Genomic DNA, 126203 nt, shown 5'->3' with positions numbered 1-126203 from the left:
AAACTGTCGAATGCAAAACTCTGATCCGTTTAGAAAGACGTCGTGTACTGTCGTCTGGAATAGGCTGAACTACATCGATAATAATTTCATTAATAACAGCGTTCTGTTGAACAGACCGTTTGTAGCTGGTGCAAATACCAGCAGTGAACCTTGTTTCTCGAAGATTGCAAAAGGTTGAGCTAATTGTTGCGGGATCTGGAATCCTGCGATTCGGAAAACGTATTTCATATTAGACGCATTACCATTACACACTCCCAAAATGAATACCTATCAGTGTATTCCTCTGTTGTAAATAAGTACAGCATTACTTCAATAGCAAATCGATCAAGTTCAAACTAAAATTCACTCAAAACTTCGCTATCGACAGCACAGTTCGCAGTACCCGATTACATAATGTATCTTACAGAATAATTGAAATACTAACACAGTACTTCGCATTGTAGATTAGCTTCTGTTATTTTGTTGCCGTCATTAACATAACATTTTCAAATTTATTGTATTTCTGTCATTAATAATAAAATTATTGTCTAAAAAATCTTTATTTTATAATTGTTGGGTAATTTCCATTTTTTTAAAAATTTAACAGCAATTTTTAACCGTAAATTTTGTTTTCAACAAAAAAGAATATGATTTTCTTACATTAAATAAGTACTTTTCTTACAAATGTAGTAATGTACTGCTTCTAAATAAAATTCGTATTTTTCTATCATTTTGTTGTTTTATGCAACTTCTCGTTACCATTTTGTTCAGAATTAAATTCTCTATAAGTGTTGCTTAAAACCTTTATACATTTGTCACACATTTAACAAAGTTATTGTCCATCAAATATAAAAAAACACGGATGCTGACCCCGATTTAGTGGTTTTCAACCCAGATTTCTCAAAAACTACTGCAGATACCGTTCTGTAACCTACTTTATTGAATTTTTCAGGTTAAAAATTATTATAAATCACAATTTTTATCTTAATTAAGGGATTAGAAATACCTTAATTAACATCCTAAAAATTTCAGTACGACGTCACTTCACCGGGGTAGTTAAAATCCAAGCGAAATATTTCACTAGCCGTAACTCGCAAACGAAGCATTTGAATAAAATGAACAGAAGAACCCATGGCTAGCAGGATTTTAATTTTACTCAGTTGCTGGAGGATCATGGGGGATTTAGAAAATATCTATTCCGTATTGAGTTGGATTACTCCGACTGCGAGGTTGAGGAGTCGGCGTTCCATGTGTTCTTTTGTTGTCCTCGTTTCAACACAGAAAGAGAGGAGATGATTGATGATGCCATTGGTAGAGACGTATTGGTTGAACCAGAGGAACTAATGGGAATTATGCTTTATGGTGAAGAATGTTGGTCTGTCGTTTCCGGATTTGCAAGAGCGGTAATGACGAAATTACGCATTATCGAGGAAAATCGTAGGCCAAGAAGGGATCATCGGAGGATGCGGAGACGGACAGGCGCGCGGCTGATAGCCTAGGGGGCTCCCCGTACGTGTGGGGGGTTGCCTGGGTGCAATGAAACCGTGGGCACTCAGCTCTCGCATCCGACGGTGACCCGTGAGGTAAGTATGCTGTAGTGTTCTATTGCCTGTGAGGTGTTTGTGTATGTGATTGGATGAGACTGATTGATGTGATGTGATGTGTGCAGTGTGCGGTTTGAGGTATGTATTCTGGAGTGATGATTGGAAGTCGTGGAGTGTGTGGTGTGATTTTAGGCTGATGTGAGGTACCTTGTGGGTGTGTGAGATCGGTGTCTGTTGACTGTGGTGTTTGAATGTGTGTGATGGCGTATTCCCCTTTTCCTGAAATAATGAAACCAGCTGTACCAGGAAGGGTGGGTAGCCAGGGGTGGAGGTTTAGTCGGTAGTGCGCAGGAACACATACACATTTAATAACATTTTGCGGAACCTGTTAGCAGTCCGACACTGCCTAGGCGCTCGTAAATGGGGTTCCTCCACCTCTTTAAAAAAAAAAGAATAAGCTAGTGAAGTATATAACAGAGAAAACTTTGTTTACAAGGAACAATGAGATCCAGAATTATTTAGGATTACAGTTCGAACAGGATGAAGTACAACGTTTCAGTTCAAAATACGAACGTCCGCTTAACTACCATACAAATCACTTGGCAGTGAACCTCCTAAACAATGGGGGTGATATTAGAGGGTTGAACAGATTGTACGTTCTAGATTTAAGAGTCCGTATAGTATCTTAATGTCTCTACTCGTGTAGTAAGCTCGGATGTGAGTATTTAGCATTGTCTATTTTACTCTATTATATCATTGTCTATTTTTAACTTCAAATTTGTTACATATACTGTTTTTCCTTACATTGATTCATTGTTTTTTTTTCTTCTGTCTGTTATGATATCTTATTTTGTGTTCTATTCTTCTGTTGGTGTTGAGTGTTATTCATTATTGTTAATTGTATGTGCTTGGCACAAATGTTTTACTATACTAGTGTCGTAGTTTTAAGCAGTTTCGCTGAGGACGCCTTATCATATGATTGAGGTGTCATCCAATTTACTAGATTTTTATGTAAACGTAACCGATTGTAAAGAAGCTATGAAATAATAAAGAAATTTTTTAGCAAGAGTTATGTGTTTCGAAACAGAAGAGTCAAGTTATTCGTACACACAAAGTAAATTATTGTCTCATTTATCGCAAAATTCCTTATACACATAATTCTCAGAAATTATAAATGAAACGGAATAATTAATCATAGCAAATATATTATTTGTTTAATTGGTACATTGTGGAAACACATATAGCTATTGTAATAAGTTATTTTCCTCATCACTATTTAATTATAGCCGCGGTTACGGAGTATCCTGTAGCGGTTGAACTAGAGAACCACTTTAAAATAGAAGCTAATTATTTTAATTCGTAATTTATCAAATATTTTATTCTGGTAAAGTTTTTGTATTGAAAGCAGAACAAATATAACAAATTGAATGTCTATCTTGGTAAAAACATGTTTACTTCACTACGTTGGTAAAATTACTATTACGCATTTTAAAGCTATGTTTTCCAATTGTATAAATTACATGTGTAATTCATATGACACATCATTATGTAATTAGTAGAAAAATTAATTTCTGTGTATTGTTATCGATCAACTGAAAAATTTAAGTAATTTTTTATGTATTACAATGTAAATTATGAAATATATCCAAAAAAAAATACAATAAAAATTTAAACCGTATGGTAAGAGTCTCGCCAGATATCATTTCTTCCGCTCAAAAAACAAAAATTTCTGTAATATAAATAAAACTGTTTTTAACAAAACGATACTGATATCAAAAAAGGTAAGACACTACATTTATATTATCAAAATCTGTTATTAATTTACAATTTTATTTTTAAAAAATACATGTTAAATATATGTAATAGAAAATAGATACGGGTACAATAGATATCGGTTGAATGTATTACTACGGGCACTTCATTCAACCCGAAAGGTAACTGCAGTCTGATAGCATGAGTTGAGGAAATCGTAGTGGCTATTTTACAGGTCCGTTTTAACCAATTGATCAGCCATCTTGTATATAAGTTAAATAATCTCTAACATTCAAAGAAAAGAGAGTTGGTGGAAAATTATGCATAAACGGTATTCATAGTAATATATTTTATCTTCCAGGAGTTCAGTCGAATTCACTTGTAAGAAATGTAAATACTTTATTCTTGAAAGCCTTGGTGGTAAGAAAAACGAACCGATGATATTGTCATCAGAAATACGAGGTGTGTGAAAAAAGTAATGAGATTGCTAACACTGCAAGCGATCTGGCAACGCTGTGTCTACCGGTCTATGCTAGACCGGTTTGTTAATCCCTTCCACATGCTCAGTACGAGTTTCAACTACGTTCAGCCAACACATTATTTTTGACAGGGCCATCAGTGAAGTTGTGTTTTTGTTGTGTTACAAAAATGGATCGTTGGAATTTAGAGCAACGTTGTGCAATCAAGTTTTGTGTTAAATTTGGGGAATCCGCGAGTGTGACCTTTGAAAAGTTAAAAAAAGCCTATAGGGAACATTGCTTATCAAGAGCACAAGTTTTCCGCCGGAAAAAATCATTTTTGGAAGGCCGAGAACACGTTTAAGATTAACCTCACTCAGGGAGACCTTCAACTTCAAAATCTGACGAAAACGTTGAGCGTGTGAGGGTTCTTGTGAGATCAGACCGTCGTTTAACAATAAGGATGATGAGTGAACTGTTAAATTTAAACGCTTTCACCGTACATCAAATTTTGACCTACGATTTGGACATGCGAAAGGTTTGTGAAAAATCGGTGCCGAAAAACCTCACAACGGAACAGAAGGATAATCGAAGAAACGTGTGCGTTGATGCTTCTCGAGAGAATTGACAACGACCAAGAATTCTTCAATCGTGTGATCACAGGTGATGAATCCTGGATATTTGAGTACAATCCTGAAACAAAGCTGCAAAACGAAGAGTGGCACACTCCATCATCTCCTCGACCGAAAAAATGTCGAATGAACATATCAAAGATCAAAACCATGCTGATTTACTTTTTTGACAGTATGGGTATCATGCGTAAAGAATTTGTTCCTCCGGGACAAACTGTCAACCAAGTGTTTCACATAGGTGTCCTTGAAAGGCTCAGGAAAAGAGTGATTTGCGTGAGACCAGACATTGCAGACAAGTGGATGCTTCATCATGACAATGCCCCGTGTCACACGGTCATTTCCATCAGGGAATGTTTTACCTCAAAAAGCATTTCCACGGTTCCTCAACCCCCCTATTCACCTGATTTGAGTCCTTGTGACTTTTCCTTTTCCCGAAATTGAAACATGTCTTAAAAAAACGTCATTTTGGAACTCTGGAGAACATTCAAAAGACTGTGACCGACCAGTTAAAAGCCCTACCAGTTGAAGCCTTCCAGCGCTGCTACTAGGAGTGGAAACAACGACTCCGCCTGTGTATAGCTGCCCAAGGGAACTACTTTGAAGGGGATAATAGTGTTGTTTGAAAAAAATAAAAACTATGGTAAGTAAAAAGTCAGTCTCATTACTTTTCTCACACACCTCCTATCACGCTACCCATAAAATGAAATCCTAAAAATTATTTTTTTGTAATTCTATGTGGGTGTTTTGAAAGTTGACAATTCCATTACTAGTTGAGTTCATTAAGGTACTAGATTTATAATTATAAAAGAATTGAGATGTTAACATTTTAAATTTATTAAATATCTGTTTACAAGAGTCATGCTTACAGATGTCAATGATCTAATTTTTGGATCCTGAAAACCCACACTAAACTTTTTATGAAGACCCGAAGTGTAGAATTATATTCAAGCAGGAATACACCTAGGAATTTAGTAATTTTTTTTATAAAAATTAGAAGTTAATATTTTATTATGCTGTAATGGACGTCGCTGAGGCCTCTGGAGATGAGATCGAGGCGCAACTGGAGATGGGAGTCGCACCGGAGCAACTTCCGGGCCTTGTCTCCAGGAAATGGCCTGGGAAATGCTTCCGGTTCACCGAATTCAAGGAGGGGTTTCCGGAGGCGGAAGCCGGTCAGCGGGTCGCCGTGGTGCTAGACCTGAATGGAAACAAGAAGGGTGACTTTGCTCGAGGCGTGTGTGACAGGGCGACGCGCATATGTAAAATGCTCAACGACCGCAAAGTCACGCCAGGAAGCGTGCTCCGGGACTCTGCGGGGGTGGACGTTTTGCTCGGGGAGGCAACTGAAGCTCTGAGTGAGACGTTCGTCCTGGCGGGGACGAGGAGTCGCCGAAGAAGTAGATGCTCGACACGTCGTCGAGGGCCTAAAGAAAATAGAGGATGTCGTGGGCGGAGCGATTCCGGTGGGGATTGTCGCCGGAAAAGGATTGGGCTGTGTACGACGTCTTCAGACGTACATGGTGAGAAGGGACGGCGTGCATCGGGTCATCTATGCAGCCAAAGAAGAAGCAGGCCGCAGGAGGACGGCGATGAAGCAGACGACACCGACGAGGACAGTAGTCATCCAGAAGGAGGGGCTATCGTACGCTCAGCTGCTCCGAGAGGTAAAGGCGGGGACCGGTGACGAACTCGCGGGACGGTAGTCTCTGCCAAGAAGGGACGTGGAGAGGGGCTTAACGAAGGTGACTTCGTTAAGATCGGCGTATGCGCAGGCCCAAAACGCGACAGTGGTCCTCGCCAGGAGAGCGGCTGAAGTACTTTTAGCCAAGGAGAGGTTGCGCATCGGGTGGCAGTCGTGCCGTGTGCTCAGATGGGAGGAGGATTCCAGATGTTACCGCTGCTGGGAACAGGGGCATAGGGCAGCGGAGTGCAAGGGGCCGGACAGGTCTAAGGCCTGCTACAACTGCGGAGGGGCGGGCCACTATAGACGAGATTGCAAAGATCAGCCGAACTGCAGCAAGTGCAAGATGGCTGGCCACAGCTTCGGAGATCGTAGTTGCAGGGGAGCGGCCGGCCAGAAATGAGGCTGCTCTATATCAACGCAAATAGGAGTGGGCTGGTCCATGACCTCCTGTGGGAAGCTGCATCTCGAGATGGCGCCGACTTCGTGTTGGTGTCAGAGCCTAATGGACGAGTGGTCAGGGATGGGGGCTGGCTGACTGACCGAAGGGAGGACGTTGCATTGAGGGACCTCACGGGGAAACACGCAGTCTCCAATCGACATCCTGGGGACGGGTTCGTTAGGGCAAAAGTGGGGGAGATCTACATCTATTGCTGTTACATCTCCCCCAACTCCACGTGGGAGAACTACATGGAGTTCCTTAACGAACTCGGAGATGATCTGCAAAGGGCTGGGGTTCCTGTCCTTGTCGTAGGGGACTTCAATGCAAAGAACGCTGAAGTAGGAGGTGAAACAACTGACGAGCGAGGAGAGGAGTTGGCGGAGCTGACCGCCTCGCTCGGGTTGGTCAGCCTCAATGACGGCACCCCTACCTTCTGGAGGGGTATCAGGGGATCGGTCCTTGACCACGTGTACATCACGGACACGTTGGCACGGCGAGTGGAGAGATGCGAGGTGCTGGAGGAAGAACTAGGCAGCGACCACAGGGGAATCTGGATCGAGCTGGGTGGCCCGCGACCGGCAGAAAGGCAGGTGACGTGGTTCTGGAAACGCATCTACCGGGGCTCCGGAGGCGGCTTGCGGACCGCTTCGTTGAGGCATACCCGCAACAACCGGAGGAACTGGCGGAGGCGGTTCAGCAGGCCTACGTAGAAGAACTGACGGCTGTTCGGAGCCCAAGGAGGAAAGTGTACTGGTGGAATGCGATGATTGGCGAGATCAGGGCGAATGTGCAGCGTCTGCGACGTCGCATTAACAGGAGTAAAGCACGGGAGAGAGACGACGTCGCGGAGCTGGCGCGCGACCTGAGAGCGGATAGGAATCGTTTGAAGAAGGAGATCCGGAAGGAGAAGAGCGAGTCATGGAAGAGACTCCTCGATCAGCTACAGGATGATCCTTGGGGGCAAGCCTACAAGCTTGTCACCAAGCGGTTGGGGAGAAGACTGCCGGTCATCGCCGGCAGTTTACCTGAGGTGGAGTGGCGAGTGGGACCGATGGACGACGCCAGACGGATCTCCCTTCTAGAACTTCAGGGAGCCGCTGCGAGGATCAACACCAAGAAGAGCCCGGGCCCAGATGGGGTGCCGGGGGCAGTGGCTCGGATGGTCATGGAGGCGTTCCCGTGGTTGGTGCTGGACTGTATGAACAGTGCTTTCGTGCGGGGCGTCTTCCCGGCCTGCTGGAGGGTCGCGCGACTGGTCTTGCTGCCGAAGCCGGGCCGAGCCCTGGGCGATCCTGGAGCATTCCGACCAGTGTGCTTGCTCAGCACACTGGGAAAAGTTTATGAAAGGATCGTTGAGGGCAGGCTGACGGCGGAAGTATTGGCGGGGGGAGGTCTATCCCCTCGCCAATACGGATTCAGGAGAGGAAGATCCACGGTCCACGCAGTACGAGAGGTGATGCGTTTCGTCGACACTGCCGCGGCAGGCACTTGGGGAACCAGGAGGATTCCGGCCCTGGTGTTGCTCGATGTCCGCAACGCCTTCAATAGCCTGCCTTGGGAGATCATTAGGCAGGCTTTGGTGGAGAGGGGAATCTCCGGTCAGCTCCAGCATATTTTGAAGGAGTACTTGAGCGACCGGAGAGTGTACGCTGATACTGATGCCAGGCAGCGGATGTTCCACATGCGAGCGGGGGTCCCGCAAGGTTCTGTTTTGGGACCGCTACTGTGGAACATCGCATACGATGGAGTGCTGCGGCAGCAGTATCCCGAGGGGGTGGAGGTCATCGGCTTCGCGGATGACCTGGTCCTGCTGATACAAGGAGCGACGGAATGGGAGATCGAGACGAAGGGGGATGAGGCGCTAAGAAGGGTTCACCATTGGTTGGCTACGCACGGGCTGTCGATAGCCCCAGAAAAGTCGGAGGCCATCATCTTTGCTGGGAGGCGGCCCCTGCAGGACATTCGTCTGGCTATCGGCGGCGAAGAGATCAGGAGAGTATCGAAGGCGAAGTACCTCGGGGTCTGGATGGACAGAAATCGTTCATTCGGGCCCCACGTCGAGGAGGCCGTTTTGAAGGGTGAACGCCTCTTGGCGGCGATCTCCCGCCTCATGCCAAATACGGCAGGGCAGACGGAGAAGAAGAGGAAGGTCATCGCGACGACGGTGACTTCCGTATTGTTCTACGCGGCCCCAGCATGTAGCAGGGCTGTGGGCGTTGAGAAATACCGTCGGAAGCTGGAGTCGATCCATAGGAGGCTGCTCCTGCGCACATGTTGTGCGTATCGAACAGTCTCCGACGACGCGATCTGTGTCGTCGCGGGATCCCCACCAATCGACATACTGGTCGACGAAAGGTGTATGCGGTTTGGCGGGGTCTCAAAGGAAGAGGCGAGGGGACGGATCCTGGATCGATGGCAGGAGAGATGGGCAGTGAGCCAGGCGGGCCAGTGGACCAGGCGCCTGATCCCGGACCTGAGAGCTTGGGTGGGGCGACGGCATGGAGAGGTGGACTATTTCCTCACCCAGCTGCTCACAGGCCACGGCGATTTCGGCAGTTACCTGCACAGGTTTAAACGCAGGAGATCAGCGACGTGCAGGTACTGTGACGAAGTGGACACGGTCGAGCACACTTGGTTCGACTGTGTCCGGTGGGACGTCGAGAGGAGAAGGGTTGCGGCGTTCTCACCCGACGATGTGGTCAGGCGGATGGTCAGGTCCTCGCAGGGATGGCAGGAGTCGGCGGACCTGGCTCACACCATCTTGGACTCGAAGGCTAAAGAGGAACCCCCTCGGCTGCGTGCACGCCTCTAAGGAGTGGCTGCTGATGGATGACTGAGTCGGTGTCAAAATTGTGAGGTTTATTATATTATGTATTATTTTTATGGTCGTTTCGTGATTGTATTTTGGAAATTGTAGCTGATGTGTTCTTGCGTGTTTGGGTGCTGTTTGACTGGAGGGGAGAAGCATAAGGGTAATTTGTAATTTAGTACCCACGTGCGCCCTTGTGGACCACAGGGCGGCGTGGGGAGAATCTTGGGGAAGTGTGAAAGTGTGAGTTATGTTAATATAAAAAAATAAAAAAAAATTACAGTTAGAAAGTGTGTATATTTATATACACTATGGGAATGTATTTTGTGGATTTTTGTAAATTTCGGCCGGACTGGTGGTTTCACTAGGGATGTATTTACGAGGAAAGGTTGCTAAAAATATGTGGTGTTTAGTTCTAGTAATTTTATTATCATGTAATTGTTGTTAAAAATATATGGTGTTTAGTTCTAGTAGTTTTGTTGTCATGTAACTGTTGTTAATGTTGCATGACTATTTATGTGTGCATAGTTGTTCGGGTGTGAGAGAAGGATGGCCGGACCAGGGGATGAGACGTTAAAACTTCCAGATAATAAAAAAAAAAAAAAAGCTTCAAACAATTCTGGAGGCTGGGGTTGAATCGTGGCGACGATTAGGGCCCAGGGAGGTAGCCTTATTGCCTAGGGTGTTCTGGCTCCAGATACTGGGGTCGGGGCTCCCCGATGATGGTATTAAGGACCCTCAGGTATGAGAGGAACGCGAGAGGTCAGCGGTGCACGGAAGGCGTGCCGGCTGCAAGTACGATAGGGACGGGGAGGGTAGCCCCATAGCGGAGTGGGTTGGCCGTCCGGAAGAGGTGGTTGGCTCGCTCTGACGAGGCTTTGGGGACCCCGGCGGGAGATCCTCCGGTAGGAGGCAGATAGGGTGGGCAGAGACTGCTGCCACGACGCTGTAAGGTGACCATGCTATGTCCTAACGGGCGGAGGCAGGTTGCCTTGGGGTGTTTAATAAGAAAGGAAAAAAAAACAAAAAAAAGGTTAGTTCCATTATCGCTCCATGGCTGCCCGCTTTCTGTTTGCACCAAAGAAGAGCAACATTCAGTGAACCGTTTTTTTGAGCGCCTAAGCAGTGTCCGGCTCACTAACAGGTTTCGCCAGTTATAACCAAGGGCGTATATATATACCTGCACACTATCGACTAAACCTCCACCCCGACTTCCCCCTTCAATGGGACTGCTTATAAAAACATTTCATCAGAAGAAGGGGGAATCGCCCACACACACAATTCATAACAATTCAAGAATGTCACACAACACTACTGGAAGCAACACATACAGCACGCCAAATACATACACCGACAAGAACCTGCAGAAAACAGGACAAGCTACTAACATTCACAACACCCACACAGTGGTGAAGATAGAAATCTTAAATAGTCACACCGCTTACCAGTAGCCACCATCAGACGCACGAGCAGAGTGTCCCTGGCCTCATCGCACCCAGGCAATCCCCACACGTACGGTGGGATCCCTAGGCACTCAGCCGAGGACCTGTCCGCCCCCGCGCCCTCCGGCATCATTCTCCTCTACGGGACTACTAATATATTTGGAGCTTCCTCATGACCGTCCTGACAAATCTTTCCACAGTCTTCCACAGTGCCTCACCTTGTAATAGGACTCGTAGGGTATCCTCATGACGAAACATGTGCTCACGTCTCAGGTTGCCGAGCATCTCTCTACGCTCTATGGCGAATCGCGGACACAAAAAGAAAACATGATGGGGGGGTCTCTTCCACCTCGCACTCCGGATAATTTTCAGATCGATCGAACCCAAATCTATACAAATAAGACCTGAACCCCCCCATGACCCGCCAGGAATTGCGTTAACTCAAAACCCAGCGTGCCATGGGTCCTTGGCATCACCCCCTGATGTCCCCAATAAGGCGTTAGGTCCACCTACCCTTCGTGGCTCGATCCCACCGCTCCTGCCATGTTTGTGCGATCTCTTCTACTAGTTCTTCAGCAGAACGCTTCCTTTCCTCTAATGGAAGTGTTCTCAGTTCCCTAGTTCTGCTATGCCGTATTATCATCAAGTCTACAGGCGGTAATCCAAAATCACCTCAACCGCCTCCCTTGACACCGTCCTATAGACGGCCGCTACTCTGATGCAACACCTCCTATGGATGGATTCCAATTTACCCCTGTACTTGGCAAATATAACAACGCTCGCCCACAACTCAGCGCCATATAGCAGGGCTGAATAGACCACACCAGTAAGCAATTGCCTCCTACGTTGGGAGGGCCCTCTTGTATTCGGGAGTAGGCTAGAAATAAGCCTCCTCGTTTTCTCCGTCTTCTCACAAGCTCGAAGTACGTGAGTACTAAATCTTAGTTTGGAGTCAACCCAGATTTCCAAGTATTTCATGGCCACCTGAAACACAATTTCTCTCCTATAAAGGATCAGACGTAAAGTTGGCCTCCTCCTGGTCGCAGAGATCTCCGTCTTTTCAGGAGCCAACTCCAGTCCTACCCCAGCCATCCACTCAATAATCCTTGTATACGACTCAGTTATTTTGCCTGCAGCCTCATGCCTTGTTGCCGCCTCCACTAGCAACGCTATATCAGCTGCATAGTCAATGTAACCGTTTGTGAGAGAACAACTTGAAATACTCCATTATAAGCCACGTTTCAAAGGATCGGTCCAAGGACCGACCCCTGTGGCACCCTCTTTTCATATTTAAAGAAAAATAATAAAAAATAGTTTAAGTCAGTTTTTAATTCATTTTGAAATAAAATGCTATACATAGATATAATTACACTTAAATTTGTAGAAACTAATTCCATCAAATAGGAAAGAATTGTGCGGTTAGGAAAACAGTTCATCAACACAATAATAATGATGGATGATCTTATTATTATAATTAATCTGATATCCTAATAACACGTAATATTTTTGAAATCAAAAATATCATCATTATTAAATGCATACCTCGTAATACCACAATATCCAGGAAAATATGAAGAAAAATATCGTTAATTACGTTTATCTTTTTAACAGGAAATTAGAACTACTCATGCAAAATGATACGGAAGCAGTATGAATTTAATAGATTAATATCACTTTTTTTTTCGAGCATTCTATAATAGGCGTTTCTTTGATAAGGAAAATGGATCCGATCAGTTTATTATCGATAATCATTGCGTTTAACTCTCTGCTATTTCGTGTAGTCACTTTATTTGTTTATTGTATAGTACCGGATTTAAATAACTTACCTGGAAAATGCTTAAGGAGAAATATCATTAGCGGTTGTTTAGTGGATATGTTTTTCATTCTACGTGATATTAAGTATATTTCTGACTTTAATTCTACCGGTACGTAAGTATAATGACATTTTAAGTCGATAAATAAATACAATATATTTCATTCCACATCTATTTATATTTATACAAACACAATAACTCTAGATTTTTTAATAGAAAACTGGAGCTCGTAACCAAGTGTCAAAAATTTAAACAAAACGTTCATGTGAATACAAGTCACGGAAATGTTTAGTTTTTGAGCAGGGTTAATCAAAATGAAATAGAATTTTGTTCTGTTTCACTGGTTTAAAAAATATAGAGGAAAATTTGTAGCTTTGTATTATTTTTTATTACTAAAAATGTGGGACTAAAAAATTAACTAACAATTTTATTTCCGGTCTTCAGAGATTATTTAGAAATTGTTATAAATTTCAAATAATTGAAAAAACCCACAATTGTTTAGATGTTTTAAATTGCCGATAAACCGATAAAAATTAGTAGAAAATTAAACTTTGAAAAAACTAATGTAAATATTGTCGATCTAAATGTATTTAAGAGATTCAAGTTTTATTTAAAAACAAAATTATAAAAATTCACATTAAGTTTTAATTTTTTTACTTACAAGCAATTAGTGATATGGACAATACATCGATTGTGGAACTAGATTTTAATTTCTCGAGAATAAGTTCACTAGTATTATAACAAATAAACTATTCGGTACTTTAGTGTTTTGATATTATTCTAGAAGTAAATAACAAAAAGAGCATATTTTTAATAAATACAACATACATATTTGAAATAGTCGAATTAGGTCGATTCGATTGGAAAAGAAACAGGCAATCTTAAAGCAGCCAGCCAAATGTGTTGAAACAGTGGGACCTATTTTTAAAATTTATTGTACGTAAAGTTAATTACGGTTGAAAAAGTTCAACTGTAATGATAGAAATCTGTATATGATAGTAATTCGTTCTCTGATATTAGTTAAATTAATTTCATAACACGTAAGATAGGGAAATAAAATTGATCTTCTGGTACTTTTACAATAAACTCCACTGTTTAAAAGATGTACTTTGTTAAATCCCTAGTTCTAATCGAATGATCATTTAAATTCAAAGTTAAATGAGTATTTAACTTTAAACTAATCTTTCATACGCTCGAATTAGTTGACCCTCAAACGACCTAAAAAGAAATATAAGCGTATTTTACAGAATGCACTACTATTTATTTTAGATAAGATTGTATTTAATCAAGAAATTTCAGTTAAACTTCAAGAATTTTTTTCGCATCCACGTCAAAGCCGCTTTCAGACTTTTGAGCTCCTGTGGATGCTAACGGACGCCACATATTCACGCTAAATAAGGCTAAATATTAATTTAAGTGTTATTTCGTACGTGGAAATGTTTTATAAAATGTATATATATTTTTGACTGTAAAGTAACATCAGAAATCATTTTTAGGGCCGACTGTTATTATAGGAATAATACTTCATTATGGTGCCTTATCTAATATTTTCTGGAGTAATGTGCTCTGCTATGACATCTGGTGGAATTTCAGGTAAATTTAGATTAATTACGTAATATAAACAAAAGCTATTATGAAATTATTTTATCGATTTTTTACAGTTAATTATCTTTGGCTTTTATTGTAGTTTAAAGAAAAAAAATTTAAGAAATACTGTCTGATGCAATCGATTAAATTACCCATAATAATACAGTATATATTAATAAGTTATACATTATCACACCACGCGATAAAGAATGTGAAAGTTGAATTACAATAGAATATACCTTTTATTTTGCAGTTAATTTTATTAAATCATTAATTGGAAGAGACACGTCTATGGAATGGAATGGAATGCAAAGTTGGCAGGAGTCTATTACTCCCTACTTTATCGCAGAACCTGGACAGAGTCCCTTGCTGCTGGATCATTCTAATCGGGCTTGTTTTTAAAAGGGTTATTTTTTAATCTCGGATCTAATTTTTCAAGTTTTGTCTATTATTATTTTAGTGAATTTAAGACGGATTTAATTGCATTCCAATCCGTTGTTAAACCAGCGTTATCGAACCCATTTCATGGGCCGATCGCGGAAAGCTAGGCTTATAAAGCCTGTCCTAACGACGTAATTCCCCTTCAGACCGTCCACTGAAGTCCTTTCGGTGCTAACTCTTTAATAGGCTAGCAGGAATACGCCACAACGGGGCACTAGCTATAAGGAGGGAGCAATGCGTCCCCTTTTCCGGAGGAGTCGCAATTGCTGGGATATTTTGTCTTACTGTATGTTTTTTTTCAATTTAGACCGCGTTTTTGTTTTATGCGCGACTTACCGTGTTTGACGTCTTCAAACTATATAACTCGCGAAAACCTTTCACTCGCGACCCCGGAAACGCGTCTGACGCACTATTCCATTTATGGCTCATGCGATATGGAGGCCCCTAAGCCTGGTTTGTCGATTTTCGGCTACCGCACCGCACCATCACGGTGGTTCGTCCAGTACGGCGTGAGGCCGCTTCCTTACAACTGTCGGAGTTGCGTCCTCTCGGCAGATGTCCCGAAGATGACTGTGTTCGGACACAGCCGCTCTCCCGAACAGTCTGCGCGCCTGCGCCACCCCCACCTCGGACACGGATTGAAATCTCGCATCAGATCGGAGAGTGGCGTTCCTGACGAACCACGGAGCTCCAAAGATCGTCCGCAACGCGATGTTTTGGACGGCCTCGATCTTCTTTTGAAGCGAGGAGCTCAACACTGCCCCCCATGCCGGGTAAGCATATGTTAGAATCGGCAGTACGTACAGCCGAAAAATGAGGAGCTTAGTTGCCAGTGGGTACGGGCTGGCACTGTTCAGCACTGGGTATAGCGAGGCTCTGGCGGCCTTAGCCCTCCGGGTCGCATAATTTACATGTTCGCCGAAGGTAAGCCGCCTGTCCAACACCACCCCCAGGTACTTAACTGTTTTCTCAAAAGGGATTTTCTCCCCTGAGATTTCCAGCTCTCTGGTCGGTTTTCGTGTCTTGCATGTGAACATCATGGCCACCGATTTTTCACCGTTGACCCTGATTCTCCACATGTCAAGCCACGGTTCCACTAAGTCCAGCTGCCTTTGGAGCCTCCGGACCGCGTAATCCACATTTGCGGATTCGTAGAAATATGCCGTGTCGTCTGCGTAAAGAGCCGTTTTGACCCCTTCCGACAGCGGCATATCGTTCACGTACAAAGTGTACAAGAACGGGGAAAGTACTGCTCCTTGGGGAACCCCAGCGGCTATTTCTCTGGTGGAGGAAATCGTTTCCCCTACGCGCACGACAAAATGTCGGTCTAGCAGATATGACCGCATCAGTCTGACATAGCGGTAGGGGATCGCCGATAGCGCTAGCTTATAAAGCAGCCCGCTATGCCAAACTTTGTCAAAGGCCTTGGCCACATCCAGAAAAGCGGCTGCAGTCACCCGTTTCCTGTTCAGGCCTCCGACAAGGTCGTCTATTATTTTTACCAGTTGGAGGGTGGTTGAGTGACCCTCCCTGAACCCAAATTGCTCGGGCCGCACTTCTCCCTCCATGTATCGCCTCAGTTTTTCGAGAAAAATCCTCTCGAACAACTTAGACAATACCGGTAACAGGGAGATTGGCCTATAATTCCGTGGGAAAAGTAAACTTTTCCCCGGTTTGGGTAAACATACGACTTTGGCCGTTTTCCAACAATTCGGGAAATATCCAACGTACAAAATGGACGTGAATATCACCGAAATTGCTGTAATCACGGAGGCCGGTATGTTCCGGAATGCACGGGCGCTGATCCCGTCGACACCCGGGGCCTTGTCGGGGCTTGTGGCCTTAATGGCTGCGGAAACTTCCGCTTCAGTGACTTGGTCAATCTCTAGAGGGGCGTCCTCCACCTGTGAGAAATAATCTACAAGAAAGGATTCCACCTCGGTTGTGTGCTCGTCGTTCGCGGAGGGAGGGGGGTTTGGAGTGAACTGCTCCTCCAAGGTATCGGCGAATACCTCGGCCCTCTCCGCCTCCGAGTATGCAAGAAAACCTCGCTGCCCCACAACCGGATGGCGAGGCTTCTTCTCTTCTCGCAGTCTCCTGTTCAACCTGAACACCGAGGAGATGTCGTCAGAGACCGAGGCGAGGTATTCGTTCCACGAATCCTCTCGATGGCTTGTCAGCAGTTGTTTTACCCTGTCCGTTTGATTATAAAAGGCCCGCTTATCAGCGGGGGACAGGGTGATTCGATATCTCCTCCTCAGTCGTCGTTTCTCCGTTATGGCTTCGGAGATATGAGGAGGGAGGTCGTTTCGAACAACTGCTCGAGTTTTGGCCGATGAGCTGCCTGCCAGGGCCTCGGTCATTGACGACGTGACGCGCCCGACAGTGTCGTCGATTTCCTCCGGGGTGTTCAGGAGCTCAGGATTTACCGGCCTGTACTCCCGCTGGAGGGTCTCGTAGAACCTTTTCCAGTTGACTGACCTTCGGGGTATAGGCGGGGGATTTCGGCCACCCCCTGCCTGACCTAGTTCCAACAGGACAGGGGAATGGTCCGAGCTGAGGTCTTCTATCGTTTCAATCATGAATGGGAGGGTACCCCCCTTCATGACTGCGATATCCAGCACGTCAGGCCTAGATCTGCCTGAGCGATGCACGAACGTGGGCACCTCAGGGCCTACGACGACCAAGCGGCGGGCTCTCGCCCTTTCGTACAGCAATCTGCCATTCGGATTTGTCAGAATGCTGTTCCATGTCACGTGTTTGGCATTGAGGTCGCCCATGAGTATCATGGGCCCATCCCAATTTTCCAGCACGGCATCCAGATCTGCGCCGGTTACCGCGTCGTTCGGCTTGCTATAAGCCGAAACCAGCCGATACACCGTGCCCAGATGCTCCACATGCACACACGTTTGCTCCATCACGTTTGTATGAAGAACAACGCGCGTATGCATGTGGCGTCTGTGGACTAAAACCGCAGTTCCACCAGAGGTGCGAGATCCGGGTCGAACTGGCCTATCCGTCCTATATGTAAAATAGTTCCGAAGGGTCAGTTGCTTGCTTGGGTTCAAGCACGTCTCAGACAACAGTATCACGTCTATCAGTAGATCCTCGGCCAGACGGCATAGTTCCTCCGTCCGGCCTACTACTGAGTTGGCGTTCCACTGCAAGAGTCTGAGGGTGGGCCTAACCATACCTGGACAGTACAGCAATGAGGCACTCTATTAAGGACTGAATACAGTCCTTGAGAGATTTTGCCTGGAGCAGGCGTGGCAAAACCATCATGATATCTGGCAGGATATCCTTCCCTGTCATCTGCGACAGGAAGTCCATGCCAGTGGTCTCCAACGGGGTAGCCGGTTTCGGATTGCCGCTGGAGGTGCCTTTTGGCGCGGCCGCCCTTTTGGTGGGGCGCGGGGCCACAGGGGCCGCGGTGTTTTTAACAGCCTGCTTGGCCTTCCCAGCCGGAGCAGGCTTTGCCTTTCCCGTCGAGGAAGGCTTGGCCTTCTTCGCCGGGGCCGGCTTTGTCGCCGCCTTTTGTTTCACCACCTTCTTGGTGGTCGCCGCCGGTTTTGGCTTGGCGGGTGTTGGGGAGGGTACCTCCCCTTTTTTCACTACCACCTTGGCCACAGGTGCCGGCACCTCCGGTTTGGGGGCTGTTTCCCCCCACCGGCAACACGGGCCCAGCTGCGGCCGTCAACAGTCGCGGGCTTTTTAATGCCCTTGACCTTATTGACTTGCTCCTTATAATAGGGGCAACCCCGGTAATTAGCCGGATGAGGCACTTTGCAGTTAACGCATGAGGCTGGTTCCTCACGCGGCTTAACGCATGTGGCAGTGTCGTGGTCCCCACCACACTTGACACATTGCTGGGCCCTCTGGCAGTAATTGGACGAGTGTCCAAATTTCTGGCATCTGTGGCACTGGGGTGGCCCCCCTCGCGACACAAACGCAGTCACTGCGACCTTGCAGTAAAAAATACTGCCAAGGTCATAAATGGTCCGGGCCGAAGGGGTCCTCTTAAGGGCCACTAGGCAGGTCGGGGTTTCCCGACCGTCCCTTGTGAGGAGCTTCTTAACCGAAACCACCTCATAGCCAAGGGAGGTCAGTTCCTCCCTTACTTCCTCCGGGGCAGCCCCATAGGGGATCCCCCGTATAACCACCTTCAGCTCCCTGTCCTTCGGGAGCTGAAAGCAGTGAAAGGCGATTCCCTTCGAGTGCAGAAAACTCTGCACCGCCCGGTAATCCGCCTCGCTGCCCAGCTGCAGCCTTATCGAGAGCCCGGTGCTTTTAGCCACCAGGCGCCTCCCGATCCGCGACTTAATGTCGCGCGCTAATGCTGGCCACTCCTTCGGGCAGTCCAGCATTATTGGCGGGATTTTCTCCCGCCTGACGGTAGCAGGCTGTGATGGGGCCCCATCATCAGCCTGCGGGTTGGCGGCTGCTGCAGCCTTGCTGCAGTCCGCTACGGGCTCCGTCTCCATAGGAGGCGCGGAGTCCCGGCGTTTCTGGCGCTTCCTAGCGCCAGACCCGCTTTCCTCTCCACCGACGGACAGCTCCGGGGTGGGAGAACGGGGTGGGGCAGGCCTTACTTTTCCTTCCATGAAGGAGAAAAAATCAGACTAAAATTAAAAATTAAAACTTATATTATCACTACACTTGCTGTAAGAAAATACACAACAGAAATAAAATTGGAAAGTTTAATTTCCTGTTAAAATAAAAATTATTTTAGAAGTATCACAATAGTCTATTATGTTAGGCTATTAGTCTAATGTATAACTAATCAGACACGTCTAAGGGACTCGCTTCAAGAATTTTACCATAACTTTATTATTTACGAACGGATTTGAATAAATAAGATGTCATTTTCTTTTTCATAAGAAGTTAAACAATAACATTTAAATAAACCAGCGGTGACAAAGATATTAAAAAGTTTACATGCCTGCCATTTTGAAATGAATCGAGAGATCAGGTTCATTATTTTTATACAAATAAACCTCTAGGTACCCTAACTGTATACGAAATTTTACCTCGATACGATTAATCGTTTCTGAATAATACATTTTTATGTTAAAAATACAAAATGGCGGATTGCCGGTAAACCAAGTGTTTCCGGACATATGTTGATGGAAATTTTTTTTAACTTCAATTTAGGGGCTCACCCCTGAATTCTTGAAACGGTTTTTTTTAAGCACTCTGTATAAAACATAAGAAAGGATTGTAATAATTTTCTGAAATAACTTTATTCGCTTCAAAACTATCACAAAATCGACATATTTCGCTCTCAGATCCAACAATTATCTTTTTTACTACATCTATTTTAAACAGTCATATCTATTTCATCGATTTTTGATTATAAGGCAATTCTTTAAACCTAATATCAGGTTCATACCAAATGAAACAAATATATTGTTTTATCTGATTAACATTTCCTATAACTGTCTTCTATGATAATCCAATTTACTTTGTGTTTAAGCGGTCAGTATTTGCAATATATTTTGAAGTAAGTTACATCATAATAAAATGTTATATTAAAATGCAGAAGACGTACACAGCGATATCTTTTGTAAAATCTATCCATACAGGGTTTCCCAACCCGATCAGCAGTATGTTATTATAACTTTAATTGATATGTATTGTTTTCGAGGTTCTAATTTAATGTAGTTATCGTCAGGGTTAAAACAACCGGTAGGAATTCTTATGCCATGTTTTTTGTTACATCATCTTGAAAGGTGGGATGATTGCTTGTTACTGATGCTATCGTAATAATATTTTTACCAATCTTGTTATATTCCGGTAGGAATTCTTATGCCATGTTTTTTGTTACATCATTTTGAACGGTGGAATGATTGCTTGTTACTGATGCTATCATAATAATATTTTTACCAATCTTGTTATATTCCGGTAGGAATCTTGTTATTCCGGTAGGAATTCTTATGCCATGTTTTTTGTTACATCATCTTGAACGGTGGGATGATTGCTTGTTACTGATGCTATCGTAATAATATTTTTACCAATCTTGTTATATTCCGGTAGAAATCTTGTTGTTCCGGTAGGATTTCTTATGCCATGTTTTTTGTTACATCATTTTGAACGGTGGAATGATTGCTTGTTACTGATGCTATCGTATTAATATTTTTACCAATCTTGTTATATTCCGGTAGAAATCTTGTTGTTCCGGTAGGATTTCTTATGCCATGTTTTTTGTTACATCATTTTGAACGGTGGAATGATTGCTTGTTACTGATGCTATCGTATTAATATTTTTACCAATCTTGTTATATTCTGGTAGGAATCTTGTTATTCCGGTAGGAATTCTTATGCCATGTTTTTTGTTACATCATCTTGAACGGTGGGATGATTGCTTGTTACTGATGCTATCATAATAATATTTTTACCGATCTTGTTATAATACACCTAGAACGTGTAGAGTCTTTTCAATGCGTATAAAAAAAATCTTACCATTTTTTTTTTTTCATTTTTCCGCAGTATAACGGGAAATGCATTGCTCATATAAACAATTATAAAGTAGCGAATTAAAAATTGTTTACCTTGCTCAATCAACTCAATGTCGAATAGCGGATGTGACGATACAGACTTAAAGACTATTTTTTCGATGCGTTTCTTCTTTTTTCTTTTTCTTTTTTGTCACTATTTTTTTTAAGATGTTATGGTCCCGTTTTAAAAGTCTCATTTCTCTTCGAACTAAATATTTAGCTTCATAACTTTTCCACAGCTTAAGCGGTTGCTTTTCCGGGAAGGCCGAATATTACATGTACGGTCTATAACAAGCTCCTAAATCAGTTCCGTAAAATCTTCATCTGCAGCAGCTCTGGTTTTATTGCAAATACGCGACAGCGTATAATTTACATATCTTATCCAATTTATTTAAGATATTATGCGTTTTAAATGTTTTTTTCAACTCTGTAAAGGATCATAATAATCATATACGGATATGTGTGCCTCAAAGGATAATAAATCCACCGATTTGCTGATTACAGAATAAAACAATTCATGTCCTTGTTTGTTTAAATTTTTTTAAATTGTCACCTCTATTATACCTATTAATTAAAAAGTACATACTTATATCTAAGTCATTATTGAAACTGTTTTATAATATTATCAAACGATTAAGAAAGTTTGTTATTTTTTTAGTCTAAAAAATTTTTAGTTAAAATTTTAGTTATTTTTTTTATTCGTTTTTACACAGAGAATTTAGTCGACCCGAATTCGGATTTAAGTTAGGGAAGTCGTTATAATAATTGTGATATCAATTTGTTTATACTTTGTTTATACTTTTATTTACACTTTTACGCAGGGCCACCGCGAGGATTGCGACCGCCTGCGTGCAAAAATAAAAAATCCCACCCCTATTAAAAAAGAAATTGTTTTTTAAAAATTGAAAACTTTTTTCTAACAACTAAGCAAAAATAAATATAAGTTTAATCTCGTAACAAAATTTTGAAATTTATGCTTACCTAATACTACGATATTCCTCATACATAATATTTATATGTATATAGATGCTACGGTTTATCATAATTTTTCATAACTTATAAATATTCTAAATATTTAAAAATACTTGTATTTTTTTTTTTTGAAAATTTATAGATACTGAAAACAAAAATTTTATAAAACATATTTTAACTATAAGGATTAATAGAAGAAAACAATTAACTTAATATTAAATACGTTTATTTAATAAAAAAAAATCCTTTCGGCACGCCGGAAGGCGAAGGTAGATTTTACCAATGCTAAGTAGGGGATAAAAAAAGATTTCCATCTGAAAGCTAAGAAAAACTTCAAATTTACTCAAAACGACAACGGTTGCATGTGAAAAAAATGTTTCACATGTTTAGCATACGACAAGCCTTATCTTCTTATAATTCCAGCAACATTTTGCTCATCCCTTGCCGTAAGGGTTGGTCATATAAAAAATTGTTTCAAAAAAAAGTTTTAGGTAATATTTAGAGGACTAACGACCACTTTAAACCGATTCGATACGGTGCCTATTAAAGGAGGTATGGAGGTATGATTTTTTTAGTCTTTCAAACCCCATTTTTTCTATCACCTGAACCAATGGTTGATGATATCAAAAACTTTTACTTACATAAATTTTAGATCATATATAAAATAGTAGGAAGTTTAAACGAATTCGATATTTTACTTATTAAGAAAGTTATAGCGATGTTTTTTTTTTCGAAAAAGCCCCTCTATTTCCAGCCCCATGGTCCGATTTTGGCTGTTAATGAACTCAATCGAGATTTTGGGACGAGTTATTTTTAAAGAACAATTTTAAAGTGATTGGCACAAAATTTCGGCAGTTATCTTGTCCACAAGAAACTGAAATATATATTTATATATGTAAACTTTTTAGCTGACAGTGGTTTTAGGGTCTGGGGGTTGTGAAACGTGAAGATATGTGAAATTTTCCGGAAGTCGAATCATGGTACCTATTACAATAGGTAGCTTTCTTATGAAATCTACCTAAAACAACTTAGTTTAATACATTCTCTTTCTGCTTTAAGCGAAACAAAATTATAAGTCACTCTAAATCAAGTGATTCACTTATCTGATGTTCGATTGAGATCATCACCAGTGCAGATAGTCTTTCTTGTGACATAACTGATCCTAAAAGTATTTTATTTATTTAAATTTTAAAAACGAACATTCGCCGTTAGCAACTGACACAAAAATAGTTAAAAAAAGATGCGTAGAACAATTATGAGATTCGAACAAGTTGAAAATAAATTATTTTCGTACATATATTCCAACACCTCAGTGGGACTCATCTCGGGTTTTAAATAAATTTCTTGTTCTTAATTCTTCAAAAAGCTCATTTACACTTATATCTAATTGTTTATCAGCGTTGATTGAAAATATGTACAATGTTTTCGTAATTCTTTGTTGTTTTATTTTATGCTGCGAGTATTGTATAAAATTTGAAAAGTATCCGTATGTTCTTTTAAGTAACTCAAATCTACCCTGTAATGCGTTTATTGATGTATCATCTATGGAAAAGAAAAAGGAATTTCTTTAATTGTTTTCAGGGTCTGGGATACTTTAATCAACATGTATGTAATCAAACATACGTTTTGTCTTTCAAATCCTAGATTCATCAGTTTTAGGTAATTCTGTATCTTCATCAATGACAGAAGAATACTAGTGAAATTTTCATCAGATCTTAAGTCTATAAAATAAATTTTCGAACTTGTTCTACCGCTTCCAATGCAGACTGGATGGTTCAGGTTTATGTAACAATTTACTTACTGCACTGATTAGATTTAATATATTGTGCCTTATAACTATTTAACGTATAAATTTAAATGACTTTATTTTTGTACCAAGTGCGTTCGCCACAGTTCTGGTATTCATGACCCTCGTTTCGTCTTCATTTATTTCTATCAACGTATCTTATATTTCATCAATTTGGGTTTTAAGAGGAACTGTGGCCTCTATCCGACTTTTCCAACGCGTTTTTGATAAAGATTTTAAAATGAATTTTGACAATTTTTTTTCTTAAAATGTTCCATTTATAATTGGATGATGAGAAAAACATATAGAACAAGATCAAAAAAATTTACGGTTTTCTAAAGAAATTGTTTGCAGAATCATTTACAATTAAATTAAGGCTGTAAACTGAGCAGGGTACAAAAAAAGCTATACGATTTAAATTTATTTTTTATTTTTTTTGGAATCCATTCCTCTTTTCTCTCATGTTTGCGACGTTATCGTAACCTATTAAGTTTTTATCTGTAAGTGATAATTAGTCTTAGTTACTGAACCATATAACTTTTGAAAAGTCTCATCTTCGAATAACCAGTACGTCATAAATTTATGTTTCATTTTTTTTTTTAATTCCTTTATTGTAAAAATAAATATTTATAAATAGAACGATGGTTGTTATTTAATGAACAAAGGATTTCCTGGACTTCGAGAATATCCTTTTGTTCGTATTGTACAAATTCGCGTTTTAAAATGAATTAGGTTTATATCATTCCGTTATGTTTCATTCATATGAGGGTGTCAAAAATATAACACTTGTTATCGTTGAAGTTGGGTTTATTGAAACATATTGTATATACCTTTGATTAAATCATTTTATTTATCGACGAATAAAAAAAACCCGTACGGAAGATATTTCAAGCCTTTTGGTAGATGAATTTAAAAATAAAACTCACGTGTGATTTCACATGGTCTTAGTAAACGTGATGATAATTAATCCAGTCTGTTTGCAGGAAACTAATCGGTTAAATTTGACTGATGTAATGTTTAGGTATTTGAAAGTAAGTTTCTATCAAAGAGAAATAATCGATATTAATATACTGCTCTCGGGAGAAGTTACTAATATTTTCTTGCTTATAACTGAATACAGCAGCTCTACCTTCAGCTGAATGACCGGACCTCTTTTAGAATGTTTTATTTATTTATTATTTTTAAATTTTGAATTAAGTTAACATGATGTATTTGATTTTTTTTCAAAAACGTAATCAGTTTTTTGCATTTTTACTTCCAAATGCCGTGAGTATGAAAATGCTACGGATAATTTCATTTATAATCCATTTATTCATATAGTAACTGATAAATAAAATTATTACTTCCTTGTACGAAGTAAAGGAAGGAAGTATAGCGATCGTGAAAAATTTCGGTTTTTAGATTTCAACGGAAATATCCATTTTGACCATCCCTGAATGCATTTTGACTAGTTCCGACGTGACATCTGTATGTACGTATGTATCTTGCATAACTCAAAAACGATTAGCGGTAGGATGTTGAAATTTTGGATTTAGGACTGTTGTAACATCTAGTCCAAAATCCAAAGAAATTTGGTTTGAACTTTTCCTTAACTGCAGGAATACGCCCTCATTGAGAGCTTTTCAACGATATTTCATAAGTGGTACTTATTTTCATCGGTTACAGAGTTATTGCCAAATTAAATTTTAATTAAGAAAATATTTGGATCTTATAACAGAAAGACGCATCGGTTCGAATGAAACTTTATTTCTATTTTTATCTTTTTTTTTTAATTTAAATATATTGCTTTATTAATTTTTTTTTTGTCTTCAATCATTTGACTGGTTTGATGCAGCTCTCTAAGATTCCCTATCTAGTGCTAGTCGTTTCATTTCAGTATACTCTCTACATCCTACATCCCTAACAATTTGTTTTACATATTCCAAACGTGGCCTGCCTACACAATTTTTCGCTTCTACCTGTCCTTCCAATATTAAAGCGACTATTCCAGGATGCCTTAGTATGTGGCCTATAAGTCTGTCTCTTCTTTTAACTATATTTTTCCAAATGCTTCTTTCTTCATCTGTTTGCCGCAATACCTCTTCATTTGTCACTTTATCTACCCATCTGATTTTTAACATTCTCCTATAGCACCACATTTCAAAAGCTTCTAATCTTTTCTTCTCAGATACTCCGATCGTCCAAGTTTCACTTCCATATAAAGCGACACTCCAAACATACACTTTCAAAAATATTTTCCTGTCATTTAAATTAATTTTTGATGTAAACAAAATATATTTCTTACTGAAGGCTCGTTTAGCTTGTGCTATTCGGCATTTTATATCGCTCCTGCTTCGTCCATCTTTAGTAATTCTACTTCCCAAATAACAAAATTCTTCTACCTCCATAATCTTTTCTCCATCTATTTTCACATTCAGCGGTCCATCTTTGTTATTTCTACTACATTTCATTACTTTTGTTTTGTTCTTGTTTATTTTCATGCGATAGTTCTTGCGTAGGACTTCATCTATGCCGTTCATTGTTTCTTCTAAATCCTTTTTACTCTCGGCTAGAATTCCTATATCATCAGCAAATCGTAGCATCTTTATCTTTTCACCTTGTACTGTTACTCCGAATCTAAATTGTTCTTTAACATCATTAACTGCTAGTTCCATGTAAAGATTAAAAAGTAATGGAGATAGGGAACATCCTTGTCAGACTCCCTTTCTTATTACGGCTTCTTTCTTATGTTCTTCAATTGTTACTGTTGCTGTTTGGTTCCTGTACATGTTAGCAATTGTTCTTCTATCTCTGTATTTGAACCCTAATTTTTTTTAAATGCTTAACATTTTATTCCAGTCTACGTTATCGAATGCCTTTTATAGGTCTATAAACGCCAAGTATATTGGTTTGTTTTTCTTTAATCTTCCTTCTAATATTAATCTGAGGCCTAAAATTGCTTCCCTTCTCCCTATACTTTTCCTGAAACCAAATTGGTCTTCTCCTAACACTTCTTCCACTCTCCTCTCAATTCTTCTGAATAGAATTCCAGTTAACATTTTTGATGCATGACTAGTTAAACTAATTGTTCTGTATTCTTCACATTTATCTGCCCCTGCTTTCTTTGGTATCATGACTATAACACTCTTTTTGAAGTCTGACGGAAATTCCCCTTTTTCATAAATATTACACACTAGTTTGTATAATCTATCAATCGCTTCCTGACCTGCACTGCGTAGTAATTCTACAGGTATTCCGTCTATTCCAGGAGCCTTTCTGCCATTTAAATCTTTTAATGCTCTCTTAAATTCAGATCTCAGTATTGTTTCTCCCATTTCATCCTCCTCAACTTCCTCTTCTTTCTCTATAACACCGTTTTCTTATTTATTAGTAATTAATAATAACAATAAAAAAAAGTATGAAAAAATATCAGAAGTTATTAATGAAATAAAATTGTATGCACTTTTCTTTTCAAAGAAATGTGTATATAATTTAATAGACGTACAAGGTGTCCACATCAGATTTTTTATTTATATTTGTTTTTTAGATTTTTACTGGAATCTGAAAATACATCAGAACTAGAAAAGGAGAAAAGATTCAAGAAGTACAAATTCTATGCATGGGGAATGCCAATTATAGTGATCGGTTCAATACAGCTAATCGGAAGATTACTTAACGAGTTATTTACAGAACCTTCTGGTAAATAAAAAATAATATTTTTCATTTATGAAATAAAGCTTATGTTATTAACTGGTATTTTATTACAAGTATACAATCTTTCGTGTGTATGTTTATATGACAGGAAGAAGAAAATTTAATGATTGCAAATATTTTAATCTTACCTTTAAGCCGGGTCGGATTAAAGGCAAGAAGATGTAAACTTGGACCATATCTGCTGGTCCATCAATCAACAAATTTCATTTTTATGGTTTTAAATAAACTTGTAACATTCTGGACAACTAGTCAGAGAATACTGTTACATAAATAGAATTTTCCTATATTAGCTTAAGTGATACACTGATTTGGTCGGCCCTAACAAATTTATTAATCGATAACTAGATTTTTACGCCATCATAAAATCTCTCTGTAAACCACACTCCTGGCTTGAAGTTTAAAGCGATGAACATAAAGGCTTGATAGGTTATTGTTCTTAATAACGCTACATACTCAAGAGAAAAAACATCATTTAGCAAATTTACCTCCACAGATTTAAGTATTTACTCAGAGATTTATTTATTGTTATAGCGAATGCTGATTTAGTGGAAATTGCAAAATTACAAGGAATTTAGCAAATCCTTTGCAAAATCTCCTTGGAAATTTTCCATGGAATGAGAGGAATTCTTGGAATAATTATTGTTACGACTTCTCTAACACCTGTAATAATCTTATCGTACCTTTTTTTAAAGATGTGACTTGAAGCTTAGAACCACTGAAGAGGCTTAGAGGGTCCAAGTTCCGTAATAATATAATGAACATCCGGTTTTTTGTTCATTATACGAAGTAAAGGAAGTATTGTATTCGCCAAAAATTTTGGTTTTCAGATTTCAACGGAAATATCCATTTTGACCATCCCTGAATCCATTTTGGCGAGTTTCTGCGTGACGTCTGTAGGTACGTACGTATTTTGCATAACTCAAAAACGATTGGGCGTAGAATGTTAAAATTTTGAATTTAGGACTATTATAACATCTAGTTGTGCACCTCCCCTTTTAAATGAAATCGACTGGGCCAAAAATGTGTATACAGTCAGACCTCTAAATAAATTTGGATTTTGGACTTTTTCTTAACTGCAAAGCACTCGTTGAGAGCTTTTCAACGATATAGCACAAGTGGTACTTTTTTTCATTAGTTCCAGAGTTATAACCAAATAGAAGTTTAATTAATGAAATATTTGGATATTACAAGAGGAAGGCACGTCGATTCGAATCCGACTTCATATACATATATATTTTTTTAAAATTTAAATATATCGATTTATTAATAATTATTAACCTTTGATAGTAAAAATATTTTTACAATAAATAATAATAATTCAATTATAACAATACCAAAAACAATATGAAAATAGATTAGATATTATTTTGAAATAAAATTTAAAGTACTTATCATTTTCATTGAAAAATGCTTACAATCACAGGTTAATAGGTAGGTATTAATAAATCAATATATTTATATTAAAAAAAAAGTTTAAAAAAATATATGTATATGAAGTCTGATTCAAACCGATATGTGGTCACTTACACCACATATCTACTTGAGCGACGTGAAACAAAATTAATATATAAACTAATATGAAATGCTGTTATGGACACCACAAAAAATGTGATGCAATGTGGTGTCCACCACAATACAATTTCTAAATGTCCACTATAGTAAAGAATTGGAGGATCGTAACTCACTTTCATATGAAATAAGTTTAAATGAAGTGAAGAAAAAAATTTGTATATGTAATTTAATAGGCGTACAAGGAAGTCATGTGGTGTCCACATCAGATTTTTAATTTTATTGTGTATGGAGATAACCCAGTCAGTTCTTGAGAATTTAAAAATTCAATAATAAAATTAACACAATCGTCTTGATTTGAACTGGAATCAGTGGATTTGTAGGTGAATTAATTTGTTTCAAAAGCGGTTTAAAATAATATTAATTACTATTTTTTTACCAGTATTTTTCTTTCAAAGGACCTTTTATTTTCAAAAAATTATTTTTCTTTTAGTACTTTCGTTTTAAAAACCAATTACCCAATTTAGATTTCAGGTTTTGACAATTTTTCTCAATATTCTGAATAAGTGAACTAATATAGGTAACCATAAAGCTCGTTAAGGTAGTTAACATACTTAAGTTTCATATTTCATTTTTTTTGAGAGCAGATATTCAGAAAAATTTATTTATCTGAAAAATTATATTTATATTAAAACATAATTTTCACATATTATTAATATGGCGATAGTGTTATCCATATATTTATTATATGGATAACACTAAAATGAGAACAGATATAGAAAGATATTGGGCAGCTTCGTTAGGATCTGACGAAAATCTCCTCACAATATTGTTGTTCCTTCCATTATCTGTTTCTAGTTGAATCAGAAAATTAAACTACAAGAGCTTCTTAGGATCTTTTGTGAATTATCGTACATTTACCCCCACACTGACAGTGGAAATTTTAAAGTGTCATCTTCCATTAGGGAGTTCTTTGTTATATTACACAAGTTTTAGACCATTTTAATGGCAATTTAAACAGTGGGTGGATTATCCTACTTCCTTGCAATAAGGTAGCAACACCTGACGACCCTGTTGCTAAGGATTTTTTTTTTCAGACCGAATTATTTACTATAGCAACTATAGCTATAACGGAAAGGTAAATGAGATTTACATAAATTTTAAATAATCTGCAAAAAATGTTTATTCCATGCTCCCAAGCCCAAAACCCAATTTTTGTTAGGCGGACGTTTGTGCGTATGAACGTATGTACGTTGGTCTATTTGATCTTATAACTCTGGAAACCGTTGACCGATTTTCTTTAAACTATGTAGACAGGTACTACATTCGGAGGGAAAGAATGTATTAAATTTTTGCAAAAACTGGGAAATAGGGTGGGGTGCTTTTGAGCCGAAATTAACATTTTTACTGGGGCTCATTAAAAAATTACCTTTCTTACGAAAAAATTAAAGTGCTTTTTATCAAGACCGCAGATTATCAAAACGTTTTATTTAACCCTTACCCCCCCCCCACTCCAAAAAGTGGCTATATATTTTTTTATTTTTTTAGCTATATATTGCTTCAGAAAAGGAGTTAGTTAATGGGAGTTTTTTGCATCTACATTTCCTAAATCGATAGACCTTCAAACCACTATAACATTTTTTTACCCATCCCATTCTGATAGTCTATGTTAACAAAAATATTTTTTTAATTTTTAACAAATTTTTTTAATCTATTTTAATTAAATCCATCTCTCAAGTTATCCATTTCATTTAAAATGTAAAAAAACTTATTTTTTTTTAGCCCGTACTCTTTAGTATTTCTTGGGAAAAAAATAGCCAAAACTTTTCCCGCATCCTAGAAAATTACAAATTTGTTTATTTAGAATTACGTCTACATCTGTGTATTTTTTAAACAGTTTTAATTTTTTTTTTTTATTTACTATCACCACTTTGGGTGAGAGAGGGAATGGGAGAATGTTAAAAAGGAAATTCTTAAATCAGCAGAAGCAAACTTAGGCGGAATAAAGAGAACTGGTAGAAAACCTTGGGTTTCAGATGATATATTGCAGCTGATGGATGAACGTAGAAAATATAAGAATGCTAGTAATGAAGAAAGTAAAAGGAACTATCGGCAATTAAGAAATGCTATAAACAGGAAGTGCAAACTGGCGAAAGAAGAGTGGATTAAAGAAAAGTGTTCAGAAGTGGAAAGAGAAATGAACATTGGTAAAATAGACGGAGCATACAGGAAAGTTAAGGAAAATTTTGGGGTACATAAATTAAAATCTAATACTGTGTTAAACAAAGATGGAACACCAATATATTGAATAGTTATACGGAGGAAATGAATTAGAAAATGGTGTTATAGAGGAAGAAGAGGAAGTTGAGGAGGGTGAAATGGGAGAAACAATACTGAGATCTGAATTTAAGAGAGCATTAAAAGATTTAAATGGCAGAAAGGCTACTGGAATAGACGGAATACCTGTAGAATTACTGAGCAGTGCAGGTGAGGAAGCGATTGATAGATTATACAAACTGGTGTGTAATATTTATGAAAAAGGGGAATTTCCGTCAGACTTCAAAAAAAGTGTTATAGTAATGATACCAAAGAAAGCAGGGGCAGATAAATGTGAAGAATACAGAACAATTAGTTTAACTAGTCGTGCATCAAAAATCTTAACTAGAATTCTATACAGAAGAATTGAGAGGAGAGTGGAAGAAGTGTTAGGAGAAGACCAATTTGGTTTCAGGAAAAGTAAAGGGAGTATCAGGAAAAGTATAGAAAACAAGGGAAGCAATTTTAGGCCTCAGATATATAGTAGAAGGAAAATTAAACAAAAACAAACCAACATACTATCGCATGAAAATAAACAAGAACAAAACAAAAGTAATGAAATGAAGTAGAAATAACAAAGATGGACCACTGAATTTGAAAATAGATGGAGAAAAGATTATGGAGGTAGAAGAATTTTGTTATTTGGGAAGTAGAATTACTAAAGATGGACGAAGCAGGAGCGATATAAAATGCCGAATAGCACAAGCTAAACGAGCCTTCAGTAAGAAATATAATTTGTTTACATCAAAAATTAATTTAAATGTCAGGAAAAGATTTTTGAAAGTGTATGTTTGGAGTGTCGCTTTATATGGAAGTGAAACTTGGACGATCGGAGTATCTGAGAAGAAAAGATTAGAAGCTTTTGAAATGCGGTGCTATAGGAGAATGTTAAAAATCAGATGGGTGGATAAAGTGACAAATGAAGAGGTATTGCGGCAAACAGATGAAGAAAGAAGCATTTGGAAAAATATAGTTAAAAGAAGAGACAGACTTATAGGCCACATACTAAGGCATCCTGGAATAGTCGCTTTAATATTGGAAGGACAGGTAGAAGGAAAAAATTGTGTAGGCAGGCCACGTTTTGGAATATGTAAAACAAATTGTTAGGGATGTAGGATGTAGAGGGTATACTGAAATGAAACGACTAGCACTAGATAGGGAATCTTGGAGAGCTGCATCAAACCAGTCAAATGACTGAAGACAAAAAAAAATCACCACTTAGGGATTAATTTCTTAAAAAATAATTTTATCCGAATGCTTCTCCTTGAGTATGGGTATTTCATAACGAAAAAAAATTTTTAACAATTATAAATCTTTAATGTTCAAAATGTATTTTGTTAAACAATAGTCATTAAAAAAGAAACAAAAAGCATATAACAATAAATTTTAAAATAGCTTATATACCTCTCTCCTGATCGGAGAGCTTTCAAATTAAAAAAAATCTAAAACCTTTTTTAAATTTATTTAAAGTTAATTTTAGTAAATATTTTAATCAAAAATAAATATCTCCCTGATGCATGAGCCCCAAATTCTCAAAAAGTCGAAAACTATTTATTGAAATTATGATACTAATATTAAAAATGTTGGTATTACTTTATTTTGTTGAGCAACTTGGTTTCAAAAGTTGAAGTTAAAAGATTTAAATATAGAGTATTTTAACAAATAAAGTAATTTTATATTTAATAAAAACAAATATTTTTAATCAGTAATATTAACATTTATTATATAATACGTGTTTTTTTTTTTTTTTAATATGACGTTGAAGAAATAACTGAAACTGGCGGATCGTACATTTTTGATTAATATTTTGTAACACATTCGTACGTTGTATTTTTTCTTTCTCCCGTCTATTGAAGTTTACATTTCTAAGCTTTTTGAATATTAATAAAACATTTTACCGTTTAATAATTTATAACACTGTATTTTTGATTCATTATAACTTTCCTCATCCGGATTTTACAAATATAGACGTCATAAAGGTCATAGCAAAGAATCCACAATCGTAAATATTGTGGCATCGTAAGCATTTGTTGATGACATGTGACAATTTTATATATCAGTGGATGCAAAAGAATTTAGATGCATGCATTGAAATAGAAAAAAATCGGATTTGTGACAAAATATTCGTTCTAAAAAAATGTACAAAAAAGACATAAGCGCGAACTTATTTTTTTCAATGACAATACAGACCATACATGCATAAAAAAGACTATAGAAACAAATAACAATCTTCTTATAGGGGAAATAAATAACAAAGACTTTTCTCAACAACAGCTCAAAACTTTTTAGAAATTACAAGCAGAAATAGTCAAACAGAAATATTAAAATTATTTGGATCTGGAATTTTCACTCCCAGAATAATACCAAGCTCAATTCTAGCTGTTATGTTGAATTTTCTTATATAAAAACTGCTTGCACTTAAGAAGAATTTCCCTATCCCCCGATAGCCCTTCTAGAGAATGTTCGAACCGATTTGGCTCTCAATCCTCGCTCCTAACTCTATCCCGACTAGATAATTCTTTCACTGTGTCTGTTGTAATATAATTTCTCTTAACATTATTGTTACTCCTATATCTTAATCGTTAATAAACCTATTCCGCCATTTCTACTATTTTCTGATTCTCCATCAATTATTTTATGATTTCCTGCTAAAAATTAGTGCTTTCTATGCACCGTTCATAATTTTAACTTAATAACTTTTCATTACAAATTGTCTTATCGACCACTCTCATTTAACTTTTGAGGTGCTGTGTTCCAACTTAAAGAATCTCATGATTCTCGTATTTTTTGCTTACTACGTCTTGTGTAGCCTCACCCGGAGAACCGATAGAGGGCAACTTTAACTTCGGAATATTTTACAGGTTAGGACATCATCAAGTTGAATAAGAAGATAAAGGATAATGAAAAAGAGATTCCTCGGAAAATACAACCGTAATTTTCCCTTATTACAGGCGTGTTAATATGCCTACTCATATGCTAAACAGAATCAAATGTGATGTAGGAACAATATTCATACAGCAGGAACAATCATCGAAATCACCGCGGTCACCTCTCAATAACTATTGAAAGTCCTGCTATTAAGTTTTACAAATAACACCTTTTTCTGGCATTTCCGCAGATACCGTCATGTTATATAAGAATCATCGTATAGTGTTTCCTTTTTAAAAATATGCGAATTCCTGTACCCGAACTCGTATACCGGCTTATTGGCAAACAGTTTACGGGGCTGATACCCTTCTTGACATAGCATTTCGTATTCTTCCTTATCTGAGATATTTTTTAGTCGCACTATTCCTCTCCTTTAGACACAGTTCCTCACCTCAGTCACTATCATCCAGTGTTCACCGCTGCTTATTCTAATCTCTGCTCATTTACAATTATTCTTCACACTAACGGTACTTTCCTTACCTGCGACCAGAAGAAGCGCTCTGTTGAAGCTTCTCAATTCATAGGTCATAGAGAAATATTATTTGACAATATATTATTAAATTCTAACAAAGAAAATAAAAAAATATCTTTCTCATTTTTAAAATTTTTTACAGTTTCAGACAACCATTTATTTCCAAAAGGAACTAAGAATCTTGATATCTTTATTTTTAAATTAAACGTGGTTGCTTATAACACATTCATTCTGTCAAATGTTATTGGATTTTTTTTAATTACCTGGTTAATTTATAAATATGAAAAGCAAGCAAGGAAAATGCAATCAGAAGACAGCAGTTTCAGTAATCTTCCACAAAAAAGGTAAGAAACATTCCATTTTCGGAGGTTTATTTTGGTAAAAATGTATTCATAAATATGGAACCCATTATTATTTTGATAAATACCGGTATTAATTCGGAATAATATTTGTTTCTATATTTGGGAAATTTTTATTTCATATTTTTAAGATCCGGCATTAATGATATAGATCGATAATTCCATACTGAATGTTATCTCATGTTTTATATAAAAACCGACAAACCGATATAATAAATTTGAAAATATTTTGGTTATTACAATTAAATTTATGTAAAACCTCTTTTTCTCTTTTTTCTTAAATAAAGAGATTGAAATTCAATATTGTACAATTCCTGATCGTGAATTTGATTTCAGAGAAAAATTATCTCCACTACTTCAATTTTATCAATAAGTGAAAGATTATTATTTGTCTATAGGATTAAGATCAAAGCCAACGATTAAACAATCACTAGAAACTCTGTTATATATTTAATTTATTCGATTGGCTAGGCAGATGTCACATATGAAGTAATTGTACTCGTATTTTAATTCATTAATATCATTAATAATATATCAATGTTCTTGTGTTTCAGATTTTATATATACTTCAAGCTGTTCTTAATTCTTGGATTGCTTAAACTTGTTCATTTGATTAAAGTATATGTTATATCAAAAATAGATCTATCTTTTACATGTAAAAAAATGATCGGTTTAATACCACGAAGTGAAGGTGTATTAATATTCATTTCACTAATCTGCAATCACCGTATGTTATCAAAAGTATTTAACCAATTATGTATTGAAACAAATACACCCCCCAACACATCTGTCACCGATGATCACCAGCAGTAATACTATAATATAATTATTTAATTATACAGTTTACAGTTATCTAATTGAAAATTAAAAATTGTGAATGAGATAAATGAGAAAGCGGAATTTTAATTTTTCAAGAATCTAAATTAATATCTAAATAGGCCTACCTTGTGCTACGTATAACTTAATGCAAGGGTTTCCAAATTATAACAGACTATTGTAATAAGGCTTTATCCAATCAGAAATACATTAATCAAAACACCAACGAACTAAACCTTACATCCGACGTCAAAGAGTTAATCGAACAAAAATATATTTTAATTTGCTCAATTTAAATTATTCTTATAAAAAAATTTTAAAAGTTTAATTAAAATATTAATACTTATTTTTTAGATTTTTTGTAATTGTTTTCCCGATAATGAATGGCGCTTAACACACAACAGTATTTTCATTTTCTTTTTTTATATGAAATGATGTTTAACCATCCTAACAGTTTTATTACCGAAATAATAATAATTGTTTTTTATTGACAGTCTCTCACACACAATCAACCTTCATATCCGTATGAAGGTATCAGGTAAAGATATAAAACAAAGAATCATGCAACAGAACAGTTATTATAAATAATATTTGTATATTACATTTGCTTAATATGTAGCTGTAGTAAAGTTTTCTTTCAATAAGTAACTTATTTATAATAATCTAAAAAAACACTTAAAATGTAATTAATTACATTTTACAAGTGTATCGTACATGTACATTACATACACTTCAGTACGAAGAAATTAAAATAAATGTACTTAATTTTTAATTAAAATACATGATGAAATTAATACATGTACAATTAAAAACATGTACGATATACATAGTAAATTTAAAAAAAAATATATATATATATATTATCGAATTATTACAAATTGCATTGCAATTTCCAGGAAATGATTCTTAACCAAAACTAAGAAGTTCATTTAAACGTAGGTTAAAATACGGTTCGTTAGGGAGTTACTGCAGGCGAAACATTTAGCCCAGTTTTCTTCTCCCTCTATAAAATTAAACCATATTAAAATTTTTGGAGTTCAAATAGAAGGGTAAATTTGGTGATTCCTTATAGTTTTTAATGTAAGAAATTTAATAAAAGCGGTACAAACTTCCATCTCACTTAGGTTGTAAGAAAAGCTGTGTAAAATACAAAAAATGTTTTGTCAGAAAATACACTTTTTTATGTTTGTACTAAAATAACTTTGTTAATTTACTAATAAACAAATAAAAATATCTAATTAAATTTGTCGAGAATTTAATTCTGAGAAAAGTGATGTAAATAATATTTATTAAAATTAAAAAATTTGAGATGTTTAACTTTAATTAGAAACAAAACACACAAATTGGTTGGAAAAGTGATACGATTTTAAATAGAACAATTTACATACAAATGCTAAAAATTATTAAAAAAAAAATTGAAAGACATCCTTCTAATAAACTATAAATAACTCAAATTTTTATAAAATAAAATTTATAAATAGAAGTGAGAAAAAGACACTAGTAGAATTGATATTAATTATTTGGCGGATGAACTTACAATTTTAGCAGACAAAGAAAAAGAGGCTGAAATTCAAATAAATATTTAAAAATTGCTTTCGGCACGCCGGTTGGCGGAGGTAGATTTCACCTGTGCTAAGTAGGGGATAAAAAAGATTTCCACCTTAAAGTTAAGAAAAACTTCAAATTTACTCAATACAACAATAGTTGCATATGAAAGAAATTTTCACATGTTTAGCAGACAAGCCGTATCTTCTTATAATTCCAGCAACATTTTGGTCATCCCTTGCCGTAAGAGTTGGTCATATTAAAAATTGTTTCAGACAAAAGTTTTAGGTAATCTTTTGAGGACTAACGACCAATTTAAATAGACTCGATACTGTGCCTATTAAGGGAGGTATGATTTTTTTCTAACTACAAAACTCCACTTTTTCCATCCCTTGGGCCAATGGTTGGTAATATCAAAAGACTTTACTTAGATCTGTTTTTGGCCCTTATCTGAAGATTAGTAGGAACTTTAAACGAGTTCGATATTTTACTAAATAAGAAAGTTATATCGATATTTTGCTTTTTCGAAAAAAACTCCCCATTTCCATCTCCATGGTCTGATTTCGGCAGTAAACGAACTCGACCGAGAATTTGGGACGAGTTATTTTTAAGGAACAATTTGAAAGTGATTGGTGCAAAATTACGGCAGTTATCGTGTCCACAATTAAGTTAAATATATATATGTATAAATTTTTATATAAACTTTTAAGCTGACAGTAGTTTTGGGATATGGGGGAATGTGAAACGCGAAGATATGTCGAAATTTTCCGGAAGTAGAATCATGGTATCCATTACAATAAGTAGCTTTTTTATGAAATGTACGTAAAATGCAGAGCAAACAGGTTTACAAATTTCATTCAAAAAAATGAATTTTTATCTTACAAAAAATTTTCATAAAAATCTTTAAAACAAAAATATGGAAAATTTTTTTTTTATATCTGGGAGAAATAATTCAACCAAACAATAAAGAAAAAAATCTAATGAAATTCGGGCGAATAAACTGAAAAAATGCATGTAACCTAACCCCATATATTTAGAACAAAAAGATTTTTGTAAATTGATACAAAATTAAGGCGTTATAACTCTCTCTCTATATATACATTTTTTTTTTCATTAACACTTAGCTTTATCACTTTACAGTGCAAAGAGATTTTTTAGTAATACATGGCCCCTCCAACTGACAATATAAGATAATCACAACTGACCCCAATTCAGACTTAGTATTACTAAATTACTATATACATTATTTTGGTAATGAAACACAACTTTTAAATTAACAAAAAATAAGATAAAACTGCCCATAAATAAGTTATTTAATTGGATTACCCTCCAAGACTATTTTTAAAGTACTTCAATTTAGAGTCACTAAACTTGAACCAATGTAGTCTTGTATAATTTAGTTGCATAATTAAAAATTATATTTAAAACTAGATACACTGTTCTGATTAAAGCGGTCTTAAAAATTTGACAATACACCTAACTGTACACAATGTTATAATCTTAATTTATTATCATTTATGTTTTTTAGCACATTTGATGTACATGTGTAACTAATGATGAGGGCAAGTGTGTCTGTATTAAATGAAGTAATTATAATAAAACTTTATTCTGTCTCTGATGGTTAATATTATTCAAAATATAAGTTAAAACAATGCTTAAAACATCTGTAAAGAAGAAATAATGTAATACATTTCTCATATATTTATAGTGATGAAGTATTAATTAATAGCACAAAAACTGTTTATTCTTTAACTATACCACTTAACTGCACTGGCAATCCATATATCAATACTGTTCTTTGTTAGTCATATATACATAACTTGTTTGATAACTATTCGATAATTCCAAATGAAATTAGAACACTATATTAAAATTTATCATATTTGCACTTTGAAGGTTCTGCAGTCATTTTAAGTGAATTTTTTAAAATTGAGGTTACAGATTTGAAATTAATCAGAATTTATGAAAAATGTTATTTTTAGTAACATTACAACAAACAATGAAATTATGCAAAAATTGTTTTCAACTTAACTCTTATCACAGAATTAATTCTAAAGCACTAAGAAAATAATTGTTACAGCTAACATTTTTATCAAAACAGTAAAATATATTTTAAAATTTTATAAAAATGTAACAGCACATGTCTTTACAATTACATCAACAAAAGAATCTTTTCGAGTTCAGGTTCTTTTTTAATGCAGTGGTTCTGCATTGGTGGGTTCTCAGTGCTTAGTAAATTTAGAATAAGACAGATATATGTAGCGATAGATCTGTTAACAAGGAGTAGCCAATCTCCTTTTTTATTCCCAATTCAGACATTTTGTAATATGAAAGAATGATAAATAAAAAATATATTAAAATATTTAATAGAGGTTGGGATATCTGTAAAACATAAACCAGGGTAAATCTATGTGTAAACCTACAAGACTAGTTGGATGTTTTTTGTCATTGGAGTAGAAAATAAATGGTATATATTTATTCAGGTTCAATTTACAAACCCATATTACAGCTGTGTATTAAACATCAAATACTTTCCTCTTGAAAACTATTCCATTAGTCTTGAGAGGATTGTCTTGGCTTCTCCAAAACCTTACTTCAGGTCATCTACTCATCATTTGCTTCATGTCTGCCCTACACTATCTGATTTGATTACTGAATAGAGATTTATCATCTAGCAATATGAAAAAATATTTCTGATCACTGATTCTGCTAATTCTTCACTTTAATATTAATCTAAACTTTCACCTATAGATCTTTTACTTCTAGAACATTCGTTCTGAAAGTGGGTGATAACGCCCCCTTGTGGGCACCGGTGGCCTTCAGTAGAAGGCCTACTACAGAAAATTGGGGGCGTTCAGGTGGTCTAGGAAGGTGATGACTGATTAAAAAAAAGGAAAAAATGATGTTTTCCTGATATTTCAGACTAAAATTAAATACCTACTACACTAGTACAAAAAATGAAAGGGATACCTATATTTTATGATAAAAAATTATTGTACTCAAACTACTTTAACTTCGCAACCAAGAGGCTTAGAGAGATGAATAAAAAAAAGAAAGCTTGAATACTCTACTTTTTGACAGTATACTTCAGATTTCCAAAATCATCAATTAAAAAAAAAAAAAAAATCAGCGAGAAGAAATATTTAAAAACTTTGTAAGTTTTTCTTTGTGTTTGATAGAGTGCAAGGGGGAAACAAAATTTTTTCAGTAAACTGTATTGAAATCATTCAAAAGCTTAAGACTTTATCTTTAATTTCTTTTTTGTATGTTTCTATGATTTTTCTGAACTGAAATATTCCATTTTAAAGAGAAAAGGCCACTTTTTCTTTAATGCTGCATATCTCCCGATCTAAGAAACACATTAATATAAATAAATAAGGAAATTAAAGGGTTTTGATTTAGCTTTTATGACAAATTGTGAGGTCTTTAATGTAGCATTGCAATTTTTGATTTTTATTCATTTTGTGCCATGGTATTGAAATCTTTAAAGATTGAGACTGTAACATGCATCATCCACTCATAGCTTAACCCAAGATCAAATTACAGTCCCAATCATTAAAGATTTCAATATCTTGGCACAAGATGAACAAAATCCAAAAACTGCAACGCTACATTAAAGACCTCACAATTTTCATTAAAGCTAGATCAAAATCTTTTTTTTTTAAAGTAATTTTAAAATCTTCCAAATATGATTAAATATGCATTTTAATTGCTCTCATTTAAAATGTAATTTTCAAATCAGAAATAGGATATGCCATGTTTATAAACATGGCATATCATGTTTCTCAAAAACATGAGAGCTCTCCTGCTAACAAGTTATAAAGATCTAGAACTTTTACAACAGATCTCAACTACAGAAAGGAAAGTAACATATTGAGCTGGATCAATATCAATGTTTTATTATTTTAAAAGAAAATATAAAATATAAAAGGAATGGGTAGATGTAGCAGAGAGGGATTTTATTTTGGAAGAGCTTCTTGCTAGTAGCTAAAGTTCTAGATGTTATGTTAATTGAGAAATTATCAACAAATATAGAACACAAAACGGGTTTTTGCACATAATTTCTTATACTATTTATGGCTATTGTAAATAAGGTAACGCTTAGGTTACTTCCCTGTGGTATTTCATTTTCTACTGGAATAGGTATTCTATTTTCTACTGGAACTCAAACTCTGAAGGACTGACTGCTGAGGAAACCCCTGATAAATGAAAGATTTCCTTGTGTATCCTATTCATGCAGTTTATTTAGGATTTCTCTCCTCTAAGCTGTGTCGTACACCTTTTGCATATCAAAAAATACCGCAACCAGGTGTTGGCAAAGTAGGAAGGTGTTTTGAAAAACAGATTCCAGGGCAACTATATGATCGATAGCCGATCTACCTTGGTGGAAACCGCATTGTTAAGTGACAATTAAATTAGGGTGTTTCTGTCAAAGTACCACACTAGGCAACGGTTTACCATATGTTCCATCAACTAACCTTCGGTCAATCGAACTGTCCAGGTGGACCCTAGCCAACCAGGTTCCTACTCTACTAAATCCCTTCGGCCGTCCTGAATTGGGCAAGGAATTTTAGGAAGCCAGCCGCAATCGTCCACTCACTGCGAGTCCTCCAGTTGACTCACAGATCCAAAAAGGAGTTTACTCTCTCAAGTTCCCTACCAACTCTGGTACTCTCAGCTTCGTACCATGGACAGATGTATAGGACATGGTCCACCGTGTCATCGACCCTACACTCTGGACACAAGCCGGAATCAAGAAATATAATCTTCTCTATCAAGGTACTAACCGAGCCAAATACCCACGACATGTCTTATTGTCACATATGTGTTGGTATTTTCTTGAGATCCTGCTAAGAAAATACTTTGAAACTACTAATCAATGTGTATTTGAGTATTCAAGTCAATTTGAAATTTTATTAGTTAACAAAATGTGTTAAGTTTATATGTAGCGTTAAATTTTTTTCCTTCATATGATACTATTTGTTTCCAAACATTATAAATTATACCACTTTCAAAATGCAAATAGAAAATATTTTACCTGTCTATTTTTTTGTTATACAATATTTTAAAAGGAATTTGGATACCTGGGTTTACATGCCATACACGGTTCAGCTGAGGTCTTGTGCAGCTACCAAAAATGAAAAATAACAGGAAATGGAATTCCGATGTCAGTCCTCAGGAATCCCCAAATAAAACCAACACTCCTCAGATTAAAAATTATTCAACGTGGATAAAAGAGTATATCAGATCTGCACCCATTAAACTGATAATGAGAAAGAAGATAACAAGATATGTAAAGGGGTGGGGGTAAGAATGAATGACCTTTGGAAGAATCACAGTGAAAAACAAACAACACAACACTACCCAAACGAAAGCTCAAGGCTGTCTCCAAATAGCAAGAATCCATCCCAACCACAACCCTTCATGAAATTATTGATTTATTTACTTCTTTTTTTATTAATACAGAGCAAAAATGTTTAATTTCCTCTAGGAATTGAAGAGCCGTATATAAAAACACAAAGGGTTCATAAAGGAGCAATCTCATTCACACCCTATATTGAAGTAAATTTGGAACTAAATCTGGAACCATATTGAAGTGGTATCTGTTGAGATTCCTGAAAGAGGGCTACAGCTCTTTCACAAGTTGTTAACGGCATAGAAGACTTAAACAGCCATATCAACATCACTCAATTTCTGAGTACTGCACAGCTGAGAGCAATTGAAAACTACAGCTGTTTTTATTTTTCCAAGAAAATGTAGCTCTCTGCATTTTTATGAATCAAAGATAGACACGTCTTCCTTGGTAAAATATTCTGGAGGTATCCAGTCCCGTGTTCAGATTTTCAGGTGGTGACTGGTAAGGAAGGAATCACCAGAAGATTAAAAAATAACAATCTATGAATCAGAGCGTGGAATGTTAGAAATCTAAAAATGATTGGAAGGTTAGAAAATTTAAAGAGGGAAATGGGTAAATTAAATGTAGATGTAGTAGGAATTAGCAAATTTCAGTGGGAAGAGGAAAACGACTTTTGGTCAGGTGATTTTAGAGCAATTAACTCAGCTTCAAATAAAGGGCAGGATGGAGTATGTTTTACAATGAAAAGAAAATAGGGAAGAGAGTAGAGTATTTCAAAAAGAATAGCAATAGAATCATTGTAATCAGGATAAAATTGAAACCTAATTTGAAAACATTTATCAACATCAACTTTTTTCCTGTTTAACCTCCAGAACCACCATAAAGTATTACTTCAGATGATGAATGAGAATTATATCTATGAATGTAAGTGAAGTGTAGTCTTGTACTGTCTTAGGTCACCCATTTCAGAGATGTATGGTTAATTGAAACCCAACCACGGAAGAATATCGGTATCAACAATTTAATATTCAAATCCATATAAACCAAACCTTCAAACCTTTACTAGGATTTGAATTTTAGAACTCTTGAATTCAAAATCAACTAATTTGTGATTTTGAGTTCACCACTAGACCATCCCAGTGGGTTAATTGTCAATGTCTATATGCCTACAAGTGCCCATAATGATGATAAGATAGAGTGTGTGTATATGAAGAAATTGACTAAGTAAACAAACATATAAAAGGGGATGAAAATTTAATAGTAGAGATTGGAATGCAAGTATCAGGAAAGGCAAGGAAGTACATATTGTGGGTGAATATGAGCTGGACAAAAGAAATGAAAGAGGAGAACGAATTAATGAGTTTTATATGAAGTATAATTTACTAATTGCCAACACCCAGTTTAAAAACCATAATAGAAGAATATTCATGTGGAAAAAGGCTGGTGATACTGCAAAGTATCAGATAGATTATATAATGGTTAAGCAAAGATTTAGAAATAAACTCACCAACTCCAAAGCATATTCAAGAGCAGACATTGATAACAATCATAATTTAGTGATAATGGGAATAATGGGAGCTTAAAAACCTGAAAAAAGGTGCCAGGTGAATTGATGGAATCTAAAGAAGTTTGAAGAAAAGAAGGTAAAGAAGATTTTTGTAGAGGACATCGCAAGAGGTTTGAGTAAAAAATTATAGAAAATATAGAAGAAGAATTGGAGAATGTTAAAAAGAAAATTCTTAAAACAAAGAGAATTGGCAGAAAACCTTGAATATCAGAAGATATATTGCAGCTGATGGATGAACATAGAAAGTATAAGAATGCTAGTAATAAAGAAGGTAGGACCTATTGACAATTAAAAAATTCTATAAACAGGAAGAGCAAATTAGAGAAAGAACAGTGTTTTTAAGAACAGTGGAAAGAAAAATGATCATTGGTAAAATAGACGGAGCATACAGGAAAGTTAAGGAGAATTTTGTAATACATAAGTGAAAATCTAATAATGCATTAAATAAAAATGGTATACCAATTTATAATATGAAAGAAAAGTTTGATAGGCGAGTGAAATATGTTGAAGAGTTATATGGAGGAAATTAATTAAAAACTGGTGTTATAGAGGAAGAAGAGGAATTCAAAGAGAATGAAAAGGGAGATACAATATACTGGAATATGAATTTAGTAGAACATTAAAGGATTTCAATCACAGAAAGGCTCCTGGGATAGATGGAGTGCCTGCAGAGTTACTACACAGTGCAGGTGAGGAAGCGATAGATAGATTATACAAACTAGTATGTAATATTTACAGAAAAGGGGAAGTTCCATCAGACTTCAAAAAGAGTCTTACTGTCATGATATTAAAGAAAGCAGGAACAGATAAATGTGAATAATACAGAACAATTAGCATAACTACACATGCATTAAGAATTTTAACTAGAATTCTGTTCAAAAGAATTGAGAGGAGAATGGAAGAAGTGTTAGGAGATTATCAATTTGGTTTCAGGAAAAGTATAATGACAAGGGAAGCAATTGTAGCAATAGTAGTAGGATTATTAAAGAAAAACAAACCAACATACATAGCATTTATGGACTTAGAAAAGGCATTTGATAATGTAGGTTGGAATAAAAGTTCAGCATTTTAAAAAACATAGGGTTCAAGTATAAAGATAGAAGAACAATTGCTAACATTTACAGAAACCAAACTGCAACAGTAATAATTGAAGAACATAAGAAAGAAGTAGTAATAAAAAAGGGAGCCAAAAAAGGATGTTCCCTTTCCCTGTTATTTTTTAATCTTTTCATAGATGTAGCAATTAATGTTATTAAAGAACAGTTATGATCTAGAGTAACGGTGCAAAGTGAAAAGATGAAGATGCTACAATTAGCTGATGATATAGTAATTCTAGCTGAGAGTAAAAAAGATTTAGTAGAAACAATGAATAGCATGGATGTTGACCTATGCAAGACCTACCATGTGAAAAAACAAAAGTAATCAAATGTAGTAGAAATAAAGTTGATAGATCACTGAACATAAAAATAGGATGAGAAAAGTGTATGGAAGTAGAAGAATTTTGTTATTTGGGAAGTAGAATTACTAAAGATGGATGAAACAGGAGCATTATAAAATGCCGAATAGTACAGGTAAAATGAGCTTCAGCCAGAAATGTAATTTATTTGCTTACATGAAAAATTAATTTAAACATCATGAAACCATTTTTGAAAGTATATGTATGGAACGTAGCTTTATATGAACGTGAAACTTGGACGATTGGAGTACCTGAGAACAAAAGATTAGAAGCTTTTGAAATGTTAAATGTTAAACCCATAGGAAAATGTTAAAAATCAGATGGGTGGATAAAGTGATAAATGAAGAGGTGTTGCAGCAAATTGATGAAAAAAGAAGCGTTTGGAAAAATATAGCTAAAAGAAGAGACAGACTTACAAGCCACATCTTAAGGCATCCTGGAATAGTCACTTTGACTATTGGAGGAACATGTAGATGGGAAAAATTGTGCAGGCAGGCAAAGTTTAGAGTATGTAAAACAAATTGTTAGGGATGCTGGATGTAAGGGGTATACTGAAATGAAACGACTGGCATTAGATAGGGAACCTTGGAGAGCTGCTGCAAACTTGTCAAATGACTGAAGACAAAAAAAGTACATAAAAGTATTTGTGCTTACTTTTCATGAATTTTTCTGGTATTTAGATTTTATAAATAAGTGATAACTTACTTATTTAAACAAAAGAATATTTTAATTAAATTGTATCATCCATTCTTTTCATCTCTAAAGTCTAGAATGTGACCACCAAGTGCTAATTTTTTTTTATAATTCAAATTGAATATCTTTGTGATTATTGATTGTGTCTGTTGAAAATGTGACATTTGGATTTAAAGAATCAGAATGTAATATTTTTAAATTGTTATTAAGTTTTCCTAAATTATTCTCTAAAATATATTACACTAATCTGCTTTACTGAATGAAATTTTACTAATTGGAATATCGGTTTTCCTAGAACATTGAAAAATGTCAGTTTTGATTTACCTTATAAAGTGACTGAACCTGAACATTATTTGTGAAAATGAGAAATTTAATAATTACAGATTTTTAAGAGAATCTAGTAATAGTACTTTTAATGATATTAAAATCATGACATGTCATGTGATCAAAAAAATAATGATATTTTAATTTTTATCAAAAAGAGTTTACTTATTGATATTTTGTTTATCAAAGTAGTCCCAAAGAGATCAACAGACTTATTCCAGCTTTCCTCAAACCCTCAAAACATTTCTGGAAAGCATTACTTGGTGTAGCATTAAATTGACCTAGCGATTTTTTCTTTATTACTACTATCATTACAAATCATTTTCCTTTAAGGTTCTCTTAAAAAAAGTAGGAACAAGGAAAAAATCACTGAGTTATTTAACCTCTTCCGATGCAGCATGGCAACCTTTATTTAACTTTGTTAAATAATCACAAACCTAAAAAAAGAATTGAAGTGTAAGCTGATGAAGTGGTAAACTTATCAAGGTGCAAATCCAAAACTTGTTTGTGCTCGTTATTTGTGGTCATTCTCTTTGAATTGCCTGACATAAACAGCATAAACCTGTTAAGTAATAATGAAACATTTATTTCCTAGCAGTTATTGCAAGGCGCTTGCAGTGGGGAGTAGATATATGGTTGCAAACAGAGTAAAACGTGCCTTGCTACAACAGCTCTGCTATGAAAATCAATCATAGAAGAAGAAAATGAAAACAAAATATGTTTTTGTATTTTCACAAAATCTATTTAAAAATCTGATGTAGACACCACATGACTTCCATGTACAACTATTAAATTATATACACACATTTTTTGCTACTCTTTATTTAAACCATATTGAAAAGAGAGTTACAATTCCCCAATACTTTAATAAAGTGGACAGTTACACAGTTACATTGTGGTGGACACCACATTCATCACTTTTTTGTGGTGCCCATATCAGCATTTTATATTAGTTTATATAATAATTTTGTTTCACGACGCTCAAGTAGTTACGTGGTGTAATGAGAATGTTGGATCTGTAACCATGGACACATCGATTCGAATCATATAATTTTCGACTTCATATACATATATTTTTTTTAATTTAAATATATTGATTTATTAATAATTATTAATTGCCATTAATTGAATTGTTATTTATTGTCATTTTTCTAACAATCAGAGGTTAATAATTATTAATAAATCAATATATTTAAATTTAAAAAAAAAAGTTAAAAAAATAAATGTATATGAAGTTGGATTAGAACCGATGTGCCTCCCCTTGTAAGATCCAAATATTTGATTAATTAAAATTTCATTTGGCTATAACTCTGGCTTTTATTTATTACTGAAAAGCTCTCAATGAGGACTTATTACTGCAGTTACGAAAAAGTTCAAAATCCAAAAAAATTGGATTTTGGGTTTTATTAGACACTTTTGGTTCAGTTGATTGCAATCGACTGGAGAAGGAAAGGGGAAGTGCACAACTAGATATTACAACAATCCTAGATCCAAAATTTCAACATTTTACAACTGATTGTTTTTGAGTTATGTGAGATACATACATATAGATGCCAAAACTAATCAAAATAGATTCAGGGATGGTCAAAATAGATATTTTCATTGAAATCTGAGAACCAAAATTTTTCATGATCACAATACTTCCTTTACTTCATACAAGGAAATCCTGTAACCTTGCATAACCTTAATCCTTGTTTCCTTCACTTCATACAAGGATTTCCTTGTATGAAGTAAAGGAAATAACAGGATCTAAATGGTAGAAATGACAGTGTTTTGGTACACATTGCCTTCCTCAGATGTTACATACTGAATACAAAAGCTTAAATGTACAGTATAAAGGAAAAGGTAAATACATAAAACCAAAAGAAATAAAATGTGTAAAAATAAAGAGCAACAATATGAGTGTTCACATATATATGTATAAATTTAACAGTAAAATTCCCCAAAAAATAATAATTTGAATAAGTGAAATTACTAACTAAAATATGATTAAAATAATTTAAATTAGTAAGATTATTATGATATTTTGTTTGAGAATGTGTTTCCTGATAAAATAATAAGTAGGTGACCTGGAATTATGAGTCATAATATTAGCTGTTGTTTCAGTTAAGATTGATGTTACATTTGGTAAAAGGTGTTTAAATATGTCATTTGATAGTTTTTACTGTTAAATTTATATGTTAGCGATTCATGTGTACATTCCCTATTGATGGTTTTTATCTTTATATATTTAATTTCTTTTGGTTTTGTGTATTTAACTTTTTCTTTGTATCATACTTTTAAGCTTTGTATTCTACAAATAACATCTGAGGAAGGTGCTGTGTACCATAAAATCAACAAATCAATCAACTTTTCAATAAATTTTGTGAAATTTAAAAACATATTCGTATTTTGTTTCCATGTTTTCATTTTATTTTCATTTTATTTTTGGTACTCTTTGTCGATAGTTCAACATTGTGGCAAGAATTCATAATGGATGAGGCCATTATTAAAGCAGAAAAAACACAGTAAGTAAAATCTTACAATTTGATAGCACTTGGCATGCTTTTTTTGGATTTCATTTTTCAGGAAGCTTTCACTGGTTTGATTAGTCCTACATTTCACTATCAAAACTGGACATCCACATTTTTTCAACTATTATAACACGTTTGAATAATTCTGAGTCATCAGTAATATCAGCTAATAATTGCTTTACAATGTTTTTCTCATGTCACTTTTGATGAAAATTTAACAATTTTGAAACAAATTTTGTTGCTACTCATTTCAAATCCAAAATGTCAGTTAAAATTGTTTCATATGAACCATAAGAGATTTCCCCTTCTTCAATAACTTCCCTAACAGTTAAAAATGATCATATAACACAATGTCCTTTATTTTATTGATATTTTCAGAGGTTCTGAATAGTTAGGACTTCCGACCACTTTGTCACCTTCACCAACCTGTTGAGATCATTTGTGTCTCTCATAAACCCTCAGTACCGACACATCATCCTTGTAAAAGCCTTCTCTAAAATCTTCATCCCTTCACTGGACTTTTTATACTTTGAATGCAAAATTTAATGCTTATCCTGTGTTCTGTCATTTAAAAAAAAAAATCTTCACTTGGAAGTAAAATACATCCTACTTACTCGGTTACCAAATTTGAATTCTATATGGCTGAAAATATTGATATCTCTTACATAAAAGAAAATGCCCTGAATTTTCAGGGTACCTTCGTATCTTTAAATAGGCGTGCACTAATTTTGATTTTAAGGGGTTCAAATCGATAAAAAACTAAATTTTGTGTTAACAGCGCTATCTATTGGACGTAAAAGCAACATACACTATACTAAAAATTTTATGATTCCATTGCAATGTTTCCAATATATGTGTTTGCTATAAACTAAAAAAATTATTGGACCGATTTAAGTGCAAGGAAGAAGGGAGAAAGGGAAAAATCGGAAAAGGAAAATAGGGAAAAATCAAAAAAGATAAAAGGGAAGAAGGGGAAAACTGAAAAAAGAAAAAAGTGGAAAACAGGGAAAAGGAAAAACGGGAAAAGGAAATGGAAAGGGAAAAGAGAAAAAAGAAAAGAGGAAAAAGGAAGGGGGAATGGGAAATGGGGGAAGAGGAAGTGGAAAGTAAAGTAAGGGAAAGGTAAATCGAAGAAAATGGGAAGGGAGAGCGAAGCGAGCCATGATCCTCTGATTGTGATGGCAAGTGCAAGTAACAATAGAATATGGCGAAGCCGCTGTGGGGATGCTAAATTTGGGATTGTAATAAATGTTCTGTTTACCTTATTGGACTTTTATATTGAACTACTTTAATTCATTCATAAAATGAATTGGTCTAATAAATATTGTTCAGTTTTCTTATCTACTTTTTTGTTTTTCTTTATTTAAGTTTTGGGAAACAATTCATTGTTTATCGTATATTCCTTCAGTAATTTTCATAAAAAATGTTATTTACCATTTTATCAGGATTTAATGAAAATCTAAATATAATGTTGTTGATTAAATATTTTTTATTTATAAAAAATAAGTTTGCTATTAAAAAAGTATTGCGGGTGAATCAACATCTATATTGTGGGTGAAGTAATGACAGGGTACGCTAGTACATTATAAACAGTGTTGCTATTGCATAGTGTAAAGAGGAACTCAATAAAAAGACACAGAATGCTAAATAAAAAAAAACACATTATCTTTTGATCTCACATCACATAAGTAGATGTTTTCTTATTACATAATCTATCAAGACAATATTATAACAAAATTATAAAAAAATTAAAATCTATTTATGGTGAAATTAATAGAATTATTTTAACTGTTGAAAATTGTTTTTAAAAGTAGGATGAACAAAGACATTAATCATTTTATGAAAATTTTACAAATATATAAAAGCCAAGATTTCAATACACTTGTAACAGTATTCAGTTTTTCAAAACACGCAAAATTTTACTAAACCCTTTATTAAAAAAAAAAAAAATACAAAACTAATCGAATGCATTATTCAGTTAACGTCTTTCGTTTGAGACATGTAATATAGCAAATAGGCTATTGGTAAAGCATTTAAGAAACTATTATAATTAATTCTAAAAGTCCATTTGATGAATCATTTTCATCCATTTCAAAGTGAGTTGTTTATATAATTTTTTGCAACTTTAAGACTATATCTCTATTTTGCACATACAATTTTAGTTCCATTTATATTATTGCCACTGGTTTTTAAGGAAAAATTTCACATTTAACCACATTTAAAAATGTAATCATATTCAATATTGAACAAGATATGTAATACTATAAGCATTAATTCCCAACTCTGATTAGTTGCTCACAATTTGTTTAATACCTAAATTGTCTATGATTGAATTTTTATTAATTTGTAGATAGAACTTGTTCATTGTTTTTTTTCTTTCCTTTCTTTGTTAGTTGCAGTGAAACTAGTTTAAGAAGAAACTTAAAAGGGCTTTAAGTGGCGCAAAACAGAAAACGAACGAAAAATTTTAGTTGAAAAACATGATATTAGGCAGAAAGGATTTCATATATGCAGGTAATCAGTGATTTTAGAAAATGTAGCCAGGCAATCATATATTTAGATGAATCCTACGTTTTATCATCTCATTAAGTGGCAAAATCAAGGACTAACAACCGCGATGGAGGACTTCATTTATCCATAAATAAAGATGAATGCTTTATTATAATTCATGCTCTCCAATGTTAACTTGGACAGCCAAATCAAAAAGTGGAGATTACTATGATAGCATGAATACTAAAAATTATTTGAAATTAAAATTAAAATTAAAATTATTTGAGAAAAATTAGTTCCTAACCTTCCTCCTGAGTCTGTAGTAGTTATTGACAATGTTTCGTACAATAATATCCTTTCTGATAATAATAATACACCTTAATTTCATGCTGCAGAAGAAATTTCATAAGTAGCGTGCATCAGCATACTATAAACTTTTACATCCAGATTATGATTCAAATGCAATACTTGCTTTATGTTTTGATATGCAGTAAGTGTGCCTTTTCCCAAATCTGCTATTAAACAACCATATTATGCGAGACAAATTGGATTTTACAATTTATGTCTAACTTAAAATGAAAAGAACCTTTCTTTTATGTGTGGACTGAGAAACTGAGTGGTAGAATTTTAACTGAAGTTTCATCTGCTTTATTATATTATTTGAAAAATTATGTATCAAACAAAAACCATCTACATCTTTATTGTGATGGTTGTGATGCACAGACAAGAATAATATTGTTCCTCATTCTTTGATACTTGATATTGTCAGAATCTGATTTTTACATTGATAACATCATAACATATTTCCCTATTGGGGAACATAGTTCCTACCTACAAATAGAGTATTTGGGAGTATTGATAAAAAACTAAGAAAGAAACAACAACAATCATTATATGAGGTTAGTGTTACAGCTTTTACAGTGACTTTGGACAAGTAAAAAACTGGGAATAGATTGGCACTTATTAAATACAAAATCATTTTCCAGCATTCTCAAAAATCTAAATAATATTAGTAATTTTGGATTCACATTAAGATTACTTATCGAACATTAAGAAAGGATTCATAATAAGAAAGTTAAAAATGGGAATAAACATCAGTTGTGAATCAATCATTTCTGTGTTTCAGATTTCAAGTTGTAAATGAACAGATGACTAAGCTGACCCTACAGAAGCATGGTTGGACTCCAGCAAAATGTTCCACTTTTTATTTACAACCTTTACAATTGATTGTTTAGGTATCAATGCAGCATCATGGCATTAAAGCAGCAAAGTAGAATGATGTTAATAATCTTCTTACAGACACATTTGGCGACTCTTGGAGAAATGAAGAACAGCTGTTATTGTATGCTAAAATAATCGAAGGAATAAAAAAATAGGTGTAATGTAATAAGATCCACAGATGACTGTGAGTATAATTCTTAATGAAAAGTATAAACATATTAATTAACTATTATTAATACTTTTTTTCTTATAATTGTATTATTTTTTTTATAATTTTATATATTTTACATTTATAAAACATAATATAAAATATAAAAGGTTTCTGTTATATCTAACCAGTAATGGTTAATTAATTCTCACCAAAACTACTTTTAAATCAATTATTTATTAAACATTATTTGTGACATATTATAAAACATGGAATATAAACACAACTTAACAAGTAAATGCATATTTATAGAATACAAAAACTTCTATCTGCTAGATTAATTGCATATTTTAATTTTGCATTTTCATTAATTCATTTTTTGCAGGTGTGGATGAAGTTAAATGATGGTGAAGAATGTGATGAAAGTTAAGAATGTAATAAAGATGTATGAAGCGACATATGATTACAATGAATATGACAGATTCCATTACTAATTCTTTTTCACATCATATGTAAATTTGTTTTCTCTAAAATAAAATTATAACCTTTATTTTATTACTTTTTTTTGTACGTGTCCCATTAATTACATATTTAGAAGATTAATTAGCACTTTACCAAGAAGTATAATATTAAATCTTTTTAATGTAAACAACTTCTATTAATAATTTAATTACATTTTGTTTTCACAACAATTCTTTTTCTATCAAAATTATATTTATATGGTATTTCATGTCAAATTTGTGTATGTAATGGAATTAATAATGATGCATATACTGGTTGATAAAATAACCCTAAAAATAAAGCAGTAACTCAGTGACTCCATAAATGTAAATCATTTTTACATAGACATCTTTACTAGTCACTTCTCGCCTTTCAGCAACACATATACTCTTCAGTTCTTATTAAGTAATCATACTTTATGAGTCATGCTTCTGCTGGTAGTAAATGTACATGAACAAATTAATTTTTCTTATATGAATTTTTTATTAGCAAGATGAATTGTTCCTTTTTATTTTATTTTAATTTTTTAAATTCAACACACTTATACGTTATAATTAGTTAATTTATTACCATATAGGTTGAAGGCAAAGTTAGAGTTGTTATTAAGAATAGCTTAGGTACGCTCTACACTGAAAACTATTTAATTAATTTATTTATGTCAAATAATGATCTGGGATTTTGATGTTCCTGGCCAGTTCTTAGCTATTTATTCATTTTAATTTAATAAATTCTCTCAAAATGTCAGTTTGAATGTTTAACTTTTTTCTGACAAAGCAGTTAAAATAGACCTACTGAAGTTCTAAAAATATAACTGCTGAAGAGTTGAATACGCTTATGTCTCTGGAAGAGGCAGTATTTACTTAAATGTTGATTTATCTCTGACAGACCTAATAAGCATTTAAAAAACTAGAACAATCAAGCTAATGACTGTACCCAATATTAATATTAGTATTTTCTATGTAGATACATGTTTATTTTTTCTCTCCAAAGTGTTACAAATATTTAAGAAGTCTACAGATTTTTTTAAAAGAAGTATTTTTATCTTTAATATAACTTAAACATATATAATTTTGGTGTATTGTAGTAGTATCAAGCTCTAGTGAAGGGAAATTTCAAATCTGTTTTATATTATTTCTTGATAAATAAAATAACAGCAGTAAACCTGCTTCAGCTAATATGAATATCAATTTCAAAATTGCATGAAACGGGAATCAAAGTTCAGAATATAATTTTCTAAGTAAATATACTAGATTTTAGTTTAACAAGCTGGTCTAGTGGTAAACTGATCATCACAAATCAGTTGTTTAAGAGCTGATTTTTGAAGTCAAATCAAAGGTTCCAAGGTTTGAATCCTGTTAAAAGTTGGTTCCTTTCACACCAATTTGATTTTTATATGGATTACTTATTATTGTTGACTAGTTAAACACATTACAATGTACACATTAGTAATATAATACATAATTATGGATACGTACATACCACAATATTGCTATTAAAAGTGAATAGAATTTATGACTAAAACTAATTTTTAATCTACAAATATATGTAATCATTTATCTAAAAAAAAAAATTATTATTGCTGCTGTAATAAATACATAGATTTACATATAAATTGTACCTTTAAAATAACTTGTTCTAACTGATTGACCGATTCATCAACAAGCAGCAAAAACTACTGATGCTAAATGTTCTCAGTGTTCATTAAGAAATGATTTTTTGAAATTCCGAGTTTAACAGGTTAAGATGGAGTGACAATAAAATTGACTATCTTTTTTAATTTCATTTTAACAAATGAAGATATCAATTTGAATTTTGATGTGTGTAAATTATCCATATAAATATCTAAAAACCATTTGTAATTTTTTTTAAATTCGACCTTGAGAGGGATAAAGACAGGTAAAAATATGTTAACAACCATTGAAAATTTTCCCTATTTCGACTATATCAAATGAGATATTCACTGCATTGGAGCTTCCAAATACTCTTCATTTAAATATATAAAAATCATTTTCAGGTCTTTTAATTTTGATATTTTAAGGATTGTGACTGTATTCAGCACGGCAGCTCAACCTACACTGCCACTGTTACTGTATATGCATTTTATTTATCATTATTATTCTCACAAGTATGAGTTAAATGATCACAGCAGGGTCCAAAGGGCAGAGCTTTCTGGCTAGACGGAAAGAACAAGCAAAACGAGCCATGACTAGCCTAATATCTCCTAACTGCGACAGAAAACTCGAGTAACCATGTAGCGCAGCGACATCATAGCATAGCATCTCCACAATGGAGATGCTACATTTTTTGGGGGTTTGGAAATATTCTTCAGATATATATTTAAAAACGATTTTCAAAGATTATTGAATTTTTATTTTTTAAGGGGTGCAATGGAGTTCGGTGCAGGGGTTCAACCAACACATCCACTGCCACTGCTACTGTCTGTGCTACGCAACTGGTTGCACATGACTCTGGTTTGCTGACTAAAAAACATAAAATAAATAAAAAATTGACTGCGAAATGAAATGCAAGTAACCAAGACCACAGGCGAAGCCGGAACAAGGAATGCAAACTTATAATTATAAAAATGTAGTCTATTAAATCTGTTCAACCCCACTTTAATGGAGAGAAGACTTTATTGGATAAAATTATAAATAGAAAAACTGTAGTAAAATATAAAGTAGTGAACCTTTTTTCCTATTTTTAATTAATATTATTATTATTTACTGAATAAAGTTTTGGTACAATACATTTTTACCAAAATGTATTATAAAATTGGTTTTACGCCAAAATATGTATTGAATTATTTCTCTTCTATCAGCAGCCTTTCTCCTGTTGTACAACTTTCATATGCTAGGTTTAATTACTAATTAAATTTTAATTAATGAATGATTTAGCTATCATTATATTGTAATTAATTTTACATTTTTCTTTTTCATTTTATTGACATTGAACAATGTTTATATGATTATAATTGTTATTTGTATTGCATACTGCATATTCTTTCTCTTTTTCTTATGTCATACTAAGTATTTATATGACGTTAAAAATATAATCACATTTTCTGAATTGAACCCTTCGTAAACTATTGATGGATGAATCAGCCAACAAGGGAATAAGTAAATTTTTGATAGATACCAAGCTATTGACAAATACACCTAAACATTAGATTATTAACATAAAATGAAGTTTATTTAATGTTGAGAAGATGTACCTAGTATTATTTGACTACTATAGTCTCAATAAATACTGAAACATGGATAATCTGTTAATTTTTAAAAAACATTCTTGAAGTTGTTAGACTAAGGTTATAGTTACTTTTTATTTTTCACTTAAGCTTCTTGTTAATTTCCCTTTCATAAAGTGGATATAAATAAGGCATGTCTTTTGCGATTTTTAATTTATTCAGTTATTTATTTTTAATTTTCTTTATTTAAAGCTCTCTATTAATACAGACATACTATGAATTTTTTTTATAATTGAGAGTTGATGTTAGTGGCAAATTATTTCATTTTAACAAATACAATTTTTCTTTTAATTAATTTTCTTAAAAAAAAACATTTAGCTCTACTTAAATTCACTTAGTTGCGCTGTAGAGTGAAAAGGATTAACTAAAATGGACATATATACTATCAATGTCATATATATGTTTTTATACATATATAATTGGAAATTATATTTGTATAAAGATTCATAAAGATTATAAAGATTCATCTTTATAATCTTGTTTTATAAACAGACTTACATTAATATTTATCTCTATTATAAAATTGTTATTTATTTAGTTGATAAATTAATACTTAAATTTTTTTCTTTTGTACTCTCTTAGGACATCTGTGATATTACAGGTAGCACACTGAATAGCTTTACATTTGTTATCAATGAGTATATCAATATGTTTTGAATAATTTGAATGCAGTTTTCTCATTCGCTTTTCATTTTTAATTAAAGGTAAACTTTTTAACAATGTGAAATAATCGAATAACTAATAGATATTTTGTATCACTTAATATAAAATCATTTAAATTTGGGTACATGTATTTTCTTTTATTGTCTTAGGATTACACATTATGTAATGTTTAATCTTATGTGATTTATTATCAGTAATGTATAAAAAAGAAAACCCTTGTTTCAATATTTCTTTTACATATGGTTTGTAAATAATTATTTTTCAAATGTATGAATTCTTAATGTTAATGATTTAATGATGACTGGTAAAATATTATAACAGGTTGCACTGTCTTTTGTAACCAATTTTAATTATTTATTAATATTTTTGATAGTGTTTTAAGATTAGTGAAATTTTATTGTCTTTAATGATCTTGATCTTATCTTTTGATAGTTTGGTACCTTCTTATGCAATTTAACGTTCTGGAATTATGTAACACTAGATGTTCAGCTTTCTGTCCAGATCATTAACCATCATTAGAGGTTACAATACGCAAGTGAAACATATGCAATTCACCCACACGCAAACTGTTAATACATTACAACTTTAAAATTAGATTTGATAGACATCATAAAAACTAAACACAATTTGTAAAGTGAAAAAGAAAAGCAAAATGTAGCTAATCTGAGCTTACGAACTTCAACATTTCTTAAAAAAAAAAAAAAAAAAAAAAAAAAAAATGGTAATGATATTATTAAACCATTAAATCATAACAAGACGAAAAATTCAGTAAGTCTTACTTAGTAAATGTACTCACAAAAAACGTAGAAAATATAACAGATCATATTACATATATATCATATGTGATCTGAGCAATAACAGATCACATTAATTATTAAATGCTACTCGTATATCATTAAAATTAATACTAACGTTAAATGCTAAAAACGAACCCTGATACATACAAGAAGCATGTTATATTGTTATATAGAAGCTGTAATATTGTTTTCATCATTTTCTTGATCCTTCAAAACTCAACCTTGTATTCTCTGTTGACTCGTCAGCATAAAACTAATGTGACGTTATTTTGTCAATTTTTACATCTATTCTCTTTATTTTGATGTTCATGTTCCACTTTGTAGAGTTAAATTTGATTATTATCTCTCTCTACTTTCCATGCCAAAGTTTTTAGTCTTGCAGTTACATGATTCTTCAACTCATCAAGTCATTTATTAAATACACCAAATTTGATTCATCTGTGATGCTTTTGTGCCACATCAGTCCTCTGTGGCACTAGGTACTATTCCTGTGTTACCAAGGAGACCACCAGTACAGACTGGTGGTCTCTTTTATCTGTTAATATAAAGCAATGCAAGAACGACTTGCACCGAAAGATTTGAGTAGTTATTCTGAATTACTTGCAGTTCATGCTTTGAGTCACACTATACAAGTATAAAAAAATTCTTTTCAGCATGCCGGAAGACGGAGGTAGATTTCACGGGTGCTAAGTCGGGGATAAAAAAAACTCCATCTTAAAGTTAAGAAAAACTTCAAATTTACTCAATACCACAACAGTTGTATGTGAAAAAAGATTCACATGTTTAGCATATGACAAGAACCAGCAATATTTTGGTTCATCCCTTGCCGTAAGGGTTGGTCATGTCAAAAATTGAATCAGACAAAAGTTTTAGGTATGTTTAGAGGACTAACGAGCACCTTAAACCGATTCGATACTGTGCCTATTGAGAGAGGTATGATTTTTTTTGTCTTCGAAACCCCATTTTTTCCACCCCCTAGGCCAATAGTTGGTTATATCAATTTACTTAGATAAATTTTAGGCCCTTATCCAAAGAATAATAAGAACTTTAAACGAATTCGATATTCTACTTAATAAGAAAGGTATAGCGATATATTTTTTTCGAAAAAGCCACCCCATTTCCACACCAATGGTCCGATTTTGGCCGTTAACGAACTCAACCGAGATTTTGGGTCGAGGTATTTTTAGGAAATAATTTGAAAGTGATTGGCGCAAAATTAGGCAGTTATTGTGTCCACAAGAAAGTGAAATGTATATAAATACCTATATATATATATATATATATATATACAATACCGTGTCTAAATACAACGGCAATGTCATCGTACTAACAGTTACTTTGTATGTATATGAAACGATTTTTTTGAAAATCAAACATAGCAAATCTTCTACCCGTGTACAGTCCTCGTTCTATCACGGTGCTAATCTTCAACTTATAATGGGAAACCTGTAATTACTACAAATCAAGTATAATATTAATGCAAGGTGCTTCGTAGTGTCAGATATTAGTACAATGTTCGACTACATAAAAAAATTACTCAACGAAAATAGATACTAAGCACAAATATTCTTTTTTTTTTATTGGTTACCACAACCTTTTTCCTTTAACTGTAGTATCGATATCATCGATTTAATATCCTTCACAAGATTAATTTCATTACATAAATGTATAAAATATATTTAAAAATAATATGAAATTTTGAATTTATACTCTTGTTATACTGCAATTCCATTACGAACTACTTCGTATCACGTGTACGTATTACAACACTTGACATGGCAATCCACTTGAATAGCTGATAAGGACAATCGCAAAAATATTTAAAAGTAGTCTAAAAGTACTCTAAATCGTTCGAAAATATTGTACAAGTAACTTTGTTACTTCTAATTCCCTAACGCGTATTTTATGTGTGATTTTAATTATTTAAGGTTTGTTTTGTTTTAAACTATTCATTATAAGCCGACGGTTTAAAGAGAACATGTCAGATTGCAACGATACTGTATTAAAGCGGTTGGCTGAAATTATGAAAACTGGAGAGGAAAGTGATGTTGAATTCATCGTAGGAAAGGGTGAACAACAAAAGAAGGTATTGTAGAAAGATGTAAATATGTTACTTTATAATTAGTATTACCTTTCAAGATGCAGTATGTTAATCTCACCAGCAAAAGGGCCCTACAATATCACAGAACAAATTGTAACACCAATTATCCTGTGGAGCATGTATATAGAATAGAATAATTTTTTCTATATTATAATCAATAATTGTTTTTTTTATTTATTTCAATATTTGTTTTTTTGTGAAATATGCTGTCCGGTTGTATAAATTTCAACAAAACGTACACACCGAATTTATTCTAAATAAAATCTACGCTGTTTTAACATGGTAAGGTTTTTTGACCATTTTAAAGAAAAATACTTTTTTTACATTTTGTGGCCCGGCACAAATAAAAAAAAAAAAAAAATGTATAAGATTGAATTCAATATTTTTAGTTTGCTGCAAATATCATAACTTCTCTGCGATAACCTTATAATATCAACATACTTATTAGATTCTATAACTTTTAATTATTAGCTTTATGTTTTTCAATTCCCTTCATCCTACAAATTGTATCGTCTGCAATCTCTTATAAGATGAAATAAGTAACCACGGGTTACTTATAGCTACTACGCTGATAAAATTTCCTAGAAGACTGCTTTTGATTTTTTACAAAGCCTACTCCTAAATTGAAATAAATAATGGTTCTAAAATTGTATTTTAATTTTTAGAAATGGACTGTCAAGATCTTCCATAAAACTGGAGGTGAAAATTGTTATTCGTGACTACAAGATGTCTATTGTCACTAATCCTGTCAATTTCATTTACCAATATTATCACAATTGGTGTGTGATTATAATATATATTAAATATTTTTGTATAAAAGGAGGAGATAATTCTTAATATTATGAAATATTTAATTGTATTTTATTACTTTATTCCAGTAAAATAATTTCTGGTTTAACCGAAAAATGGATTACGGAATTCACATCCATAAAATTACATCTGTATATATTTTCCAATGGGATATTTTTGTTGTAAAATACGTATATAATCACACGAACCTCTGTAGAACTATAAACCAATCTATATTGATAATCTCATAAAAATATCCTATTTTACAGAAGCAATTTTACTGTCATTAGTATTAAGTTATTTGTATATGAGCTCCGCGTTCGGAAAGGAGTGTTCCTTTGTCTTCAAGACAGGGAAGCGTGATGCCACTTGGTATCATGAGGTATTTGAAATAGGTGCTGGTCTCTTCCCGATAAACCCAATCAGGGCTAGGAACGGAGGCGGTATGGCGACCGGAAGCGTCACAAGGGGGGGTCTTCCCCTACGGAGTTGGTATGGTCTCTTCCAGAAGTTCTTGTCGGAGGGTAGAATCTTTGTGGATTCTACCCTCCGACAAGAACTTCTGGAAGCTTTCAGCGACCGTAGGACTACTTCCAGTTCCTCCATCGAGAAGAGCGGGAAGTCGCCCACGTCGCTCCCGTTGCCTCCCGCTCGGCATGGACCGAGTGGGCCGGGAACATCGTGTTCCGCTTTATCCTCGTCTAATGAAGCTGGTGACCGCGAGACCCCCAATCGCCGAGTTACTATCTTGTAACCTAGCCTCCAAGGGTCTGCATCCACGGTCTCCGTTAGTTCTTTCCAGCAACGTGCCTTGCGCACGTTGATGGCTCGACGGAGCCGCTTCTTTGCCGTCTTATACTCGGCTGACCTGGCGTTCGCGTCTATGCGATTCGCACGTTGGGCCACCCGTCTTAGTCGAAGACACTCTCGGCGCAACCCCGCAATCTTCGGTGTCCAACAGTACACGGGTCGCTTCTGGTCCATCGGCCCCCGTGAGGCATGGAAGCGTCGCATGCACAAGTGATCAGCCGCATGGTTGCAGCAACTACGGCTTCAGCGCCATCGTCCCCCCCGTTGGTGAAGTTTACAGGGGCTACCACCCCTGAGGAGATCTTTCTGTTGAATTTATTCTCGTCGATTTTGTTGACCTTATATCTTTTCACCAGCCGTGGGGGCCCCGGGTGCTCTCGTGGTGGTCGCTACCGGTATAATCCTCGAGAACTCTCCAGTCCTGAACGAGCGTGATTAGCTCTTCGGAGGCGAGGGAAATATCAGGAATGGTTTCCAAATATCCTGGGCGGCGGAACGTGGTCGTGTTCCCTGTATTGAGAATCACGAATCCAGTACGTGCCGCCATGTCCAGAATGTATTTCCCTCTGTAGTTGGTATGCGCCACACACCATTCTAGCGCCCTGGAGTTGAAGTCCTCAGCTACCACCAACTAACCAGTGGCAGCGAGGATAACATCCTCCAGCGCGTCAACTTTCCGGCGAAAGTCCGCTATCGAATCATTTGGGGTGAGGTAACAGCTAAAAATCGTCACTTCATCGCAGCAGATCCCTGTCACTGGCTAGCTCCAGCAGCAAGTCATCAGCTAGCCGGCTCCTGTTAAGGTTGACCTGTATTATGTTCAACATTTTAACGGAGCTTTCTCTTCGCCTGCTCCAGGGCTGTCCGGAAGAACTGACACTCCCTTGTTCCAGGTGCGTGAGCTAGCTGCGAAGCGTTCACCCCTTTTTCTTGGCAGAGCATGCACCGAGGGGGGCGGAACACTCCTTAGCCTTGTGCTCCCCTAACCCGCACTTATGGCAGAGCCGGCTTCTGTCAGGGCCCTTACATCCACGAGCCAGATGCCCATACCCATGGCACCTGGAACACCGTGGGACCTGTGCCCTGGGTCTGATTTGATAGTACAACCAGCCAATCCTTATCTTGGATTGGCTGAGTAGTCTGGAATAATAATAATAACAATAATGTAGCGGATAAATTCAACCCCACGTCCGTGCAACAACATCTACGCACACGTCTGGGGCGGTCAAAGACATGGTACTTCGGTACCTGCACTTATATTGGCCAACGTGGAAATGTTCTTCCTCAGGAGCTCACTATGGAGTACGAGATTGGCGGTCCCGAGCTTTCCGAGCTGGTTGCGGTTTTGGTTCTCGGTTTCGCTGCTTGCAGCGTGGGTCGGAGGAATGACCGTATTTGCGGACGGGAAGTGCCCATCCCCCTTCTCGGTTGTAAAGCCGGGTTGAGGGTAAGTTTGCTGTGCTGAGTCTTGCGCCGTTCAGTGTGTCAGTCACTTCGGCCCTTGGCAGCGATTCTCATGAGTAAGTGTATCGGAGCTCTTACTGCTACGTGCGAATTCTGGGATGTCAGTATCGTGGGTCAGGCAGTAGCTTACTCCTCAGCTCAGGTTAAATTTGTGGGAGGCGGTTGACTGGCGGACCCCAGTCAGGATCAATGATCCGGAGCAGGTCCAACCGTCTCTCCGCACGCACCTTGTGACATCATTACTGGCGTATTCAAAGGATTAAAAATGCCAATAAAATGTTTTATTTGGAACTGATGCTCTATGGAGTTGAAACGTGGACGATGATAAAGGCAGACAGAAAACGAATTGAGGCTTTTAAGATGAGACAGAATGATAAATGTTAGATGGCAAGGCCATGTTTGTTAATGAAGAAGAATTAATGAAAATTGGAGCGAATAGGAAAATCCCAAATGTGATTGAATATATGAAAAAGAAATGCCTAGAACATTGTACGAGATGTTTATTGCAGGATGTGATAGAAGCTTGGTGAATGAAAAGAAAGGAAGAGATTACAAATGAAGGATGGATTATGGAAAAGGGATTATGGGAATATGATGAAACAAATAGGTTAGCAAAGAATAGAACAAGATGGAGAACAAGAGCCGTGATAGCACCTGCCCTAATGGCAGAATACTATGAATTAATTTAATTAGTGCTATTAAACTCATACGTAATTCATAATAAAAGGTAATACGTTAAATCAGTTACTCATATTCATATAGCCCCGTTCCGGAATGTTTGTAAGCGTTTATTATCCAAGGCAGTGTAAATAATATAAAAATAATATTAAATAATTAAATTTAAATAAGACACTGATGGCATCAATGTAACAGTTACTTCGTATCAATGTGTAGTTACTTTACATATCGTTTATGAAACAATTTTTTTTTAAGTCAAATATAGTAGATCTTTTACCGTTGCGTAATCCTCATTCTGTCAAAGAGCCAATCTTCAAATAATTACGGAAAACCTGTAATTACTATAAACCATGTATAATATTAATGCGAGGTACTTCATACTTCCAGGTTTTAGCACAAGGTTCGACTATATGAAAAAATTACACAGAGAAAATACTAGATACTAAGCACGAATATTTATTTATTTTTTTGATTATGAGAGCTTTTGTTCTTTAACTGCAGTATCAACATCACCGATTCGACTACTTTGATAAGATTTATTTCATTACATAAACTTATAAAATATAAATAAAAATAAACATGAAATATTGAATTATTATCAAATAATATTGCTTCATTTCCTTTGTTAATACTAAGTATCACGTGTACATATTATACACTTGATATGAAAATCAACTTGAATAGCCGATAAGAACACTCAAATATTTCTAAAAGTGCTCCTCTAATTAAAAAGTTCTAAAATATTGTTGTGCTAAGTTACTTTGCTTTCAACCTCTAATTACGCCTAATGCGAATTATATATATATTATGTTATTTTAATTATTTTAGCGGGCTTTTGTGTTAAATTATTTATAAAAAAGTCTTATTTAATTATTTATTAGAAACAGAACATGTCAGTTTACAACGTATTAGAGAATTTGGCTGAAATTATGGAAACTGGAGAAGAAAGTGATATTGAATTCATTGTAGGAAAGGGAAAACAACAAAAAAAGGTATTGCAGAGAGTTAAAAATATGTTATTTTACAACACTGATAGACAAAAAAGATTTTTTTAATGTTTCTATAAGTGTGACAACATTTCTTGAATTGCTTTTTTGCGTACATTACAGATCAGTAAATACATTTTTTCTATCACCCTTAGTTTTAAATAAATTACGCTTCTAAAAGAATTAAGGGAAAATATAGTTAAAATCTGTAAAATTTATAATTTTGCATGGCCATACCTGTGTAGGAATTATTTCGCTGATGCTTTTCTTTTATAAATAGCCTCAAGCACATCCCCTATTAATGATCAACGGTAATCGGCTAGAATGTTAGTATTCCATTCCCCTTTAGAGCGGCTTTCCTTCACCGAAATATTTTGGTGGAAACATTCATCGTGTTCGTCACTTACGTCTCCGAGGTTAACCGGGAAAAATCCAGATGTGAGTGGAAAAATGTATTTTCAAAGAAATGTTATAAATCAACGGCTCTGTATGAAGTTAACTTTCAATATCTTGGTAATTGTTGGATTTTTGTTTGCCGAGAAAATATTTGCAAATGCCTTTAAATGAAGCCCAAGCTGCACTTTCTACATTATTTAACATCAAGTCAAATACATCATCTTTGACCAACTCTCTTATTTGAGGATCAACAAATATTCCTTCTTTAATTTTTCCTTCACTTACATTCGGAAATTTTGGCCTGATGTACAAATATCCGGAACTACCTTTCTTCATTGCTTTTACAAATTTTTATTAGTCTAGCTTGATATGGAGAGAGGGTAAAAATATTTTTTTGGGTTCAACTAAGGGTTCATGAATAATATTTTTCCCATTTGGAGTTAAGTTGTCTCGTTTCTTCCACTCTTTGGTAACATAATGTTTATATATAGTGTTTATAACCCTCGCTCGGTTCTCCTATTCGCAAACAAAACACATGTACTTAATGCAGCCTAACTGCATGCCTAAGACAACAGCTATAACTTTCAAATCAACACGTATGATCCAGCTATGTTTTTTATCATATATTTTTTCAAGAACGTCTTTCGACACATTGTATGGCTCTTTCAAATTAATGCCATAAGTGATTGATATCGAAGGATATTTGTTATTGTTGTGTAGTAAAACCACTTTTAAATATACTTGGACGAATCTATGAAAAGGCACCAGTCCTCACGTTTATGAACTTGTCCTAAGTGCAACATAAGCTCATCAACATTTGTGCAATAAACAAAATTATTTTTATCAATAAAGTACTGACAAAGTTCTTCTTGTCGGGTTCGAAAGCCCAAAATTTTTGTATTTTTTTTAAAGTAAATTCCAACCATGCAGTCTTGATCCTAACAGTTCAGCTTGATTTCTTAATAAATTCAAATCCGTAACCAAGTCATTTAATTCACTTTGTGATATAACATGTGGCTTATTTGAAGATAATTCAAAATCAAAATCATTGTTGTCTTCTTCAGTACTGCCTGATTCTTTATCGCTGCTTTCGAAACAAACATTCACGGGTGACTCAGGACTGGAATAATTTCACTATGAGGTATAGGCCGGATTGCAATGAAGGATATTTTACAGTAAGTTTAGATTTTTTAGAAATTCCAGACACACTTGTTAAACAAAAGTAACAATCAGTTACATGATCCTTTGGTTCACACCAAACCATAGTTCACCAAATCACAAAGCCTTCCGTGGACCGTTTAGCCATCCTCTTAAATATACAGAACAATCAGTACATACTATATGAGGAGCTCACGTCTTAACCTGATTACCAATTTTACACTGAAAGTACAAATGATATGCTCTTTTATTTAAAGGTGTAATGTTTTTTCTATTTGATTTTATGGTAAACTCACCATATACATAACAAAAGGCATCCACATGATTTACATAATTTTGAGGCATTGTGTGTCATATGCCTCTGTTGACAGTGCAGTGTCTGCACTGTCAACAAACTTAAGAGATCAGTAAGACTGAACGAAATTAACTCATTCTCACATCCATTGCTTAATGAAAACATCACACTGTGTTTTCAGCTACATGTTTTGATCTGCACAGACGATTAATCTTGTCCAGATAGAAAGATTCTGAATTCATATTCATTTTCAGGATCAAAAACAGTTTAAAATCATGTATCGCTATCGCATGTTAGGAAACAAAAATTATGTATATCAGTGTAATTAGTGTTATCGTTCAGGATATAGTTTGTTAAGCTCATGGAAAAAAGGATCCTGTAACATCAGAGCACTACTTGTAACACCAATACTGTAGAGCAAGTTTATCGAATAGACAGATTTTTTTCTATATTACAACCAGTATTTTTTTTTTTCATTTTAGTGTACATTTTTTATGTCATATGCTGTTCGGTTGTATGCAGATTTTAACATAATGTACATGGAGAATTTATTCTTAATAAAATACGCTTTATCTTTGTAAGGTTTTGTGTCCTTTACGAATCCTTTTTGTCATTTAAGAACAAATGTATAGGAATGAATTTAGTATTTGTGATTTGCTGTGTGTCATAACTTTTCTCCACTAACCTAATAATATCAACATACTTGTTATGTTATATAACTTTAAATTATTGGCTTTATGTGTTTTAATTCCATTCACTGTACAAGTTGTATCACCTGCAATCTCTTAAAAGATTAAATTAAGTAAACCCAGGTGAAGCAACTACGCCGCTAAAATATGATAAAATTTCCTAGAAGACAGTATTTTTTTTTTCAAAGCACTATGAAGTTCAGTCAGTAATTATGACAGATATTAAATATTTTTAACAAAATGAGATAACTATCTAGAAATATTTAACAAGATTTAAGAGATATTTTATTGAATTTTATTATTTTTATTCCAGTAAACTAATTACTGATCTATCCAAAAAATGCAAATACACAGACGCACACACACAAAATATAGTGTGTGTTTATATACTGTATGTGTGTATATAGTGCGTTCTTAATTTGAAAAAACTGAATTTTCTGCCCTTTTTTATAAAAATTAACAAATAGGATGAAGTTAAGTAATTTTCATTAAATTATTTTAAATTTATAAATTTGTCAGAGTTTCTCTATCTATTATGTTTATAAATTTTTCCATTATGTTTAACATATTTATTATTTTTATATACTAATATTATGCTCTATTTGTTAATAATTAAATGGTATTTGGTAATGCTCTTTCTATTAAGATATTACAACGGTTACCCTAGAAATCTTGATTATTGATTAGTACACTTTCACATTCGTAATGTATTTTATATAGTGTGTATACACCCTTTTGAAAAAAATATTTTTTTATATGCCCGAGACAAAATTGCAGTCTTCCTTGTATCATGGATGTAATTTTATTCACACGGTAATTTACAAAATCAATTAAAAACCTGTAATACTTCCACAAAAAAATAAATTGATTATATTATACACATAATAGCTCAACAACATTCATTATTCTAAACTCATTTTAAAATACACTATTCTAACAAAACATATTAATAATAATGTGAAGAAATATTAGTATGTTCAAAACTGCAACATAATATAATATAAATAACGGAATACTAAACAAGGCTGAATTAATTGACTTTTTATTATATACAGGAAAGTCTTCCAGTTGTCATGATCTAGTGTCAATTCTATCTGGAGAATTTTTAAACAAAAAATTGTATTGTCTTTAGATGATTTTATTAATTATATATATATATATTTTTTTTTTTAATTCAAACCAAATATGCATTAAAATTTAAGAGAATTAATTGAAAGACTTATACTCAAAAAATAATAGATATACCTTCATATCAAAGAGCATTAGCTCATACTTGGTAATAAAGTCAACCTCATTTCTCTGTGCACCTTTTCTTCCTATTTTATTGATGCCGGTTTTTTGTCTATAGCACTTTTTACAAATATTTTGTTTTATTCAGATAGCTTTTTTTTGCAGGCTTATCAGAATTTTAAATGAAAAAGAATAAACAAATTAATGTAAATTCAAAAGAGTGGTTCTTAAAATTAAAAAAAAATCCTCAAAAACGATAAAGTAATTGTTTAAAATCTAAAGCCAAATTACTATTTCGATTACTAAACATTGTATAAAAAATTTTACTAAACTACAGCATAATACTTTATAATAATAAAGTATTGACAAAAACAACATCAAGTATTGTTTTTCAAAACTTATTCAACAGCTAATGCAATGTTATATAAGAAAATAAATTATTGAAATAATTACAACATTAATGTTGAAATAGAAAGAAAAAGATAAATGATAATGAAAGTGATAACGAAAAACATTAAAAAAGAGGAAAACAGAGATAAAAGTAAAAATACAAAACTGTTTTGAAAAATCAGTTTATGAATAAATTTTTAATTTGATATAAATTAGTTATTATATTAACGTAAACATATCTGTACCTACATCGGATCAATTAATTTAAAGAAAATTCCAATTCATTCAATAGAAAATTAAATGAAAATTTAAAAATGACTAAACAATAAGTATATTATCTGCTACCAACAAGAGTAGATAAATAAATAGTAACCAGATCAATACGCAACAGAAATCATTTCAAGGTCAGGTTGTTAGCTACTCCACAAATAAAAAAATAACTGTCCCCATCATTTCACCAGACATTGAAGGAAAATTGCGTTAAAATTTGAGTAAAACTTTAAGTCTTACAAAATACAAACTTTATCATATATACTGTGTAATATATATCTTATCATACACTACACTGATACAAGTAAGTTCTTATAAATACATGTATATAAAATATAATAAGTATGTGTAGAATAAAAAGATATATAAAAAAAGTAGAAAAATGTAATATAAAAAAGGTAACAGTTTAAAAGACATTTGTATACTGCATTTGTTAACAAGGATTCAGAAAGCTCATCAACAGTATTTAAAGATATGTTTTTTGTGTAACAAAAACAAATCTTTAAATTTATTTTAAATAGATCTTAGAGCTCATTTAAATGGGTCTATTATTTTAAATTAGGTAAATTAGGAAATTTTAAATTGCAGTGATAGTATAATAAGGCACTAGTATAACTTGCACGTTAAATTATTCTCCTGAATTACATAGAATTACATGTCTGTTGTCTTGTTTGTAGTAAAAAGATTTTTTTCCATCAGTAGAATAGAACAGTATCATCTATTTAATCGAACTAGTTAATAACTTGCAATATGTGTCTTACGTGTTTAATATTTATTGAGATTAACAACTATTTTCTGATGAACTGTTTAACTTTGGAGTAAAAATGTACAGTTTGCTAGAAAAATAAATAAAATTATACTGTTCGATAAATAAATTTTTTTTCTTTTTTTACTGTTATTAACTTTACAATAATTTTTACTTTGAAATACAATGTTGTATTTTTATAATTTTTTTAAAATTTAGATTAGAGGTCACAAACTGTTATTTAAGATTGCAAGTCCTGTATTTAAGTCATTGTTTTTTGGAGATTGGGGTAAAAAGACTGAAGTTGAAATTGACGATATTGACCCTGCAATATTCCAGACTATGATGAGGTAAATATACTAAATTTTAAAAATTATATAATTAAAATTGTTCTTTAATTTTTTTGTAGAAGTTCATTATTGTCCTGTTAAAATCCCAAAATAAGATTTTTGTTTTATTACAAACTTAGGTAATTTAAAATTTTATACGTTCTCTAAGTTCTGTAATCCTACATACAGTTATTAAATTTGACATATATATTCAAAAATGTATTAAAACTAGGCAAACTATTTTTGAATATATATTCATAAAATTTATTTATTTTACAAAGTAGTTAATCAGCAATCATTTATCAATTAAAATAAATGCTCCTTATAGCTAAATATCTTGACTATATGTTTATATACTGAAGCGTAAGACCAAAATTGAAACACTTGAATGAGGTTTAAATAAAAGCTGCATTAAAAAAAAACAAAAAAATCAGGACTATCATATAATGTGACAAGTTATTTTTATTTTATTTTAATATTATTTAAGAATTTTATTATAATATATAACACAAATAATAACTTATTACCTTTTTAAATTCTAAATAACTGTTAAAATTTTTACTTTTGTTTGTATGTCTGTTTATGTGCAATAATGTACGCATATAAAACTAATATTTATATTTCTTCTATCACAGCACTGAAATACTCAATGATCTTTGACCTCATGAAACTCACACGTGCGACAAATTTAGTTGTACTTATGCTTTGTTTAAGACTTCAAATTGTTTCACACTAAAATGTTACAAAATCATTATTTTAGAATTTACAGATAAATAAAAAATATTAATAAAAATAAAATCAAATAAATGAAACATATGTTTTATAGTAATTGCGTTATTATATATTATTTAACATTCTTTAATATATTATTTTTATGAAACACTAAAACTTTGTGTACGAAGTTACTTGTGCACTTGTAGTTGAATAAGACAATACTGATTAATCAGTTTTGCAATGTACTCAGTAGTAATAAAAGGAATAATTATATTATTATTTTTTCAAGGCTGATGTTGTGTTGAAGTTTGTATTTTCTATTGGATAATGTTCTCTTATGGTAGCTGGTATTAGTCTGATGTGAAATATAACCCTTTTTTTGTTTCATTGATTTAATTTCAAAATACATTATAAACTAAAATTGTTTCTTGGAATTAAACATAATATCATATAAACGGAAAATATTTTTTACTCTTGTAAATGCAAAAACATTTTTTTTGAAAAAAATATTTTTAAAAACTGAGGATATATTGATACCACCATTATTTTAAAAACATCAGTGACACAATTCCAATAAATCCTTTGTTGTCCTCTCTCATTAGACATCAATAGTTCTTAATTGTAAGTTATGATAATTTAGTTCATGGCATTAGTTTTATGAAAGACCACAGAACATTTATGGGTTACTATTTTTTATCCTTTCTGTTAATTTCAGAAGAGCAGTTTTCTTTTACAGTAACTAAATTGATTGTTCTGCTTATATTTCTATCTTCTGTTTGTTCAGGTACATTTATACAGGTAACTCTACATTTGAAACTACCATAAATGCTGCTTTAGTCTACAAAGTAGCCCATAAATTTGATCTGCCAAATCTGAGGGCAGCTTGTAAAATTTATATGTCATTAAATTTAACACCTGATGATGTCTGTACAATTCTTCAAATATTGGATTCATATGAAGAAACAGAACTGAAAAACAGTTGTATAAACTTGATAAAAACTAAAACCAGTGCTGTACTGGATAGTAAAGGTTTCATTGATTGTGATGAAAGAATTCTCAAAATGATAGTTAATACCGATGTGATGGATGTTAAAGAATTTCAGTTATTTGATGCAGTTAATGTATGGGCTATCCACAATGCAGAAAAAAAAGGTAATTATAATTAATGTATTCACATGAAATCTAATTAAATTAAAAATTTGTATAATGGCTTAAAGAATAAAGAAAACACAGCTTGTGACATGGGCAGGTCTGTTATTAGTATTTAAATTTTAAGTTGGTGTTATTCAGCAAAGAATTTCAAAAATAAAAAAAAATATTGATAATCTATTCTATACTATTATATATATATTATTTATTTTTTTTTAGTTATTTTTTTGTTTGGGTTATAAAACTACGACAAACAAACAATCCCACGCACCATCAACTTTTATAGAGAATGATTTTGGCAGTTTTTGTTCTGCGATAAATATTTGATTATTCAAATTTTCGAGTATTTTGTAGTTATTTTCTGAGTTCTCTTTCTAAAATCTTGCTGAAGCAGGAGAGATGTAACATTGGTAGAAAATTTACAGATGCGAGACGAATGTCTACATTGCGTTTATATGAGACAATGGAAGAGCCTGAGGATCTATTTTACACAATGCTACACAAGATAGGAAAGCCACTTTAAACTTCAGATCTACGTTTGAAAAAGATTTAAAAATTGGTGCAATGATTAATATATGCAATAATTATTTACAAAAAAAAAAATGGAAAGATGAAATGGCATTTGTTCTGGTGGGAATGTTTCACTTCCTACCTTAATGAGTTGCTAGAACCAATCAATAGTTTAGTTTTAGGATCTCATCCTTTGTCAAAATATTTTCTTTATAATGTTGGAAAATGCGACAATTTATTTACGATGACTTCTTTCGGTGCTAAACAAATTATAAAAGGGAATTTTATGCCTACATTTAAAATTCAGGATAAAGTTTACCATCGTATAGGAATTTTATTGCCAGCAGCTGGTGTCGAACACCGATTTTTAAAAATTTAAAAAAACAACATCTGCGTATGTTATTGCATAATGTTAAAGGACCTACATCTTTTGATTATTTAAAAACTGTTGAATGTGTGGTACAGCAAACATATAAAGCCGCTTGCGCTCCACTTGGCTTAGTAGAAAATGATAATCACTGGAATGAAACGATTGCTGATGTTTCTACCTGTCAATCGTCTCCTAAATTGATAGAATTATTTAAAATATTAGTTTTTTGTCATCCTGTCCAACCGAATGTATTGTGGGGAATGTTCCAAAAATATTATTGTGAAAATTACAATTTCAGATGAAATATTCAATAGAGGTCTCATTGAGATTGAAGATATAATCGTTACATTAAGTGAGAAGCACTTATGCGATTTCGGTTTACCAATACCTATACGTGATAATCAATAAGCTATTAATGCTTATGATACAATGTTAAGACTATATTTCGACGTTGATGAACAGAAAGTATTTGTAAGTATTAATCTTCCTAAATTAGTTCTAGATCAACTTCAGGCGTTTTATTCATAAATGACTGCAACAACCCAAAGATTTTTTTTCTTAGATGTTCCTGGAGGCACTGGGAAAATCCTTAATCAATTTGCTACTTGCTCAAGTTCGCTTAACTAAAAAGGTTGCAATCGATGTAGCATCATCAGGAATAGCTGCTACACTTATAAAAGTTGGGAGAAATGCACATTCCACTTTTAAGTTACCGTTAAATGTTCATGCGGTAAAGAATCTAGTTATTCTTGTCGTAAAAATAGTCCACATGGATAAATTTTGCAAAATGCTAAACTTATAGTGTGGAATGAATGCACAATGAATCATCGAGATCATGTTGAAGGCATTGATCCAACCCTTCGAGGTATTAGATCACGCGGTAAATTAATGGGTGCTATAACTTTCGTGTTTTCTAAAGACTTTCTGCAAAAATTGTCTGTCTTCCCGAGAGGAATTAGGGCCGATGTTGTTCAGGCATGCCTTAAATCATCACCCTTATTAAAATTTGTCTTAACTATTAACTTAAGAACTAGTATGAGAGTTCATCTTATGGGTGATGATGGTAACTTTCCCTTCCAACTAATAAACATTGCAAATGGGACTCTTCCTCGCAATGATGGTTACATTTCTGTAGATAAAAACATTAGTACCGTTGTGCATACAATGGATGACCTCATTTCCGATATTTATGCAGAAATTAGTAAGCTTTTACAAAAAACCGTACTATTGGCTTTGCGAAAGTTCTATCATATGTTCTTAAAATACTTCTTATTTCAAATTAATAATGTGATTTTTTAAAAAGCAAGGAAGCAAAACAAGGAATCTCAATCTGTAGATTCTGCAATCAATACTGAAGATGCAGTCCACCTATCCTTAGGAATTTCTGAATTCTTTTAATCCTGCAGATTTTCCAGCTCATAGTCTCAATCTTAAAATGAGTACCGATTATTTTACTAAGAGACTTTAATCCTCCTAGGTTATGTAACAGCACGAGTTTGCAAATCAAAACTGTGAAAAATCACACCATTGAGGATACTATTTTGACAGGTCCATCTGCAGGGGAGCTTGCTCTTATACCTCGCATCCCAATGATCCCAATAGGCTTAATATTTCAATTTAAGAGGCTGCAATTTCTTATAAAACTTTTATTTGCTATAACAATTAATAAAGTGCAAGGCCAGACATTGAAACACATTGGTACTGTTTTACGATCAGACTGTTTTTCTCATGGATAATTATATGTTAGACCTTCCAGAACTGGTAATTCAGAAAGTCAATATATTCTGCTACCAGAAAATCAAAACGCCGCAAAAAATATCATATACCTGGAAGTTCTATCACTGTTAGAAAATGGGTTGATTACAATATAATCTCGGGCGAAGCCGTGACGGGGATGCTATGTATATATATATATATATATATACATATATAAAATAAGATGTCGGGAGTAATCATCGCCCATCAAAAACTACTGAAAATAAATTGATGAAAATTTGTATACACTTTCTTATGGTGAAAGTGCATACTAACAAAATCCACTTTGAAATTCCGAGTTTTATGTGTTAAAAAGGAGTAACAATGAAATTTTTATTTTTAATTTCTCGGTAACAGACGTAGATATGAGCCTTATTTTTTGGCATCTGTAATCTTAATATGAATATCTAAAAATTGATTTCTACATTTTTTGAAATTCATAGATTAAAAGTGTTAAAATAGATTTTTGTTTTTTTTAAACCATGTTATTTTTTTTAATTTCTCGATAACAAATGAAGAAATCAACCTGAATTTTGGTGAGAGTGTAATCTTCATGTCAATAAACCAAATTCTAGATTTTTGAAATTCGACCTTGAAAAGGAGGAAGAAAGGTAAAAAAAAATTTTGAACAAAGATTGTAAATTTTCCCAATCCCGACTAAAGTAAACTAGATATTCAGTAGATCTGAGCTTGCAAATACTCTTCAGATAAATATTGAAGAACCGTTTATGGTTCTTTTTTTATTTCCGATTTTTTTCTAGGGGTGCGAAGATAAACGACGCTACGGCACAACCAACATAGCCACTGCCACCGTAACTGTATGTGCGACGGGCTGCACCTATCTCCACTTACTTGACTAAGAGGATAAAATGAAAGAATTGACCGCTTTGGGAAACGCAAGTAACCATATAGCACAGGCAAAGCTGTGATGGGGAGCTAGTAAGAAAAAATTAAGTGTTTTGTTTGTGTCACGATCACTCTGTAATAACTGAAGTTTTAGAATAATTTATGGAGTTTTAGGTACTGCAGTTTGTTTTGTAGTGCAGAATACATTAATTTCTCTAGACAGTTGACTGACTTCAGCAATTACATTTCTTAACAAAGTTTACATGCTTAATGATATATATTGTGCTGGAAAATTAAAGATTATAATTAAAATTTGTGGTGAGAGAGTCATAGTCATAGAGCTCTGATTGGCGTAGAATAAAGGTCGGATTAAGTAGTTATTCCAAACAAAGTATTATTGAAATCATTTATATAATTTTGTTTTAAAAATATTTCACAAGATAAAATTTACTACGTAGGTAATTTTCACCTACCACTTTTAAACCTAGCTACTTGGCCAATCAAGAATCCTGGAAACCTTGAGAATTTGAGGTATTCAGAAGAAATTTAAATAAACATTATTTGCTTTCCGTAGAGATTTCCTATATAACGAACAGAAAGATACAAAATAAGATAATATAGGTTTCATAGTTTATTTAATTACAATCAAAATTACGAAGTAAGCCGCTCAATGATGTAATTGAAAATTTAAAAAAATAGTTAAAGGATCATGACCAATATAATGATTAAACATTATGAATATCATCTATTTTGCAGAAAAAAAAAACTACTTAAAATCGTTTTATCACAAACTATATACAAAGTCTAAAATGGTGGGCTGGCGATTCTGTTTCGGATTTTACTTGTAAAACTAAACAAAAAATATCCTTATGAAAAATGGCAATTTCTCCTTCGTTCTCCCACTCTCTGCCATTTTGTTATTTTTTTATAAAAATTTATCTCAAGTTCGGATAGAGGAATCACATTAATATTTAGTAAGGGTCTTTTACTTACGGAAGTTTGGTAGTTTATTCACATCGTAAAAAACGTGTATCTATTATTATCGTTGGTGTTTTGTTGTTACAATAAGAATTAAAATCTTCTTATGACTGCCAACTCAATGAAATCTCGGCACTACCACGTTGACGAAACAAAAATAACAAGTTTCTTTTATTTTGACCAATGATGTGAGCTAAATCCTGTACTGTGAGCCAAGATAACCTGTCAAAATGGTCGTTATTGTGACTAATACCGCAGTACCTACTCAGACGATCAGGAGTTTCGTAACATGTAATCCAGAAGATTTGGAACAGTGAGCTTGAACGGCCTTCCAGAGCACCATCGACGAGCCACATGACATCGCAAGAAAAATAAGAAAGACAAGACGCTCAACCCAGAGGAACTCTGTCCCTTCACCAGAGCAGACCATCCTGGTCAGGTTCCCGACTCTACCGATCCGCGGCCGACCAAAATATTTCTTTCTGGTTGCACATAAGGATTGAACCCCTTTCAGTTCCAGATTCTGACCGCAACAGTAAAATATTTTAAAAACGACTCCCGAGTTTTAGTCTCTTCGCTCAACCAGTTAACGACTTTGGGAGGTCACAGACCAAAAGTTCTTTTCAGAGCCATGATATTATGGTTTACGCTAACCTTTCTCATCTGTCACGGTTGACCATTCCCGGCAGTCCACCGATATGCTGTTTCTCTGTTGTCATTATTCTATGATATTAAAATTTTCATACAACGTAAAATATTTGTAACAAGTAATTTATAAAAACATTATCAGTAGAATTATAATCTGACAAAAGTTCCTAAAAGTAGTCATTTTATTTTCAACTAACTATTTCATAAACGTTTCAAATTTAAATAAAATAAGTAATTCGTCTAACGATAAGTATCGGTTATTAAATCTTAAATTATGTATTTGCTTCTCAGAGTAGGAAGTTATATAAACTTTTACATAGTTATTAATAAAAATATAAGTTACACATATTCATTCATACGTTCCTCTAACCGGCTAAACATATAAAACAATGACTGTCAACCTTTGTCGGAAATATGAATCAATGAACCCGGTATTTTCTAGAGAACTACAATCGAAAAAGAACTTTAAATAGCGTTTTGTATCAAACAGAATTATGGACTGAAAAACATTAACCTAAAACATGGTATAATCTTAAACAATTCTTTTAGATGACCAAGTACTGAAAAATTTAAGAGCAAAAATTATATCGCTATCTATGCCAGTTTTTACAACATTAACAAATTTCATAATTTAATATTAAGTAAACTTCATAAACAATATTATTCCTAAAGAAAAAGTGAAATTTTAACAAAATGTGTTAAATGTAAATACAGCTTAGCTAATGACGAGTTTAAAGTAAGTCTGAGATACCATTTTTAACTGAACAGATAAGGTTAACCATTTCATGTTAGTGGGATATACTACATACTACTGGTTAGTATAAAACTGGTCTGGTTAAACTGTATCAGTGGAAAGATTTTTTTTTTAATAATGGCTGGAATTAAAATTTAATCTAAACCGACGTTCCTTTAGTAGTCTTACCATGAATAATTAAAGGTGTGGAGATGGAACCGGTGGAAAATATAGTAAGTAAATTTGAAAATATATTTTAATAATAAATTAATCGTCTAATTACAAGTGAATTTAGAATTTACTGACAATAACATTAAAAAAATGAAAAGGTCAGGATTGCAATATTTTTTATAATTTTTTGTCTCTCTTTTTTTTTAAGGTATTTCAGTTTTAACGTACGCTAAGAAACTGAAGAGCATAAAGAATAATATTAGATTTCTTTCGATGACAGTCAGTGAGTTCGAAAGTGGGCCAGCACACTCTTTATTACTCTCTTCAGAAGAACAATTAAATATTCTGTTAAACATTATACGTCCTGGTTCTAAGCCACTTCCTGAAGGATTCTGTTCCTCAACAGAATCTCGTAAATGTAAAACTCCAACAGAATCCAAGAGGATAAATAGTTTACTTTCAATTATAACGACCAATGGCAGTGAAGATGAGAATGGTTTTAAACGTAAGAAAATGAGTACATTTTAGTTTATAGAAGAAATAAATGAATATTTATGATTATACTTTTAATTTGTGATTCATATCACTCATTTAATAAGGTCGCTTAGAAATTGCATTAATGATCTCAATAATTGAAAAATACCAATATCAAAATAGATTATTATAATTAGCTGTTTATTATTATTATTATCCCACACTTTCACAGTTTTACTTTTGTCGGTGACATTCCTTAAACTCGGAGCAATTTATACCAACGAGATTATGCTTGCTATTGTTGGCTAAGTGCCTTCTGGGTAACATGACAGGTATCCATTATCACGTTCCTTTGCGATAAAGCGTGGGACTTCCACTGGATCTCCAGTTTTTCAAGACTGTTGTGCAAAGCAGATGGTATTATTCCCCCCGCAGATATAATTATCCGGATTATTAGAATTCTTTTTGATTCCACGTTTCTTTAATTTCAGAAGCAATCGTCTATTAGGTAAGGTACTTTTTCCATTCTATCAACTACTACTATATCTGGCCTATTACAGTTGATGTGTTTTGCTGTTACAATTCCCTGGTTCCAGAAAATGTTTGCGTTTTTGTTCCCCAAAAAGGAGGCTGGCTAATAAGTATAGTAGGGTCCTTTTTGAAACTCTAACTTGTATCTATTGTAGAGTTCTACGTGCACAATTTTTCCCACATTGTTGTGCCTTCTCGTGTACTGCGTCGAAGCTAGAATTGGACAGACAGTGATTATATGGTCTATTGTTTCATTGTGCTGCATACATAGCCTACATTTATTGTTGATATTTTTTTTAGGAATAACTCTCTTAAAATTTCTTGTTGCTACTAGTTTATCCTGTATGCTACATGTAAACCCATCCGTCTCGAAATGTAACTTTCCTTGCACAAGCCAATTATTTGGAGCTGCTTTGTCGACTCCTTCCTAGTCTAGACGGTTCCTATATCTCCCATGCAGCTCTTTTCTTCCCCAATCTAGAATTTTATCTGCATTGCTCTCTTTCTTGTGTTCTACGTTGTTAGTCCTGCTGGCTAGGTTCAATGGCGTATAGTTTTGGTCTGCCGCTACTATGGCTTGATAAAAGGGGGGTTGCCTGCTATGGAAGTATCCATAGCAGGGAAGTTTTCGTTCTGGCCGTTGCATAGTTTTTTAATATCGAGTACTCTTCTTCCACCTTCCTTTCTCGGGAGCGTGAATCTTTCTTTGGACGAGTGGATAAGGTGGGACCTTTCTTGGTGGTGCTGGGTCCAGCTGATATAGATGCTCTCACCGAAGCTGTTCTTTGAGCTTTTGGAGGCTCCATTGTTGCAGTTTTTATATCATCTCTATCTGGTGCTTTCTCGATAATAACTTGCACCTCCATTTCGGTAGACTCGGGTTTTCTTGTCACAATTTCTTTAGGCTTGTGACTAGACGACGGAGTGATCTGTTTCTCTTTGTTAGATAAGTCAAGATTTTTTATTTTTACGTCAGTTGGTGGCTTTACAATCACAGATTTGGCTGGTTTTTTAAACGGCGCTGGTGCATCTCTCATGTCAACGGCGTCAGTCCGGGGATGTGAGCAACTGCTCCACATTAATTTTAGATGTGGAAGGGGCAGCCGCTGCTTCTACGTAAGAAGTCGATGGTCGTGATGTACGCTGATTAACAATTTTCTTCGCTTCAGGATAACTGACCTTTTCAAGCGTTTTAACTTCCTGTATGGCTGTTTCTAATTTATCTGTAGGGCAGTTCCTTGAAAGACAGTTGTGGTGCCCTTTACAGTTAACGCAGATTGGAGGGTCTTTACATGGGTCACCCTCATGTACTTTCTCCCCACATATACATATTTCCTGCACTTCAGATCTAGCTGCTGTGTGTCCAAATCGTTGACACTTAAAACATCTAATCGGCTGTGGAATGAAAGCCCGTACATCAAGCCGATGGATGCCAGCTCGCACCTTTTCAGGAAGGTTTGGCCTATTAAATGTTAAAACATGCGAGGCCGAAGGAACAACTTCACCATTTCTTCGCATGGTTAGTCTGCGACACTGAGTCACTCCCTGTCGCGACATTTCCTGTACAATTTCTTCTTCTGTACAATTTAGAAGTTCGCGACAAACAACAACTCCTCTGGATTAGTTAAGTGTGCTATGAGGTTGGACAGAAACCTCAAATTCACCGATTTTCTTCAACGCCTGAACTTTCTGGCTTTGCATGTCGTTGATGGTTTCGACATGCAATCCATTATAAGTTTTACGAATTTCCTTAACAGGACCACCAGCACAATTTGTTATTTCTCTTGCGATTAAAAATGTACTAACTTTTTGAAAGTTTCCATTCTCCTTTGTAATAATTAAAAATCTTGGCTTGGGAGCAATGTTTCCAAACGACTTTCTCAATTCCCTACTGATTTTGTCAGCATCTCTCTTGATTTTATCTGACTCCTTACTGTTTTTCCTCTTCTCTTGTGGCGAATCAGAGGTTTCTAAACGAGGGTGTTTACGTGCACCCTCTGCCACGTTTGTTTGTTCAAGTATGTTCATTGTGTTAGTCCCTTCTGTAGCAAGGCTAGCCACCGGGGTACACCCCCACTTCAGGGCTACTAACCTTGGAGGTCCGATCCGGTACTTCGGTGGAACCGCCATATGTCCTGGCAGAGAGCGGAGGCGCAATCTCTGCACTGACTCCAGGCTTCTACTCACCGAAGTTTTCAGAGCTCCCATGCACCGAAATACATGGGCACCATTGCTACATGCTTGCCATTGCAGGGGGCATGTGGACAACGGAAGGGTGTCCGTTACACCTGCAATAACATTGACCCTGGTCGCCACATCGCCAGCCCTAAAAGTGGTGTGAGTCCATTTCCAAAATGGACTCGTAATATAATAAACGACGATTATTCACTCGACGATTACTCATCATAATAATAAACGATTATTCCATATCCTGCAGGTAGCCGAAAAATCCAGTCCGTTTAGTAAGCTGAAGTTGCAAACAGGTCAGAAGTAAAAGAAAGTATAACCGAGAAATTTACTCGGAACCCCGTTAGCCAGCTATGTGTATTGTACATAAGTACAGCTTTTGCTACCCTGGACGTGGAACGTAGATGTTGTGTTCCGGACGTGGGGATTACCTACCTCAGGGCATTATTATTATTATTAATAAAATTCTATGGGCAAGCCCAGTAAAAAGCATCCTAGCCGGCCCAAAGGCAAGGCGCAGAAGCTATAACTGTTTTTCTGACATGCGTTGTATATGGGAACATGAACTATTGAATACTATGGGTAAGATATATGAATTAAAGACAAAATATGAGACATGAAAATATATGAACTGCCAAATGTTAATGACCATTGTCTCCCACCTGCAGCTCTACTTGATCGTCCCCCCGCAGTAACAGGCGTTATCTTATCGCTTGAGCATGTCACGTACAGACGGACCAAGCGGCATGTATCCTGCAACACATGCCAACACAACCGACTGCATTGGTCGCAAAGGATTTGCTAGTACACCAACGGATCTTAATGAATCATACCGAGAACGTGGAATCTCTGCCATCGCGCCCAAAACCACCGGGACTACCATTACGCTCTCCTGATCCCAAATCTCCTTGACTTGGTCTGCACGATCCCTATATTTCACTATTTTTTCCATGTACTTCTTCACTGTGTTGGTGGACATCAATCAGAAAGGTGATCTTTTCCTGCTTCTTGGTCAGAACGATGTCTGGCCTATTATGCTCCACTGTCCTGTCCGTCAGAACAGTACGGTCATAGTACAGCTTATACCGATCGTCTTCCGATACAGACTGAAGAGCATATATTTAAAATACGGGATTTAAACGGCAAGGAGACCTAGGTCCAAAGCGAGCCTCCGGTGAGCATCTTCGCCACGTTGTTTTGTCGTATTTTCCCTTGGGACTGTATATTCCCTTGGGCTAAAAACTGACATCCGCTAACGATATGTTCGATGGACTCGTGGGTCGATCCACAAAGACGGCATAGGTCAATGGTTACAGCAGGATCCTTAACGACATGCTTTCTGTATCTGAGTGTGCTGACGACTTTATCCTGTATAGCAAAGGTCCTCCGACTCAGCAAACAACTCGGCATACTCCAGCCAGGCTACAGACGCATCACGATCAACCGCTTCATCCATAAGCGCACATAGTACCTCCAATGCAACTCCCTCGAACGCCACCTATCAATCACACTGATCTCAGAGAAGGTATCCTAAAGGGGCTGGAATTTCTCATCACTGAGGTGTAGTGGGGTTAGACCATTGTCAAATTTACTATAACCCCGTGGAGCAAGCTGGACTGGCTCTTCTCTAGGAAGTATTTCCGGAGATTCAGCAGCTGTTTTGCATGAACCTCCCGGAAATCCAGAACGCCTCTTCCTCCTCTATTCCTGGACAGGTGAAGCTGCTCGACGGAGCTGCGCGGGTGATGGGAGCGGTGTTGCGTGAACGATACACGCATCGTTCTATTAAGCCCTTCAAGGTCTGTCCGCGTCCAATTTATCACGCCAAAGCTATAGGAAATCCATGGAACGGAAAATATGTTAATGGCCTTTACCTTATTAGAACCACTCAACTGGGAACTCATGACGGCTCTTACCCTACTCATAAAGCCAGATGTAAGGGCCTCTTTCGCTCGACTATGGGTAATTCCAATATTGTGCAGGAAGCATATGTCTCATCACGCTGCATTGCATTCATGAGTGCAGGAGCATCCATCTGCGGCACATCACACGCCTCATTCTGCGACCATTTTCCTCTCTTCATGGCATTGACCCTACACTTGTCAAGACCAAAACTCATGCGTATGTCGACACTGAACTTGTCGACTAATTTGACAAGTTGCCGGACCCCTTTTTCAGTGTCAGAAATAAGCTTAATATCATCCATATACACGAGGTGCCTAAAACTGTACTGCCCAAGAGCAAACCCCTGCTTGAACTTTTGTAAGATGGAAGACAAAGGGTTCAACGCTAAGCAAAATCATAGAGCGCTCAAGGAATCGCCCTGAAAAATTGTTGATCTGTGTTTCTCCGAGCTTAACGGAGTTCTTATCTGGAATAGTCAACAAAAAATTTGTCCACCATTTACCCATAACAACACTTAGGCACTAAACGACAACGGGATCGACTTTGTACAGTCGTAAGACCTCTATCATCCAGGAGTGCCGAACCGAGTCAAAGACCTTCCTATAGTCTATATAACGAGTATATAGGCTGCCCCGACTCTTCTTTGCCGTTACAGAGATATCGCTATCAATCACTAGTTGCTCTTTGCAGCTTCTACAACCCTGACGATACCCTTTCTGTTCCTCAGCCAAGATCTGATGACTCTCAAGATGCTTATTGATTATGGCAATGAGGACAGAAGTAAAAAGCTTATACATTGTAGGGAGACAGGTAATAGGTCTGTACTTGGACGGGTCTGCTGTCGCAGGAGAAAATTTCGGGATCAGATATGTCATCCCCTGGGTGAAAAAGGTCGGCATTAGACTTGATCTCGCAAGATGGTAGAGTAAAATTCTGCAAGACGCTTTTGAACAGAAGAAAAGAATTTGTACCAAAAATTATGCACTCCATCAATGCCAGACGCCTTCCATCAATCGTTGCTTAACAAATCCAGGACTTCATGGCCGGTGGTGTTTTCCGGGTTCCATACGTTCGGATCATCGACTTCGCCACCGATCGGATCCTTCTACTGGGGTTAGCAGATGATTTGAAACTGGACAGACGACCAATCTCTTTCCTCAGCATTAATAAGGCCCCCTATGTTCCTCGTGCCGCGATTACCCCGCAGCCTTTGTATACGCTGTCTGGCCTACGGATCCATACCACCATACAGCATCTCGTTCTCTGCAAATTGATCGGAGAGGGGATTGTCGGCTCTTATCGCTTCTTCTACAGCACTTTCATCAAAAGATGGGCTGCATAACAACCCTAACTGACTAGAAACATCAGCTCGGACTAACGCCACCACATCCGCAAAAACCCTATTAGACGTAAAAGGGATCTGCGCTGATCCAGGATGTTTTGGACTTACATCGTAGCTCAGGGAACTTCTCAACCATCGCTTGGTGCAGCGGAACACTATACGGTTTCATGTCCGATTCCATTTTTGTTATAGTTAGGTAGGTACGGTAAAGGAAGGCATTATGTTCATCTATCCATTTAAACCGCTTCCTACCCCGGGATTCTACAGCACTGGATGACTGAATTTCGATTAATTTCCTAATAAATTCCTATTTATATTTTATTTTATTTCACGGTTATTTTCTTTTTCTTTTTTATGCTCCCTCATATCTCTTCTTTTTTCTCTTTTCCTGTAAGTTGTTATTTTAATAAAATTCTATTTGAGGTATTTGTTCTCATTTAATGTTATAAAATTGTAAGTAATTACAGTATGAAATCTGTATGAATTTTTTTAACTTAATTTAATTAAATATTCACGACTAGTAACTGCTATGTAAATAAGATTTTTACTAAACGATATAATACTTAAGATTTCATTTTTAAAAATAAATAACTTTTGATAAACTTTATCCGTTTTCTATATATAATTCAAATATTTTTTTCCAATAAAAAAAAAATTAAGTTGTATTGTAAATATAATTGTTAAAATCTAATTTTTTTTTTCTCTTTAACCCTTGGGGTTCGCAGTTAAGCATTACTGCAGAGGATGAAATGAATGATATGTAGCGTGTGTGAAAAATGCCATGCCAGACTGGGATTCGAACCTGAAACCTGAGGGTGAAAGGCCGAGACGCTATTACTGAGAGTGTCTAGTGTTTTGTAATTGCACGCATTGGTAGAATTTTGTAGTATATTTTCTTGTTGTTCAAAAATAATTAGCACGTTTAGTATATACAACATATTTTCTATGTTAAATTTTATAATACTACGCATGATTTTTGACCGTAAGAAGAAGCAGAAATATTTATCAAAAATTTGGTAAATTCAGCCAATAAGAATTATAGAAGTACCTTGAATTTTCACTAAAATCTGAATAAATTATTTTTATAAGTACTTGGAATAAATGTTAACTGGTTTTAATTTAGATTGTAGGTATAACTTAGCCGACAAGTTTATATGTATAGCGGTATTCCTGAAGAAGTTAAATAATCTTTAATTTAGTTGACATCTTTCTTTCTTCTTTATAATACTTAGGATTTTATTTTAATTAATGCATATAACCCACTTTACTTAAAATAATGTATTCAATGTGTTTTTTTCTTTTACAGATGTTACTCACTTAAATATGCCAAACATTTTTATATTGAATACCTGCAATCCGCATTATTCTTCAAAGTTTTCTTTTGCTAACATAAATTGGAAGATTGAAATTTCAAAAACCCGAAATCGCTGTAACTTACACCTTACGGTTAGTGTACACAAACACATACACGTATATATATATATATATATATATATATTATTTTGAAGTAGCAATAGCAGTATAGTTTAATATGTTTGCATTTTAGTGTTCTAAATGATATTGACATCTATTAAATTACTTTACATCAATCACAATTTTTTTTTATTTTCATGCTTCCAACATTTGGTTTACTTATTTTATGTTAGATTTACTACTTCGTAAAAAAATGTTTGTTTTATATTTATTACAGCGACTATTACCACTATTTTACTGTTGATTGATATGCATTTATTTCTTTATATTGTAACTATTAGACTCAAACTATAATGGTTTATATTATTTTTCGATTAATCCCACCTTTATTGGATATAATTTTTGTGCTCACTCCCAAGTATGAAGACATTAGAAATGTTCTGATGATAATCAGAGCTTACTTAATGTTAAACACTTTATTTAATGATTATTAAGTAAGAATAATTTTCAATTCTGACTGAAAAAGTTAGAATTTTTCACAAAAACCATCAAACACAAAAACGTAGAATGGTCTTCTACGTTTCGATTTTAATTAAAAATATTATTATGAATGGGTTTTGAACGCAATTAATAAAAACAACTTTTGGAATAATAAAAATTAGTAATAGTATGAAAAGATACATGCATGGTGACTATGATTCAGATTAAATTAGGTATTTTAAATAATGTATCGTAGGCATTTGCAGAGTATTTTACCTCTACTTACACGTTGACTTATCTCTAGATAAAAATAGCTCAAGAATTAATGATGGGCAGAATTTATAGAAGAGACTGATCTATTTAACATTTATAATATATTAATGTTAATAAAGTGTGAAGTGTTATTAGGAAGGTTTAAGAACCTACAAGTTCTTATGAATTGCTTAATACCCTTGAATACATTTTAAAAAATGTTCAGAAATTTTCTGTAGACCACTAATTCATTTTCTATCTGTCTCATTTTCTATCTGTTTCTATCTGTCTAATGGTTTTCTACTAAAATGAAAGTTAGTTGTATTTAAATCATACATCAAGTCTTGTTTTAAAGTATGTAATTGACACCTAAATTTGACACATTATGATTGTATATAATAGGCACAAATAATATCCCTATAATAAGCATATTATAGGGCTCTTATCAAATTTGTGGCCAGTCTTTGAACATATAATGTAACAAATATTTCTGCATTAGAGCCTTACATGCTTCAGGATTAGCATAGGTTTTGCTGTGATAACATTTTATTTTTCAAATTTGGCTTCACTCCCAATGCTTTTTGCCACCTAGTAGACTAACTCTCATGTACATGCTATTTATCTTGATTTTAATCAAATTTCAAAATACAATTAAATAAATCACACGGTTCTGGTTTTACACTACTGACGTTTTTAGAACTTACTCAAACAGTATAAGCAGTATATTGTGTAAAAATACATATCAAAGATTGTTTTTAAGTAGTTCAGGAGTTCTGTAACAGTTATTCATGTCCCTTCTTTGTCTTCTGCAAATTAACAATTTTCCCAACTGTGTAAGTAATCTAATTCTATAATGAAAGCAAATCTTGATAGGTCATTTTTCTGGATTAATCAATATCTAGAGTTAAATATGAAGAAATTAAAATTTACTATTTCTTTTAGGCAGTTTATTTTTGAAATAAAAGTTATTCATTCTGCAGACCAATCATTGAGAAGCTGCATGAGACCCAAAATTGTAAAATTTTAATTGAATCCTTATAACAATGGACACATAAATGGGATACTGAATTCAGCCAACAAATCTCTTGATTTTATTGTTAGACGCTGTAAAGTTTTAATGAACTGGATGGATTTGATTGTAGGTTTTTGTTCCCCGGTTAAAAACAAAATAGAGTATAGATCAATAATATGAGTATGTACTTAGTATATGAATCTTGATATGTATATAAAGATTAATTAAAACAGATGTATTATGTTTTTATAAAATATTTAAAACATCTTGTCTATTCGGCCTGCGCATAAAGTCCAGTGTATTTATCTTTAATAATTTTATTAAATAACTGATAAGTGACTGTGCTTACTTAGTATATTGAATCAGACAGTTGATGGATAAACTGATGTTTTCTTCTTTCTGTGAAATCATATCAGGAATCACTCAGAAAATTGTGTAATTTAGTGTGAAAAACAAGATAATCCTCTTCCTCTTTTTCTTTCCATGCACTTACTTTTTTCATTGTTTTTACTTTTCTTCCTTGTTTTCTGTTTCATTTACGATTAAGTAATTTCATTAAGTAGATAATTAAATCTATAAGCCTTAATATTGCGCCATCATTAAATTTTTATATATTGGTAACAATTGAATGATGAGCTAATGATAAAAATTTGAAATACTGTTTCAGAAATCAGGTGGCAACAGTTGTAAGATTGATTTACATTTAAAAATTAAATCTTTGTTTCATCAGAGTGAAAATGTCGTTTCAAAAAGTAAGTTATGAGATTTAATAAATATATTTAACAATATTATATATATAAGCAAGTTTTGGTCTACATTGTAAAAACGTATATTCAGTAATTATTACTATGTTATGCCAGTGGCCTTAGCTAGTGTTAATGCAGTAATTCTTGTAATGACTAATAAGATATGTTACCTTTAAAGTATGCTGAACAGTTGGGTACAACAGTTGGGTACAACAGTTGGTTCGTACTAAACCAACAGACAATTTCAAATAATAAAAAAATTGAAGGATGGATACCTACATTTGTTTGCTACAAGTCTTACTATTAACCACACTATTCAGTATTGATTAAATCAAGGCATTTATCCTTAAACATAAAACTTTTTTTATTCTTGGTACAAAATATACAAAACTCTTGCAGGTGAAGTTGCAGTATTTGCCAATTCATTTTCCATATTAGCTGTAGCAGTTAAATAAACAAATATATTATCCTTTTTTTTTTATTTTTACAGCTGCTTTTCCCCGCTTTTAATCAATGATATGGAATAGTATTATAATCCATGATATGGAATAATGCCATCATAACTAACAGGATTCAAGAAAAATAAAGAATGGATGCAGGCAAACAGAATAACAATTTTAAACAATAGCACTTTTAATTTAACCAATTATGATAGCTATATTTGAGAAAAAACTGATAAAACATTTAAGTTAAAAACATTCTTCTAAAACATATTTTAGCTTTAAAAAGTAATTTTGAACAATTACTTCCAGCAGTCATGTTGAATGAGTACTATGTTGTACAGCTATGTAATGCTCCTCAAATATCATAAAAGTATTATAAATTATTCATTTGTGCTGATAATAATTTGAATGTGTGTTTATCTCTAGCTGTATAATCCTAGAACATCTTGTACAAAAAATACACTTTAACTACTAAGCTTCAAAATATTTTTAATATCATCCTCTGGTGACTCAATAGCAAGTATAGAGTGTGATTCAAAAGTTTAAATCTAATCCTAAACTTACATACTACACTGAAGCAAAAGGTATTTGAGGAATTTTAAACAGTTCTCAATTAAGCAGTTAAAAGATACTTCATCATATAGAAATCTTACCTCTATAAGAAACACACCCCTTGCATCTTGTCCATGTCCAATCCCTTCTATTGCCAGCTAAGCTTCTTAGTAGCTCCCATTTCCTTTTATATTTTTCTATCATTTTTAGCACTTTCTGGCCACTTCTTGCATATACTGTTCCTAGTTTTCCTATTATGAATTATTCTGGTTAGGCTTCTATTCTATTTCACTCTTCTCATTACTTCTTAATTTTTATTTCAGCTTTCCATTTAATTTTCTCCTATTTCCTTAATGCCACATTTCAAATCCATCCAGCTTTCTTTTTTTCTCAGCCCATGTCCCCACCCATAAAGAAGAACATTCCAAACATATCATCACATAAGATGTTTTCTCTTGCTGGTTAACTTCCTAATTTGTTTCCTAATTCTGTTTTCTAAACTGTTTCCTAATTCAGGTACAGTTCTTTAATTTATCTTCAGTCTTTCAATTTATGTTTTGATTTTTAATATTTTTATATGTTTATTCTTTTTGGCATGATGAATGCTTCTCCATATTTATAAAACATACGCAATCACCTTCATTCTTCTAAATTCATGAGTCAATCTTCATGCAGCTTTTTACTTACCTTAATTGTTTTCTATTCTTATCTTTTTTATTTTATATATTTTTTTTATTCTTATGTTTCCTTCTGTTTTCCTTTTTCCAGTCATCTCTAGTATTGTATCATTTATTAATCCTTTGTTCTTAATAGATCAAATTATTTGTTCAACTGCTGTTTTGCTGTTTTTATGGCTTCATCCATAATCATCCAAAATTCATTTGCACATTGCCTTATATAATTATATCCTTTAATACAGTGTATTTATTGTTTCTTGTTTTATGAACTGATTTTTTCTTTGAGATTCAGTTAATTTATTTTCATCATTCTTTTAATATTGCTTAATACTACTTTTATATTTTACTACTATTACTACTACTACTAGAAGTATACAATTGTTATTAATGTCAGCTTCTATAATCCATGTAAGTTTTTTTTATACTTTGAATTTATGTTTAGTAATTACAAATATAAAGACAATTCTATATATGTTTTCATTTCCTGTGATTTCCATATGCAAAGTATTCTTTTATTTTTAAAAAATAAATTATTTGTCATGAACACATTATTTTCCTTATAAAATTCAATGAAATTTTATTACCTTTCATTTACTATTATTCCCACTTCTTGATCTTCCTTTATTTCCCCTACCACAGGATTTGGTCTCTCATTATTACCTTGTAGTAATTTCTATTTTTCTCTTCTATAAACTGTATTTTTCGATTTGCAAAAGGAGTATGTCATGGCATGGAAGAGAAAAATTCTAAATACACTAAATGAATGGGGTATACAAGGAAATCTTTATACCTTTATCAGAGGTTTCTTCAGTAGTCGGTCATTTAGAATTTGAGTTGATATGATGAAATCCAAAAGTTTTAAACTAGAAAACGGAGTGTGGCTGGAAACTGTCTTAATTCTTACTTAAATAGTATAACAAACTGTGTGAAAACCCATTATGTGTTCTTTATTTCTAGGTGATTTTTCAATTTATGCAGCAAGTATAACATTAGCTACTAACATTTTACATACTATATCTAAAAGCTGCTTCAAAACCTGATAACCTGATTTAACCTGATAATCTTATTTAAAAACCATGGTGACGAGGTTTTTAAATTGCAGTTACTTCCTTGGGCTCTTTAAGGCAAGATTTTAAAACCCTCCACGAGAGTTAAGCTGCCTAGAAGAATTTTAAACGAGGCAATAATTTCTGCTTGGTAGCTGCACTGGTACTCATGGGGTTTGCTAAATAGAAAAACAAGACATCTCGTTCTGCCAAAACATCATGGGTTAATGGGGCAGAGCTGCCAGGCATGGAATAATCAGCATGATGTCCATATAATGTAGCCAAAGGCTGATTGTTCAAAATTTTGTTATTTATATGTGTAGGAAAGTCCCATATTTTTGCGGCTTATCATATCAATATGATCTCTCTTCTATAATGTAATGGAATTTTTCCAGCTTCCAGCATTAGCGGGGATATAACTGTGTTATATCTCCGCTGTTATTTATTACATCTAACTTTTGTAAATATGACTTTCTAGTGGATGAATATACAATACATCCGTAGACAAGTTCGATTGAACCAATGCTTTAAACAGACTCAGTATTTTTACTTAATCTGAGCCTCTTATCAACCGCAGAGGGCGGCATAGACATTCAAAATTTACAGATTTCTATGCCCAAGACGAAGTTTATGCTTCTCAAGAATGCAAACACATTATCGTACAGTCATAACCCCCATATTAAATATAAAGGCTGTGTAATAAGCCGAGTTAGAGTTCATAAGTACCTAGGTGTTTTGTTTGACGAGAAGTTGCTGTTTAGCAACCACATTAGGCAAGTACCGGCGGGCAGCGTCTCAGTGATGCACAAACGTAGGAGGATTGCTCGGAAGGACTATGGGTTGTCTGGTTGTCAAATGTACAATTGTGTACCGAGGTGTCTTCGAAAGCATGACCTCATACGCGGGGCCTGTTTGGGCGCATAGGTTGGATATGAATACAGCCATTCTTAAAAATTTAACGAATGCACAGCGCAGAGCCTTAATTGTATGCACTGGTGTTTTCAAAATAACTTCCTACGAGGTTACCACCGTATTGGGAAAGGCTCTTCCAATCGATTGAGTGGTGAAAATTCGGGCAGCCATCTGGAGATTGCGAAGAGATCGGGAGGTCGAGGTATTTGTGATGGAGTTTCGAGCCTGGCCATTACCGGAGGAGAACGGTAATCACAATGCACCGGATCTATATTTGGTTCAGTAGCCCATATTTCGCCTGTATAAGGGATTGCAGAGCCTCGCGATGGAAGCATGGCAGCTGGAATGTGACACCACGACTAAGGAAAGATCCTTGTATATATTTATACACGATCTGGGGGGATGATATGCCTCGAGTAATGGGTTCCCGGGTGCTAACCAATCATGGTAATTTAAACCAATGTCTGTTTCGGTTCCTCCTGGCAGCTGATGAGCTTTGCATCTGCGGGGATGTCTAGTCAAATAAACACCTGATATTTGACTGTCCTACTGTCGCGGGGGGGGGGGGGCAGAGACCGGGCCACCCTGGAACTTAAAGGTCATGGGGGAAATTGGTCACTCACAAGCGGCGAGTCAATGTGGCGAGGGCCGCATTGTCGGATATCGTGGGAGGTCCTTTATGCAGTTGCTATGTTCTACCTACATCAGTAGTTTATCTAAGGGAAAAGACTTCTGCCGCAATGCTGGGTGAAACTAACTAGAGATTTATATGGGTGACCACCAGCCAATTAATGCTCCAAGCGGTTTAATATGGTGGACAGGTAGTTGCTGGCATTCAACGATCTAGACGTGTCAACCAATTGCTGTATAAACAAGTAAATTTTAATGCCATGTATATTTTTAGTAGTTGACACGTTGCACTTACCCATTTTAGTAAATGTATGACAAGTGAGCGATTAGGACACTTAAGCCGGTGGTGTCTGGCACCGCGCTTAGTTCGCTCACGCTGTTAGGTAAGCTCTAGGAGCTGTTTAGGACAGTGGTCGCTTAACTGTTTCGAGTTTCAGTAGCCGTTTCTGGCATAGACATTCGTTCTTTTGTTTTAGGGAACCGAATGGTGTGGTGGCGGGAGAAATGCCAGGCAAACCAATTATCTGAGCTCCACTTGATATTAGATAAACATGTAATAATGTTTAGGGCTTTTTTGCATTATCACTCAAGTCCTGTATATGTAATCCCCATGAAAGGGATTTATCTAGTAAAAGACCTAAAAATCCCACATTATTCTTGTATTCAATTGGATGGTCTTTGTGGCTCAAATCAATACTTCGGTAAAGAATTCTTTTCCTATAGAAGTGTACGCTGCACGTTTTCTCGCTGCAAGTTTGAAACCATTATTCCTCGCAACAACATTGAGGCAATTATCGCTCGTTGCAATTTGTATTGACCATATCTGTAGTGTTGCTGACATACATATTTGCCAGATCATCGACATAAACACTTTTGCCGATTTCTGCTGGAATAGCTAATATTAATTTATTGATGGCGATCGTAAACAAAGTACCGCTCAACGACGAGCCCTGTGATATAGAATTTTCAAATCTTTTTTCTGATGAATATTCATTATTAATGCGTACATTAAAAGTTCGGTCGTTTATATAAATACTGAGTAAAATTTGTAGATTGCCGCGAATGCCGCATTCATATAACGGAAGCATTATTCCATGTTTCAGGTCATATTGAATGCCTTCTGCAGATCATAGAAGACTCCGACGCAATGTTTTCTTGTGATGAAGCTATTATGTATGATGTTCTCTAAGTTAATCATTTTATCAGTAGTTGAGTAGTATTGTCGAAATCTGCTTGATGTGAGGATAAAGGATTTTATTTTTATAAAATTCAAACGAGTCGATTACTTATCATTTTTTCAACACTTTTTCCATAGTGCATGTCAAAGAAATAAGACTATTATAATCTATTTGGATTTCTTAAATATTTATCTTCCTTTGGAACTTGAAAAATATGTACTCTTTTCCACTGCTGTGGGTACGCTCCATTCCGCCATATCTGATTATGTAGTTCTAACAAACTAAATTTTGCAATGGTTTTCAGCTGCCTGATCAAGACATAATGAATTTCATCCGGACCAGCGCTGTATTTTCGGCTTTCTCCAACATTTACACAATTTCTTCTATTTTGAATTGTACATTATACGAATAATTAATTTCCGTTAAGAAAGTTAGCAGATCGTCAAGTTTAGTTTTTTGCTTTCTGAAATATTCATCGTAGTTAGCCATAATTCTGGCTCCTCAAAACGATTCGCTAGCAGCTCTGACATTTCGTTTGGAGTATCTTTAACGTCATTTTCATATTGAAGGCAAGTTGTGGGAGCAAAGCTTGCATACCCGCAAATCGCCTTCACTTTCTTCCAAACGTCTGATGCTGTTGCGTTTCTGTCAATGGATGACACGTATTGCTGCCAGGATCGTTTTTTAAAGTATCATCAGTTCATTTGCATACGCCCTGTATTTTTTTAAGGCAATTTGATTTGTAAATTCCTTATGAGTGAGAGGCTTCATTCCATTGTCTATTATTCTTTCAATCTTGGTAGTCTATATGGGGGCAAGTGTGCCTAGAAACTGGTTTGTATCAATACCAGTTGAAGCAGGAACTGCAACCACAGCCTGAGCATAAGTTGTTGTTACTCTAGGCTTGCGTGCGCTTACAATCTTCTTTGCTTCGAAGTATCTGACCTTCTGCAGGGTTTTGAATTCCTGCACAGCCACCTCGACGTTTTAAGCAGGAGAGTTTCTTGATCTACATGAATGCTGACCTTTGCATTTTACACAAGAAGGAGGTTACTGCATGGTTCTCCCTCATGAATTTCCTCACCACATATGCATATTTGTGGCCTTTTGCACCAAGCAGCCATGTGGCCAATGGCCAAAAAGGTAGACACCTGAAGCATCCCATTATTTGCAGCAAAATAGCCCGCACATCCATGCCGTGCACGTACTTTCTCCGGCAGGGTTGGTTTGTTAAAAGTAAGGACATGAGAGGCAGACGGAAGAACTTTTCCGTTCCTTCTCATTTTATCCTTCGTCATTGAATAACTCCTTGAGGTGTCATGTCTTCTACCATCGCCTGTTTTGTTCAATTGAGTAAATCCCCACAAACCACAACACCCTTTGAAGTGTTGAGAGTTCTGTGAGGATCGAGCCGTACAGCAAATTCACCTGTCTTTTTTAGCCCAAGGATCTTCCGCGACTGGTTGCCATTAGTCGTCTATACATGTAGTCCGTTGCAAGTTTTACGGATTTCTTTTACTGGGCCTCTAGCACAATTATTTATTTCTCAAGCGATAATTAAAGGGCTTATCCTGAAAAATTACCATCCTCTGTACTAATTACCAGATATTTTGGTTTACAAAAAACTGCTGGGAGAGTTACGAGACCTTGCGGTCTCATAACTCTCCCTCCGTTTTCCTTCAGGAGAAATGGGTAGTTCAAGACGAGGGTGTTTACGTGAACCCTCTGTCACGATTGGAGATTGTTCAACTTGAATGATTTTCTGTCTCTTCTGTAGCAAGACTAGCCGGCGGGGTACACCCCCACTCCAGGGCTACCAACCCTAGAGGTCCGGTCCGGTACTCCGGTGGAATCGGCTTATGTTCTAGCAGAGAGTGGATGCGCAATCTCTGCACTTACTCCAGGCCCCTACACACCGAAATATTCAGGCTACCATTCGTCGATATACATTGCCTTAACTACCATACCTTAACAAAATGTTTGTCATAGAGGGGCCATGTCAATTACACTTGCAATCACTTCGACCCTGGCCGCCACATCACCGCTCTAAAGATGGTGCGAATGCATTTCCTTAATCATTAAAGTTTCTCATATCTGTAGGTGGCTGAAAATCCATTCCTTGTATTACGGCCCTAGGTGGAATCGAGCCGAAGAAAATTCCATCTCCGAAGGAAAACACTCGGAGCCCGTTAGCCAGCATTATCAATAGTAAACATGCACAGCTGTTTCCGCTCTGGACGTGGAACATAGATGGTATCTTCCGGACGTGGGAATTATCTACCTCGGTGCATTATTATTATTATAATAACTACTTAAAATTACTATCCGTATTTTAAATAATATTTTTAATATTTTAAATATTTTAATATTTTAAAAAATATTTTAAATAACTTACTTAAAATTTGTAATCCATTTCCGAAAAAGTCATTAAAATATAAAAGCGGGTGTAAAGGGCCCGCAATTATTAAACCACATCCTTAGATAAATTCGTCCTCTGTTATTTTGAAACCTGCATTGCAGTTTTCCTTAAATCTTCCTTTTATAAGATTGGTATAACCGGTTTCGCGGGACCTGGAGATGGGATTTGTTCAATCTGAACTTTAGTTTCAGATTCCTTCATCTTTGTTTGAATTTGGGTCGCCTTTGAATTAGTCGTAGGCTCAGTTTTAGGTGAAGTAAGACACTGTTGTTTTTGCAGATCTATTTTTGTTAAAGATGACTTTGGGCTGCTGTCCCTCATTGTTTGGTTCTTTAATTTCTGATTAATTATTCTTTCTACCAATGTTGTTTATACATATCAGCGGGTCCCTGCACGGATCATCCGGGTGCAACAGGTTGCCACACTTGCAAATCTGTTTCCTCGTGCATCTCGCAGCCGTGTGTCTGAATATTTGACATCCAAATACGGCAATGGTGTTGGGATGAACAGACGCACATCAAGCTTATGAAAATCTGTCTTTATTCTCTCCGGACATTTAGGTCTGTTAAATGATAACACGTGTAATGTGTGACTTCTCAGTTTCGTCGAGTGTTGACGGCTAAACGTCAACATGCAATGACACCATTTCCGTAAAGTTAGTTTATTCCTTTTCATTTTCATCTTCGGTAAGCAAATCTCTGCACACAACTACTCCTTTAGAGGTAATTAAAGTACCGTATGGTACAACCTCAACGTCGATAAGTCCAATCTTCTTTGCTTTTAATAATCGAGACGACTGTAAGTTAATCATGGTTTCAACAAATAATTACGTCGCAGGCTTCCTTGTATCTTTAACTGATCCTCCAGCTGCTTTGTTAATGCCACGAGCTATCACGAAGGGGCTGATCTTAGAAAAGTCACCATCCTTTTTTTTTACTATTAAATACTTACAAATAGATCTTCCACTCTTAGGTCGAAGCTTTGTTCCATCCTATTTTTTCTAGAACTATAAACTCTTCCTTATCACGATACTCAACACTCTTCCTCCTCTTCACTGCCGAAGAAAAGGTTCTCCAGAACGAGGGTTTTTACGTGGATCCTCTGCCACTGAAAGTAGTTGTTTCCATGATCCTATGCTTCGGCAGTCAGTATGTCGCAAGGTACGGCGTAGAAAGGGTTGGGCGTGCCCCGCATCATTGATCCTGCCTGGGTTCCCCCAGTCAGCCGCCTCCTACAAATTTATCCTGGACCGGGCAGTCAGGTACTGCCTGACCCACGATACCGACATCCAAGGGCTCGCACGCAGTAGCAAGGGCTCCGATACCCTTACCCATGGTACAATCCCTGCCAAGGGCCGAAGTGACTGATTCACGCAGGACTGCGCAAGACTTCGGCAGAACAAGCTCACAGCAGCCCACCTCAGCACGGCGCCACAACCGAAAAGAGGGATAGGCACACCCCGTCCGCACACCGCCCAGCGTCGGAAACAAATCGCAGTCATGTCTCCCACTCCCGCTGAAAGCAGCGAAACCGAGAAGCACATCTGCAAGCAGCTTGCATAGCTCGGGACCACAATCCCGTACTCCAAAGGGAGTTCCTGAGCAAGACCATTTCCCCATTGGCCGACATAATGCAGGTACCGAAGTAGCATGTCGTTGCCCGCCTCGGACGTGCACGTAGATGTTGCACGGACGTGGAATTGATTAATTAATCAATTATTAATTAATAATTATTATTACTGTCATCATTGTCATCGTCATTGTTGTATCGTCATCGTAGTCGTCATTAATCATCGTCGTTATCGTTATTTTTGTTTTCGTTTATGGTTTATTGCTGATTGTTTATTATTATTATTTATTTCGTTAATATATTCTACTTTCCATCTGTACAAGATTACGCTTCGTTTACATTCATATATATCATCCTCATTCATCCTCTGAAGTAATACCTTACGGTGGTTCTGGAGGCTAAATAGAAAAAAGAGAAATAAATTTATAAGAAATATTTAGTTTAGCTTTTAATATCCTGGTTGAACCGCGAACATGCGACAATATATTGCATAATACGCGTATATAATATTTATATGCATTCGATGATGATTCTGTCATATTAAATTTTGAAAACTCTGAAACTCTGTATTCTTATTAACTCTAATATTACTTTAGTGCTAGCTGTATTTTTTTCTAATTTATATGCGTTTTTTTTTATTGGCTGTGGAGTGGATTTACCTGGAGTTACGTTCCCTGCTGGATATTTTTGTATTTGCAGGATTATAAGTGGTGTTAGTATAAAGGCAACTAACCTCATTAGACTAGAGGTACGTAGATTCCATTACTGTAATTTTATAACAATGTGAATGATTATAAGCCTTATATAATTGCATTCTCTCTCTTTCTCTCTCAATCTCTCTCTCTGTGTGTATGTGTGTGTGTGCGTGCGAGCGCGTGCGTGTGTTTTGAGTCATTGTCAAAACACTAGTGATAATAATACAAAAACTATCAGATACACTTGCATAAGTCAAGAGAATATTTACGAATGAATATGTAAAAAAGTGCGGACATTAAGTTCTGTATTTGTAGCATGACACCATAATATTATACATTGTCTAGCTGTGTTTTTAGGTAAGGAAGTAAATGGAAATAATATTTTTAAGATTACGCTATAAATACATTACTAACCGACCATACATATCAAAAGTGATAACAACTACGTTCGTAAAACTCTTCTGAGTTCATTAAATTTATAAGATTTCTTTTCTGAATGAGCCAAGTTCCATGAATATGCATACTGTGCGATCTTCCTTGTTGTTAAACTACTTTAACATACATTTTCTTTTATTATTTGTAAAACCTCACTACCAGAGTGATTTTCTGTAAAGTAGGTATGCAGATCTAGTATCTCAGTTTATTGAGCTGCTAATTTATTGCACCATAAAAGTGCCTTATTAATCAAATAAATGTACAAATGTGTATATAATTAAATAATTTCTTAATTATTATAATTTCGAACAGTTGCCCATCTCTCGCCTGCGGAGGAGGCTTTACAGCCTCGCGATGGAAGCACGGAAGCAAGAATAGCACGCCACGACTAAGGGAAGGTCCTTGTATAGATTTATACAGGATCTGGAGGAATGTTATGCCTTTCCATCCTTTTTAAAGGCAACGGGAGCCAGTCGGGCTCCCGTTGCCCGACCAGTCGGGTCTTCAAACATGTAAATTTAAATTAATATTTGTTTCGGTTCCGCGTGACAGTTGATGAGCTGTGCGTGTGCGGGGAGGTCCAGTCGAACGAGCACATGATGTTGGACTTCCAGGCCACCCTGGAAAGTAGACGTCAAGGGGAAAATTGGCCACTCACAAGCGGCGAGTCAATGTAGCGAGAGCTGACTTGTCGGACAGTGTGGGAGTTCCTTGATGCGGTTGCTTTGTTCAACCGACATCAGCAGTTTGCCTAAAGGAAGTGACTAATACGACGCTGCTGTAGGAAGCTAGCTACGCTTAATAGATACTCTTAATCGGATAGAGATATTAATCTGGCTGGCTACCAGCTAGATTACGGTTCAACGCTTTAATGGTAGATAGGTACTTGCTGGTATTCAGCGCACCAGGCGGAACCGAAACAAATTTTGGTTCAAATTAACATGGTTGGTGAGCCCGTGGGTACCCGTTGCCCTTAAAAACGAACTCGAGGCATACCATCTCCCAGATCCCGTATAAACTTGTACGGGGATCTTCCCTTAGTCGTGGTATCCACTCCAGCTGCGATGCTTCCATCGTGAGGCTCTGCAGCCTCTTCCGCAGGCGGGAGACGGGCAACTGAACGAAATTTAGATCCGGTGCATTGTGATCACCGTTCCGTTTCGGTATTGGCTCAGCCCGAAACCATATCACAAATACCTCGGCCTCCCGACATCTTCGCTATCTCCACACGGCTGTCCGAAATTTCACCACTAAATCGATTAGGAGAGGCTGTCCTAATACGGCGGTTGCCTTGTAGGAAGTTGCTTTAAAAACTCCAGTGCATACAATTAAGGCTCTGCGCTAAGCACTCCTTAAATTTTGAACAAGTTCTCTATTCTTATCCAACCTATGCGCCCAAACGGGCGCCGCGTAAGAGATCATGCTTTCGCAGACACCTCGGTACACCATGTACATTTGTACAGTCAGAGAACCCATAGTCCTTCCGAGCAATCCTCCTAAGTTTGTTTATCACTGAGACGGTGTCCGCCGCTACTTGCCTAATGTGGCTGCTAAACAGCAATTTCTCATCAAACAAAACACCTACGTACTTATGAACTCTCACGCGGCTGATTAAGCAGCCTTTATACTTAATTTGGGTGTTTCGACTGTATGATAATTTGTCTCAGTCATTAAGAAGCATAAACTTCTTCTTACCACGAACTAAAAGGAGACAGTCATCGGCGAAAGCCTGGGGCGTGACGCCTTCTGTAAATGTCAATCCCAAAAACCCGTCAAATACCATGTTCCACATCATGGGACCGAGACAGCAACTCGGTCGGAATGATAAAGATCTAAAAGCAATTCATTGCTTTTAGATCTTTATCATCCCATTCTTCTTTGTCTTTGCCGTTTTTCTTCTTGTAATAATTTCATCATATTTCTTGGATCCTAAAAAAATAATAATTCATCTTTTCCACATGTATTATTTTTCATCAAAAATTGAAATAGTGCTATCTCTTTGTTTGGACATTTTGATCTCCAGTACGTTCTCTTTTTGTTAAGACTCAATGTACTTTTTGAAAACACATTCACTTTCTTTGATCTGGCTACAGCAACTAATTTTTCCTTACACCACTAACAAAATTCAGCTTTCTCCTATCCATGCTCTGCTACCATGTCGAGGTTTGGGTTTTAGCCAATGAATAAATAGAGTATTAATAATAACTATATTTATTAATACTAATAATAAAAGGAAATAAACTACATTGCTGTGCTGTGTTCGGCACATCCATGCTCTATGGCAATGAAAACCTTTCTCTGTGTATGTCAAAACATCACCTGACTTCACATTCTAGTACATACATTTATCAATAGATGTCACCACTTGGCCTATTATAGGAACAGTAAACCATCACCTACTCAACACTAGCATTTTCAAAAATCTCAGTAATATTAGTGACTTAAAAGGAATCACATAAAGAAACTAAAAATGGTAATAAAACTTCAGTTGCAGTTCAATCATTTCTATGTTTTAAATTTCAAGATATATATGAAAAGTCAATTTAACTGACCCTTTTTAAGCATAGCTGGACTCCAACAAAATGTTCTATTTTTAATTTACAACCTATACAGTTGATTATATAGGCATCAAAGCAGCAAAGAAGAAGGATGTTAATAAGCTTCTGCCGCATTTGTTTGCCAAGTGTTGGAGATATGAAGATCAGAAATTGTGGTATGCTTATATAATTGATGGAATAACAAAATCTGATAACTAAGAACTGCAACTTGGTGACTGTTTGGAAATGACTGTGAATATAATTTTTAATGAAATGTATAAATATATCAATTAAACATTAATACTGCTTTTTTATATAATAACATTTTTCTAAATAAAATAAAACAGTTTTCTGTAATGAGTTTCATTTTTAAAAGTCAAACATGTCCCAAAACCACCCAAGTAAAAACTGATATGCCCATTCTTATCAAGCAAAATCAAACTTCTGCGAAATTTAATGTAAAATATTTAATTAACAAATAATTTTCGATTTAAAATATACATAAAAAGTTGTGATTCTTTCTACACAAACTTGCCAGTTAAATGTTTTAGCCCTGATAACTAATAATGCAGAACTGATTCTCTTTCTTATCCAGTAATGGTTAATTAATTCTTACCAAAGCTAGTATTAAATCAATGTTTTATCAAGTATTATTTGTGGCATATTGTAAAACATGGAAAATAAACACAACTTGACAAGTGAACATGTACTTATACAATACAAAAACTCCCATATGCTAGATTTACTGTATATTTTAATTTTGCCTTTTGATTATTTCATTTTTTATGCAGGTGTGGATGAAGTTACATAATACTGAAGAATGTGATTACAATGAAAAAGAAAATGAAGAACAAAGTGATGATGAATCAAGCAGTTCTTGCAGTGATTATGATCAATGATTATGATTGCTTTTAGATCTTCTAAATCATAATCTATGATTATGATTATGATCAGTGATTATGAAGCATGTTCTTGCAGTGATTATGATAGACTCCATTAGTAATTCTTTTTCACACCATACGTTAATTTGTTTTTTCTAAATAAAAATACAATCTTTATTATATTACTTTTTTTGTAACTGTCCCAGTAATTTTATATTTATATTAATATAAGTGTGACACTATCCAAGTAATCATGATGCTTATACTGGCTGATAAAGTAGCCCTAAAAAAATAAATCAGTAATTCAGTAACTCCTTAAATGAAAATCATTTTTACAGATTGTGTACTAGACATTTCTCATCTTTCAGCAACACTTATACTTCTCAGTGAATGTTAAGAAATCCTACTTTGATTCATGCTTCTGCTGGTAGTAAATGTACCAATACATACATTTTTTTATTATTATATGAATTGTTTATTAGCAAGATGGATTGTTCTTTTTTATATATATATATATATTTTAATTCATTTATGTTATAATTAGTTCATTTATTACCTTATAGTTTGTAGAAAAAGTAAGAGTAGTTGTTAAGAATGGCTTACGTATACTCTACATTAAAAATCATTTAATTACTTATTTATGACAAATGATTATCTAAGGTTTTGATGCCCCAGACCAATTCCCAGCCCTTTATTCATTGTAATTAAATGATTTTCTCAAATTATCAATTAAACAATTGTCAATGTTTAATTTTTTCTGATAAAAAAATTAAAACTAGACCTATTGCAGTTCTTAAAATAGAACTGCTGCACAGTTCAATATGCCTCTGGAAGAGGCAGAATCTACATAAATTTTATTTTATCTGTAACTGTCTTAATGAATATGTAAAAAATTACAACAATTAAGTTAATAATGTACCTAATATTAATATTTTCTATGTAGTTACAGGAATGATTTATTTTGTAGGTCAACAAGTGCTAAAAATGGGAAGGTAATACTGTATATAAAAAAAGAAAAAAATTACTCTTTTTGTTTTGCTTTCTCCATGATTTCTCTGATTATTTATATGCATGTAAGAATAATTTTGCACTTTTGCATTAGTTGTACATAGTTTAGTATTACCATTTGCCTATTCAATTCTTGATAATTCTATTCTCTTGAATTACCAGTGGGCCTCAGCCAGTTATGGGATACTTTGGTTCCCAATATAGTCATATTATAAATTATTTAATTATTAATGTAAGTAGTATCAATTGCAGACAATACTGTAACATTTTCAGGTAGAGTATTCATACCCAGACTTGAAATATAAGTAAATAGGACTTCAAGTTTTAAAATTATTGTAAATTTTATGCAATACATCACTTTTGAATCAACACTCAAAAGTCTATCACTGTGAATGATAGTAGTCCAAAATAATTCAAAATATTAAAATCATTTATGAAAATAAATCATACATTACTATTACTGCTGACTTTTAAGGCTTAATTGTTAATAAACACTACTAAAATTGATATTATAATCTTTATAAACTGCTGAAAGCAAACTGTGGTAAATAAAATCTATAAATAAATTATGAAGCAAAAGCTTTGAGTTTTAAATAAATACTTTATTGTATTAGTTCTCTTTTCTTTATGAATCATCAGTTAATTACTTTGTTGCTACTCTCTATTCCTTTCTCTTCTGTGCTAACCATTTAATTTTTAGCTATTCATTATCCTACTTTTTCAACTGTCTGTTTTGTATACTACAGGTGACATATAATAATATATCTATTTGTAATATCAGTTATAATATCACATTTGTAATATCCTTTTGACATCTTCATACCACTGTAGCCAATACTGTCTAACTTTGTTGTTTAATCAATAATTGTTTAATTATCCACAAATATTAATGTTATACTGAGTGTCCAAATACCTATTGTCTGATAAAATCCTCATTTCTGCATTTTTCAAACTCTGGTGATGAATACTTAATTGTTAAGGTCTTCATTTCACTACTGAACAAATAGGCAGGCAGGAACCGGCATCAGTTTATAATTCTTTGTAAATGTATTCCAATGAACTTTTCGTAAAGTTCTAACAGTCCCATCTATTTGTTTAAATCTCTCTATCTTATGATGAACATTTACTTCATAATTGTAGAAATGCCGCAACAGAAGAACTAAAAGCATGAAACCTGTTTCATAATTGTTCTCCAAAAACAAATTTAAACCTTACAGGTTCTATTCCTTTAAAGGCCATCACTTAGTTAATTATTTTTTTAATTTATTTTCTTTTTCTAATGCTAAGATTACAGATACCCCAAGTTTTACTTAAATTAAAAACTTTTTTTTTAATATTGTCTTCAATGTCAAAGATAATGGCCTGATCATCTCGAAATAAAATTGAGAATATGCTCTGTCTTTCCCCCTCATCAATGATTAATATTATATATCTTTTGGAAGTAAACATACCTACACAATGATGTCAAATTTAGTAATTAATTAAGAAGCTTCACAATTCATGTACCATAAACATTGATATGATAATAATTAATTTAGGTTGATATGATATTCATTTTACAAAATTGAGCTCTTAAAAATGGTTATTATAGACTTAAGAGATTGTAGTCATGTACGCAATTCATTTTTTTTTCAAAAAGGTTTTTATAATCTGTAATCAACCTATTTCTATAAATTATTTTCAACATTACTATATACAATACAATACTAGTGCTTTACTTGATTCTATACTAATATGCTCTAAGGCAATCATACTAAAAAGACATATAAAAAGTTCCTTTAATCCAAAATGGAATAGAAATTAAGTTACTTAATAGGTTATCCAATAACCTAAGATATTTAATCAACCAATTATCCTTTGCAAAATCCTTAAAGAAATTTCTCACTAGTAAATGGATTATTATAATATTAATTTACTCTTCAACAATCTAAATTTAGTTTGGTAGGTTGTTGGTATATTAGTAATCATATAAAGGATGATATTAAAATATGGAAACAGCTTCATATTTCAAAACCGAGGGGTACTAAAGTGTAGAAACAAGTGTGTATCAACATAGTTACAAAATTATTTTTTTATGATGCTTGAAGTATTTGCCCGCTGTCTTGGATCCACCACATTGAACCAAACCTTTTATTTAAATTGATAGCTGGACATGATTTTAATATAAATTTTACAAGAAAAATGATGACAAAGACCATTTCTCAATAAATGCTTTCATATTTGCAATAAAATTTGCAAAAATGAAAAAAATCACTGTAGTAATAAAATGTTGTAAAACGCCCAGTAGTAACTTTTTCTATTTCATATTATTTTCAGATATACATTCAGTAATAAACTTTAAATAGTTAATGTTGTAGTCAATAAACTAAACACTAATAATAACAGCTTTCAAAATAATATGTAACACTAATAATAATAAAAACTTTCAGACCTAAAAATATTACATAACAAGCAAATAATAAACTTAAGATTTTATTTCAAAAACAAAAACACATCACCCCACAAAGCAGTTAACAAATATGAAAAGCAATACACAGCACTCAATCTACAACAACAGGACATTTATAACATCCTATCAATCACAGCACAATATATGAAAGAATCATGGGCAGGAAAAGCACTCCTTCGTAATAATATACATACTCGATTCCTCCCCGAGGGGAAAAGATCCTGCCAACATAGGGTGTCCGGTCAATACACCACCCCCTCCGTTCCTTGCCAGTATATAACATACATACTGCTAGACCCAAACATAGACTGAACATTATGATATAAATGGCTAACAATAGGACAACTATTCCCAGAGATTGAAGGATTTGCCCTAGCCATATAAGATAAAGTAATAGCCTCTACAAACTACAGAAAATATAACATGAAGAGAACATAGAAACAGATACGTGCAGAAAATGCATACAATCCTAAGAAACTATCAAACATATAACGAGAGGTTGTAAAATGCTCACTGGAACAAACTACACTGAAAGCAAAAATAATTTACCAGAACTTACAGTTAAATATAGACTTATCACAACACACATGCCATACTACAAGTACACACCTGAAATCATACTAGAGAAGACAAACTACGAACTATACTGGGGTAGATCAATACTCACAGACAAAACAATTACATGCAATAGATCAGACATCATATTAATCAAGAAATCAGAAGAACATACATACATAATAGATATTGCTATACCGAATAACAATAATTTAATATGAAAAGGAAAAAAAGAGAAAATAGAAAAATATACTTAAATAAAGAACTTAATAACAATAGCACCAATCATAATATCAGTCACAGGCATAACAACAAAAACAATGACACAATACCTAAAGAAATTAAATCCCCCGATACATATTCATGCCGGCATACAGAAAGTTAAAAATCTAAAAACAATTGCAATAGTCAGGAAGTTCCTACGATAGAAAATTTCCTGCAGAATACTTTCATAGTTTATTGTATTAAGTAATTTACAACGGAAAATATTTAATTAAATTTTTTTATTAAAGAATACGGTATAAAAAATAAATAAAATCAGTTGACCTATCCTGTTATTGAATATAATTAAAAAGGTAATACGAAATAAAAAACTTAATAAGTGGTGTTTTCCTCGTTTTATTACTACATCGATTTTTCGTTTTTGTAAATTATGATTGGTTATAACTCGAAAACAAAGGCACTTATCGAGAAATTGTTTTCGCTACCAATTTTCTGGTAAAATTTTACGTTCAAATCAAGTATCACATGTCCATTTATCAAATTAAAAAAATTTGACAGTACATTCCCGCGTCACATGATCTAAATAACAACTACGGTGAGAAACCTCAAAATAATACTAATAATTTGTAAACCTACTAAAAGTTAAATGGTTAGCTCGTTTTATATTATTTTCTTTAACTATCACATGTTTTTAATTTTAAAATTTAGTTAAATGTTTTCGGTTTTGAATTACACAATAAAATAGAAAAAATAAAAAATAAACAATATTAAAAATTTTGAATTTTAAAAATGTAGTTTGAATTTGGAGTAGTAAATCAGCTTTATTTACAACAACGCATTTTATATTACGTTATAAAAAACAAGTTATTAACTTCTCATTTTTGCCTGTCAAAAAGTGTACTGAATTATAATATTCAATATACAAGTCTAGTATTTGATTGTTTCTAAATTAATTACGTATTGGAGAATTAAGTTGTTGGTTCAAATTTTTGTTTTCTAGTGCAAAATTTATTATTATTATTTTTGTTTACTCTTTGAATTTTAATAAATAATTGTGCAGCCTTTAAGTAACACCGAAAGAATAATCTGCTGACGATGTACGGATACAGTGACGATGTACGACCTTTACAAGAGGTATATGATTTAATTAATTATAGGTTTTAAAACATAAAACCAGTAAATAAATCAACTGTGACAAAGACAGTAAAACGATTACCAATAACGAAATCAATACTTTAAGCAATCGTCTTCGCACCTGAAGAGGAAATACTGATACTAATGTTGAAAAATCATTTTGTCCAAATAGTGTTTAAAAAAACCTGTTTCTTTTGTTTGAAAAACCTTCATTCAGTGATTTGGAAAACTGCTGACCAACGTGACAGTTATTTTTCAGTTAATAAAATTCTTAAAAATAATAATTTTCCCCCTTTTAAGCTATACCTTATGCATGCAATTTTGTTGGATTTTCTTTGTTGGATTTTTATTATTTTATTATTTTACTTTCAGAAGATTTTGATTGTTGTATCGAGGTTTCTCGTATTATAATGCAACTTAGAGACAACGTTTTTTAAGTAAATAATATTTACAGACGAAGCTACATTCATGTTAAATGGGCTTTTGAGCAGGTGTTTGCTATCGATACGGGAGCATTGAAAATCCCAGATGGATGATAGAAGGTCACACGAAAGTAAAGGTTTGGTTAGGAATCTTTTGTGTATTGTAGGACCTTTAATTTTAGTTGGAAGTCTTATAATATTTGCTTATTGCGACTTATTAGCCGATAGGATTTTACAAAACACCCAGGAAAAGTTTTAACAATAATCAGATAAGTTACGGTTTCAGCAAGGTGACGCCAGCTTTCTATCTAATGGTACGGCAAATTTTAAGTAAAATAATTCTAGATCATTGGATATGTCATAGAGAAGCCATTGAATGGCCTTAAGGTCTTTAGATCTATCTCTTATAATTATTATTTATAAATTTACTTAAAACGTAATTTATGCAAAACAAAACTTGTAAACATTGACGATTTGAAAATGCATCTACTGGCGAATCTGCACTATATTACCAAACACGATACAAGTTATAAACGGAAATTACGTAAGGTAATTTCCGTTACCTTGGTAATTACATTACCAAGCTGTATGGGGAGAAGCATTTTGCAGAATACTTTCGTAATTGATTGTATTAAGTAATTTACGACCGAAAATATTTAACAAAATTTTTTGAATTAAAGAATATAATTAAAATAAATATCAGTTGAATTATCTTGTTATTAGGTGTAATTCTGAAGGTAATACGAAATAAAAAAATTATTAACGGGTGTTTTCCTGGTTTTATTACTAGAGCGATTTTTCATTTTTGTAAATTTGATTGCTTTTAACTCGAAAACGAAGTAGTTTATCGACAAATGGTCTTCGCCATCAATTTTCCGGTAAAATTTTACTTTCAAATCATGTTTCACATGTCCACTTACCAATTAAAAAATATATATTTGATTCAATGTAGTTGATCCAAGATGGCAGACAAAACTTTCTAACGTCATAAAAAATAATTTTTTAACTACGTAGATCCGCACTTGTTTCTACCTCCTAATATTTCTCAGTTTTGAAATATGTAGCCTCTTTCCATACTTTAATGTTATCCAGGAGAGATTAAGAGATTCCACCGGGCTTGCCTAGTGGTTAACTCGTCATCGCAAATCAGCTGTTTTCTAAGTCGAAAGTTCTAAGTTCAAATTTTCGTAGACAGTTTTATACGGATTTGAATACTAGATCGTTGGTACTGGTGTTTTTTTGGTTGTTGGGTTTCAATTAACCACACATCTCAGGAACAGTCGACCTGAGACTGCACACAAGACTACACTTCATTTACATTCACACATATCACCCTCATTCATCCTCTGAAATAATTCCTTACGATGGTTCCGGAGGCTAAACAGAAAAAAAAAAATTTTTATAAGCAATTTTATGGTATACAGACCACCTTTAACCAACAATCGAATATGCTATATCAACATAATAAATACTAAACAATTATAATACATAATTTAATAAAACAATAGTAGGTTAGAAAATTAAATTAGTTATATTAAATTATTCAAACAAAATGTTTTAGTAATTGTTTTGTTCTCAGTATTTTTTTAAACTAAACTTTAAAGGATATATTCAGTGCGTACGATTAAAACAAAAGGTTGCTTGCACGAGGCTAACAGTCGCTGTGTAGGGCATTTTTACTCTTTCTTCCTAATATTACGTTCGTTTAGAAACCGTTTTGTGCAATACGGTATGTTTAACTGTTTTCAAAAATAGCAAAATTCCTTTCCACAATTTTTATCATTTTGTTTAATTTCAGAAAATAATTTATTTAAAAATATTTAGCGTACAATGAATATCTTTTCTTGTATACAGAATAAAAACTAATAGTTTTCCTTACATAAATAGATTATTACACTCGCTCCACTAAGGAACTCATAAAATTAATTACCACTTATACGAATAAAGGTTATAAAAATATTTCATTTGAGTTATATTTCTACGCGCTTGTTATAATGTTTATTATTATTATTGCTGGTGATGTTTATTATCATTAAATAATAAGCCTATACCCTAACAATTATAATAATCCATTAACAAATTAGTAGTAGTATTAACAGCTTCTGTTTCGGCTCGTATTTTGTTCTCCATTCTGATGACTGTTGACTTATTTGCATGTCAAACTCGTAGACTCACGTCTCGTCACCAGTTATGAAGCGTTTCATGAATGTCGAATCAGAATCGGTGCGATCCAACATGTCTAAAGAGAGCTACTCACGGTATTGTTTTTGAAGAAAATTGAACTCTTTTGAAACAAGCCGTGCGGTGACGCGTCTCATGCCCAAAATCGAACGAACAGACTCGTGAGAGATGTTAAGATCACTAGCTAACTCTCTTAAGCCAGAATGGTGATAATAGAGCACAATTTTCTTCATTTTTTAGATGTTTTCATCAGTCGACATTCAGAACGAGGCATGTCTTCGTCGATCTTTCGGCCCTGCTTTGTACCACTCGTAAGCATAGTTTTTGATAAAACTAATCCACCATAAGCATTTTCAAACGTTTTTAGCAAGTCGGCACACGAAATTCCGTTAGCAACACAAAATTTAAGGCACTCTGTTCAATAAATTTGTTTATTGTAAAAATCGTAATGCATTATTAAAGTGGACTGATTCAACCAGCTGCTGTAAACAAACTGGTAGACAGATCGAGCTCGATGTGGGTATCGTAATTAAGTACAGTGCTACCATCTAACGGGGAAAAAATTTAAAAATCATTAGCGGGACCCTTTTAAAATACAAATTCCCGATAATTTTTGACAGAATGATTTGTATCTGAAGAATATTTGCAAACCCCAAAAATATAGATTATACTCTTTGCGGTCTGGCTGACGATATATGAGTACTTGCGTTTTTCGTCGCAGTCAGAGATATTAAGCCGGTAATGGCTCGTTTTCTCGCCCTTTCCGTCTAGCCATTGAACTAAAGCTTGCGAGAATAAAAATTAAAGCCTGTTCAATTTATTAAAAAAAATATTAGTATATTGTAATTTCTTCAGAGTAACAATTTGGTCAGTACAAGACCCGAAACTTTGAGTGATCTAAGAATGTGCGTTTCAAAATAGTTGGCTTCCACAATAATGCACGTATAGTATCAGTGGCTGTGTAAGTAGACTCACCGTCACACCGCTTAAAAAATCAAACTCTTTTACTTTTTTTAGTTTCATTTTTTATTAAATGTTGACATGTTTGGAATCACTCCATTGTTAAAACAGTTTTATTGTACTAGTACTTATAAATTTCTGTGAATCTTTACATGCATTTAGCCATTCCCCTCCCGCAACTTTGTCATACTTTTTCTGGCCTACTTCTTGTTTATTTGTGATTATGGTTATACTTATCTTTTAATTGTATTTATCTATTTCCTGTTTTCAGTCAATTGAGGTTCTTGAAACGGACAGGTACTTCATTGTTGAGTTGTTCATCTACGATCGTTTTATTGTTACTTTTTAATTTAAATATTTCTAAAATGTTCATTATTCTCCCTTTAATATAGTTGTGAATTAATTTCATTGTTCTTCCATATTCATTGGGGGTATGTCCTTTTTTTATTAAATGCATTGCATAATTAGAATCTTGTTTTTGATTTTTAAAAGATCTCATATGTTCGTTATATCTTACCTTTAATTTTCTTCCCGTTTGTCCAGTGTACAAACGTTTACATTTCATTTGCATTGCGTTTACATTTCATTTTGCGTACTCCATTAATGTTGTAAATATAATTTTCTTCTATATTACTATTAAAAATCTTCTTTAGTGATTATTTGTATTTATAACCATTTTTATATTATATTTACTAAATATTTGTTTAATTACATACATTTCTTTCCCAGTAAATTTTAATTTACTTCATTTAAAGTTTTCTATATAGTTTGTTATTTTAATTTAATTTCTTTTATTTATATTTTTATTCTTCCGTTAAAACTTTTAACTTCAAAAGAAACGAAAGATTTTTGCTTTCTTTTACCATCAAACACTCTAGGTTGTAGTAAATAATATACTATTTGGTGTCTTTCAATGGTTGATGTGTCTGGAATATCTGAAAAAATGAATTTATTGTTTCTTACTTTTTCGTAGACACAAACCTGAAATTTCACTTCCCTGAGCACTTAAACTTTTTCTAACAAAATAAGCTTCTTTATTTCCTACTTCAAATGGGAATTTTAGTAAAGCGTAATCATCCTTCAATGGATCTTTCTCTTCAGTCAGTGGAGGTATTCTATATTCCAATAAGTCGGCTAATTCATTGTTTAAGTTCGAGTGGTCTTCAATCTCCAACAAATCTTCTTCTTCAGTAGATGAAAACTGTTCCTTCTTTTTCACGTTCCCCTTTTTTATAAAACAAATAAAAATATTTTTATGCAATTGTTCATCCTTTTCCCTTCGCCAATCATCCTTTGGATCTGTGTATTTTTTTAATGATTTTCAAGGGCATGTCAAAGGAATTTTGTTAACAGTATTATATGATTCTTCTAAAAGGGAGATTAAAATAAAAATATTTTTATAGAAAAAAGTGCTATGTTAATCATAGATATTAAGAATAAGAAATGGTTTGATATTCAACCTTTGCATCTAATATCACATTTGAACTGGTAGTTTGAAGACAAGAGCAACTCCATTGAATCTTATTTTTGTAAAACAACATAAAACACTCTGTACTGTTGAGAAAACCTTTTTGCTACATAAACTGTATATGTTTATTTTAACCATCTGTAATTAGTATAACAATTATCTTAAAAATATAAAATACCGTATTTATTTGAGTACCTCCCGCCCCCGAATAAGCCCCGCACCACGATTTTCCGCACCGAAAATCTAAAAAAAAAAAATCGAGTATATACCGGTATTTTAAAGTGCAACAGATATGATAAAAAAAAACGTAAATACGAAAATATTCAGAAATTAAAGCGTTTAATTCGTTCATTTAAATTACAATATTATTACATTAATAATTAATTACCCTAAGTACTAGTTTAGTTCAGAATCAGTAGGCCAGTAAAACGGAAAGAAAGTATCATTTCAATACACTTTTTAATATGGGATTTTATTTTTAATTAATCACTGTCACTGTCAATGTCTGTAGAAGAGTTACCGGTAGTCTCCACGTCGTTCTGCCAAAGGTGATCGTCTTCACTACCATCAAGTTCATTAGATATTCCGAATTTTTTTAAAGTTTTCCTTACTAATTCCGTGGAAATACCTTCCCAAGATCTTTTATCCAAACACAAATCTGGGCGTTTGATTCTTCCTGTAGGCGTGAAAAAGAAATTTTCATCAGCCATCCATTTAGTGTACAGTTGTTTTAATGCAGATTTGAACGGTTTATTAATGCAGACATCTAGTGGCTGCAATAGAGACGTCAATCCGCCTGGAATTATTACTTGGTCTGTCATACCCTTTTTTAAAATATCTTTCACTTTATCAGTCGTATTCCCCAGATAACTATCCATTACTAGCACACCGGTATTTTTTTTATTAAGTAAATCTCCTGATCGTTTTTGCCATACACATCTGATCCAATCTAAAATGAAGGTTTCGTCCATCCAACCCGATTCCTGTGCTCTGATAATGACTCCATTTACCTGTACGGTAGGAAGAGTTTTTCTTTTAAAAACAATGTAAGGAGGTTTTTGATCCATCAGAAGTAATGCAAAGCATAACACTACACCTTTTTTTTCATTACAATCAGTGCGAATCTTAACACTTTTTTCACCTTCTTTGTTTACGCTTTTATCAAATGGCATTTCAAAATATATGGGGGTTTCATCAGCGTTTCCTATTTGAGAAGGCAAATAGAATTTATCTTTTCTAAGTTTTATTATGCATTTGTGAAAATGTAATATTTTTTGTTTATAAGCGTCTGGAAGTCGTTGAGAAATGAAAAAAAATCGTCTTTCGTCTTACCGACAAATCATTTCGTGCAAAAAATCGTGTTATCCATCCACGGCTTGCTTTAAAATCAACTTTATTCAATGATTTAGCGATTTCACGAGCATATGGTTGACATATTTCTGTCGTGACAGCATAACCGCATTTCCTTTTTTCCATAACAAAGTCATACAATTTTTTTTCTATGTCTGCGTATTTCGGTTTTAAGCTACGAAAAGCCCTTTTATTACCAGTGCCTTTCACAAGAACTTGTTTCTTCTTACGCCAGTCTCGAATGCAGCTTTCATCTACGTCAGTGTTTCTTCCTGCCGCTCGATTTCCAATTTTTTCAGCCTCTTCTACAACGCGTAGTTTTTCATTTACTGTAAAAGATCGTAGACGCTGTCCTTTTGTACTCATTTTAATGCCGTAATTAAAATAAATTACCGTATTAAACTTTACAAGATAAACTAAACAGATAAAATGCACATAACCGTCCACATATACAAACAGTATAATGACTATGGTGAATAGACAAGACGACGATGGGTAACTGATACTGTAACTGTAGTGTCATTAGAACCGGATGCAGCCTATACATAATTAATCAGTTTTATAAAAATACCGTAACTTCGTTCCTAACCATAATATGAAACAAGATGTTAATAATTAAGGATGTATTCTGTATAAGCGGCATCCGGTATTGATAAACGAAAGCCTAATGTTATATTTATGTGATTGAATTTAGGTACTTCTAAGAAAACGTTTGCTTTACATAAATTATCTTGGCTAAAGGCTATGTTTCAAGTAAGCCCCCCCACATTTTTTCTCTCCAATTCCAAGAAAAAAAGTGCGGGAGGTACTCGAATAAATACGGTAATCAATAAATCCATTCAAAAATGTCCAGCCCACTTTTTTAATTTTCCTTTTTATAACCCTTAAATTTGATTTTTTATATTAAACTCTTTCAATTCTCACAAACATATTACAATGCATGATTATTATTAAAAAATAATTCAAGAAATCATGTAAAATACTTATATAATACTACTAATTTATCTTTACATCCAAAATAACCAAAGCTAGTTTAAAAGATTCACAACAAAACCCAATAAATAACCCTCAGTTGAAATAGAACATTAATAATAATGATTCTAGAGTTAAGTCTATTTATATAATTTGTGATTATATATATATATATATTAAAAAAAAAATGTATTTTTTTTCTCATTAATGCTTTTCTCATTAATCAGAAGAAGGTTTTATGACAGCTACTCTCAGATAATGAATCCTTACTTACTTGATTTATCCTTTGTTTAAAAAAGAGAAAGTATTGACATCGTTCAAAACATTACCAACCAATCTGATTTTTGGATTCTCAATATTTTAAGGAAAACTCAAGTTGGTTACAAAATTCTTAATGTATGTACATAAATTCTTTCTTTGTCTTGCATTTATCTGGATTTATATTTCAGGAATTATATACAACTTACAATCATTAAATTTGGTAAAACAGCTTTTCTGTTAAATAAATAATCACTTTAAAGTTTTCAAGAGAAAAATTGAAATAAGAAGGTGGAGAGACATTAGTACAACACAAAGTGCTCAAGACGACTGAATTTTGCGAAAAATTTTACTAGTTTTTTAGTATATACAAAATAATATAATTTTATAAATTTTTAAATCTTTTAACTGTTTCATAAAGAGATATTTTGTAATTAATTTCTTCTAAATGGAATATTGTAAGAGCGGGAACAATTTTCAAACCATACCACAGGTATAGTATAACGTGGCCTGAAAAGTATGATTTGTGGAAATGTTTTTTAATTGAAAGATTTTATCTCAATCTTGAAATTTCATGCATACTTTAAGGAACATTAATCGATATGGTCATCAGACATAAAAAAAAGTATGTAGTAAAAATGCAACTAATATTTTCTACCTTGACCTAGTTTATTAAAACCAGTTTGCATTAATCAGCCTGCTTTGGTTGTCAGCATAACTGCTGATACTTTGCTTCACTCCTTTAAATTTCTACGATGCTACTCAAGATATTCTCACTGAGGTGTTATGCTATCTATATCGTTCGTATCAAGAAGCAGAGTGCGTTGCTTTGTTTGCTGAATTCGATCACATTTTCACTTTGAATGAAGTGCTTCGTACATATAACTGTTATCAAGTGGAAAAAATGTAACTAACAACTGTATAATAAATTGTATCATATACTACTATAAACAATACATTAACATTTATTAGACTTGTAAAAATAATTTTTTTACATATTTAAAAAAAAATTATTGTAGAAATAAGTTTTTTAAATTTTATAAAAATAAAAAGGTATATAATAAATTTTAATATAAACAACATACTGTTTATAGTATACAATACAATTTATTATACAGTTGTGAGAACAATTTTTTGTCATTATTGTTCTTCATTTTGTTTTCATTATTTAATTTTTGTTTAAAAATATTTATCAAAAATTACATTTGTGTTATGGGGATAAAAAAGAAAAACACTGAGGTCAGAACTGTGTTCAAAAATCACAACTCAAGAAACAACTAAAAATGTTCAGGATTTTAAAGCTTTTCGTTGTAAAAGTCTTTGTTGTTGTTAGTACACTAAATCCATGAATGTTATTTAGTTACAATTGGCAAAAACATTTAACAAAATCATGTGTAATGAAAAATAACTCGTATAACATTTTCATGGCAGATCATAGGCCCACCTTTCTTCTAGTTTATTAGGAATATATATCACTATTTTACTAAAAATCACGTAAGATTCTATTACTAAATTAAAATTACTTTTTCTAACATCTGAAATTACTCAAAAAATGCATTTTTAAGTAGCTTAAAAATAACATTTCTAAACCTTGTGCAGAAGAAAAATAGTGAGTGTACGTCAATCCATTTTAAACTAATTTGTTCTGGTTAATTATTCATCAAATTTCAGACACATCGTATTGGATCTAGACATGCTATGCCAACCTTTATGTTGGTTCATGATATGCAGATTCTTTGACTTACTTCAAATGATGAGGGTCAGGTATTTTGTTGGATTTATTGCTGTAGGTTTTAATAAAGGAGTATATCAACTGGAGTCAGTTTTTACAACTCAAGGTAGTACTCTGTGAGAAATTTTGAATTCTGTATTGAACAGTTCAATAATGTCACAATTTTGAATAATTTTCTTGCATTAGTATTTTTTTCTGTTTCATGTTTTATTTTTTGCATTAATTATATAAAGAAATTGTGTTTATTTTTCAATTTTCTGCACTAATTTCTTATGAAATTTATTAAAAACATTTGAAATCATGTTTTTAAAAATTCCATTCATTTTCTATTTCATCTTTCCATTATCTTCAGATTTCTTTTATTAAATCTAAATTGATGTATTTATACTTTAAAATCAATACAGTAATTATAAACTTGGATAACAAAAGCACCTAAATTTTTGTATATATAAATACAAATAAATATATATATATATATATATATATATATTTAAACTATTTGATTAAGAATTCATTTAAAAAAAATGAAATTAATGAAATCTGAAGGACATTAAAATGTCTTTAGTCTAATCTGTCCACATGGCTTTAGGAAGAGACTACAATCACTTCCCAATTATAAAAAAACTGTATTAAAGCCCACAGCATAAAATAGAATGGGGTCTAGAAAACTATTGTCAATTTCTTTCATTAAAATGGAAAATGCAATAGCATTCACAGGATGATAAGTCTCCCAGGGAAAGAATTCTATTTCTTTTCTTTTTTGAATTTTATATTTTCATGTTTGGATTTTTAAGTTTTTTTTTCTTACGGGTTTTTTTTGGTCTTTACTGTTTCATAGCACACATCATTTATATTAATCAGATATTTATTAAATGTTCATCAATTATTTTACATACAATGTTTTTTGCCTGCAGTGGCAGATATAAATGAATAAATGACTGCAAAATTAGAATTTTGAGTTAGCACTTGATAGGAATGTGAATCTCACTTGAAAAGAAATGAATTGATTAATGTGGGAAGAGAAATGCATGCAATTTTTGAGGGGATTTAATTTTTCAAGGTAGAAGAAGTAAGTGCCAATCATTATAAATTCAAGACACTTGGTAAGGAAAGTCTGATTTAACATTTTGAATGAAAAGTTTCTAATATTCTGGACTCAATCAATTAAAATGGATCCTGTTCAATAACTTTAAGTTAAGAAAGTAGGCAGATTTCCATTTTTCCAACAAGATTTCTAAGAAAATGGCAAAAAGAATTTCTGGAATATATATTAAAGAAAAGGTTTCAAACAGCAAAAAAAATCATTAAAATCAATAATGTAAAATTGTAAAAATAAGCATGTTTTTGTAGAATAAGATTAATAATAGTTTTAATGCTTTTTTCATTTTAATATATACATATTATTTTGTTGAATAAAACATTTTACTTCTTTTTAATTTAATTTATTTTTAGTAAAATATATTCATACATCTCACACACATGATACAGGAATTTACGTAAAGGTATTAAAAATAACAAAATTGAAAAAAAATTTGAAATACACTTAACTTGATTTACATTATATTATTTTTTTACAGAAGCTTAATATTTCGCTGACATTCATTTAAAAATGTAATTCTTTTTATCAAATAAGTTTTTTATTTCATTTAACCAAACGGTTAAAAAGTAAAAATGAAACCTCTTTTATCAAATATGTATTTCATACAAAGAATACCAGACATTGTAATTATCAAAAAATACATAAAATTTTGCGAATTTATCATTGACCATTGAAGTCAAAAGAAACTTAATTTAAAGAATTTTATATAAGAGAGAATTATTTCACCATTTCAAGCAACTGTAATTCTAACACCAACAAAAATTAAATTTTAGCACATATCACTTTGGAAAACTACCGACTGAAATCATTAATGTAACATTAGTTATGTTAAAAATACATTTAATATGTTCATTTTAGCTGTTGGTATTATATTACAATTTGTAAAAAGGAAGCATTATTGCAAATGGTAAAATGCGATCTTAATATCGGTTTATGTATTAAGTTATATGAATGACATATTAAGTTGTAAAGTTGTTAAAAGCAAATTATTTATTATTTCAGACAATAGCTGATTCCTTAAGACACTTATTTGTTGTACTAAGCTGCAGTTTATAAAATCACAGAGTACTCTTGATTCAAACTGTCATACTTACAATTGTAGAAGTCGAAAAAAAATTAAATAGCTATTGAAAACAAGATCTAAATAAAGTAACATAAAATAGAAGAGGCTTAATTTAGTACTATCTTATGTTATTTTTTTTCCACTGTAGCCAGAAACTTATAACGACTTAGACTAGGTGGTTTCTTTTACCTAGATTATAATACTCTTTTTGGGTATTAAAAATTTTAAAGATTTGTCACTAATAATTGTAATTTTCTACATAAGTTCTGTATATCATTATATAAAAATATTATGTAAAACAATGGTTTTAAATGGTTTTATTATGTAAAACAATGAAATGGTTTAATAAAGCTTTCAAACAATCAATCTTCTAAAATTTTATCTTGAATTACATTTCTATTTCAATCCTTCCAGTTTTCCGATTTTATATTAAAAAAAAAGAACAACTTTTGAATGCAAATAGTAGTAAATTTACCTTGTTCAGCGTGAAATGATTACGTTGTATTTCTCTAAGTGAAAATACAACATATCCCATAAGAGAAAATTTTGGAGTTTTTACAGTTCCAGGTCCACCAGGTGATGAAGATTAGGTGATTACCACCAGGTGATTAGATAACTTATCATCATGCTTACTTTTTTAGGAGTCAGTTTTAATCTACATGGATCCTGTAAAAAAATAATAATAAATCTTATTTTATATTGAAATAACATTAAAATAATTTTTTTTTTAATTCACAGCGAAAAAGTACTTTTATTTCATTAAAAAACCTTTCAAAATAACTATTATTCCTTAAGTGGCATTCCTGCGTACACTTATTTCCCCACAAATGCACATATAGCAGCAATCCCCATTATATATGTATATATATATATATATATACATATACATACAGTAGGGCATATCTTAATCTTCTCACTATGTTATAAATCATTCATTAATTCCATAGTTTGCCTCAGAAAAAAAAAGTCTGAACTACAGTGAAACTAATAAAAATTAACCAAGATGTTGTTTACTCCATGTTCAAATTTTATTATATCCTATTAATGAAGATTATTCATTGCGTATTTACAGTGTGTAGCAGTGAAGCAGAACAATAAATCTCTTTAGTTTCTGTTACCTACTATATGCATAGTCTCTATTTTGTGAGTCTGTATCTGCTGTATTGTAATACAGTGTAGTAGCTGTAGTGTGCTGTGTTGTTTACTTGTATGTATTCTATTATGGTTATTGTTATAATGGCTAGTTGTATCGAAGACATTACTAACTAATACAAAATGCAAACAGGTAGTGTCAATGAACAAAAAAATAGAGCAATTAAAAGATTAAATGCTGGAGAATCATAGGAAAATTGCTTATGAGTTTGGTGTCACAGAAACAACCATCAACGATTGGAAGCAGAACAAAAAAGAAATTGAAGAATACTGTTCAAAAGTGCCTGAAAAGTATTTAAATAAATGATCTACACTGAAGGAGCATGTTCAGGATGCTTTAGATGATGCTGTTTCCTTGTGGTACAGGCAACAAAGAACCTGTGGAGCTTTTGTTGGCAGAATCATGGTATTCAATTGATCAAACAATGATCAATAAATCATTTACAAAAATTTGGCCAGAAATTCGAGAGGTTAACAGTCAGAAAATTTTTTATACTATGCCATCAAATGAGGAGTTCTGTGCTTTATTAAAAAATATACTGGGAGTGAAAATGTAATGAAGTGCAAGACTGGTTAGAATCAGATTCAAGGGAACTAAGATTTAAAATGTCAAATCGTTTGTCAGGTGACAAACGTTTTTGTTAAAAATCAAACTATGTTTATGTAAGTCGATATAAGAGTGGGTTAGTGACTATTGATTTTATTATAATAAATACAATAAAATAATAATATGTTATAATCATTTAATTTGTGGCTTTTTCTGCTACCAATTTGATATTAATATGCCCGAATTCAAGAACGAAACTTAAGGTCTCTGTTAACTGCAGATTCCATTATCCAAGCTGGCAACACACCCAATTACCTTGGTTAAGAAAGGCCCTACTGTATATATATAAAAATATACATTTTTTGCACTACAGAAGGAACAAATCTTAATTCGCTTGACTTATTTTATTTTCTAATATGTGTTACTCTCTTAGGTAAAAATCCTTAGCTACATTCCAAAGAAGTAAAGTTATTTTTCTAAGTGAGAAAGATATTTCAGTGATGTGATGAAATGGCTCCAACCACTTACGTGGTTGGTTAGATCTATTCATAACAAATTATTTTTAATTTACAATTATATGATTTCCTTTATTGTGTGTTTTTCTCAATTATTTTAGTTTTAATTTTTTGTTAAGATTACAATATTTTCTAAAAACAATTTTGTGTATGTGAATGGAAAAGTAATATTTTTATAAAACGCATTTATAAGGAGAACTTCATAACTGGTGGATCATGACAATGAAAACCAGTTGCAAAAAACTCTCTGATGGAGACATTTTAATCAAGGGCTCATATTTTTTTTTAATTTTTATAAAAGACTAGTTACTTTTTCAGATTTGCGTTTTTGGAAAACACACTACACTATGCAGAATTATAGCCTGAAGTAACATCTTATTTCTTAAAAAATGGTTTCATCTTGCAGAAAAGAAACTGTTATCTGTAAACATTTTAAATTCTGACCTAAATTTAAAATTAAATTAAACTGGGCTATGTAAATTTGTGAATTCATTTGTATTTTATTTTATATTAGACTATTTTGTTATGATGGATTTTTTATACGTCGACGGACGACTTATTTGTTAAAACGTAAAAGTTAAATTAATAGCAGCATGATTCAATTGTTATCAATATTTTTCTTAAAATAGAAACATGACATAATGCTGGAAAAATCTGCTAACGTTTTCTATACTAAAAGAGTTTCGTTTGTGTGATACATACTCACACACACTTGGTGAGCATGACATCACGTCTTGCCAAGACGTGATTTTATCTTGGATGTTGTGTGTAATATATAAAAAAAAACTGATCATGAAATTTTACAAACCATGAATTATAAAGAACACAGGTATGAGAATTTTAAATAAAATCCCCCCTCCATAAGAAACATTCTTAAATTTTCTAGAAGATTTCTTACTCTCGATTAATTTTTTAAAGAAAATAACCTTAAAAATATTACTATTAAAATTGTTACATGTTAAAATGGCTAAACTATGAATAAAATTATAATTAAAACTAATACTGGATTGGCCAATTCTTTAGTATCATATGTATTAGTAAGGCATTTTGTTACTTTTGTGTACAAGTAGTTATGCAATAGCGGTTCTACGAACAAACCTAATTAGACAAATTATGGGACTTTTGAGTCAAATCTGTTTATTATCATTTTATTTATTTTTATAAGTAACTAGCTGTACCCGCCACGCTTCGCTGTGGCACATTGTGGTTAAATGGATGAGAAATGAGAAACAAAACAAAGCATACGTTTCATAGAAGTTTAATTTAGCAGTACTTGTGGATATACAATATTTTTTGTTTTTCCACTGTCTGCGTAGATATAAAGGCTATCTAGTTTTCCGACTCGGGAACACGCACATACAGTTGTCCATGTGAGAAGCAATCCGCATCTAAATTTAAACCACACAATTCTAAAGATTGACTTTGGGCTTTATTGATTATGATTGCAAATGCCAATCGAATTGGAAATTGCAATCTTTTAAATTGAAATGGTGTATCGGTCGGGATCATGGGTATTCGAGGAATGAGGACATCTTCACCTTTGAAAGGCCCCGTTAAAATCGTTGCTTCCACTACGTTATTCATCAATTTCTTAACTGCAAGTCGCGTGCCGTTGCAGAGTTTTGGCTGATTAATATTCCGTAACAGGATAATTGGCACACCTATTTTCAATTTTAATATGTGTGGTGGCATCCCTGGCAGATCAAGTGAGTTTAAAAATTCCGTTGGATAATTAACTACTTCATCTGCTTCCACAACGGTGTCTATCGACTTATCTGTAATTTCCTCACTTTGAATGCTGGATTGAATAACATTAAGTTGATAGACATCTTTATTCTTTGCGGCAAGGATAGCTCGTTCACTGAGCCGATCGTGATTTCTATGATTAATTTGAATATCAGGAAATACTTTTTCGATCAGTTCTTCTTTCGATGTTACTAAATTACAAAAATAATCAGGAAATTATATTCGTCTAGACGTCTCATCGACTGGCAGCTGTCCGTTTCCAATGTCCAGTAACTTTCGTGAGAGTACCTCAGCTGATGGATCATTCTGCAACTGGACACGCATATTCGTAGTCAACTGCAATGTACGTACGTGTCGCCACAGAGTTGAATATTTCAGGCAAGCATTTATTTCGTCTGCTGGTGTCGATCGAGAAATTACAGGCAATGTTTGCCTAAAATCTCCTGCGAGCAATATCAAAGCATTCCCGAATGGTTGAACGTTTCCACGTTCGACGTTTTTAGTTTGCATAGTCTTAAGTCTCCCTGGGCTATAAGAAAGTTGGGTGTTTTAATTTATTTACTGTAAGTCATCCTTCTTGGTGGCTTTTCTTTTTGTTTTGGTGTTTTTTTTTAAAATAAAATACAGATGTTTTAGCTGTTAAATATAATTAAAAAAAAATTGGTCGTTGTGTTTGACAGCGGCCATTGATCTGATTGGTTTTCCTTTGTTTACATTTCCAAATTAAAAATGTACAAATTAAAAATAGATAGATAGATTTATTAAAAATAGATGAAAACAATCTTTGATGCAGGTTTTATATCGTGATAAAATTTGAGCTCAATCGGTGCAGAACATTTTGAGTTTTTGAAGCGTACACAAACGAACTTAACATTTTTATATATATAGATATGTATCATTCATCGCTGATAGTAATATTTTTTCATGTAATGAGTTTTTGTAATTTTTTTGTAAAATTTTTGAGAACAACATATACAATATAGTCCTAGTACATTATTTCGCAAATCCCAACTATAGTAATTACATTTTTTGTTTTTTTTTAAATTTAATTTTTTTAAAATTATAAATTAAAATTTTTGTGTTATTAAATTTGATGTTTTATAAAAGGTTAACAGTTTGTTAAAAGATAACACCACAGAAACTTATATATCTTTAAAAAAAAACTACAGATTTCCTAATTTTGGAATTTTATTTACATAATTCAGTATAGCGTTTCACTATAATAAAAAGTGAAAATAGATTTTAGTGCAATGTTAATAAATCCTCCTTTCATAATGTTGATGGTTTAATAACTTTATTTTCTGCATTTCCAACAATCAGAGGAACTTGCAGTATACATTTACTTAGATAAGCAAGATTCTACTAATTGATTTATTATTTAAATAGGAGGGCGGTTAATCAAGGTGTTATGTGGATGTCACTTCGATCTGAAAGGAAAGCACGGAAGTGATATAAAAATCATTTTTCTGCACTAATTTTATCTACTGGGCATCATAATTCATCATATCCATGATACTTCAGGTGCTGTTATTTAACTGTGTCAATAACAATGATAGTAACACAATGGAGTCACTACTGTGTGGAATGTTTTCTGTGTTTCATGGATACTACACAGAGCATTTTTCTTCAGCTGTATTAGTAACACTAAGGATAACACTTTTTAAGAGTATGCACTGTATGTTCACAAACACAATTACAAGGGAAAAAATCAGCAGAGTCCAATTCAAATATACGGTTTGTGTAAAGAATGCAATTTGGTCTTTGTGTGATATCTTGTTTTGAGATTTACCATACAAAAAATAATACTAATGAGAATTCATTAAACTAAATGGTTTTCGCCAAACATATAGAAGTAAAAAGATCTGAGGAACTAGATAATGTTAGCACACTTGCACACATGGTTTCAAAAATTTTAATTATTCCTGCTCCAATTGAGATACTGTTCTATTGAAAAACTGCTAGGGTAAGGGTAAGCATGAAAATTTTAATATACATAATTACACAACTGAATGAAATTTTTATTTGATATTGATAGTCGTGATTTCTCATAAGTCTTACTGAGCAAATAATGGAAGCGAAAACATAACCACATAGAATATCTAGCATAATCTCTATTATAATTTTTTTTTTATATATAAACAATGAGCCTTTAAGAAACTCTGTTTTTTCTCCAAATATTATATTTAAAAGGATTAAAAGTATTTGATCCACTATAACAATTAACCATTAAATGTACACTATTAAATAAAACAAACAATGACTGCGATACAAACAGTTATCTTATAGTTTCCATTCTTTCCCTAAAATTAGAGGCAGAGTATATAATCCAAATTTTCTTGTCAGAATTTAGTCTTTTGCTTTATATTATTTACCTTTGTTATAACTGTAAAGCAGGTGTGACTTCTG

At 33.6% G+C, this 126203-nt stretch overlaps 2 protein-coding genes across 6 annotated transcripts; both read left to right on the top strand.

The window, feature by feature from the left end:
* Positions 1-12444: 12444 nt before the first annotated feature.
* On the top strand, positions 12445-36760 carry LOC142318462 (putative G-protein coupled receptor Mth-like 3). 2 transcript variants are annotated; one of them, XM_075355049.1, is made up of 5 exons: positions 12445-12664; positions 14050-14146; positions 27360-27511; positions 34894-35095; positions 35665-36760. In XM_075355049.1, exons 1-5 carry the CDS (start codon positions 12460-12462, stop codon positions 35921-35923), a joined length of 915 nt encoding a protein of 304 aa, XP_075211164.1. In that variant the 5' UTR covers positions 12445-12459; the 3' UTR covers positions 35924-36760. The 2 variants fall into 2 exon arrangements, with proteins under 2 accessions (XP_075211164.1, XP_075211165.1); XM_075355050.1 differs by lacking the exon at positions 34894-35095 and having other exon boundaries at positions 35665-35784.
* A 23520-nt stretch (positions 36761-60280) lies between these two features.
* On the top strand, positions 60281-103492 carry LOC142317323 (BTB/POZ domain-containing protein 6-like). Of its 4 annotated transcripts, none has more exons than XM_075353777.1 (9): positions 60281-60530; positions 65168-65278; positions 70665-70795; positions 72273-72640; positions 78857-79153; positions 86394-86533; positions 88912-88996; positions 99067-99164; positions 102875-103492. In XM_075353777.1, the coding sequence occupies exons 1-9, from the start codon at positions 60423-60425 to the stop codon at positions 102980-102982; spliced, it is 1446 nt and encodes a 481-aa protein (XP_075209892.1). In that variant the 5' UTR covers positions 60281-60422; the 3' UTR covers positions 102983-103492. The 4 variants fall into 4 exon arrangements, with proteins under 4 accessions (XP_075209892.1, XP_075209891.1, XP_075209893.1 ...); XM_075353776.1 differs by having other exon boundaries at positions 88912-88997; positions 99059-99164; XM_075353778.1 differs by lacking the exon at positions 65168-65278 and having other exon boundaries at positions 88912-88997; positions 99059-99164.
* The last annotated feature ends 22711 nt before the right edge of the window (positions 103493-126203 follow it).

The sequence above is a fragment of the Lycorma delicatula genome, chromosome 1, assembly GCF_047948215.1.
Source record: "Lycorma delicatula isolate Av1 chromosome 1, ASM4794821v1, whole genome shotgun sequence".
NCBI lineage: Eukaryota > Metazoa > Arthropoda > Insecta > Hemiptera > Fulgoridae > Lycorma > Lycorma delicatula.
This window is presented reverse-complemented; position numbering and strand designations above follow the sequence as displayed.

Excerpts from the sequence above, each read along its gene's own strand:
- LOC142318462 (XM_075355049.1), top strand. The coding sequence starts at position 12,460 with ATGGATCCGATCAGTTTATTATCGATAATCATTGCGTTTAACTCTCTG. Across the intron at positions 12,665-14,049 it reads TTCTGACTTTAATTCTACCG|GGCCGACTGTTATTATAGGA; the intron begins GTACGTAAGTAT and ends AATCATTTTTAG. Across the intron at positions 35,096-35,664 it reads AGTAATCTTCCACAAAAAAG|ATTTTATATATACTTCAAGC; the intron begins GTAAGAAACATT and ends CTTGTGTTTCAG.
- LOC142317323 (XM_075353776.1), top strand. The coding sequence starts at position 60,423 with ATGTCAGATTGCAACGATACTGTATTAAAGCGGTTGGCTGAAATTATG. Across the intron at positions 60,531-65,167 it reads AGGGTGAACAACAAAAGAAG|AAACAGAACATGTCAGTTTA; the intron begins GTATTGTAGAAA and ends ATTATTTATTAG. Across the intron at positions 79,154-86,393 it reads AGATGAGAATGGTTTTAAAC|ATGTTACTCACTTAAATATG; the intron begins GTAAGAAAATGA and ends TTTCTTTTACAG.